The sequence below is a fragment of the Lampris incognitus genome, chromosome 2 (assembly GCF_029633865.1).
Source record: "Lampris incognitus isolate fLamInc1 chromosome 2, fLamInc1.hap2, whole genome shotgun sequence".
Lineage (NCBI taxonomy): Eukaryota > Metazoa > Chordata > Actinopteri > Lampriformes > Lampridae > Lampris > Lampris incognitus.
Window position 1 is genome coordinate 101,547,020 of NC_079212.1, and position 144,179 is coordinate 101,691,198.

General features: G+C 43.6%; 1 protein-coding gene and 1 pseudogene across 1 annotated transcript; one reads left to right on the plus strand and one right to left on the minus strand.

The window, feature by feature from the left end:
* Nucleotides 1-21,175: 21,175 nt before the first annotated feature.
* Nucleotides 21,176-63,754, minus strand: asip1 (agouti signaling protein 1). Its single transcript, XM_056275184.1, has 4 exons — nt 63,446-63,754; nt 22,190-22,358; nt 21,957-22,006; nt 21,176-21,348 (listed from the first exon to the last, which is right to left on the minus strand). Exons 2-4 carry the CDS (start codon nt 22,350-22,352, stop codon nt 21,184-21,186), a joined length of 378 nt encoding a protein of 125 aa, XP_056131159.1. The 5' UTR covers nt 22,353-22,358; nt 63,446-63,754; the 3' UTR covers nt 21,176-21,183.
* Nucleotides 63,755-97,794: 34,040 nt separating this feature from the next.
* Nucleotides 97,795-99,699, plus strand: LOC130131178 (piggyBac transposable element-derived protein 4-like; annotated as a pseudogene).
* The last annotated feature ends 44,480 nt before the right edge of the window (nt 99,700-144,179 follow it).

The following is a 144,179-nucleotide window of genomic DNA, read 5'->3' on the forward strand; positions in this document are numbered from 1 at the left end:
ACTAGTCTATGCTAAAAAATAAATAAATAAATGAATAAAATAAACTGTTAACCCAAGACGCCAGTAGTAGGAACCAACATACTTTATATACTTACATCTTTGTATAGATAAAGATAGATTTGTATAGATAAAACTTAACTACTTCACCTCCAAAATGGGACTGTTTCAATATATATATTCAGTTATTTTTTTTACATTTCATGTTTTTCAGGCCTTGTTATGTTTGATAGATTAGCAATATGTGTTTTCCGTTTTGTTTTTCAGGTAATATTTTCACTTTTTCAATTTTGCTATTGAAGTTCACTTCTCTGAAGTTTAAATTGTTTAAATATAGTTTTATAGTTGTTAAAATGTTAATTTTGGTTTCAGTCGTTTCCTTATAGACATACTAAAATATGCAATGCATTAATATCTCAATTGGGTATTTATCTTGACAGAATATAGAGTTTAAAAACCAGCTGTCATTTTGACTGCTCATGGTCATTTTAGATAGGAGTGAAATCCCGGTTGTTCGAGTCTTAAACATTTGTGTTGTCATTGATTAAATTAATTATTTGCATTTAAAGTACTCTGTGTGTGTTATATTTACATGCCATTAAGTTATAATTTGAGTTTACAAAGGGAATAGTAACTAAAAATAGATTTTTTTTAGTGGGATTTAAAATGAATGGTTCATATTCCTGCTAAGTGGAGGCACCGTCATATATTTGTAATTCATAATTAGGTTCAAAGTATAAAAGCTAGTAATTTCATTTCGGTTACACAGGTTAGCATGGCCAGCCACAAGTACCCTGGGCCCCGCCCATAGTACTACAACACCCTTTTAACAGTTAGTAACTATACATGGGTCGGGTGTTACACAAGCAAAAACAGTTCTCTACCTTAAAAGCAGCAAGCTAGCTAGCAGTGTTTACTAATGTTATATGTCATCATTTATTTTACTGATGTAGTTATTTGTAGTGTTAATTTTCAAGTTAAACTACCTAAGCCAAGCTATATGCTAGTTGCATTTATTTCCAATTTATTAATTTGAATGTAGCATTATTTTGCAGCAATGCAAAAAGGCATTTATGGTGGAACTGCAATTTTTGGTGGAGGAAATTGCAAATACTATAAACATATTTCAAACAATGTTTCTGGGTTCTTTTACTTTGTAAAACTGTTTTATAAAAGCAATAGCACACGTGATGTGTGTTGTCATTCTTAACACGTGGCTGAAATTTGGTCGCAGACACGAGCTGAAGGTGAATGCTGCAGATCAAGCATCACTAATTTGCGGACCGCGGGCTGGATCTGGACCCAGTGAAGGTTCTATGTGGACCCAACCCATTTCTGATAAATGAATGAGAATCATTAATAATGTTGAAGGAGCGGGTTTTTTCCATGGGCATGGCTGTAGACATTTGGCACAGCTATTTCAGCTCATTCTACCTGCAACGAGTTCCAAACCTCTGGCTAATATGCTCAGAAACTGTGGCAATAGTAAAGCGTGGCAATGTGAATCACCACAAAAAACAAACAAACAAAAAAACAAAAACAAAAAAAAACTAAACACAGATCTTCTGAACAAACATACCCACAGAAGTCAGAGGTGAGAGGGCACGCAAAATAGAGTCAAAATGAAACTAGAGCCCAATATGACTGGTCCACCCAAATCCTCTCCCATTCATTTACAGCCCAGCAACGTGCAAATGAATGTTCCCTGGAAGTTCCATGGATTTTGGGCCAACGTAAAAAGCCATTTACTAATGGGGCTGTGGTAAAGGAATGTATGAATGCTGTTCCTGAGACTACTTGAGGGTAAACCAAAAGATGAGTTGTGTGAACAGATCAAGCAAGTCCCCATTTCAGCTTCACAAGCAACAAAAACGACTGAATTATTAACAGAGGATGTACTGGCACTGCTTAATGCAGCTATACAGAGTGCAGTATGCATATCATTAGCTACTGATGAATCCACAGATGTAACTGATAATGCCCAGCTTTTGGTGTATGTCAGATTTTTCCACAAAGAGAAGCAATGCTCTGTGAGAACCTGTTAGGTGTAGCACCACTTGAGACACACACAAGAGAGGACATATATGAGGCCATAAAGGAGATGCTGAGAAAGAGGGGGATAGATCTGGAGCCCCTGCCATGGTAGGAGGAGAGAAAGGCACTGCGGCATGGATGACAGAGGACAACCCTGCTCTTGTATTTTACCACTGTATCAGCCATCAGACTGTTCTGTGTGCCATTTTATCAGAAGAATATGCTAAAGTAATGAACACGGTGATTAAATTTATCAACTTCCTCAGAGCATCCTCATCCCATCAGCACTGTCTGCTGTGTGAGTTCCAGAAAGAAGTGGATGCAAATGACATACTGCTACTGCACAACAATGTATGATGGGTCAGGAAAGGCAGGGTGTTTAAGCGCTTTTGGTCCATCCGAAAAGAGCGAGCAGCTTTCTTAGGGCAGCTCAAGAGTCAGAAGGCAACACAGTTTTCCTTTTTTTTGTAAGATGAGTGCAACATGGATATTGTTGCTTTTTTTTGGTAGACATCACATCACACCTTAATGAACTCAATTTAAAGCTGCAAGGTGTAACGGGGGCAGTCCTATGCTGTTCTATGCTGGTCAGCCTGCTGCACGCTCGTCACTCATCAGTAGCTCTGCGTTGTGTTCTATTTTCGGTGGGGTCCCAGGTATTGTGGGGGCCCTCAGTTTCTCATCATCATCATCATCATCATCATCATGATCAAAGAAGGAGGGGGGGACACACAGGACTCTATTTGGCCCACCTTGCCATTTATTTTGGTTTCAAACTCTTCGACAAACGTCCAGTCCTCCAGCGGGAGCGGTGTTTCTTACGGACGTGGGGGTCGAAGTTCAACCACTACCCGGACTTCACTCGTGTGCGTTAGAAGGAGAAACCGTCCACGGGACTCCGATGTAAGAAAGGATAAACAAGTATTTTATCCCACAGCTTGCAGTATCTTCTTACAGGGATACTCAAAGTTACGTTCTCTTCAACCAGCAAAAAAAACTGTCCTACGGTAAGAAACACGTGTGGCTCGGCTCGATTGCTGCTTGAGACTCCTCCCACAAAACAAAAATGGCCTCTCCCGCGTTCCCTCTTCCGTGTACCCACACGACCTCTCTCTTAAAGCGACAGTACACGTATATGACGGTCGTTGTAAAACATACATAAAAGTAAATAATGACATAAAATAAAATGTAGTAAACACAAATAACAGCACACAGACAGGATTTGGTGATATTTCATACTCAAACAAAATAAAATAAAAACATTAATTTTAACCTGGTTACAAAGGCAAGAACAATTCAGTTTGTGATCTGATGAAAGCTGTCTGCTTCTTCCAGAGGAAACTGATAGTGTTCAAGGAAGATCTCCAAAGAGACTGTGCACACTTCCCAAAAGTGCAGGAACAGATGCAGGATGAAAGAGATGTCTTTTCTTATGTTGACTTTATGGACAAGCTGATTGGAAACTTCAGTAAAAGGTTTGACAGCTTCAGCCTTGGGCAGCAGCTCCTCCTGCTCATTCAGAATACATTCCTCATCACAGATGTCAGAGGATTTTCAAAGGATGGGACACAGACTTTCAAGTGGGCCCATGCAGGGTCATTGCAGATGGAACTGATAGATCTGTAAGCAAATGTTGCACTGAGAACATTTTGGATTGACTGACCCTGCTAATTTCTGGCTACAGACTGTGCCTGAGACCGTTTTCCTTGTTCTAGCCAAAGTAGCGCTACACACCTTGACCATGTTTGGCTCCACCTACATTTGAGAATCAGATTTCTCATGTATGAACATTATCAGAACATAGTATCATTTCAGGCTCACCACTGAGCACCTACTATATCAGCATGAGTGGTACTTACAGATTCAAACTACTGGCAGGACAATTAAAGGCCAACTTCTCTTCACTAAGTGTGAGACAAAAGGGGAAGGAAGAAGAATGAAGATTAGAGATAATTACTAATATTGTTACTTATTCAATTACTGTCGATAAGAAAGGTAGAGAGGTGAGGAAGAACATATGGGAAAAGAGAACAGGGGATATTTAAGTTCTATTTGCACTTTTTCAAAGAGATGCACCTTTTAATTGTTATTCAGAAGATTATTTTGTTTGGGTTTATTTGAAATGAGAAATTCATTGTGAGCTTCATTTGATCTGTTTTCCTCTCATGTTCAATGTGTCCGCATTTACTGATCAGTTGCGTAGTTTAACTCTGCATTGTTCATTTTATTTGATAGTAATTCATACAACAACTGCGTATATAGACCTCTGAATCATAGCGCAAGGTAGACATAGTTTTGGACCTTTGATGGGAGGAAATATTTGTGACTGGACGTCCTTGAATTCTAGTTGAATACCCCTGCTGTAGATCATTACATGTTATTGCCGACTTTTCATGTTTTACTGCTTAAGTAAATGGTGGCACAGTGGTTAGTGCTGTCGCCTCACAACAACAAGGTCCTGAGTTCGAACCCCGCGGTTGTCCAACCTTGGGGTCATCCCAGGTCATCCTCTGTGTGGAGTTTGCGTGTTCTCCCCGTGTCTGCGGTGTTTTTTCTCCGGGTGCTCCGGTTCCCCCCACCATCAAAAAGACATGCATGTTAGGGTTAATACTCCTGTCTGTGCCCCTGACCAAGGCATGGCAAGATGAACTGGAGTTGGTCCCCAGGCGCTGCATGGCAGCTGCCCACTGCTCCTAGCTACACAGCTAGGATGGGTTAAATGCAGAGCATAAGTTCCTTACGAGGCTCAATAAAGTATCTCTCTCTCTCTTTCTCTTGCTTAGAAGAGGTGATTGCTTTAAGATAAGGCTTCCCATAAAATTTGATTAGACATTTCAAAAATCAACCAATTAAATTTTTAACAATGTCTATATTTTAACAATTGATGACATTTTAACAATGTCATCATTCATGGTGAGTTTCATTCATCATGGCAAATTATTAGAATCAGGAATCAGGAACACTTTATTTGTCATTTCACTTAGTGCACTTGCGTACATGAAATGAAATGAAATACCATTTCCCCCAGCCCACAGCAGTACAACAAAAAGACAAAAATGCATCCAAAAACTACAAGAACACACATATCCAAACTAACACATCCAATTTAAACAAAATCGCACACAAAACAAAAAATCACTGTCCAAGGGAACTGAACGCCAACCAGGATGACTGTCGGAACCGCCGGTGTGCATGGGCTAACAGTACAGTTAGCTTAGCCCGCCCCACTTCCGTGTCCTGTCAGACCGCCCTCGACGTTTCCTCCTCGGATGCAGCTCCAGGCAAGGGCTGGGGTCACTGAGCCCACCGGACGAAGCAGACCAAGCTCTCCCAGCCGATCCAGCACCAGCTCCCCCAGCCAGACATCCTCGACACACCTCCCCACACTCCTCATGACGACATCAAAAACACTGCAGTCAACACCAGGTGTGGCCGCCGCCAGACCGCCCTCGGTGTTATCGGAACTGCCGGTCTGCATGGGCTAGGAGTTAGCTTAGCCTGTCCCGCTGTCCCGGCCGATCCAGCGCCAGCTCTCTTAGCCCAGCCATCAAACGAAGACAGAACTTAAGATGCAGATGTGTACAAAGACATTGCATGGACGGTACTGGGTGAGGCCGCCGCAAATGTGAAGTCGCACCGCCATCGTCTGACACCGGCACTGGGCGAGGCCGCTGCAAACGAGAATTCGCGCAGCCATTTTCCCACACCGGAAGTGGAGCAGACTAACTACGTGAGACCGTTTTCATTGTATTGTACATGTGAATGTGACGGTAAAGTTGAACTTGACTGAACTTGAAAATATTTTACTCATTTGATGCAGTTTTCCAAAACAGGAAATAAATAAAGCTTGCATAATCCAAATACATAACATAGTGATTTAGACTTGTCTGGCAGGCAGAGTGTGTCAGGTGTTTGTTTTTTTGTTGTTTTTGTTTTTCCAGCTGATGAGACTATCAGTAACCTACTAATTAAATATTTAACTGCAGATGGTTAAAACACGTAAATATTTTCCAGAACTGTGGTCACGTTCTATACGAAAGTTTCACCATGGCTTCCCAGACCTTAGACTTAAAATACCTAAGATATTTTAAAGTCCCCTTTTACCACCATGATGTAATAAAAAATGTTTAACGTTAGGCCTAGAAAGGGCCTAAACTGGCTGACTTTATTAAAACAAACGACAAGCTAGATTTAGAATAGAATGAGAATGGATTTGAATGCTCTTATTTGGAATTAGATAACTGACAATTTCCTATTTTTTCTCCCCATTAAAGGTTTTTTTATTTTAGATAGTTTTCCTTATCCGATGAGAGGGTCTAAGGACAAGATGTTGTGTTGCTGTAAAGCCCACTGAGGCAAATTTGTAATTTGGGATATTGGGCTATACAAACAAAATTGGATTGACTTAACTGTGCTTCCTGAGTCAGTAGTGTCCAATGTGAGATAGCATTTCCTAGATGCTGAGTGTTACTTTATTAATAACAAGAGGGTGAGATATAGAAAACAAATATAATAAATCTGTCATACTGCACACGATGCTCTGCATTTTCAAAATCAGGTAAGATTTTGAAGAGCAACTAAACCTTGTCCAACGTTTGTGAAATTTCCATCATCTAAAGGTTGAAAAACCCTCTATATTATGGGACCAAGTGATTTAAGCATAGAACATTGCAGAATAAACACAGCTGTGGCAGGTGACATTGATAATTGGTCCGTTTGATTAAGGTGTGACAACGAGCAAGCGTTGACAAATATACCTATCATTCACTGCAGCTGTGTTTATTCTGCGATGTTTACACCCCCTGGTCCCATGATCAGTCCAGCTCTTGTAGATGGTTTTCACCTTTAGTTGGAAGCAAACTCAAAAAAGGGTTATAGGGTTTGTTTGCGCTTTAAAAGTCCTCCAGTGTATTGAGCTGAATGTCACTAAAAAGTCGCTGGCAGGATGACAAATAAGTCAAAGATTTTGTTGTTTTCTCTCTAGCGCTCCCTCTATAGAGACAAATTAATATAAAAAATACAATTTCAGGCATATTTAAACATCCATTTTAATTATGACTTCTTTTTATATGCATAGATTTCAATCATATAATACATAAACAAATTACATTATTGTTGTTATTATTTGTATTTATTTATTTTGCCTTCTGGGTACTTTAAAACAGTCATTCCCCCAAACGAGCATTATTCTACCATGCACAGAGTATTACCCAACCTGCCCCCCCAGTAGTTGGTTTTGATTCTTCTTCTTCCAGTTTGTCACCTCTGAAACCAACCAGGACTTGACTGAGAGGGAGGGACAAACGAGGACGTCACTTGGTAACTCTGCTGAATAACATTTCCCAATATAATTACAGACAAGAAAAACATATGTGCCTGAATGTCATTATGGGTCTGATGTTTTCAATACAGAGCTGAAGCCGGTTGTAAGACTGTGCATGCTAATGCTAGTGTGCCTTCTGGCAAAGCAAATGAACAATCATGCAAATGTAAATTGGTGTTATGCCTTTACATTTTGAATTTTTTTTTATTTTGATATACTTTAATGATACATGAAAATGTACTATATTCATAGGCTAGCAAATCAGAATCAGAATGGCAAATGACAGAATAAGAATCAAATGGATAAAGATAAACATTTGTCAGTGCATGTGGGTATATGGGTGAGCTCCACTCCTGCTGCTGCGTATAAGGGCACTATCCCATGACAAAATTGTGTTGGAGTATTAAACTCTTTGCGGCCTTGTGCAATACCAAACACTTACATAGGGGAGATGCACTGTAAAACGGCAGTTATGTTGTCAGTACATTGACCAGGGGACCGCTCCACTGAAGAGTTCAAGTGTCTTGCTCAAGTTTCAGAGGGAGTGGAGGCCACATCTTACTCATTTTACCCACTTGGAACTTGAACCTGTCAATTGTGTGCACAAAGTCCCTTTGCAGAAATCCCTTTCTCCAAACATCTATGCTGCCCTTATTTTAAGAATTCAATATTTCTAATTTCTAATCAATAATTGAACCATATTTAAAGTAATTCATAATGGATCGCATTTGGAGATGATAACCTATGACCCGGCCTGCTTGCCTTGCCGTGCAGTACAATAAACACTGTTGGTTCAGCGATGATGAACCAGCAACCTTTGCACCTCACGCCAGTTCCTACAACTTTGGGTTCGCGAAGCGAACCCTAGTTATAGGAACAATGACAAAATGGCTGAGAGGGTTATTGCATTGTGACATCATCCACAATAGCTCGCTGGAAAAAAGAAAAACGATGGAGGTGCATTCCCCGTGCCAATCCCGGACAATATGACCCCCTGTGGTCATATGTCCTCCCACCGACCCCGTATTGGCACGCCCACCGGAAGCGCTATTCCTCTTTGTAAGTCGAACCATCTCCAACTAAATGAGCACCACACCTGTGGCCCGGGTAAGAGGAGAACGGCTCTATTCTCAGCCATTTTGTCGTTGTTCATATAACTAGGGTTCGCTTCGCGAACCCAAAGTTACATTTCACGTACTCCAGAGGGTTATTGCATTGAACAACGACAGGATTCGTGCCTCCGTTCCCTAGCCGTCCAATGAACCCTTCAAACCCCTGGTGGGAAGGGGTACGCATTCTGATGAGAGCATCCTAAGAGGCCTGCTCCAGAACAGCGTCGGCAACCGACCGCACCTTAACGTGCCGGTAATAATGCCGTAAGAAAGTGGTCTCACCACTCCAAACCGCCGCCTGGCGGATGACCTCCCAGTCGATACCTGACAACACAGCTATCGACGTAGCAGTCCCTCGGGTAGAATGCGCCTTCAGCTTAGGAGCTGTTTTACCCGCTTTGGTATACGCCTCCGTAATACCATCCACCAGCCAGTGTGCTAGCCTCTGGGTGGAAAGGGCATAACCTGGTTTGCTCACTCTGTAGGTCAACAGCAGCCTGTCAGACCTACGAATATCTGCTGTCCGCCGCATGTAAATGCGTAAAGCCCGTACAGGACACGAGAGGTGCAAGCGTTTCTCATCCCTAGTCACCGGTGACGGATGAAACGCGTGTATCACCACCGGGGCCCTACTCGTCAGGACAGACACAGTTTTGGGCACGAAGCTGGGGTCTGTAAAGAGCGTGACCATCAGATCACCAGAAAACACCATCCCCTTGATGGTGAGTGCAGTGAGCTCACAACCCCTCGCTGCGGTGGTAAGTGCCAAGAGCACAGCCAGCTTAGCCGAGACATAACGCATGTCTGCCGTAGACATGGGTTCAAAGGGATCTTTCTCTAGTGCGCGCAGAACAAGGGAAGCATCCCAAGTTTCAGCTCTCGTAAGCTCCTTAGCTGAGAGCTTCTTAGTACCCAACAGGTACTGCGTCATGAGCGGGTGCGTGAAAACCGTGCTACCCTCGATCTTCCCCCCAGACGAACGTGAGAGCCGATACACAGACTTTGACCGAGGAGAAAGACCATAGTCTATCACTCCTACAGACCTCCACAAAAGTCAGTATAGGGCCAATCCCTACTGACAAAGGGTCCATGTCGCGTTCAGCGCAAAATTGGTCAAATCGATTCCAGTACCCCTGGTACCTGGAATACGTGGAGTCTTTACGCGCCGCTAAGATGACACGAATCACTTGCGCACTAAATCCCATAGCTAAGAGCCTGGCTTTGTAAGCATCCACGCCGCTAATCGGGAGCCTCCTATCCAGGGGCCCTCCCGTAGCAGCCCTCCTGCTTGCGTGAGCGCGTCCGCCCACTCCGGGACGTCGAACCGCTCGCCTACTATCCAGGGCACTATTCGCGGAAACCACGGGGTGCTCGGTTCGTACGGGGCCACGAGAACTAACCGACCCCCTGTGCGCTCGAACTTGACCACCAGGTCTAGGAGGCACCTGCGCGGGGGGAATGCGTAAAGCATCTCCTCGGGCCATGGATCTAGTCCAAGCGCGTTGACCCCCAACGGCGCTAGGTCGGACGGGAGCATCGAGTACCAACGAGGGCACTTGTAATTGAGTTTCGATGCGAACAGATCCACTTGAGCTACCCCGAACCTCTCCCAGATCATAGCCACTATGGCTGGGTTGAGGCTCCAATTGTCCGCATGCGGGCCGCCCCTCGAGAGGATGTCCGCTGCTTCGTTGTCCTTCCCAGGAACATGAAGCGCCCTGATTGATAGCGCATTGCTGTTGACCCAAATCCAAATTTGCATGGCCAACTCTCTGCAACGCTTGGACTTCATACCGCCTTGGCGGTTGATGTAGGCCTTGGCCGTCATGCTGTCTGTCATTATCAGTATGTGACGGCCTACGAGATCCTGAGCAAAATGCTGGATAGCCAGCCAAATCGTCTCCGTCTCGCGCGCGTTGATGTGGACCTTCTCCCCAGACGGCCACACTCCTCACGCTGTTTTGTAGCCAAGGATGGCCCCCCAACCCGAGAGGGACGCATCCGTATAAATCGTTACCTCGGGTCCCCTGGGGCCCATAGGGACCCCAGACATGTCCACGCAGGCTCTGTTCCAGTGGTCTAGGTCCTGCGCTACCACGCGCGGGACCAGGATAAGATGGTTGTTGTACCAGCGTTCGTTGCCGTATTTCAAGAAGTGAACTGCGAACCACAATTGCAGTCTCCTCATGAACAACAGACCTAAAGGAACAACTTGATGAGCTGATGCCAGAAGGCCCAGCAGCCTCCTGATCATCCGATAAGTGACATATGTCCCCGGGACGAAATGTGCTAACGTGGTCCTGGTGGAATGCCATCTCTCTTGCGTAAGGGTTGCGCGCATGGATACCATATCCAAACTCAGACCCAGATACGTTGCCTGGCATGAAGGCCATGGCGCGCTCTTCTTTATGTTGATAGTGAAACCCCATGTACTCCATGAATTCCATCAACTCCTGAGTATGGAGTATTGCTTGTTCCGGCGACCGGGCCAACACCAACAGGTCGTCTAGGAACCATGTCAAGCGCATACCTTTGCGCATCAACACTCCGAGCGCTGCTTTCACACACCTTGTGAATGTCAGAGGAGAGAGGCGATATCCGAACGGGAGGCATGTGTACTGGTAACACTGACCCCGGTAACAGAACCGAAGATACTTTCTGTGTCTTTCCGCAATCGGACAATGATAGAAAGCATCTTTTAGGTCGACCGAAGTTAGCCAGTCGGACTGTGTCACCATTGACAGCAGAACCGGTGTGCGTAGCATTTTGAAACTGACCTTCTCTACATACTTGTTGAAGGGTTTCAAATCTAGGATTGGGCGCATGCCCCCATCCTTCTTCGGGACCAGAAAGTAACGGCTGTAAAACCCGTCTTCTCTTTCTAGGGGAGGAACCACCGTGATTGCCCCTTTCGAGAGTAACTCTGTGAGTTCGTTGTCTAGGATTTGTGCTTCGGCCACCGACCCCGGTTCCGTATGCACTATTCCCAAGTACGGGGGTACAATACCGTTCTCGAAAAGGATTTGGTGTCCGTGGGCTATCTGATCCAAAACAGAAGCCGACGGGACCAATTCCTTCCACCTGTGTAACATGCGTGACAGAGGTCTCGTTGCCTCCTGTACCTTGCTGTTCAGGTAGCGCGCGTAAGTTGCGCGTAAAGGGTCTGGGGAAGCCCCGCCCGCCATGCCCTGCATCCATGGGGGGGCTTCGTCCTTGTAAAGGAGACCCAGATGGGGGAATTGGCGTTTTGAACCTTTCCAAATTACCATTTGACCCATCAGTGAGACTAAACATTGTCGCATCATAGTCCCCTCCCAGGGGCTCATTTGCGCTCATGTCATTATTATCCAATATTTCCAGCAGGGATGTTATTACATTATTATCATCATCTTTAACCTAAAGATTCAGACAGACAATCAGACTTGCGTTTCAAACCTTTTAAAACGCAATCACCATCATCACCAACATAAAAACTTTTATTCACATTCACAACCTTTGGAATAGAACAAGTAGACTGTGCATCAGAAACCGAAATAAAAAGCGCAGTGTTTAGCCCTGCGCACGCTGTGTCCCCTGAACAAGCGTCTATATCGCCGGAGACGGCTCTGGAATCAGTCTGTTGGTGTGGGTCGTAACATCCTGCCGAAACACGTCACTTGGCAGCTCCCTTCTTGGAAGTGTCTGTGCTGTCCGGCTTGGCCGCCTTGGCCGCTGGATCTGTGGAAGACTGGGTGTTTGGACGTGAGCCCTGTCCACGCCCGCGCCCCACTTTACCACCTCTTTTTGGATAAGTCTCTCTCCATTTCTGCTTGCGCGCAGGCTTGTCCTCCTGCCCAGTGCCCACCGCGGGCTTAGGGGTAGGCGGGTTCTTCATCATCAGGAGAAGCTCCTTGTGCAAGGTTTCGCGCTCGGCCTGGGCGGCCTTGTATTTGCTGATAATGTCCGGGGTCGTTCTAAACAGGCCCTGGTTCCCTGCGCAGGAGTGGGCCATCCACTCCTTGCAGAATTCCTCTTTTACCCCGGCTGTCTCTAGCCAGAGACGTCTGCGCGAAAGGGTGGAGGCAGCTGCGCTAGAACCGCACTCTAGAGCGATGGAATACAGCAGCGATCCCAGGGAGTCAGCTATGCGTTCCATTTCCAAGATGTACTCACAACCTGCTTCGCTGGCCACTACGTCACCGAACTCGGCCCCGTCGATACCTGCTGTAGCGATGGCGGCTTTGCTTTGCTCGACGTTTGATAGGCTGCAGGGCTTGCGCATGTACGCCGTTATCATCCCAGCCGTTGAGACGAGTCCAGCTGCGCGTGTACTGGCGTGCCATGCATCACACGCGTAACGATCCACCTGCTGGCCCCACTGCGAAGGGTGTTTGGGAGTATCGCGAGACCCCACCTTGGTGTTAGGGTTGAACGATAAAACATCCCTCTCTGGTTGCGGAATTTTCCAGTCTTTGTAGTTGAGGTTCCTAACCTCGACTGCTAAGACGTCAACTCCCTTCTGACTGAACTTTGAGGACGATTTAAGTAGCGGATCCGCCTCCGCCCGCTTAAACGCTCGTTCGATGTGAGGATAAGGTGGTAGAGTGGAGTCCCTGACCCTCTCTGCCATTCGTGGAAAATCGGCTACCACCGGATCTTGAGGATTGCCCGGCTCGGTAACGATGTCGGCAGACTTGACCGCTCGCGCAAACAGATCGCGGAAACTGGCGAGGAATGTTTCGGACCCACGTTGCATGGCGTCGCCATCTTTGTTTGGTTGAGACGAACTTGGCTGGTCGTCTTCCACGCCCTGATCGTCTACTTCCTCAGGCAGTGAATCCTCGGGTTCCGCACCCGCTGAATAACATGCCACGGATTCACCAGGGAGAGATAGGATCTCATTGATCCAGTCCTCTCTAACTATCCCGGATGGTGGGATAGCCTCTGGCTCCGGAGGGATGCTAATGCTAGCCGCCGTCCCGTGACTGTAGCTAGGAAGCATCGGAGGGATGTTGCTAGCCTCCGCCCCATGGCTATAGCTAGGTAGCACCATGCTAGCCGCCTCGTTAGCAGGTGCAAGTCCCCATCTTTGACGGAACATGGCAGCCCACCTTTGGCGCCCCGATCCTCTGATGGTTTTACAGAAATTGCAGTCGATCTCATTACGGTCTACATCCCTCAAGTAGCCCGTGTAGTGAACATGCGGGATATGGGAGACACAGTCCGGATGGGGGTCCCATCGGAGCGTCGCCGGTTTAACACACCCGCACCAAGCGTAGAATCCGGTCACATCGACCGGATTAACGAACATCTTGGCGATAAAAGGTAAGCTAACTATAAGTTAGTATCTAATATACCAGTATATCACTAGATTACTTGCGTATTTGCAGTTTTCCTCTTAGTCCCAGCGAGAGAGAAACAGCCATCGACCGATCTCATTTAGTTGGAGATGGAAAGAGGAATAGCGCTTCCGGTGGGCGTGCCAATACGGGGTCGGTGGGAGGACATATGACCACAGGGGGTCATATTGTCCGGGATTGGCACGGGGAATGCACCTCCATCGTTTTTCTTTTTTCCAGCGAGCTATTGTGGATGATGTCACAATGCAATAACCCTCTCAGCCATTTTGGAGTACGTGAAATGTAACCTCATGTTCATATGGGGATCTGTATGGGACCTGAACTAACAACCTTTAAATCCCTGACTCCAATACACCCCCACCCTCCAATATAGCTGCATTTGATTAGTCATATCCTTATTCGGTTTCCCAGAAAGAGCGCCTCTTTAGAGATTAAGTGAAGAGGACAGAGAGGATAAACATTGTTTGAGGCGATCTGAAAGCAAAACCTCACTCATTCTGTTCTCTTTCATTAATGAGGATGCCGACTCCTGGCCTGGAGAATATCCTTTAACAGCTCGTTAGTTACCACTTTGTGGCTGAGATGGAAAATATACTGTCTACTCCTTCAGCCATCTAGCATTACACTCAGCTGGAACAAAGTGATCATAAAAACCCATAATGATCACAACAAAAAGTGTTGTTGAAAATCAAGATTGGAACAAGGCTTCTGAAAAGAAGCATATAATGCAGGGTGTATTTGTGTCAGTTCAAAACATACAAGGCATTTTGAAATTAAATCAGTTTCATATTTTACTCTTTTTGTCTTTTTTAAAAGTATGCTTTATAGCAAGAATGACGTGAATGAATAAATGTTCTTTTTTGATGGCTATGGCAAATAAGTTGGCAGACTCATCCTGTAAAGTCATGGAAAAATGCAAATTTACTTTGTGTAAGTTTGAGGAGGAATCTTCATTATGCACAAATTTTAGCATGATTTATGGATATTCAGTTGTGATGAGCTGGAGACCTTAAGTGCAAATTGTTCAGTCAATCAATTCGAGTACACTTGGCTTAACAGAAAGTTAAAAAGTTGTGTGTAGTGATGGTAAAGTGAGTAAGTATTTCTTTCCAGACTCGCATATACTCCTGCAGACCTTGATAATGTCAAATGCCACCAAGCTATTTTCTATGTTGACCTCTGTCAGCTTCTTTATAAGTAAAGAAACACTACAAAGGGTAGTTGACCAGCAATTCTTGGTTTAAAAATAAAAAGATATGCAATTAAACCAATTTGTTTTCTAATTTACATGTCCCTCTGTCATGCTGAGGGCGACTGAGGGCATATTGGTTAGACATTACTAATGCACAGCATGGAGTGAATGTAACACATCTGTTGTTTTGTAATGAAACTTGAGTACAGGGCATTCTTACAGTTAATGAGCCCCAATAAAAAAATTCAAAAACAAAAATGATGAGGTGTTATAATGAAAAATGATATCCTTCAAACATTTGTTATTGTTGGAAAGTAATTGTTTGGCTTTGCCGATTCCAACCCCCCACCCACCCTAACATTTTCATGCTATGGAAGACCTTTGACTTTGCTTCAAAAGGGGTGTTTTTGTTTTTGTTTTTTTTTGTTTTTTTTTAACAAGATCAGATGTCTTTGCATTTGGCTGTGTGTTTTGAATGATTTATTGTGTTCTCAACAGAAAGGCACAGCTTTTATTGGTATGAATTGTTTACCAAATAAAAATCATACAAAAGAGTAGTATTTATTTATGTACTACTGGGATTCGGTGTTGACAGAAGTGTACACTGGTCTGTAGTTCTAGAAGGTTCTGGCAAAGAGCAAAAACTCATTGATTATAAAAATGCAACAACAAACAGATAGCCTTTAGGTCTACTGTGCACTCGATGACTCCTGAACGATCTAATTTCAATCAAGTAAAAAAAAATGTACCTTTGTTCTTCACAAAGCTAGACAAAAGTGTTTCATAAATGGTGAGTTTATAAGCGCCAGTCCTTCGTTCTAATGGTGAGGTCATGTGTAGAGCCATTAAGAAAAACTTATTAAAAATGCAGCTGCGGCCATTTGTCTTTTTACACAGTGCAAACAGTACACAAAAAAATATTAAATTAAAACTGTCTCTTGATAGTCAACAGCTACCAGAAAATTGGGCCTATGTATCATCCTACATTAAGATATATTTAAAAAAAGGTGAGGCCTTTTACGATGATTAGAATAAAATGTTAGGTTCTGAGATAGAAATATTTCTATTTTGAAAAATTGATGCATTTTTAAAATAAAATTAGAAAACTAATGAATTGTGGTACTTGTTGAAGGACAGTTTATAAAATATTCAAATGGAAATTCTTTTGTTGATGGATCAAAATTTGGCTCCATCTGTTTAAGAGACTGAATATAAATATGTGGCTCGTAAATCTGATTTACATATCGGATCAGTCGATCCAACAACCAGCACCGGTACTGTTCGCCAGCAGGGTGGCAGTGGAAACTGCTGCTGTTGGGAGAAGGAGAGGGGGAAGGGATGTCCAGAGGCAGCGGGAGAGGAGGAAGGGTAGGAATGTGGAGGTGAGAGTTGAAACTTTGAATATTAGCATTATGACTGGTAAAAGGAGAGAGCTGGCTGATATGATGGAGAGAAGGAAGGCAGTAATATGTGTGCAAGAGACTAGGTGGAAGGGGAGTGTGTTGAGAAGGTGGAAGGAGTACTTTGAGGAGCTGATGAATGGGAAAAACTGAAAGGAGATTGGATGATGTGGGGATAGTGAATCAGGAAGTGCAGTGGATTAGCAAGGAGGAAGTGAGGGCAGATATGAAGAGGATGAAGAGTGGAAAGGCAGTTGGTCCTGATGACATACCTATGGAGGCATGGAGATGTTTAGGAGAGATGGCAGTAGGGTTTTTAACTAGATTGTTTAACACAGTCTTGGAAAGTGAGAGGATGCCTGAGGAGTGGAGAAAAAGTATACTGGTACCGATTTTCAAGAGCAAGGGCGATGTGCAGAACTGTAGCAACTACAGAGGTATAACGTTGGATCAGCCACAGCATGAATATATGGAAAAGAGTAATAGAAGCTAGGTTAAGAGGAGATGTGACGATGAGTGAGCAGCAGGATGATTTCATGCCACGAAAGAACACCACAGATGCGATGTTTGCTTCTCAATGTTGATTGAGAAGTATAGAGAAGACCAGAAAGAGTTACATTGTTTCTTTGGGGATTTAGAGAAAGCATATGACAGGGTGCCGAGAGAGGAGGTGTGGTATTGTATGAGGAAGTGGGGAGTTGCAGAGAAGTATGTAGGAGTGGTGCAGGATATGTATGAGGGAAGTGTGACAATGGTGAGGTGTGCGGTTAGAATCACAGATGGGTTCAAGGTGGAGGTGGGATTTTATTAAGGATCGGCTCTGAGCCCTTGTTTGCAATGGTGATGGACAGCTTGACGGACGAGATCAGGCAGGAGTCTCCATGGACTATGATGTTTGCGGATGACATTGTGATCTGTAGCGACAGTAGGATACAGGTTGAGGAGAGCCTGGGGAGGTGGAGGTATGCACTGGAGAGAAGAGGAATGAAAATCAGTAGGAGTATGACAGAATACATATGCTTGAATGAGAGGTAAGACAATGGAATGGTGAGGATGCAAGGAGAAGAGGTGACGAAGGCGTATGAGTTTAAATACTTGGGCTCAACTGTCCAAAGTAATGGGGAGTGTAGAAGGGAGGTGAAGAAGAGAGTTCAGGCAGGGTGGAGTGGATGGAGAAGATTGTCAGGATTGATTCGCGACAGAAGGGTACCAGCAAGAGTTAAAGGGAAGGTTTACAAGATGGATGTGAGACCAGCTATGTTATATGGTTTGGAGGCAGTGGCACTGACGAAAAGACAGGAGGCGGAGCTGGAGGTGGCAGAGTTAGAGATGCTAAGATTTTCATTGGGAGTGACGAAGAAGGACAGGATAAGGAACACATATATTAGAAGGACAGCTCAGGTTGGACAGATTGGAGACACAGCAAGAGAGGCAAGATTGAAATGGTTTGGACCTGTGTGGAGGAGAGATACTGGGTTTATTGGGAGAAGGATGCTGAATATGGAGTCACCAGGCAAGAGGAAAAGAGGAAGGCCAAAGAGGAGGTTTATGGATGTGTTGATTGGGGACATGCAGGTGGCTGGTGGGACAGAGGAAGATAGAGGACAGGAAGCGATTGAAACACTGTGGCAACCTGTAACGGGGGCAGCCAAAAGTAGTATTAGCACTATCCTGTTGGACGACCCATGGCCTGTGACTGAGACAGCTTTCTGACACTGAGCAGTATGTTTCGCTCCAGAATGCCTTGATATTCTTGAGATTTCATTGTGACCTGCACATATTCAAGGCACTATTTGCGAAGTGTAGCAAAGCAGCCCCAAAACATAATTGAGCCGCCTCCATGTTTCACTGCGGGTATGGTGTTCTTTTCTTTGAAAGTTTCATTTTTATTCTGTGAATATAGAGCTGATGTGACTTGCCAAAAAGCTCCAGTTTTGACTCATCTGTCCAAAGGACATTCTCCCAGAAGGATTGTGGCTTGTCAATATGCATTTTAGCAAATACCAGTCTGGCTTTTTTATGTATTTCTTTCAAAAATCAAGTCCTCCTGGGTCTTCTTCCAGGGAGCTCACTTTGGCTCAAAAAGCAATGCATAGTGTGGTCAGAAACTGATGTACCTTTACCTTGGAGTTCAGCTTATATCTCTTTGGCAGTTATCCTTGGTTGTTTTTTTTTTGTTTTTTTTTTTACCATCTGCACAATCCTGTTCAATCTGGGGTTGAGTTTCCTCTTGCGGCTGTGCCTAGGGAGGTTGGCTACAGTTCCATGGACCTTAAACATCTTAATGATATTTGCAACTGTTGTCACAGGAACATCAAGCTGCTTGGAAATGTTCTTGCAGCCTTTACCTTTACCATGCTTGTCTAATATTTTGTTTCTGATCTCCACAGACAACTCTCTCCTTTGCTTTCCTTGGTACATGTTCAGTGTGGTGCACACAACAATACCAACAGGACAGTGACTACTTTTCTCCATTTAAATAGGCTGAATGACTGATTACATGATTAGAAACATGTGTAATACTAATTAAAGAAATTAGTTTGAAATATCACTATAATCCAATTATTTATTATCTTCTCTAAGGGGTACCAGTAAATGTCTCCAGGCCATTTTAGAATGTATTTGTATAATAAGCAATAATTTATCGTTTCACAGCTTCTTTGCTTTATTCCATGTCATAGAATAGATAAATAATATATAATAAATAATAAATAAATAATTTGGTATGTCATAGAATCTATCACATACCAAAGGCATGTAAGTATACATGACAAAGTAGCTTTTAATTTCATCACTTTTGAGGAGGAATGAAGTTTTCGATGAGTTGTAAGGGTACCAAAAAATTGGAGCACGTCTGTGTATACATAGATATATAGTGTAGCTTCAGGGCTAGTCACCCATTAAGTAGCTACAGCATGGTAGAAAGCAATTGTAATTTTTTACAGACTTAGGCCTATGTATGCTAAGTAAGGTCAGTGATATGCAAGGAAGCTGTAGGCCATTTTTACTCATTGATTTTGAGACTAGGTTATGTGCCCTTCTTTCCTTTTAGATCTGTGCCATTAAGCACCATGGCTGATACAGATATTGGCTACCAATACAATACACTCCTGGAAATTTTAGCATTCTCTCCTGCTAGCTGATGAATAGTCAGAGTAATAACCATTTACTCCACTTCTCTACACTACTACCTCCTGGCTTGACATGTGTTTGGGGTATTAACACCATTAGTCATTGACCACAACTTAACACAGCACTATCCTTTCTCTTGGCAATGGTGTGGTTGTGGTGCATTGTGAAAAATTGTTGTGTGTTGTCTGGAAAGGGGAGGGATGGAGTTAAAAGCAGTCTCAGATAAATGTTTATTGCAGTGTATTTTCAGTTAGCAATACGTAAAGTTTTACATTGTCCTGATATCAATAAAGAAAAACAAATATATAACTGGCAAAAGCTTACAGTTTACTCCAGAACATATTAGAAACTGAAAGAAAAACACCCAACATTTCAGGCTTTTGTAAAAAAGGAAAGTAGACATTAAATGGTTGATAAAGGTCTTTAATAGAGATAATTTTAGAGGAAGGATAAGATGTAAAACTAGTACTGGATTTTTTTGTAAAAATTTTTTTTAGTGACCTTTCACAAAAAGTGTCATCGCAAAAGTTAGATACCTAACATTTTATGTACCTTTGTAAAAGAATAAGAATTCATTTTTAAAGTAATTTGATTTGTGTAGTCTATTTCACTGTGCATGCTGACTGCTGAAAGCAAGATGACTGACGCATGCTTTTAACTACAATATTTAAAGTAGCAGTGCTTGTTATCTTGCAGTGCTAAAACATAAGCTTATGAATGTCCTAAAATTGGAGTAAAATCACAGAGAATAGCAATGCAGTCAACATTTACACATGGTGCAAAGCTCCACGTTAAAGTGCTTGCATGCAGACTAAGTTAAAATATGAAACTTAATACTTTAATATGTGTCTCTCAAGTGTTTACTGCTCATGGACTGCTTTGGCATGGGACTGTCTGTGTTTGCTTGTTTAAATTTATTTTTTCACACCATACAACTGTTTCCAACCTTAAAATCATTTTGTTTGGAACCTGATTTTTATGATACTGTTCAGCGTGCACAGCTTCTCCATCTGAACTGATGGGTTTCAAATAAGATACAGAATCAAAATTGGCTGCTGACATGAGAATTAAAAAACGAACTAAATCCTAGTCTTGAGCCCTTAGCTAACAAAAAGTCACATCAGAGAGGAAATGTACATCAGTGTTTTCAAAAAAACAATCAGTGAACACCAGGGAAGGTTGATAGTTCTTTTTTTCTTCTTTTGACCTCATACAGACTTTTGGCACTTCCTTCTTTTCTTCCTTAATCAGAGGTCATGAACGGCGGGGGGGGGGGGGGGGGGGCAACAGAGAAAGGGCAGCTTCATTTCTAAAACAAGCCTCCAAACTCTTGAAGACAACTTCTGCAAAGAGTTTCATAGGATTTGAGGCCTTTGCTTCACAACAGAACTTAAAACTTTGTCTCTCCTCTTCTGTCCTTCCATTCTCTAAAAAAGAACTGAAAACCAGGTGGGAGAAGGAAAAGTCAAAATAGTCTGTCAGGATTTTCTCTCTTCATACACAGATATACCGCAGAGACAATGAGATTTATCTTTTGCCACTCGATCAAAATTAGTCTCGTCTCACTTTTATGTAAATAAAGAGAAAATGAATGTTTTCCTCAGACTTTTTTCTACCTGAAGTTAAGTTGGGTGCTGGTGGTGTAACTGGGTATTCAGCAACGCGGGTTGCCCATTCGGCAGTAACAGACGGTTTTGAAGAGCCGACACTGGCAAAAGGCACAGTACTCGCAGCACACATTGTCTGGAGATTTACAGCTGCCCCATAAAGGCACGCAGTTAGGGGGAGGCGGGGGATGCTTCTTGACGCTCAACTTGTTCTGCTATGGAAAAATAGAAAGAACAGACGCATATATTTTTTTTAGGGGGAGGGGATTTTCTCCTCAATTGTATCCAGCCAATTACCCCACTCTTCTGAGCCATCCTGGTCGCTGCTCCACCCCCTCTGCCAATCCAAGGTAGGCTGTAGACTACCACATTCCTCCTCCGATACATGTGGAGTCGCCAGCCACTTCTTTTCACCTGACAGTGAGGAGTTTCACCAGAAGGACGTAGCGTGTGGGAGGATCACGCTATTCCCCCCGGTTCCCCCTCCCCCCTGAACAGGCCCCCAACCAACCAGAGGAGATGCCAGTGCACGACCAGGACACATACCCACATCCGACTTCCCACATCCAACTTCCCACTAGCAGACATGGCCAATTATGTCTTTAGGGACGCCTAATTAAGCCGGAGGTAACACGGGGATTCAAACCAGTGATTCCTCGTGTTGGTAGGCAACGGAATAGACTGCCACGCTACCCGGATGCCCAGACAAATAGATATTAATGAAGGGATAAAGCGATCTTATCGAATGACCATGTAATAGTAACACAGAGCGGACACATACAAGGTCATAAATGTCAAAAATGTCATCATTAGTGCTGACCTTTATTTGCTTTTTTGCTTTTTTGTTCTTCGTCATTGCTCTGGGTAACTCTGGAATTAGAAAAAAAAACATGCAAAATTGAGTCAAGTGATATATATCAATAGACAAACATTTGATAAAAAGAAAAACAACAAAAAGTATCTTCATTATACTAAAATTAAATACAAACACTTAAGGATTGCTGAGGTAATTACAAACTTGTTTACTTTTCTTTGCAGTTCATGCAAACTTACCTACAATGACAATGGGTGGGGAGTCTGAAACGTTCACTGGCATCAGTGGATTAGATGTGGTTTTTCTATCGGGGAGCGCATCTTCAAGGATCATGTGAGTGGAAACCAGGAAGTGGCCCATAACGGCAAAAACCAGGCAGCCTAGTGGTAGGCAAGCATGCATCCTTCTCTGTAAAACAATGATAATGACAAAACTGTTCAAAACATTATTTGCTGAAAGCTGCCCAGCATGATCAGTTTTCTACCGTGGATCACTGAGCAGGTAAAGGAGTGACGGGGGGTCTTTAGGGCATGATGTTGATAGCTGTTTAGAATTGTGATCCCTTTAAGATTTATTTTCCCCTTCCAGGTCTTCTAGCTGTTCCAATAACAAGGTTGTTTTCCATTAATCCAGACTCCTGACCTCCCCTTTCACACATAACATGGAATTCATGCCCTGTGTGTGTGTGTGTGTGTGTGTGTGTGTGTGTGTGTGTGTGTGTGTGTGTGTGTGTGTGTGTGTGTGTGTGAGTGAGTGAGTGAGTGAGTGAGTGAGTGAGTGAGTGAGTGAATGCAGTATTTCACATGTGGCCTACTTGAACTGGGACTGCCAATTACCCAAGTCAACAATATTTGATCAAATAGCCGCTGCTCCTTTTTTATGATTTAATAAACACTAATATCACATGAATAAAAAATGTAATCCCAGATTTCTCTTTGACACTAGCTACATTTACTAAAAACCAGCCGTCTATTAGCTGCTTACCATTCACGGTCCATGTCTTTTTGCTCTCTCTCTCTAAATGATGTCTTCTTCTTTCTCTTATACTGTGTATGTGAATGGTGTGATGTGAGTCTCCCCTGTGTGCATGTGTAGTCTGTCCTCCTCCCAGGTCTCCATCGTGACAGTGATCGCCACCTGGACACTGCTTGGCATCCTCCTTATTACATTTTTATACACTACCGTTCAAAAGTTTGGGATCACATTGAAATGTCCATATTTTTGAAGGAAAAGCACTGTACTTTTCAATGAAGATAACTTTAAACTAGTCTTAACTTTAAAGAAATACACTCTATACATTGCTAATGTGGTAAATGACTATTCTAGCTGCAAATGTCTGGTTTTTGGTGCAATATCTACATAGGTGTATAGAGGCCCATTTCAAGCAACTATCACTCCAGTGTTCTAATGGTACAATGTGTTTGCTCATTGGCTCAGAAGGCTAATTGATGATTAGAAAACCCTTGTGCAATCATGTTCACACATCTGAAAACAGTTTAGCTCGTTACAGAAGCTACAAAACTGACCTTCCTTTGAGCAGATTGAGTTTCTGGAGCATCACATTTGTGGGGTCAATTAAACGCTCAAAATGGCCAGAAAAAGAGAACTTTCATCTGAAACTCGACAGTCTATTCTTGTTCTTAGAAATGAAGGCTATTCCATGCGAGAAATTGCTAAGAAATTGAAGATTTCCTACACCGGTGTGTACTACTCCCTTCAGAGGACAGCACAAACAGGCTCTAACCAGAGTAGAAAAAGAAGTGGGAGGCCGCGTTGCACAACTGAGCAAGAAGATAAGTACATTAGAGTCTCTAGTTTGAGAAACAGACACCTCACAGGTCCCCAACTGGCATCTTCATTAAATAGTACCCACAAAACACCAGTGTCAACATCTACAGTGAAGAGGCGGCTGCGGGATTCTGGGCTTCAGGGCAGAGTGGCAAAGAAAAAGCCATATCTGAGACTGACCAATAAAAGAAAAAGATTAAGATGGGCAAAAGAACACAGACATTGGACAGAGGAAGACTGGAAAAAAGTGTTGTGGACGGATGAATCCAAGTTTGAGGTGTTTGGATCACAAAGAAGAACGTTTGTGAGACGCAGAACAAATGAAAAGATGCTGGAAGAATGCCTGACGCCATCTGTTAAGCATGGTGGAGGTAATGTGATGGTCTGGGGTTGCTTTGGTGCTGGTAAGGTGGGAGATTTGTACAGGGTAAAAGGGATTCTGAATAAGGAAGGCTATCACTCCATTTTGCAACGCCATGCCATACCCAGTGGACAGCGCTTGATTGGAGCCAATTTCATCCTACAACAGGACAATGACCCTAAACACACCTCCAAATTGTGCAAGAACTATTTAGAGCAGAAGCAGGCAGCTGGTATTCTATCGGTAATGGAGTGGCCAGCGCAGTCACCAGATCTGAACCCCATTGAGCTGTTGTGGGAGCAGCTTGACCGTATGGTACGCAAGAAGTGCCCATCCAACCAATCCAACTTGTGGGAGCTGCTTCTGGAAGCGTGGGGTGCAATTTCTCCAGATTACCTCAACAAATTAACAGCTAGAATGCCAAAGGTCTGCAATGCTGTAATTGCTGCAAATGGAGGATTCTTTGACGAAAGCAAAGTTTGATGTAAAAAAAATCTTATTTCAAATACAAATCATTATTTCTAACCTTGTCAATGTCTTGACTCTATTTTCTATTCATTTCACAACATATGGTGGTGAATAAGTGTGACTTTTCATGGAAAACACAAAATTGTTTGGGTGATCCCAAACTTTTGAACGGTAGTGTATATCTTATAAATCCATATTATTTTGTTTTCCTGTTTCAATGTTGTATCCTTCTCTCTCTCTCCAATGTGGGACTGTTTTTTCTTGTCTCTTATCCTGTGTACAGGAATGATGTGATGTGAGCCTCCCCTGTGTGCATCTGTAGTCTGTCCTGTCAGGTCTACATGGTGATGATGGTTGCCTGGCTCAGGTCCTAGGTTGTTCCGGTGGCATCTGGATATCCTCCTCATCATATTCTTCATATATCTTATAATTCCATTATATTCTGTATCCTCTTTCAATGTTGCGTTCTGTAAATTGTGTTTTATTCTGTAAACACAACATCCATTGCACGTCTGTCCCTCTTGGGAGAGAGATCTCTCCTCTGTTGCTCTCCCTGTTTCTTCCTGTTTTTTTTTCCCGTGTTAAAGGTTTTTTTTTTAGGAAGTTGTTCCTTATCTGATGCAAGGTTCCAAGGACAGGATGTTGTGTTGCTGTAAAGCCCACTGAGGCAAATTTGTAATTTGTGGTATTGGGCTATACTACTAAAATTGGCTTGATTTGATTTGACTGTGTGCTGTGAGAATAAAGTAGCTTTGTTAAAATCTTCCCCTGAAATACAGATGTGTAGCTCTGACATCTAAATTTGAGGTTCATGTTTCTGGTGTTTAACAAATTAGAACCTACATCACTTCACCTTGCATCAGACTCCAGTGACAGAGCCGAATCTGGTGCTTTATCTTAGAGCCCTGAACCCCAAAAAGTGGCCTGCGGGCCAAGTCCAGACTGTGAGAGCCAAATGCCTGGCCCGCACCAACCAATTCACACTAACGCACCTGTCATAACACGTGAAATAAATTCCGCAACATGTGAAATAAAGTGCGTACTGATCTACTATATTTTGACCTCGCCCAACACCATACACCTGATCTATGTATGTCATAGAGCACACGTAGATGTAAGATGTACACCATGCTCTCTACAGTCATTCACTAGACAGCCACTCACAAGCTAAGTCACAGATAATCAATAATTGTCCTAAACCAGGAACATAACCTGCGCGAAAAAGCGGAAAGTCGACCAGGAAAACTATCAATTCAGATATGACTGGACTGATCAGTTTTATTTTATTTTACTGGACCACGCCAACGCCAAACCAACATGCTTGATATGCATGCAGATCGTAGCTGTCTGCAAAGCAAATAATTTCAAGCGGCTCTTCAACACTAAACATGCTGCCAGTTTTAATGCCAACTACCCTACAAAATCAGGTCACTGCAAACAAAAAATAACAAATATGATAACATCATACAAGCGCTCAATTTCTACTATCTGTAAATCAACATCGGCAGGGGTGCCGCTAGAGATTCTGGGCCCATGAAAGAATATAATTTTGCCCCCCCCCCATCCCCCCACCCACCTAAACCACCCATCAACCTAGAAAACCCAGCTGAATTTGATGTTTGATGAAGAACTATTTCATCGATAGAAGATTACTTGATGCACTGCAAGAAATCCACTGAAGGCTATATTTTTTAAATGTAATAGAATACAGTAAATATAGTAATCAACAATCCAGTAAAAAAAAACTTTCAACATTCATCAACTTATTAAATTAAAATGAAGACTTAAACACGGACAAAAAGTACAATCATACAAAAAGTAAAAATATAAATTCAATGGGGTGGTGTTTTTATCAAAATAACAGAAGTGCTACAATAAAACTATGTGGAGTCGATGGCTGTTGGTTTACCATACAGCTCTGGGCTGCATGGTCTTGGAAATACTAATCCACAGTGTCAAAGGTGAGGAAATATGTTTGATTTATAAAGCTTTAGCCTACTTTATGTTCTCCAAAATTGTCTATTCCTGGCCTAGTTTATCTCTAGTTTACAATGTAATCAGCAAGGGGCAAGACGGAGGCTATTACAATTTAACAACACCACGGCAGTTGTTACAGTAGACCTATTGCTGTGGAACTAAACTTTATTCTCCCAGCCCATGACTTAAATGCCAAAAGCCAAACGCCGGTCCTTCTTGCTAGCAAAATCGTGAATCAAATCCCTGAAGTTAAGTGATAAAGCCAACTTACTTTCGATTGACAGTATTGCAAGGTTGTTCAACCTCTCCTGAGACATTGTTGATCTCAGATAGCTCTTGATCAGTTTCAGTTTGCTAAATACCCTTTCTCTGCTGGCAACGGTAACCGGGAGAGTGCAAAAAATCCTAAGAGCAATACAAACCTCTCCAAAAAATTTCTGGAGTTGCATTTTATAGATTGCATTCAGGAGAGCGAGAGAGGTACAGTCAGAGGGGAAAGTGGCAGAAATTATTGTATTAAGATGCCTGATTTCACTCTCAAATCAAGGTGTGAGGTCCTTTGTGTACTTCATTATCAGTGGCTGACACACAGAAGCACTATTACTGTCACTCAACTGCCCAACTTTAAGTATGGCCGCAAATTCTTCAACAATATTTGCTGTGGTTTGGAACCTAGTGTCCAAGTCATATTATCTGGTCCATGGCAGTGAAAAACACAGTGTTATGAAATGTTGTTTCTGGCCTGTCCTGACCTGTTTTTTTGGAGGTCTCATCATAGAACCTCTTCTTCCTCATCATCTGTGCTGCTGTCACTGTCCTTTGCCTCTTCTTCTGCCTCTGCCTCTTTACCTCTGCTCTCTTCTCTGGCTGCCTTGCTTGAAGAGGGCCCTGGCTCTAGAGTATCCATAAGGTACATCATAATCTGTCCTATAATAGTATTAACATAGTAATTCATAAATATATTACACCAGATGAGTATCTTAAATGTTATCTAGCTAGCGAACAACCTTATTGTAATGTGCTAGTGGTCAATGTCATTGCAATTACTGGAAGAACTTGATGAACTAAATGTGACTATTACCTAAAGTTGTATTCAATGCTTGCTTGCAAGCTAGCTACCTGCTCACACTGAAATACAGCATACATTAAAATATTCAAAATCAGTTTGTATGAGCCTTAACCTCAAACCCCTGCTGCTCACCACCACCTCCTTCAACTGGGAGGTGGGCTGAGGGAAGGGTTTCTAATCCTGAACCTGCATCTGTGCATGACGAGGGCAGACGTGATTAAGGAGTGAACAAGCTTGCGAGCATGTAATGTTATGCTAGGTAGCTAGCCTAGCATACTAGCTGCTGGATATAGGCTACAAATTCACTGAGCTCTAGTTATATTTATTGCAAATTTGCACTCATCTAATTTTCGGTGGCAATACATATTTAACTGAAATTACCCTGACACTGCACTGTAAGTTAACTTTACTTGAAGTTAGCTAGATCACCCACGCAGTAAGCCACACAGAATAGCTACAATAGATAATTTAGCTAGCTACATGTTATGTGCACCAAAGGATGGGGTCGTGAATAAATACCTTTCTTTTGAAAAAAAAATCGTGACTAGCTGTTTTTTTTCTTTTCTTTTCTGACTACCTGATTTAGGCTTGGACGACATCACTTCCTCTCTTCACCTAACGTTATTCTACTGGAATCAACTGTTCTAGGCTAGCGCGCTCTGTAAGACTGAACCATGCAATGCATAGAGAGAGGGGTGAAATAAGGCCAATACATCCTGATAATTTTGCCAAAAATGGAGAAACAAAACACAAGTTTGTTTAATTTGTAACTTTTTAATAGATACAATTATAATTTTAAGTACATTCTCTTACTTATGATAATAATACAAATGAAAATAATAATAGTGTTCTCTGAAGAGCCCCTGTCAGTGTTGGGCCCTTGGAATCGTCCTAACGCCCCCCTCCCCTTTCCGGCGCCCCAGAACATCGGCACGAGAGTGCAACAGCTGCATCTTGCATATATGGAACTTTGCTAAAGCTAAGAAGCCCTTTGCTGATGCCAAGCTGATTAAAACGTATGCAACTGATATGGTTGGCGAAGTTTTAAGTCATAATGAGAAAAACTAGAAAACGGTTGTGGGGCTATTAAAGCATGTGCCATTGTCAGCTAACACGGCAACAAGAAGAGTAGAACTTTTAGCGGAGGAGTGTTTTTCCAATCTACTCACAAATTTTAAGAAAGCAGAAGCCATATCACTAGCCATAGAGATGTCCTGTGACCGAACCAATATGGAATAGCTACCTATGTGTGTTCGCAAGATTTTTTGATGGGAAGACCTTTCGGGAAGAGTTACTTTGTTTACTTCCTCTGTCTGGGCGCACAAGTGGGGAAATAATCTTTAATGAATTAACACAGTTCTTTGAGAAGAATGGCTTGGATGTGAGAAAAATTGTGTCTGTTGTGACCGATGGGGCTCCATCAATGGTGGGACAACACAGGGGCTCGGTAAGCAGGCTTGAAGCTGTTAACCCAGCTCTTAGCGTTTCGTCGCATTATTCACAAATCAGTGTTGTGCACTAAACTGTGTGAGGAAATGAAAGAGCCGGTGGATAGTGTGACAAGACTGTTAAATTTCGTTCGCGAGAGTTCTAGTCTGCAGCATCGCGTTTTCAGAGCATTGCTGGGGGAAATGTCAGCGGAACACAAGGATCCTTTGCTGCATAATGATGTTCACTGGCCATGGCAATGTGTTGGAGAGGGTGTGCGACCTGCGATGAGCTTGTGTCATTTCTATCTGGACTGCGGAGCCAAAAAGCCGAGGTTGCCAGTGACATCTGAATGATTGCCTCATCCCATTGCTCTCACTTCTCTCACTGGTTGGTGAATGAACATCCATTTATTTTTGTCAATTTTTCCATAATTAAATGGTTGGTTTTGGACATATTTTGTTTCAAGAGTGCAGTTTTTTTTATTGTGTGACCCTCAACAAAGGCTTTGAGACTTCCGGTGCGGGAAAATGGTGGCGCGGCGGCCTCCCCTAGTTCCGGTTATGCAGTGTCTTTATCCATGTCTACGTCTGAGTTTGTGTCATCGTGTGAAGAATTATCTCTGATCGTCGATTTCGTTTGATGGCTGGGAGAGCTTGGTCTGCTGCGTCCTGTGGCCCGAGGGACTACGGCACTGCTTGGAGCTGCGCCCGAAGAGGAAACACTGAGGGCAGGCTACGCTAGCTGTTAGCCCACGTAGACCGGCGGTTCTGAAAGCGCCGAGAGCGGTCTGGCGCCGGGTTCGCCTGGCGTCAACTGCGGTGTTTTTGTCTGCGTCTGCGTTTGTGTCGTCGTGTGGAGTACGGGGAAGGTGTCTGGCTGGGAGAACTGGTGTTGGATCGGCTGAGGGAGCCTGGTCTGCTGAGTACGGTGGCCCCAGGGACCACGGCTCCCGCCTGGAGCTGCGCCCGAAGAGGAAACACCGAGAGCGGTCTGACCGGACGTGGAAGGGGGGCAGGCTAGGCTAACTGCTAGCCCATGCAGACCCGCAGTTCCGAGTCATCCTGGCTGGCGTTCGTTCTCTGGACAGTGACATTTTTGGACAAATTTACAGAAGGGACTGTGTTGTTGATTGTGGGGTTTTGTTTTTGTTTTTACTTTGTTCTTTCCGTTTTTGTATGTTTTTGGTGGTGTCGTTTTCTTTTGTCTATGTGTTTTTTGTCTTTTGTGTTGCACTGCTGTGGGCTGGGAGAAACGACATTTCGTCTCTTTTGTGTGTGAAAGTACATGACTGAGATGACATTGTTTCTGATTCCTGAGAATCCCAGGCCTAAATTATTACTACCACCACCACCACTACTACTACTACATATTATTTTTATTATTATTTATATTATATATAATTATATAATAATAATGATAATAATAATGATAAATAACTGTAATAGCAGCAACAAAAATATCTGCGCATTAAACAACTTTGACTTGCACAATGGGGGAAAAAAACACGGATATTTTGGCCCTTGGCTTGGCATGTATGGCATAATTTGGCTCTTGGGGAAAACTAATGGGGGAACCCTGTCTTACAGGGAAAACATTGATATTTTTCTAACATTGGTATTTTGCCAATTCTCTGTGAAGTCCCTCATGTCAGCCAAATATGTTCCCCATTAATTGAAGATTATGGGAATTTTAACATAATTTGTCAAGAATAAAACCCAGTCCAGCTAGTTTTCATGTTGTGTTTGAGTATATGAGGGAGAAGCTTGCACGTGGCACTGACGGCGTGAGAGCCGAAATGGGTCAGGGCTGTATTCGATATGTAGGAGCAAGTGAAAATAGATATTTCCTTAGATGGATCAATATTTATGAAATGACATTGACAAAGTGACATCTCAGCACCTGTCATTGATTCACAATGGAAAATGGCGTAATGCTAGCGTTATTGGAATGAACCTATTTAGATAACTTTTATAAACAGACTTCATTAAAAACAATTTTCAGCTTAAGAACAATGAATAGCTGAAAGAATATGAGCAAAGAGAAAGATCTGTTTTCCTTATTTTGCAGGTGAGAATTTTTACTGCATAAATTGAGCAAACAACCAGAGTGACATTTTCCAAGTTTTTGAATTTGAAAGAAGCGCAAATGTCTAAAAATGGGCAACAACAACTTTAAATAATGAACAGAAGAGAGGTGAAGGACAAAACAATGCACACGAGAGAATCCTTTTGTAACTTCATTATCGGTATGACTAGCGATGAGAAATCTATCAATTCAAAGTAATAAAATCAATTTCTAAGACAGTATTACTTTTAACAACGGCCCTGATTAGAAATGACTTGGATAGTTCATCTTACAAGTGTAATATTTGAAGCTCTTAGTTGATATCGAAATGACCACTCCATATTTGCTTTTTTTGGGGGGGGGAGGGAGATTTCCTCCCCAATTGTATCCGGCTAATTACCCCACTCTTCTGAGCTGTCCCGGTCACTGCTCCACCCCCTCTGCCGAACTAGGGAGGGCTACAGACTACCACATGCCCTCCGATACATGCGGAGTCACCAGCTGCTTCTTTTCACCTGACAGTGAGGAGTTTCGCCAGGGGGATTAGCGCATGGGAGGATCATGCTATCCTCCCCGAACAGGCGCCCTGATGGACCAGAGGAGGCACGGTTGCAGCAACCAGGACACATACCCACATCTGGTTTCTCACCCACAGACACAGCCAATTGTGCCTGTAGGGACGTCCAACCAAGCCGGGGATTCGAACCGGCGATCTCTGTGTTGGTAGGCAGCGGAATAGACCACTATGCTACCCAGATGCCCCATATTTGCTTTTTTATTAAAGAAAGATTTATACCTCTTTTGGAAGTATGACTGTCAAAACATGTAGTTGATGATTTCATGCATGTTTTACCAGCAAAGTGAAACAAGCTATTGAAAGATGAGGTTTAAGGCCTCACTGAGAAAAATAAATTGGATTACTTTGAGAAGTTCAGTGCCTAAATCCGGTTTTTTCCACACATTTTAACTTTGATTCATTCAGCTGACATCTTCACTCAACAACTTACACTGAGAAAGCCCTACAGGACCAATGTGTTCCTCATGGACACTTCACAGTGGTTATTTTGAGGATCAAATTTGTTAACTTTCTTTCATAGGAAACCTGATCCAATAACGAGGCTGCCTTACAAAAGACCATATGGCTCTCATCTTTACATGGTCATAAACAACGTGTGCCTGCACACACACACACACACACACACACACACACACACACACACACACACACACAACTTACATATACGTGTATGCACATACACACACACACACACACACATCTTAAATACACATGCAGCCAACATTCACTTACAGCTTGCATATGCTGGCAATTTACAGTACATACACAAATAATGTACACAGGGAACCTATATATGCACACAACTTTCATACACACAATGCTTCCATACACACAAAGTCTTTCAAAGACCTGAAACACACACAGTTTACATGCAAATATATCAGTGAAAACACACAACCTCTACATACAAATATTACATCCATTCAAATGAGAAGACCAGTAGCAGTTTGTCTCTTTATGCATCATACAATTCTACAGTTTCAGGACCAGATAAAGGGTTGATTTTGAATTACTACTAAATACTTAATGCTACTGAATATAACTACAATGTTAAATTCTGTAAACTTTTAGAACATTTTTAAAGCAAGTTTTGTCCTAGTTTGTATATGTAGTTTTGGTTACAGTGGTGGAGGCAGTTTGGTATTACAGGGGGGTGACAATTTCACCCCCCTGTCATACCATGTTTCACCCATGTTTCACAATAGTTTCATTGCGCAACATTTAATGCAAAACAGTAGTATGTGGTTTAAGAAACAACCTTCCCAAATTATATACCCTAGCAATCAAAACATTTGACATGTTCCCTGATAAAATTGTTTTAATTTAAGGTTGTTGCATTTTCACATCATGTTATCAAAAAACAACCAACAGCAGCAACAACAACAAAGACAAAAAGTTCTCAGTATGCAATGGCCATTAGATAATATTTAGATTCAAGTAGCACTAGGCAAAAAGGCATCCCCTGCGATCCTGGATTTTTAATAGATAGATAAATAGGGAGAGAGAGAGAGTCTGGCTTTTTAAACCAAAAGCTTTATATCACTATCTCTTGTATGAGGCAGAAATAATATAGTGAAGCCCATCGTGATGCTACACAGACATGCACCCAGAGCACAGAATCTGTCTGGTTGCAATTTATGGCATCATTTAACAGAAAGCATGTGCTTTCTGTGAGAGACACAACACCATAAAATCACTAAATTGCTCCATGGCAATTTACTCTACTGAGGATGAACATGGCATGATGTTGTTCCATGCAAAAGATTTACCATAATACTGTTACACAATACTTTAAGCTGTTATACTAAGCAGAGGAGAGAAACAAAAACATCAAGAACTCCAAAAAAAAAAATCCTGCATCAGTTTGGTTTGATGTAATAATAGCAATACTGTTGTTCAAACGATGGGGCCTGTATGCAGAAATACAATCAAAAATGTCACAATGATAAATAATAATAGTAATAAATAATAATAGTCATTGCATTTATATAGCGCTTTTCTATACACCCAACGTGCTGAACGGTGATCCCTAATACAGTCCCAGAGGTGTTAGGTAGTTGGAATGATAGAAAGAGCAGAAGGTGGCAAAGTTTCAACGGCCACCAACACACATGGAGGCAGGCATATGTGTATCTAAATAAAGGTAACGCAGCCACCAAGAGGCTGAACAGTATTCACCACACTTATTCATCCATGGATAGAGGCACAATAACCATAAAAGCTAAATTTTGATGGTCCCCTTTTTATTATCCTCAGGGTTCGGGTTACACAGTAGCTTTCAGGGGCCTGTTTCAGAAAGTAGGTTTAATAAACTCAGAGTTTACACCTGAATGCTGGGTTGACTAACTCTGAGCTGTCAAACTTTAAGAGTTTTTGCTTTCAGAACAGCTGTTCTCAGTTAGTTCAATCAACACTGAGTATGTCCACTCTGAATTGTGTGCATGCATGACAACTATAAAAAGCCATCATCAGTGGAGCTGGCAAGAAAAGAAAAAAAAAGGTCATCCCGGGTGTTCGGGTAGTGTAGTGATCTATTCTGTTGCCTACCAACACAGAGATCGCCGGTTCGAATCCCCGTGTTACCTCCAGCATGGTCAGGCGTCCTTACAGACACAATTGGCCATGTCTGCATCTGTGTCTGGCCGTTTCTACATACCCACATCCGGAAGCCGGTTGTGGGTATGTGTCCTGGTCGCTACACTAGCACCTCCTCTGGTTGGTCGAGGCGCCTGTTCAGGGAGGAGGGGGAACTGGGGGGAATAGCGTGATCCTCCCACGCGCTACGTCCCCCTGGTGAAACTCCTCACTGTCAGGTGAAAAGAAGCGGCTGGCGACTCCACATGTATCGGAGGAGGCACGTGTAGGGGCGTAACCACGGGTGGGCCTGGCCTGTCACAGGCCCACCCATTTCAAGCCCAGGCCCACCCAATCACGCTGGCTTACAAGCACGTAGGCCGGCCCCTTTTACGTACGTAGAACTGCAAAATCTGAGCGCGCATACCATCACGCTCTGTATTTTTCACTGCTGCTAACTAGCCAATAGCCAATAGTTAGCCATAACTTATGGAATGGCGAAACAAAGTTCAATCTTCCGCTTTTTTAGAAAGCCACGGATGGAGAGGAGGAAAGCACACCTGCTCCAGCACCGACTGAGCCGCCCAATGAGAGTGAGATACCGCCGGAGAGACGACAGAGGAGGCTACAGCTTCTCCGTTGCAGGCAGCTTCTCCTTCCCCCTCTGACGACGGTGAGACGATTCCCTTGACCATGCCACCGTCAGATTTGTCTGTTGTGGATGAGCCACCCTCGTAGCCTAAATTAGTGTTCCCCGCAACCAACATTTCAGGAAAATTACGTTCTTTTTCCCATAAGTGGTATGAAGAATTTAAGTGGCTTGAATACAGCTCAGCAAGGAACGCTGTTTTCTGTAAAATGTGTAGGCATTTCTCCGAGCCCCATATGGAAAACACGTTTTTTCGAAGCGGGTTTGTAGATTGGAAGCACCTCCGCCAGGCATGCTCGAAACATCAGGCTAGCAAACCCCATTGTATTGCACTTGGTAAATTTGAGGGTTCGGAATGGACCGTTTTCATTCAGGCACTTTTTCGTAAAGTGGAGAGGGGTCACTGTTACCCATCCCTCATTGAAGTGCTGGACAGCTGCAACTCTGACGTTTTCCCAAACATTAACAGACTGTTAAGGGCAATGATCACCATTCCCCTGACTTCATGTACTGTTGAAAGACTTCTCCACTACAGGCCGTATCAAAACATGTCTAAGATCTTCCATGCTAACTGCACGCCTCAACAGTCTATTCCTATTGTCCTTTGAAAGGGAATTTACTGACTCTTTGGACTATGATGAAATAATCTCGATCTTCAACGCTCGCCCTCGGCGTCTACACATTGTGCTGTAAAACGTGTACTATAGGCCTATAGCTTACATGTTGTATCATGATCTTTTAGACCGAGTCGGGCTGTTTTCCTCAGTGATGTTTAAATGGTTGTGCAGAGCCTGGTGAGAATGGCTGGGGTGGTATTTGTTTAAGTGGGTTTTTATTAAAGTTTTAGTATGTTTCTTGGTCACGTACTGAAAACCTGTGTTATGTGTTTACTGCTGTAATGTGTTCGAATTTGCGTCTTGTTTGAAGGATTATTGCTGGGAAATTTTGGCCCACCCATTTTCACTCAGACCCACCTACAAAAATATTCCTGGTTACGCCACTGGGCACGTGGTAGTCTGCAGCCCTCCCCGGATTGGCAGAGGGGGTGGAGCAGCAACCGGGATGGCTTGGAAGAATGGGGCCAGATACAACTGGGGAGAAAAAGGGGGAAAATAATTTTTTTTTAAAAAAGTCATCCTACTTCACTCTGCTGGATTTAGAAATATTAATGAATGCATATGCAGAATATCTGTATATATTTAAGAAGAAAAAAAAACGAAAAAAAACCCCAAAAGAACACGAGCTGGTGTGGCAGAAAATTTCTGACTGAGTCAATGCAGGAGTATTAATTGAAAAAAAAAGGTTTTATCTCAAGTGTTCCACTTATTCAAGAATTATATATATACATAAACCATCCATCTTAGACACAACTTGGCACACTGATTTTCTTGTAGTGGGGTGTCTCCCTCCCTGCCACCCAGTGACTGCTGGAATGGGCGAATCCCCGCGACCCTGAGAGCAAGATATGCGGTCAAGATAATGGATGGATGGATGGGTACAATTCTTTGTAATTGACTGCTGTTACTTTTTTCAGAGTCTTAGTTGTCCTTCAGACATCATAATGTATTTTAAGATGAATGAGTGACATATTTGAAAAAAATTATATGATTGAAAAAAAAATTGTGGCCTGCATGCTGTTGTAAAAAAATAAATCAAATTAGGTGTGGCACTTTTCTTGGTAAAGTTATAATTTCACTGTCTAATCTTCATCTTCTACCAGTTACTGATGGTGTGATCTGTCTGGTGGAGCCGTCTGCCATAACAGACCTCCATGCAGTTGTAGGTACTCTTAATACTCCACAGATTTTACATAATGGGTTAGAGCACAACACAAAAAAAATAATTTTTGGGATGATGAAGACACATTGTCAGCTGCCACAGAGAGAGAAGCTAGACAGAGGCCTAGTTTTATAGTGTACCATAATAAAATTTGCACTTTTTTCTCTTAACAGAGCAATGCTAGAAATTATAATGAGGAAGAGGGTCCATCCACCTCACAGCCCAACTTACCTCAGTAAGATGTTGTTCAGCATTGGCCTATGACTTACAATGAAACAAAGTAGACATGCTGTCGTGAAATTCAGTGTCATTTTTGTGTCCCTATAGCTCCCTATGAAACAGCTGTACAAGGTGTACTTAGACAAATGGAACATTTTAATTTAGAAATGGACCACATAAGGCCGCAGATGCAAAAGACAAAAATAGAAATACAACTGCTGGAACTTCAGTTATAGGTGGGCGATGAACCCACAGGTAGATAATTTTACTTGTTTGAACAACGTAAAAATATTTATGACTGTACTACTTAACTACTTTACGGGAAATAAGAAGACTCCAGAAAAAGAGGCATATTTACTTTATTGGGCACTGGGGAAGTGATGGGTCAGTCAGAAATTATGATAGCATATTGTGTCTCTGCTCTTTCATCTCATGGGTCAGCGGGGTCGGGGTGGTCAGGATTGTTATTTGGATCGTTCACTGGTTAAGTAGGACATTGTTTTCCTAATTGTGGCAATGTTGTGGAGAGCCACACATGCCATAATAATCACACATGCCCTTTCTGGAGTGACCCTGAGCCTATGAAGGCGCCGGAACCGGGCCTTGAGCGTTCCAATGGTCATCTCTACCCTGGTTCGTGTCCTGCAGTGAGCCAAGTTATAATGTTGCCGTGGGCTGTGCTCAGGGGTAAGGGGTGGACAAGTAGGGCTGACACAAGTAACCTCTGTCACCAAACAGGTAACCATCAAACTCTCCTATGATAATACAAGGATACAGTTTAAATTTACAGTTGCAATAAGAGGAAACAAAATATGTATTATAATAGAATATCGCTATACTATACGTATATGCATATAAACTCTAGCGCTCAGTGTACGCTCATGAAAAATTTGTGAGTCATGCACAGACCCAGGCCACTGTACTTCCACATTGCTTATGATGTGGGCTGCATCACGTGATCTTCACAGTGAAGAACAGTAATTAGTTGCAGTAGCTGTATTGTGAAGTATCTTTAATATGGAATGCTACAGGCTACTATTTCGGCCTACCTGCACATTAATGCTGTGGAAAAACTTCCTATTAACATATTCTCCATCGTTTACTGAGGGAGCTGTGATAAGAATATGAGTGCCATCTATTCAACCAATTATGCCTGGAAACCCTGAAATATATCAAATCAACTGACTGGTGCTTCAAGTCTTAAAACTTCATAAATAAATAAATACAAATAATTATTAAATAAATTAATTATTGCTTAGGCTGATACCTGCAATTCTGTGGAATTCCTCTTTGATGAGTCTTGTGGGTCTGTGACTTGGGAACACCACAAAAGTGTTCAGTAAACGTTTCAGTCATCAGTGACTGTCAGTTACATTTCTGACAGCCCAACGGACAGTTGCCTTGGAAATACGCTCAGCATCACCAATGTTATATAGAAAACTCTCGTTGGCAAAAAAAAAGAAAAAAGTGCTACACAAAGACTTTGTTCCGAACTGAGAGCATGTCCACGATGTGTCATTACAACGATATGAAGGCTGAGAATATTGCTCAGATAAATGATCGATTGTGCAGAAAAACGGTAATGCTAAAACAGATGATAGGGAATGATAAAACATCCAAGTGGGGTCTGATCACCCGCTCTGACAAATATTTCTGCGGCGTATTTGTGTTTCAATATCAGCTGGCTCTTCGAGAAAAGGACACACCATGTCTGACACACCCTTCAGTCTGCAGGCTTCAGCTAAAGAGGAGGAGAAACTTGGGGTTAGTTGACGAAAACCTGCCAGCATACAGATTAGCTTTATGGAGTATGTTGCCTTAGTAACTGACTCAGATTTAAGCTGAACTGGCTCTGTTAAACCGAAAACCAAGAAATTTCCTTCAACTCTGAGTCAACTAACTCTGAGGTTTCACTAAACCCGCTTTCTGAAACAGCACCCAGGGGGCAACATCACTGTGATAATAAACCAAATACAGTACCCATCACACTTTGTTCAACACCTTACAGAAATAGAATTGAAACACCACAGACCTAAATAAAATGACAATCAATACCACACAAGATACAGCATAGAGGATGCTGCACACATGCCACACATTGCCTATATTATAGGCTAACCTATCCTATCATGTCAAGTCAAGTCAATCTAATAAAACACAGACTAGACCAGTTGCATCAGTTAGGGAAGAGAATCACATAGCAATAATAACAAAACATGTAATGTCAGTAATAAATAGGACTAGGGCCAGTCTTCACAAATACACAGCTCAAGCAAGTAATTCCCTGATTCTTACCTTAAATCAGAAGTGACCACAGGGCAGCTTCTTAGCTAGCCAAATCAGTGAAGAGAAGAAGTTCAACTGGTAATGTAAACGTAGTGATTTGAGTGTTTCCAGCAGGAATAGACACATCATTATATTTATTATAGTGGAGACAGATGTTCTGAAATTGGAATGCAATGAGCAAATAAACACAACTTTGCCAAATTTTTACTATTACTATTCATTTCAGGAACTTCCATCTCAAAATCCACCACCATTTCAGGAACTGGTGGTGGATTTTGTGAAAAGGATGGAAATGGCTATGGTGAATACATATTTCAAGAAGAGGGAGGAACACTGAGTGATGTATAAGAGTGGAGAAAGGTGCACAAAGAAGGACTATATCTTACGCAGGAGTTGAATTCTGAAAGAGACTGGAAACTGCAAGGTGGTGACAGGGGAGAACATAGCTAGGCAGCATTGGATGGTTTCTGTAGGATTACTTTGGGATCAACAAGAGGAAGGGAGTGAAAGCAGAGCCAAGGATCAAATGGTGGAAGATCAAGAAGGAAGACTGTTGCGTGGAGTTCAGGGAGGAGTTAAGATAGGCACTGGATGGTAGTGAAGAATTGCCGGATGGCTGAGCAACTACTGCAGAAATAGTGAGGGAGACCGCTAGGAAGGTACCTGGTGTGTCTTGTGGAAAAAGGAAGTAAGACAAGGAGACTTGGTGGTGGAATGCGAAAGTACAGGAAAGTATACAGAGGTAGAGGTTGGCAAAGAAGAAGTGGGATGGTCAGAGAAATAAAGAAAATAGGAGTACAAGGATATGCAGCATAAGGTGAAGAGAGGTGAGGTGGCAACGGCAAAGGAAAAGATATATGGCTAGTTGTATGAGAGGTTGGATACTAAGGAAGGAGAAAGGGTCTTGTACCGATTGGCTAGACAGAGGGAGCAAGCTGGGAAGGATGTGCAGCAGGTTAGGGTGATGAAGGATAGAGATGGAAAAGTGCTTACAAGCGAGGAGAGTTTGTTGAGAAGGTGGAAGGGGTACTTTGAGGTGTGTTTATGCATGCTCAATAATCCAGGTAAGAAAATCAAAGAAATTTGATTCAGTTCATCTGGACACAACGTTTATTGTCAGAAATGTTTCATCACTCATCCACATGACCTCCTCAGTCCAAACTGATTGCAGGCATCCCCACCCAAAGCCAGGAAGAAGCCCAAACAGTGCACCAGCTGATTGAAGAGAGCAGAAGGACAACAGCTGCCTAAGTTTAACCAGTGGTGATTCCTTGTGTGGTCGGAGAGTCGGAAAAGTTGAGACGCATATTTTCCAAACACCTCGTCTCAGTTGCTTTCAAACTCCAAAACACGCTGCACCAGAAATAGGTATAGCCCAAAGATTGGGTCGCCCGGCACAAACAGAGCAATATAGCGTACACTGCTAAGTGCCAGGAGGATTGCCGTGACTTGAATATTAAGGAAACTAAACAGACAATGGCCAAGAGGATGACACAACACAGAAGAGCTAACGCGCTGGGCCAGGACTCCGCTGTCTAAACCCACGTACAGGCCAGTGGTCACTCTTTCAAGGATGAGGATCCTTGATAGGGAGGAACGCTGGTTTGAATGGGGAGTCATAGAGGCCATCTTTGTGAAGAGGGAACGAACATCCCTGATCCGATGGGGGGGGGGGGGGCTAAGAGTGCATCTGTCACCATCTTACAATGCTGTGATTGCAAACATTCCCAAATCCTCTGTGAATAGCACACATGGCCATTGAAACTGTAGTTAATGGTCATGTCTATTTGCATATGAAGGTGGTTGTTGATTTCGGTTGTTATGCAACTGTATTGTTTATAAGGGTGGGGATGCCTGTGGTCAGTTTGGACTGAAGATGTCACTTAGTTGAGTGATGAGACGTTTCTGTCAATACACATTGTGTTTAGATGAACTGATTCAACTTTCTTAGAGTACTTTGAGGGGCTGATGAATGAAGAAAATGAGAGCGAGAAAGAGAGACAGAGAGAAAGAGAAAGAATGTTGGATGACGTGGGGATAGTAAATCAGGTAGTGTGGTGGATTAGCAAGGATGAAGTGAGGGCAGCTATAAAGAGGCTGAAGAATGGAATGATGGTTTGTCCAGATGACATCTGTGGAAGCATGGGGATGTTTAGGAGAGGTGGCAGTGGAGTTTTGAACTAGATTATTTAACACAATCTTGGAAAGTGAGAGGATGCCTGAAGAATGGAGAAGAAGTGTATTAGTACCGATTTTCAAGAATGAAGGTGATGTGCAGAGAGAGCTGTACTAACTATATAGGTATAAAGTCAAGCAGCTGGCATTAAGTTATGGGAAAGAGTAGTGGAAGCTAGGTTAAGAGGAGAGGTGATGATCATTAAGCAGCAGTATGGTTTCATGCCAGGAAAGAGCACTACAAATGTGATGTTTGCTTTGAGAGTGTTGACGGAGAAGTATAGAGAAGGTCCGAAGGAGCTACACTGTCTTTGTGGATTTAGAGAAAGCACAGGGTGCTGAGAGAGGATGTGTGGTATTGTATGAGGAAATTAGGAGTGGCAGAGAAGTATGTAGGAGTGGTGCAGGATATGTACGAGGGCAGTGTGACAGTGGTGAGGTGTGCAGTTGGAATGACAGATGGGTTCAAGGCAGAGGTGGGATTTCATCAAGGTTTGGCTCTGAGCCTTTTCTTGTTTGCAATGGTGATGGACAGGTTGACAGATGAGATCAGGCAGGCATTTCTGTGGACTATGATGTTTGTGAATGACATTGTGATCTGTAGTGAGAGTAGGGTGCAGGTTGAGGAGAGCCTGGAGAAGTGGAGGTATGCACTGGCGAGAAGAGGAATGAAAGTTAGTAGGAGCAAGACAGAATATATACTATGTGTGAATGAGAGGGAAGACAGTGGAATGGTGAAGATGCAAGGAGTAGAGGTGACGAAGGCATATGAGTTTAGATACTTGGGGTCAACTGTTCAAAGTAATGGAGAGTGCGGAAGATGGGTAAAGAAGAGAGTCAGGCAGGGTGGAGTGGGTGAAGAAGAGTGTCAGGAGTGATTTGCAACAGAAGGGTACCAGAAAGAGTGAAAGGGAAGGTTTACAAGATGGTAGTGAGACCAGCTAGGGTTTGGAGGTTTGGAGACGGTGCTACTGACGAAAAGACATGAGGCGGAGCTGGAGGTGGAGGTGGCAGAGTTGAGGATGCTAAGATTTTCATTGGAAGGGATGAAGATGGACAGGATTAGGAATGAGTAGGTTAGGGGGACAGCTCAGGGTGAACGGTTTGGAGACAAAGCATGAGGCGAGATTGAGATGGTTTGGACATGTGTGGAGGAGAGATGCTGGGTATATTACGAGAAGGATGCTGAATATGGAGCTGCCAGGCAAGAGGAAAAGAGGAAGGCCAAAGAGGAGATTTATGAATGTGGTGAGGGAGGACATGCAGGTGGCTGGTCTGACAGGAAGATGCAGAGGACAGGAAGAGGTAGAAACGAATAATCCGCTGTGGTGACCCCTAATGGGAACAGCTGAAAGAAGGAAGAAGAAGAAGGAAGAAGAAGATTAATTTCAGGAACTTTAATGTACAGAAAAATAAAAATTTATAACCTGTAACATAATAATGAATGATGTTTCAGAGATGTTTCCATAAATTTCTCAACATAGGCTTTCAGGGGAGCCAAGCTCCCATTATGTAGCTTCCCCATAATTCAAATCCAGATTGTCCTGATACATTCTTTGTTGCTGTTTACGGGGTGGGCAAAACCGTCTGCCCACACTATATTAAAAGGGCTTAGCGCACCTGGAAAATAAAATGCCTTGGAGAGCCTTTGTCTTTTGGGGAAATGTAGCACCAGCCAACTCTACTCACACCTAATTGGCTATTAAATTTTTTTTTAACAGACCCAAGTTCTGGTGTTACACTTATGAACAGGCACGGGTGTGAGAGACACCAACAAATTCTTTCAAAATAGAAACCAGTAGTCAGCACAGCTTCGGTGTGGGCTAGTGTGAAATCCGTTTAGTGCAGATGACATCAGAAAGGTCAAGTTATTATACAATTTTGGCCAACAAATAGAATATGGATTTAACTAGTTGTAATAATCCAAAATATGTGGTTTATTAAGAGACTATCACAATTTTTCATAATTTTCTCTGTAGAAATTTAATAGGGATAACAATCCTTTAGCATCAATAATACTCAGCAATCTTCTGTGTGTCTCTGAAATTGTCAAATCTGCCAGTGACGTCACTGGCAGACACTTTTCTGCACAATTTCGATGGCATTTCAAAGACACACAGAATACTGCTTGGTATTATGACTGCTAATGGAGTGTTATCCCTACAACATAGTATATACTTTATATGGAGCTAATGTTGAAAATCACGATTCTTGTGATTCAAAGAAAGTTGAATCAGTTCGTCATTGGGCGGCACGGTGGCACAGTGCTTAGCGCTGTCGCCTCACAGCAAGAAGGTCCTGGGTTCGAACCCTGGGGTTGGTCAACCTTGGGGGTCATCCTCTGTGGGGAGTTTGCATGTTCTCCCTGTGTCTGCGGTGGGTTTTTTCCAGGTGCTCCGGTTCCCCCCACCATCAAAAAGACATGCATGTTAGGGTTAATACTCCTCTCTGTGCCCTTGACCTAGGCATGTTGGGACGAGCTGGGGTTGGTTCCCGGGTGTTGCACAGCGGCTGCCCACTGCTCCTAGTTACACAGCTGGGGTGGGTTAAATGCAGAGCATAATTTCCCTACAGGGAGCAATAGAGTATATCAAACAAAACAAAATAAAATCTGGACATGTTTGTTGACAGAAACATTTCATTACTCAGCTAAGTGACCTCTTCAGTCTAAACTGACAGCAGGTATCCCCACTCTTATAAAAAATACAGTTGCATAATGACCGACAACAACGATAAGGTTCATATGCAAATATAGGTGTGACCATTGACTAGAGTTCCAATGGCCGTGTGTACTATTCACAGAGGATTGGGGGATGGCTGCAATCACAACATTGTAAGATGCCTCCATTACCCAGCATGTTGGATAATGAATAACAAATCTGGTATAAAACTACTTACAGGATCTGCAATTATACCTCACAACATCACACTTCACCACAGCTTGGCAACCACTCAAAGTAGGCATCATGGCGGGGTGCACCATCTCCCCATTGGCCTTCAAGCTCGTTATCGGAACCCCAAAATAGGTTGTGGGAGGTAAACAGCTACAGTTTGGTCAGCGGTTATCACCAATATGAGCCTATATGGATGATATAACGACAGTGACGACAACTGTCCCCTGGTCCAAGAGACTTCTAATTCTAATTCTGTTATCCTCTTTCAATGCTGTATTCTGTAAATTGTGTACACACAACATTTATTGCACATCTGTCTATTTTTTCTCCCTGATAAAAGGTTTTTTTTGGGGGGGGGATTTGTTCCTTATTCAATGTGAGGGTCTAAGGACAGGATGTTGTATTGCTGTAAATCCCCCTGAGGCAAATTTGTAATTTGTGATATTGGGCTATTCAAATAAAATTGATTTGACTTGACCTATGGAAAAGCTTAATCACAACATCACATGGGTGAGGATCAAGATCAAGCCCAGCACGTACAGGAGCATTCTCGATTGTCAAAGGTCAAGTCACGGATCAAAGCTTTCATATTGACAGAACACCTGTTCCAACTGGTTCAGAAATGCCAGTGAAGAGCTTGGGCCGATGGTATGATGCAAAGCTCAAGGACACCAAGCAGTCTGAACAACTCAAAAGGATACCACCACATACATAGCTCATATCAACAAGACCTTGCTGTCAGGAAAACTCAAGCTGTGGTGCTTCAAATTTGCCATATTCCCCAGACTGATGTGGCCTTTAACAGTGTATGAAATCCCCATCAACAAAGTAGAAAAGCTAGAAAGAGGGATCAACACACGTGAAAAAGTGGCTTGGACTTTCATGATGCTTAAGTCCTGTCAGATTGTATGGGAACGGCAAATTGTAATTACAAATTGCAAGTCTTGTGGAAGAATTCAGATGTGCCAAAGCAAGGTTGGTCATGACCCTCACTTAATCTGAAGTTACTGTTAGTCGAACAGTGGCCCCCTGTGTGGCAATGGGGAAGAAATTAATCCCATCTGAAGCTGTTCAGAGAGCTAGTCTGCTCTTCACTTCAGGGATGTGGTTGGCCAAGTCTAACATGGGATAGCCGGTTTCAGGCTCATCACAAAAGCTCCTCCATGGCACAAGGCAACATCAGTGCAGAAGAGATGGCTCATGGCAGAGGATGTGAGAAGATAGGAGGAGCCAGAGTGATGCGCCAAGGCCATCTCAATGGCCAAGAAGGGCCAATGGGCTAACTGGGAGAGCCTGAGCAGAGGTGTAAAAACCAGGTCCAGAAAGTAAAAGTCGAAACTGTGTATTTGCTCCACCCATGTTACTAAACCAACTGATTTCACTAACTAGTTGCCATGGAGCGTTGTAATACATGACACACATTGAGTTAAGATTATAAAAATGGAAATTGTCTTTTTACAGTTGGTTGACCAATGACTACAACATAGGTAGAAAAAAGGTCAGGACTAATTACAGCTTCCCACAGTCCAAAGATGTAGATCAGGTGAATTGGTCGTACTAAATTGTCCCTAGGTGTGAATGTGTGTGTGTGTGTCGGCCCTGTGATGGTCTGGCGGCTTGTCCAGGGTGTCTCCTTGTCTGTTGCCTAATGACTGCTGGGCTAGGCTCCAGCATCCCCGTGACCCTGAGCAAGGATAAGCAGTTTGGATAATGAATGAATGAATGAATGAGTTTCCCCTACCTAGTTTAGGAGTGGTGTTGACTCAAATCTGCTGGTGTAGTACATGGGTGGAGCAAATACGGTTTGGACTTTTTCTTTCTGGACTTGGTTTTTACACTGCTGCATCTGGGAGATTGAGGGATCTCGGCTAAGTTTTGTCATCAGAGCCACTTATGACCTCCTAACCACACCTCAGAACTTGAAGCAGTGGTTGGAAGAAGACCCTGCTTGCTCCCTTTGTCAAGCACCTGCATCACTAAGGGACATTTTAACAGGATGCACTATGCGCCTCACCCAAGGGCATTACACTTGGCAGCTTAACCAAGTTTTCAGACAGCTGGCATTAATCTTGAAACAGAGGTGAGCCACCACAAATGCTCTCCCACAAACATTGGCAGGAAATGTTCACTTCACACGATTTGTACCAGCAGGCCAACCTCCAGAGCACCATATAACATCAAGGTATGCAAGCATTCTGTCGGCTTTACGGATTGGAAAAATTGATGCAGACTTGGGGGAAAAAAATCTTGTTTTTACTCCAGACATTATGGCTATGAAATTCCGGCCAGACAGGGTCCTGTAGTCCACAACAGCCAAGCTGGCATATGTTGTGCCCAGAACGGCTGGAAGACCAAGATTTTCCCTATAGAAGTGAGATGCAGGGGATTCGTTGCTACATCTACGATGAGTTGAAGAAGGTTGGGGTGAGGGGTCACTCCCTCCAACAAGCAGTCAAATCCTTGTAAAATGCAGCAGAAAAAAGCAGCAGTTGGCTTTGGATTAAAAAGAAAGACGTTAACTGGCCTGCAAGATGAAGACGGGAGGGTATGGAACTGACGGGGTGTACCTGGGATGCCAGGAATCACCGTTGAGCCCTCTGGAGATGTCGTGGGCTTATCAACAAGACGTCAAAGAAAGAGGGTGCCCACCTGATTACCCTGATGATGTACCTACCCTCCCTTTCACCACTCCAATCTCACTGCCAATATCAAGTGTGCCGATTTACCACAGAGATTGAAACATTAAATTCTTTTAGCTTTACAAAGTTGAAAACAACGTAAAACCACAATGCAAAACAGGTGTACTACTTTACTGAACTCTGTGCAGAAGAAACACAATTTTTTTTTAAAGTTGTTCAATAAAACATCTTTCTTATTCATTATTAGTGTTACCTCTATTATTTATACTTGCATAGGACAGACTGATTCTTCTCTTAATGTTTAGTTCTGTTGTCTTGCCTTGTGTTGTCTTAAGTGTCAAAAATGACCCGCCACTATGTTTAATAGTAGAGAAACCTCCTAAATGCTAATTTTCCAGCTTAAAATATGATGACTTTTCCTAGAGTGACCCCAGCATTAGAAAAAGTAAAACATTGCCTTTGTTTATAATGCCATGAAAGCTATACACCACCAAGGTACAAAGATTGTCTAAGGGTCATGTTTGACCTGAAAGTTATAAAAATTCATTACACACACACACACACACACACACACACACACACACACACACACACACACACACACACACACACACACACACACACACACACAACGAGAAATTTAGGTTGTGTGTGCTGCTGCTTAAACTCAAACAAAACTAGAGCTTTCTTGTGCATGTGAAGCCTCTCCCCTCCATGAACCCACACATGACTCAAGTTCACAGACAAAATAAAAACAATAAAAACAATTTCAGACAAAATAAACAAAATTTTAGACAAAATAAAAATTTCTTGAAAGCATTGTTTACCAATGAGGAATGCAGTCAGAGGCTGTGAAGGTGCTGCTGATGACATTACCCCCAGTCTTTGCTGAAGCCACTTTTCCATGCTCAACAGGTCAGAGATCTGATTTTTTCACATGTCCAGGAGGAACCACCAAACATTAATTTAGAAGACAAGGAGATATCTGAAGAGGAAGATGGGGAAGAATACAACCCAGAGCATGATGTATCATCTTCAAATGTAGAAGAAAGCCCCCAAGCTGAAAGAGAGACCTTTTTGTCAAAGAGCAGCAAAATAACATGGTCCTTGTCACCGTATGACAACCACTGCAGGATAGCAGCACAAAATGTCACAAGGATGACCCCAGGGCCCAAAAGACATGCAGTTGCCCATGACCAGGACATCGCACCAGCATTCTACTTGTTCATCACGCCAGCGATTGAAAAAAAATCATCCTGTAGATGACAAATTTGGAGGGTTTCCCTAAATATGGAGACAACTGGAAAATTGATGAAATTGACCTGCGTGCTTACAAAGATAGGGCTGCTAGTCTTAGTGGGTGTGTATAGGTCCCAAGGCGAAGCTACTTCTAGTCTTTGGTGTGCAGAGGGTGGAAGGGTGATTTTCTGTGCCACGATGTCACTGAAAGTCTTTTACACTTCTTCAAGAATGCTGTGATTTGATAACCGTGAGTCAAGACCTGCAGATGTGTGAGAGACAAACAGGCAGCCAAAAGAGAGGCCTGGGAGAAGTGGGTGGAATGTCTGCCATACCTCTACAACCCTAGGCCTGAAGTAACAGTGGATGAGCAACTGGCTCCATTCAGAGGTACATTTTTATTTTCATATCTGTAATGTAAGTGATTTTCACTGTTAATATGTCTTGCTGTAATCCATTCATCCATTATCTGAACCGCTTATCCTGCTCTCAGGGTCGTGGGGATGCTGGAGCCTATTCCAGCAGTCATTGGGCAGCAGGTGGGGAGACACCCTGGACAAGCTGCCAGGCTTGATTTATGTGATTGTTATGTGTAAAGTCTGGTGTGTTCTGGTGTGGCATGTGACAAAAACACACAAGCTGCCTAGCGCAATATAAAGTTTCTCCCAGACAAGTCAATCCCACCTTCTCGAGGTTCAGACTGTTTTCACTAATGGGGCTCTGACTATGGGCGAATCACCGGCGCCCTATAAAGTAACCGGTACACCGCTACCTTGCGGGATAAGGCTTTTTAGCCAGAGGCTAAGGGTGGGGCAACCCTGAACAGAAATCCCCGCTTATCCTGCTCTCAGGGTCGTGGGGATGCTGGAGCCTATTCCAGCAGTCATTGGGCAGCAGGTGGGGAGACACCCTGGACAAGCTGCCAGGCTTGATTTATGTGATTGTTATGTGTAAAGTCTGGTGTGTTCTGGTGTGGCATGTGACAAAAACACACAAGTTGCCTAGCGCAATATAAAGTTTCTCCCAGACAAGTCAATCCCACCTTCTCGAGGTTCAGACTGTTTTCACTAATGGGGCTCTGACTATGGGCGAATCACCGGCGCCCTATAAAGTAACCGGTACACCGCTACCTTGCGGGATAAGGCTTTTTAGCCAAAGGCTAAGGGTGGGGCAACCCTGAACAGAAATCCCCGGAGAAGTAACCCCCCATAGATATATTATCATGGCCCACTGGCATTTGGACATACCCTGATAATGAGTCAAGCTTACCCCAGTTATGGGTTAAATAAAAAGCTACGGGGAGGCAGTGTAGTGGATGTGATATTTCAGCGGAAGAACCAATCAATGACCAACGGTGAAACTCAGAAGATGCTGAGCGGAAGAACCCTTTTGTGCTCAATGGTCAGGGTCACCAACTCAGTCGAATCTGATACTGCCCACGTCCATAGTTGTAGTGAAACATGGACGTGTTAGTAAGACTCATCTTACTAAACAAGCTATTGAAAGATGAAATACATCCGAGGATACTCGACCTGATGATCTGATGATGACGATGATGATGATGATGATGATGATGATGTGATTGTTTTCTGAGATACTGATGGTAATCTCTTTTGTCAAAAGTTTGCTGTCCTTTCTGGCAGTATATGCCCAGCAAACCAGCAAAGTATGGCATCAAGATATGGGTGGCCTGTGGCGCACAATCCAGCTACGCTTGGAAGATGCAAGTATACACAGGGGAGCTGAGCAGTGGAGGCCCACAGAAGAATCAGGGGATATGGGCTGTGCTTGATGGGACAGATGGACTGAGGGGGCACAACGTCATATGTGACAATTTCTTCAGCTCTTATGAACTCAGCCAGCAGGTCCTGAAGAGGACGATTACCATGGTTGTCACAGTTAGAAAGAACAAGCCTGAGCTCCCCCTGCACTCCTTGCAACAAGGGGGAAAGGCCTTCTCGTCACAAAGTTTGCCTTCACCCCCACTACCATTCTATTTTCTTACCTCCCAAAGAGGGACAAGACTGTGGTCCTCCTAAGCACACTGCACAAAACGGCTGAGATCAGTGATTGTGAGGACAGGAAGCCAGCCATCAGCATGTAGTCCAGCTACAACCACAACAAAGGAGGCGTGGACAACCTGGACAAGGTGATTGAACTTAAAGCTGCAGGAAGACAACTACCCGTCAGTTCCTGGTCATCTTCCATCGTATCATTAATGTGTCCTCATACAATACCTTTGTGATATGGAACAAGATCAACCCTACCTGGATGCCTGATAAGCAGAACAAGAGGAGGGTGTTCCTGGAGTAGCTGGGAAAGGCACTTGTAACTCCTCACATTCAAAGAAGTGAGTGCCTCAACCGCACAGCAGCCTCTGCAGCACTTGTGAAAGCTGTCCAGGGGACTGAATAAGGCTGCAGCTAGGGCAGGCGAGAGGAGGAAATGCCAGTTCTACCCCCCAAAGTAGGACTGTAAAAAACAAAACAAAAACTATGTGCTGCACATGTGAGAAATACATCTGCAAAGTCCATGCACACACTTGCACATTGTTCTACATGTGCTAATTAGAGTTGATGATTTATGTTCTTCACATTTTTGTTTTGTATCTATTATTTTATTCTTATTCATTGTTGTTGTTTATACATCTTGTGGGTGGGGTAAATGGTTCAAATATGGGAGAAGACAGGTATTTTGTAGTTGAATTCCTCATTGTACAGTATATAAGAATATATCACTATGTTGCCAAAAAAGTTCAAGACTATTATTGTTTCCCTTCAGTAAAATGCATTCAACACTACTTTCTACACATTTCTGGTACTTTTTAGGCTATGCAAGTTCTATCTCTTGCTTAAAGATTAATGTTTATATCTATGCAGAAACTTTAACAATTATGATGATAATAATAGTAATAATAATAATAATAATAATAATAATAATAAACCTCTACGTTAGTAAAGAAAACAATTATGAAAGGGTGTAATAAAAATGAGCATTGTCCACTGATTAAATTCAGTCCTTCTGCACTATGAATAGGGAAAATCTAGATATTCACAAAGTTTATGATGAATGACAGGTTTTTCTTCATGAAAAATAGATTTGGGGTTTAAAATTCAATTAAGCTGCTTTATTTAAGGGGTTTAGTAACACAGCCATAGGGATGTACAAGTCAATGCATTCGCAGTGCCGGCCACAAGCCCGGATAAATGGGGAGGGTTGCGTTAGGAAGGGCGTCCAGCATAAAACCTTTGACAAATCAAATATACAGATCATAAATCCGATTTCCATACCATATCAGTCGAGGCCCAGGTTACCAATGACCACCACCAGTACCACCAGGACAGCAGGGAACCAGTGGAAAGTATGGGCGAAGGAGAAGGAGAGGGGGATGGCATGTCCAGAGTCAGTGGGAGAGGAGGAATGGTTGGAGTGTGGAGGTGAGAGTCAGAACTTTGAATGTTGGCACTATGACTGGTAAAGGGAGAGAGCTGGCTGATATGATGGAGAGAAGGAAGGTAGATATACTGGGTGTGTAAGAGACCAGGTGGAAGTGGAGTAAGGCCAGGTGTATTGGAGGTGGGTTCAAACTTTTCTACCATGGTATGGCTGGGAGAAGAAATGGGTAGGGGTAATCCTGAAGGAAGAGTATGTCAAAATTGTGTTGGTGTTGAAGAGCGTGTCGGACAGAGTCATGAGTATGAAGCTCGAAATCAAGTGTCTGATGATAAATGTTGTCAGCGCATATGCCCCGCAAGTTGGGTGTGAGATGGAAGAGAAAGAAGAATTCTGCAGTGAGTTGGATGACGTGATGGAGACTGTACCCAAGGAGGAAAGAGTGGTGATAGGAGCAGACTTCAAGTGGCATGTTGGTGAAGGGAATGGAGTAACGAGGAGGTGATGGGTAGGTGTGGTGTCAAGGAGAGGAATGTGGAAGGACATGGTGATGGATTTTGTAAAAAGGATGGAAATGACTGTGGTGATTGCATATTTCAAGAAGAAGGAGGAACACAGGGTGTTGTATAAGAGTGGAGGAAGGTGCACACAGGTGGACTATATCTTGTGCAGGAGGTGAAATCTGAAAGAGATTGGAGACTGTGAGCTGGTGACAGGGGAGAATGTAGCTTGGTGGCATTGGATGATGTCTGTAGTCTGTAGGCTGACTTTGGAGATCAAGAAGAGGAAGAGAGTGAAGGCAGAGCCAAGGATAGATGGTGGAAGTTGAAGAAGGAAGACTGGTGTGTAGTTCAGAGAGGAGTTAAGACAGTCACTGACTGGATGGTAGTGAAGACTTGCTGGATGGCTGGGGAACTACTGCAGAATTAGTGACAGAGACAGCTAGGAAGGTACTTGGTATGTCATCTGGAAAAAGGAAGGTAGACAAGGAGACTTGGTGATGGAATGTGGAAGTAAAGGAAAGTATACAGAGGTAGAGGTTGGTGAAGAAGAAGTGGGGTAGTCAGAGATGAAGAAAGACAGGAGTACAAGGAGATATGGTGTAAGGTGAAGAGAGAGGTGGGGTGGCAAAGGAAAAGACATATGGTGAGTTGTATGAGAGGTTGGACACGAAGGAAGGAGAAAAGGACTTGTACCCGTTGCCTAGACCAGCAGTGGCTAACCATGTGCCATGGAGAGCCATGTGTATGCAGGTTTTCATTCCAGCCGGACTCCACACCAGGTGATTTCACTGATTAGCAATCCTTCAACCAAAGAAGAAGAATGTATCAGTGAAATCACCTGGTGTGGAATCAGGTTGGAATGAAAACCTGCATACACATGGCTCTCCCTGGCAGATGGTTAGCAATTGCTGGCCTATACAGAGGGATCGATTTGGGAAGGATGTGCAGCAAGTTAGGGTGATGAAGGATAGAGATGGAAATATACTGACAATCGAGGAGAGTTTGTTGAGGGAGTACTTTGAGGGGCTGATGAATGAAGAAAATGAGAGAGAAGTTTGGATGACGTGGGGAAAGTGAAGAGGATGAAGAGTGGAAAGATGGTTGGCCCAGATGACATTGCTGTGGAGGCATAGAGATGTTTAGGCGAGGTGGCAGTGGAACTTTTGATTAGATTGTTTAACACGATCTTGGAAAGTGGCAGGATGACTGAAGAATGGAGAAGCGTACTAGTACTGATTTTAAAGAATAACGGTAATGTGCAGAGCTGTAGGTATAAAGTTGATCAGCCACAGCATGAAGTTATGGGAAATAGTAGTGGAAGCTATATAAATGTAATATATTATTATTATTATTATTAAGATGGACAGGTTAGGAATGAGTATATTAGAGGGGCAGCTCAGGTTGAACGGTTTGGAGACAGCATGAGAGGTGAGATTGAGATGGTTTGGATATGTGTGGAGGAGAGATACTGCGTGTATTGGGAGAAGGATGCTGAAGATGGAGCTGCCAGGCTAAAGGAAAAGAGGAAGGCCAAAGAGGAGATTTATAGATGTGGTGAGGGAGGACATGCAGGTGGCTAGTGTGACAGAGGACAGGAATAGATGGAAATGGATGATCCACTGTGGTGACCACAAACGGGAGCAGCTGATAGATGAGGATGATGATGATTATTTTAGGGGTTTAGTAAAGGCAAGTTATTTCTGACTCTTAGGACAATTAAAGTATACAGAATGTTAAGACTGCTAAAGGGTTACAATGGATTTCCTTCGTTTATATTCTTGTGTTAAATCTTATGTGGTCAATGTAAGCAGCCAAATAAAAAGTAAGGGGAACAAAGTAATATTGATAGTTTGCTTCTTTGCTGTGTTTGGCCAAAGATATTTTTGTTGAAATCATACCTGATGCCTTTATTTGCAACAAACTTTTGATAATATATTTCTGATTCTTGGACTACCAGCACAGACTATTGTTTTGGAACCTTAACATCCTTTACATGTTGAGTTCCCGATGCATCCATTGGGGCAGAGGTTTAGTCTCCCCAAAGTTAGCACTAATAGATACAGATTGTCCTTTGTTCCATCTGCTATTTTTTTTAAAACAAACTATAACCCCAGATGTCATCACATCTTTCTTTTTCCCATGATTCATGGTGACAGTGTGAGAGATATGGATCTTGTGCTGTGTTTGTGCATGATTTACTGTCAGGGTTGAGTCGGGTTACATTGAAATGTATTCAATAATTGAATAAAAATTACATGGGAATTTTTGTAATTAGTAACGTAATCCGTTGAATGACCAAAAAAATTTAATTTAATCTGAATACTTTTGGACTGCTTTTGGATTCCTTCAGAATCCTAGGATATCTTAGGAAGTAGTACCAAATATTTCATTTAATAATTACGTGTTGTGATAATATACGTGCTGTAGATAATAGGGTAGTACTTTATTATAACAGCTTTCAGTTTGCAAACAGTATCTTTATCCAACTAAATTCTCAGTTCACTGGTTAATCCTTCATAAATAACCTTATCTCAGTTCACTAGTTAGTGAGCTGAACTGGACGTTCGGCCGTGTTTCCGTTCAGTGAGTGGGACTACACAGTAGGAGCGCCAGTCAAGCACTGAACAATTCAGTGAAAGAACCTTTTTAATGAACTGATTCTAATGATTCAGTACACTGAAAAGAGCTGCTTTGCCCATCACTACCACAAAGTAGACCACTTGTCTAAGAAACCCCATATGTCAGATGGGCTTTTCATAAATCAATAGAACATTGATTATCATGAAAAAGGTTTCATAATTTTAAAATTGCCATAGCATAAAGATGTAATCAAAAATGTAATCAAGCAATCCTTGACAATGTAACTATAATCTAATTACACATTCAAATGTAATCTGGGCTGATTATAGTTATTTGTTGTAATCTGATTACATAATCCCAATTACATGTAATCCGTTACTACCCAATCCTGTGTATTGTATGAATTTGTGTTGGACTACTGTCTGCAAAGCAAACTCCCCCTCAGTGACATTAAAATTTTACTCTACTCTACTCTACTCTACTCTACTCTACTCTACTCTACAGGGCTGCAATGTCAACAAATGCCTCATTCATATGATGCCTGCTTGAGTGGACGCCTGTCATTTACTTTATACACCTGGAAGTAGAAGATCTCCTTTACTGGGTTTGGAGAGCACAGCAAGATGGCGAAGAAATTTGCTTTCAGGTTGTGATGTTTTACAAAATCAGCCCATGTCAGCAGATACTTGGCAGAGACAAAGTTTCATAGTATTGGCTTCCTTCCTTGAAATGCTGCATGCTGTAGCTAAATTTTCTCCTCAGTATATTGTCGTACGAACTGCAGCGGTCCACCCAATTCAGGGCATAGATGTTTTATTAGCATTAACACTGCTTTTGTCAGCAGAGAAGTCCCACTGTGGCTCAACACTTCATCAATCTCCATCGCTCCCTGAAACAGAGGACACGTGAGCAAAACTGGGATATTGGAAACATATCACTACACATCAAACAGCAAAACAAGCACTTTTTTCCTATTAGCACTGTAATATTGCAGCAATACGATACACATACCTGATTCAGTGGATGTCTCAACACCTTTGTCCTTCCATTGAGTAAATTTGCCAACTTTGTGACTGCTCAAAAGAAATGTAATTGTGGCATGAGTGAGGACACTGACCCTCTAGGACATGTATTCATTCACAAGAACGTTTTTGTTGGATGTTCTTCAGGGTAAATTCAGTCACCTTGATGAACATTTCCACTATTTTCCTGCTCTGTGGAAACAAGACCTCAACAAACTCCACTTGTCTCCTGTTATCTGTGCAGTACTAAAATTATAGTAAAGCTATTTCACACCAAATTCTGTCTTTGATATACTATGCAGGCAATAGTATGATTAGCATTACTCAGCACAGTACAGTGCTGTAACAGTATTACTTTTTGCAGTGGGTTACTATAGTTTACATTTTGAGTAGGAAAGAAAATATAAGTGGTCAAACTTTTAAACTTTGGATCTGCAACCTGTAAGGCTTTCATTATAATTTAAGACAGTGGTATGTCTTCTAATGCCTTGACCCCATCCCATATGACATCTTACTAGTCCCATAACCTTGACCCTTAACACTACCTGCACCAGCCTGCGATGTGTTGTCAAAGACAGCAGCATAGGTTATCTAACAGCCTTTCAGTGTGTTTTACAGATTAGAAGATCTGTTGCTGTGTTAATAACTGGGGCAGGTTTGTTAGGCATCACACTAATCACCCCAAATAACCCAAAAGTACCCAAAAGATCCCAGAAGCATCCAAAATAACCCAAAAGTACTCAAAACATGCCAGAATGGCTACCAAAAGCAACCCAAAAGTATCCAAAATTCCCCAAAACATGCCAGTACAGATACTCAACACAACCAAAAACAACACAAAACTTCCCAAAAGTGCCCCAAAAAACCAAAACCAAAAACAATACAGATACCCAAAACAACACAAAAGTACCCAAAACATGCCAGTACAGATACCTCTACAACCCAAAAGTGACCCCAAACAACCCAAAAGTATCCAAACCCTGCCAGTACAGATACCCTAAACAACCCAAACTAGACAAAAGTACCCAAAACAACCCAAAACATCTCAAAAGTACCAAAAAAACAAAACAAAAACAAACAAACAAAACACACAAAAAAACACAATACAGATACCCAAAACAATGCCCAAAACATGGATACCCAAAACAACCCAAAAGCACAACCGTCCTACTCTGCTTCTGATTGGCTTACCCTGTTATTCTTATCCTAACCCTAACCTATCTCACTCCTCATATGACCAACCAATGACCAACCAACGAAGACAACTAATACTAGCCAATCAGAGGCAGAGTAGGGTGGGTCATGATTTCGCCATCCTAGGAAAAAAAAATTGATCGTTGGAGATTGTACCCGCTCAACCCAAGTTACGCGGGGCAAGGACAGGCATTCGGGGAAGAGTGGGAATGAAAGAGGCACCGTTCTCCCTGTTACAAGTCCGTGTAAATGGTAAATGCGCTTTACAATATATGCCTCACTCCACCCATTCACACACACATTCACACACTGATGGTGGAGGCTGCCATGCAGGCAACAACCTGCTCATTAGGAGCGGTTAGGGGTTCAGTGTCTTGCTCATGGACACTTCGACATGCTCTCTGGAGCAGTGGCGCCCCCAAGGGGTGGCCAGGGGTGGCCACAGCAACCCTGATACGATCCCTGCCCCCCCCCCCGCTGGCCCCCCCAGCCACGAGTCGCATATGCAGAATATGCTTCTGATTATGCATAATATGCTTCTATCTGATATTTTCATTTTTAATTTTTGGACATATAACAATGAATCTTTTAACATGTTACAATGTATACAGATACATAACACATTAAAACAGAATTGTTGTGGAACTCAAAATGTTAACTGTACTGGTATTAGTCTATGCACATCAGATATTTAGTAACATTAACTGTAAAAAAAAATAAGAAACCAAAGTATGTCAGTATGCTATTCCTTAACTCTCATATTGACAGTTTTCAACTAGCCTATACATTATACTACAACAGCATAATAGAATTCCTGAAATTCAGTCATGGCTTTTGGTTTTTGTGTGCCACCCCAAGATTTTCAGTGGCCCCATTTGGCCACCCCTATGAAACAATTCTGGGGGTGCCACTGCTCTGGAGGAGCTGGGGATCGAGCCAGGAAACTTCCGATTACTGGATGACTCACTCTACCTCCTGGGCCATGCCGCCCCGAGCATCAAAATGATTTTGAAGCTGATATTTTAAGGTAAAAAAGTTGCATAATGTTGCTTTAAACCCCAACCAAATGCAAAAGCAGATCAAATTATCATGCAGCTCGTTCGAAACGATACTAATATTCGTTATACTCTTGGCATTTTCATCAGATAATGCAAGAACGCAGATGGTGTACTTGCCGGCTGTTGTCATAGCAACTGTTTAACTATATTCTGTGACGAGCGATGGTGTTTCATTGCCACTTACTTAACGCAGTGACACAACCGTGCTTCAAAGGGGTCATACTAATCATCCCTAAACTACCCAAAAGTACCCAGTTTGGAGTGAGTAATATGACCCGCTATGGGCATTAATCCGGCATGATTAAAAACATGTTTTGGTGGTTTGTGAGCTGAGTGTTCAGTACTAATATTTTTTTATTTCAAGATGTTTTTATTGAATTTTTACCAAAAATGAACAGGGTTGGGCCCATATATATCCCACAATGTACAGAACAAGCAAAAACAATCAAAACCCTGTGGCAGTGACAGCGGTAACAGTAATATAGTGAAACAGCCCTTCCCTCCCACCCCCTGATTATCTGGAATAATTCCAAGGCACAATGTCTAGGAGAAAAGAGGTGAATAATGTAGCTATTTCCATGGAGCCAGGTATTGTTTTTCATGTCAGGGGCCGAGTTAAAATGAATATTGTGCTTATATTGTTTGGGTGTTATGAAAATATGATAAAAAGGGTTCCCGGGTTTTATAAAAACATTTCCTCTCTGTCACTGACTGAGAATCTCAGCAGCATCACTAATTTGAGATTATGTCTCAAAGCCACTGGCTAAGCATGGACAGGGCAGCATCCTTCCATCTGAGTAAAATTGTGCGTCTGGGCCCAAGAGCAAAACAAAGGCCACCATGCGGCGCTCCGCAGATGTCAGATGAGAGTCAGCTCCATCAGTAACGCCAAACAGAGCAATAAGAGGGTCTGGGTCTAGGTTTTGTTTAATAATAGTTTCAATACTCCTGCACGGAATAAGTGTATACAAAAAGTAGAAGTAGTAAAGTATTAGTTATATTCCTAGCTGTTTATGCCAGTGATTTTTTTTTTTGCACAATGAAACTCGACTGCACACTGTGACTCAAAAATGATGAGGAAAATCAAGCCAGTTTTATTAGTACAGCACTAAATCACAGAACAGGTGCAGCGGGCTTCATATGTATACAATGATAATTAATTAAAGCAAATTACAAAAGAAAACATCGTTTACCCTTAGACCTTCAGTGACAAAAAGCTGTACATATAAAAGATTTTCAGGAAAAAAAAACACTTAATGAAAGCATCTTAAAGCTATCAATATAATAAAAGGTGTTGTTAAATCAAATGTGACGATACTCATCACAGTATATTAGGATCTTCAGTTTTACAGTATGGCTTTTCACAATGCTCGAGGCTGCTTTCCCCTGCCCAGAAAGAGACTGACAAAGGCTAGTAATTCAACTGTTTCCTAGTTTGGTTTGGCACATTAAAACCCACACACACACACACACACACACACACACACATACACACACATGCATGCACGCACGTATGCACACACACACACACACACACACACACACACACACACACACACACATTAAATGGATTAACTACATTAAGATAAATTAAATGTGGAAGAAATGAAATAACATTAGTAATGAATCCTAAACAAAATTTCTTCACACAATGTTTCACCAGGTATATAAGTCATTCAGCACTTCATCTTGAAATATTGATTTGCAAAGATCCTTTTCAAGGTCACATTAAATCAAAACATGATGTACTGGACTTCTAAAGTACTTATTTTAATGTTTCTCCGTACACCTGCTGACAAACAGCAGGTGTATGGAGAAACATTAAAAGAAAAGGTTGAAATACACCCCAAAATGTAGACTTCAAGCATGAGGAGATGCACAAAATGTTGAGTCACAGGCTTGTTGGGTCAAAGTTAACTGGAGTATCAACGGCCTTTAATCTACTATGACCCACGGTCAGCGCCAGTCAGGTCTGCAGCTCCTGACCGCTGAGCCGGAGTCATGACAGAGCATTTAACAGGCTTTGTGTTAATGCAAAAGATCTGGTTTTTAACTGGGCTCAGGTCTTTTAGTTTCACCACTTTCCAAACAGAGGAAACTGCTCAGAAGCGGATTTGAATTGTTTTAGACAGACAAGAGAGGATCATGTCCTTGATGCAAAAGAGACAAAAATCAGACGCTCTGTCTTGATTTAGACATACGTGGGACCAGGTCTACCAATCAAATAGGGTGCTTTCAGAGTTTATCTTGTTAAATAATAATTTTTTTTTGTTTGCTTCTTGCCTTTGTTTTCAAAGTCCCATGTTCATCTCACAGCGCCAACGAGTAATATTTTCTTCCTCTTTTATAGTCATATTTGACCAATCCTTTTTTTTTTTTTTACTTTGCTTTTGTTTCTTCAACGCATATATCACCAATCTTTCATCTGCGCCACACATTGTACCATCTTTAAGATTTTTCTCTGCGGATGAATTCAGGGTATGTTCACAGTTTGAACGGACCTCTTTGATATGTTTGCTCGGGAAGGAGATATTCAATACAGGGTGGCAGGAAACGCTGATTTCACTGAGAAATGACAAGAAAATGTGACCATGGCAAGGTCAAACAAAACCACAGAGAGAGCTGAGGCGAAAATTCAAATGGTTCGGATTTTTGTTGTCCTTTAAAATGGAATTCCCTATCCAGCAAATAGCCACTTGGAGCCTTCGAGACATATGCTTTCCTTTTAGGGAGAGTATATCCACAACCTCTCATGCCATTGTAAAGTGGTCATCATGACATGTTAAGAAACTACTGACGGTTACAGGGGCCTTTGTTTTTATCTTATTTTTGTAATTATACTGTTGTGATGTCACCCCCAAATAATGGCTAAGTTGTTTCTTCTTGCAGATTTTTTTTCTTTCCTTGTTTTCTTTTGCAATGTAGTTTATTACTAGTGGCCAAAGAGTATCTTCTTGGTGTGTAGTGCACACAGATGCATTTAGACAGACGGACACCTCCAAAAAGCCATCCTCATTAAGACTTATACTGTGATTTATAGGAGTTGATTTTGTAAAATGACCTTTTAACCTTTAAGAATATTTGAAATTCACATAAAAATGCCCTTCTTTTCTTAGTACTTGCTGTTATCTCGCTCTCTCTCTCTCTCTCATAGGCACTCTTTTTCTCATGCGTTCCCTCACACTTGCATAATAAATAAACTCGCAAGCAAACACACACATAGATATGTACAAACACAAATGACATGTGCACACCCTTTTATATTTTAGTTTTTGGTTGGACATTCCAACCGTAGAAGCATACGGACATGTGAGCATCTACCAGACCCTGTTAAACAGCCTGTAAAGGAAGATAGATTTGCAAAATGCCAAAAAGGCCAAATTACGACAAAGTCTTCTTTGAACACTTATCCCCACATACCACAAAAACGACTGGTGTTAATGTCCAGGCAAAATCAGCCAACGTTGTTGTTCAGATTGACCAGTGTACTACATTTAGCTTCAGGTTCAAGATCCTCAAAATCAGAAGCAACCAGATGCAAGGAGCTGCAATAAATACGTATCTAAAATAGACTCGTGGGACACACACTTGGCTTGAGCTATCCCTTGTAAAATCATCACAAAACGATCAATTCTGTGGCAGATTCTTGGCAACTGGTTCCACTTAACCTAACAGTCAGCTCTTCTCCCCATTCCTGTCACGTCTTAAAGTCTTGACATCTGGATATGCTACAGACCTCTGTCTCTGGCATTATCTGTTTTTGGCATTACAAGGAAAGATGCATTACTCCAACCTCAAAGGTAGTACACGGGGACAGTCGATTTCAAAGTCCTATTGATTCTACGATGGACAGAGTTCCAAACTATGTCTCCTTTTTAAGCCAAAAATGTAACCTTCTTCGATATTTGATTTACAAAGAACAGCGGGAGTCTCCGAAATCAAGGACTTTTAGAGAGCTAATGAATGACCGAATGGTAACGTTAACTGCAAATGACTTGTTTTTACGCCGGCAATTATATCTTCTTCTCTTTTTTTTTTTCTTTAATCGGTGAACACCTCATTTGGAATTTGAAGCTCTTCACTCGCTCGTGTCAAGCCAAATCTAAAGCTGCTCATGTGTTGAAGGAAAATAAAATAAAAAAGCACAACAATAGTGAAACAGCTGGAGACCACATGAGGAGTTTCATTCCAAACTGACACATCCATCTTTCATGCATCAGGTACTCTCAGTCAAGCAATGTCGTCAGTTCAAACCATGTTTCACCCGCGCCGATAATTGCAATAAACCACAGCTAGTTATGTTTTATTGGATGCTTTACTACTTCTTGCGGTAACAAAGCAGTTGGAAACTTTTCTTGCTCTGTCTTTGGTTTTGTCTTTTCGTTTTCTCTTTTAAACTTTTCATCCAGTACACATAATGGTAAGAGCTGATCAGAATGAGGACCTTAATGCTGTTTATGGCACAGTAGCTATAGCATCGCTGGTACACCCGCAACCTCAATAAGGAAGACTCTCTTTTAATCCTCTCCTGCAGTGGATTAATATCCACTGTGTGAAGACCTTCATAATGTAGTAGCATCACACAGGATACAATCACTTGTGATATTGGTTGAAATGAGTGAAACTCACAAGAAAAGCCTAACAACTCTTTCATTTTCAACAGCTTAAAGAGGGCTACTAGTCACTGCATAATCACGTTTCCATTTCAGCTTCTATATTATCGAGGGACAAAAAATTATTTATTTTGTCAGCCATTTGGACACAGTGACTCAGACTCACAACCTTACTTATAGTTGCTTATAATGTTGATAATTTGGTGAGTTAAATCCTATTCCACAGATGAGGTACTCACAATTATCTCTGGACAAGGAGGTCAACTAATTGCATCTTAAAATAGCCCAAATTGCCCTTCTGCCATTCATTAACCTCAAAACCCACCTACACAGGCGAAGCACAAACATGCTTTTACAAACGTTTACTCCGAATCTAAAGAGGAAGCGTTAACATCGTTTTAATGGCATGACTTTCTACAAGACTGACAGACAATGAGAATAGAGAAAGCTGCACATTTAAGCACCTATGGGCCAAATCATGGAATTAGTGGCTTGTATGACATTTCTGGTCACTTTTGATCTCTGCTAATCACTGAGTCCCTTTATAGGCATGTGTTCAGTTGCCAGTCTCAGATTTTATTTTTTATGAGCAATCTGGTTGCAGGTCTAAGGCTGCATTTGTGAGAATCCCTGCTAAAAGACAACATACAGGGAGAAACTTTAAGAGGAATTTTAACAAGTTCAGAGCGAACTTTATGGAATAGCGGCATAGTGCCTGGCTTTGGTCTGACAACCATGAGATTAAAGCTGAAGAGTGTTAAACAAGGAATATCTGTTTTATCTGTTTTATCAAAATGTCTGTCTTTTAAATCATCCCATGGTACATCATGGTACTAACATTGGATTTGGTAGTAGTTCAGAGCCTTTTTTCCTTTGCTTCTACACCGCCGCTGTCTCTCCCTGAAACAACGCGATACGGCACCCGGAATTATTTTCCCCTTACCTTTGGTTGATGGGCCAAGGATGCCTTGGTCTTAGGGTCTTAGTCTCTCTCGCTCACTCTATCCCGCCTTTCCTTAGCGTGTAGGTTTCTGCACTCCTTCCCTTTGCTTTCCCCCTTGATGGGTTTCTTTTTCTCCTTTGTTCCTGTATTTTAGATTTGCCTCCTTTTTGTCTCTCTTCTGTCTGAAAATCTTCCCTCTAAACCTCTCTGTACGTCTCTCTACAACGCCTTCAATGTCTGTCTCTCTTCTCTCTTTTTATCCCTCTCTCCTCCCTCTCTTTCTTTACCTCTCTCAGTGGTTTTCTTTGTCTCTCTCTCTCTCTCTCTCTCTCTCTCTCTCTCTCTCTCTCTCTCTCTCTCTCTCTCTCTCTCTCTCTCTCTCTCTCTCTCTCTCTCTCTCTCTCTCTCTCTCTCTCTCTCTCTCTCTCTCTCTCTCTCTCTCTCTCTCGCACTCTCTCTCTTTCTTTTATTTGCAGGGCTCCTGTCCTCTCTCTCTCTTTCCGCTAAGGTTAAGTACCAGTCCCCTACCCCGCTCTTAATAATAAAGACATAATGAGCCAATGCTACTGGCATAACTCTGACTCATAGGGAGGGGCGGGGCCTGAATGGCGGCACAGTAAAACACAGATAGATAGATAGATAGATAGATAGATAGATAGATAGATAGATAGATAGATAGATAGATAGATAGATAGATAGATAGATAGATAGATAGATAGATAGATAGATAGATAGATAGATAGATAGATAGATAGATAGATAGATAGATAGATAGATAGATAGATAGATAAACATAGCTAAATCAATACATAGAAATATATTTAGATTGATAGTTAAAATCTGGTATAAAACATATAAGATGTGTATTATGCATATAATACATGTGGTACATATGTACCAGGACTCATATGAGCCAATATTTCAATGTTAACATTGAACATCATCAGGCTATCATAACATCTCAAGTTCATTAAACAGTTAGGCAACTTCATTTAATGCAACTTTGATTTAACCATTTGACTCCCTCTGTATCTCTGACTGTTTCTTTTGCTCTCACATAATCTCAGCCCAAACCAATCTCTGTGTACCATCTGCCCTTCATGTACCGACCAAAAGCAGGTGTCACCAATCACCTCAAACACATAATCTAGTTGAGCTGTGTCAAATTTAAATGATGCATGTCCAGGTTCACTCAGTCTTCATCCTTTCGTGCAAATATTAGCCTCACATGTGTAACATCACAGTGGATTTGCATAACACTGAGGGTGTAATAAAGATAGCATGGTCCCAATTTAAATTAATAAATCTGTTATAGTTTGGTTCAGGTCATGGTTTAATTCAAATTGCTTTAAAATACCTTAACCCAATATGGACATGGATTCTAAACACGAGGGCTTTGTGTTGCAGCGAAGGGCAGAGGGACGCTGTTTTCACTGGCAGCTCATATTATTTGACTCATAAATGTGAAATTAGGAAGGATTAAAGTATAATAACAGAACACCAGATATCTGGCAGGAGCTGATGACTCAGTAAATAATTGGCTATCAAACTGATACCTAAGCAAAGAGTGGTGGAAACACACCCAAACACACACATACACTATAGTCTTTCTACCACAGGTTGGGGTTCGGCATACCTCAGTGCACGGAAAAGTGGCCTCCTGACTGAACGTGCAGCTTCTTCAACCAGAGGTCCTTAGTTTAAAGGGGCATTTAGTAATTTCCACTAGAATTCCAATATCATTCATTCAGCAATGTGTAGAACAACAAATGAACGCAAGTAAGGAGAGACATTGAACTAGGAAGGCAAGCATGTTTGTGAACAACTGCCATTTTCAAGCACCCTCAGCAGGTAACAGTTGTCTGTGATCTCTCTATAGTTGCTCTATTGAAACTGCAAGCCACGACATAGGGTGTTAAACAACAGCGAAGACAACTAAGAGTACGTCCACATTAACACTGACAAATTTGAAAATGCTGTTTTTATCGCGGAAAAGGACATGACATTTTCTGTCAACGCTAGTGCATTCTGATAATTTTCAAAAAGCTCACCAACCACATTGAAATGCTGAAAAAAGCAGGAAAAAAAACGCAGAAAACTCTGCTACTGACCATGCACATGCAAGTGGATGAAATGCCAAAATGGAGAGAAAAAGAGGTGCTTTTGAATTTATCCATGTGAGCGCCAATGTTCTCTCAGCTGGTTCGGCTCCTGTGTTTTTGAAAACAGAAATCTGTGAGCAAGGGGTATGTGAGTCATTTACTTTGTTTCAATCAGTGCCACTCAGTAACCCCAGCTGTTGTTTATGAGTTATATTTTGTTCCAGAAAAATACAAATATTACACACAACACCTTTAAACCTTTAAGCCTTGGTAAGGGTATACCTACTGAATTGGCTGGAAAAAATATTAATATATTTCTCTATCTGCCTTTTCTTCTACTCACTCTCACTCTCTCTCTCTCTCTCTCTCTCTCTCTCTCTCTCTCTCTCTCTCTCTCTCTCTCTCACACACACACACACACACACACACACACACACACACACACACACACACACACACACACACACACACACACACAGAGAGAGAAAGGAGGTTGCTTTCCAAAATAATAAGATTACAAAGTCTAAGGGGTGATCTTATTAAGAACAGGTACGAGAAGGGATGTTTGTGGGCAGCCAGAACATCCTGCTGAGTGCTCTGGAGGCTTAATGTTTGTTGATATAAGGGAAATGTTTTCATTAAACAGAATTTAGATCATTAAATACTAATTCATTTATTCGTTCTCCAATTCAGGGTTACAGGGGGCTAAAGTCTATGCCAGTGGGCATTGGGCAGAAGGCAGGGAGACTCCCTGGACAGGCTATTGGCCCATTACATGACCAATACACAATTCTTTTGCCCATGATTCATATTTATGGGCAACTTAATGTGCATGTCTTTTGACTGTGGCAGGACAACAGAGCACCAGCAAGAAACCCATGCTTGCATGTAGAGAACATGCAACCTCCACACCAAAGGGCTGAGATCAAAAGGGCAGCGAGGAAACAGTGCCAACCACAAAACTTTACGGCCTCCCCTCATATAACACTAAAACTCCATATGCTATATACAACATTCAGCACCAGCATATCAGAGCAAACAAAAACCTGCCCTCTCACTTCGTGTTCTTAAAAATTCTTTCTTTCAGATCGGTTTGGTGTAAATATTGAGTTTTACAGTGTAGGGCTATTTTATTAACATTAGCAGCGTATTCAGTTTGGTAGGAGCTATTTCTTCGATCTGTCGAGTGACCTAAATCCATGCATTATTAGCTTGCTAGCTATCCTGCTAACGCTAGCTACCGCACCGATGCAGTAACATGCACACGCGGCCGGACCGGCTTCCAAAACGAAGAACAGGGAGACTGGGATTGCAACACACCAACAGGGAGAGTGGCTTCATTCTCTACTCAGGACGCCATCACTCCACCATCTCTTTACATATGCTGCTATATTAACATTTGAAATCTCGTATTTAGCGCCTTTAAAATAAGAATGAAACTCCTCTTGAAAATGAGTTTTGACAATGTCACACTAACATTCTCAACTGAAGCTGATCTAGGCAGGCTAGAACCTTCTCTTGACACGGTAGCTCTTGAAGGGTCTCATGATTCAGCGTTGGGGGAATGTGCATTATGTCGCTGTGTTTCAGTGAGCATGAAACATGTATGTGTTTAAGCAAACCTATGGACCGTGTGAGTTTATTTATGTGTGTTTCGCAATATAAAATGCTGCTGTCTCAGATGGTTGTCCCTTGCACAAATCTGTAAATTTACACAAAATTGATGGTGTCTGTAAACTGTGAACACATAACATGGTGGGACCATGAACCCATGGAGTTTGTGAAGAATGGTGGTTGTGGTGGCACACCTGGACTGCTCAGTGCTGCGACACATGCACAACGGAAGACAGAAAGATAGTGTAGATAGTGAGACTAAGACTTAAATGTAAGCATTATTTTCTGTCATAACTGTTAAATCGGTAGAAACTACTACATGGAGGCTTAGAAGGAAGAAATATACACAACTATGTGTACATTAAACGGATCTAATTGGACCGGTCAACGTGATTTTAAAGGAGTGCTGGTAACTCACAATGAGCTTAGTTAGTCATTTTTTCTTTTGGCTGTCCTGCAAATTACAAACACAGACATTAGGACAAATCAAGTTGCAGAGGAATCATCAGCACGTATGGAAGCGCAGCAGCTGAAGGTATTTGTTTTATAAGATTACTTATGCACTGCAGTGCGTCAATGTCAAGCCATAAATCAAGCTGAAAACATCAAGACTTTGGCTGGAATGTATTGCCCTCCTTCTCTGGCCACTGGACACCTTTTCCAGTCTGTCTTTGGTTTGGTATCACTTCTTATAACTCATCCCCTGAGCAACCTGCTGTAGCTGGTTCAGTCATCAATGTCGAGTACTGGTTGCCTGTTTTGGTTGGTTATTTGCCAGAAAAAAAAGGCTACCTGATGTTTGCCAAACAGTTGAACCCATCAGAATGATCAAATGATTTTTAAGGTTTCAGTAAGCACATATCTCTCTTTTGGATACCAATAAGAAACAACACTTGTCTTTTGCATAGTTCGTACCACATGAACAACGTCACGGCAGTTTTGACCGTCTAAATCAACACCTAATAATATAGTTATTGAACTGCTATCAATTACTCTTTTTTTGTTGCAAATTTTCTAACATTTTATAATGGTGATATTCAGTTGCAATGATATCTTGCATTCAACATCATCTGCTCTCACCTTTCCAGGGCAAAAATATTTTAACGCTTAATTTCAATGTTCATATCAAAAACATCACATTTGATGTCAATACCTTTACCCAGTCTTGATATCATTAAAAGGACTATCTGCTCATTTGGGTTCGCAGTCATTGCTCTGAATTCAACATTAGGCAAGTAAATTATCAACAATATCAGAAGTAACATAGGAAACTTTTCCTGGCAAAACCGTAAAAAATATAACTCTCTAAAAATACCTGACTTGAGTGTCAATGCTATCACGAACATCAACCGTAAATATAAAAAATATCACAAACGGCAGTTTTGATTTTTTTTTCGGTCTGGTTTTAATAAGTTACAAACAGAATCTCCTGTCAACACATTCCTGTGTCAATTTAATGACATATCAACTCTGCATCAAGAAAATTATCAAATGAAAATATCAAAATGTAAAAGATTTTTTTTTCTCTCGTATGAATCAAAGTTGTATTCTGGATGTATAGGCCTTAAGATGAGGAGGCCGGCTGCCTTTTTTTTGTGTGTGTGTAACATTGCTGTTTGGCAGCGGAGGAATGAGTGTATTAACCCAAAGGGAGCGGGGCATTCTTGAGGGCCCCCTTTCCTGCAATCATTTGAAAATTCCCAGCTGAAAAACAGCTGATAAATACTGACACAAACTGAGGCTCACCATAATATTGTCAAGCAAGCCGATGTCCAACAAAAGACACGGTGAACCACTTTCCCCAGCGAGCTTGGCCTGAAATAAACAATAACAACAAAAAAGAAAAAAGAAAAAAGAAAAAAAGTAAGTTATGCTAACGTTATCCCTGCATTTATTGTTGAATGGTTCAGCACTATATAAAACACATAATCGCCCCAAATGTCTCTTTCACACTCACAAGGCCTCGCTACATCAAAACACAGCTTGATCACAACACACTTATAAGCCGAACAGTCAACGACTGAAAACATGCAACATGTATTCAAACGTACAGTACACACTGTGCTCAAACTTCATACATACGAAACAGGCGGCATAGACAGCACAGAAACAACACCCCCACACACACACCCAAACACCCCCCCCCACACACACACACACACCCCAAACACCCCCCCCCACACACACACACACACAGTAAAAAACAGACATGGAGTTATGTTATAACCTTAGGAGACTATAAACATGACAGGAAGCAATGAAAACATTATAAACCAACTGCAGACACACACACACACACACTGAGACAAACACACACAGACAAACACACACACACACACACACAAACACACACACACACACACACACACACACACACACACACACACACACACACACACACACACACACACACACACACACACACATAGTTTCACGGGTGACAGCAAGTGGTTTGTTAGTCTCTGAGAAGGTTTACTGTCTCAGTCACTACGTTTACCATTAGCGGGATTAGTGGGCAGCAATTTCAGGCATTTCACATTGCTGCTGGAATGGAAAACAACAAAATATGTCACCATAATTATGCAGACGACACACAGATTTACATAACCATATCACCAGGGGCCTATAATCCCATACAAGCACTGAGTCAGTGCATGGAACAAATCAACGATTGGATGTCTCAGATTTTCCTTCAATTAAACAAAGATAAAACTCAAGTAATTGTCTTCGGAGCCAAGGAGGAACGATCAAAAGTCAGCACTCGACTACAATCGGTAATGTTAAAATCCACAAGACAAGCCAGAAATCTGGGTGTAGTCATAAACTCAGCCCTGAATTTATATAGCCACATTAAAATAAGTACAAAGTCTGCCTAATATCACCTGAAGAAAATATCAAGAATTAAAGGATTTATGTCTCAGCTGGATTTGGAAAAACCTGTCCATGCTTTTATCTTCAGTCGACTCGACTACTGTAACGGCGTCATTACAGGTCTCTCTAAAACATGGATCAAACAGCTACAGCTGATTCAGAACGCTGCTGCTCGAGTCCTCACTAAGACCAAAAAGGTGGCTCACATCACTCCAGCCCTGGGGTTTTTACACCGGCTTTCTGTCCGCCAAAGAATTAATATTAAAACTCTGCTCTTGGTTTATAAAGTACTGAATGGTTTAGGGCCAAAATACTGTAACGTGCATGGATAAGTAGACACGCTGGTCATTGATTAATGGGTTGGACCCTTTAGTCGACTGGTTAACGTTGTCGCTTGCGGAGTGGAAAACACGGGTTCGCGTCCCGGATGTGGCGGTTCCCGTCTGCCCCCCCGAATTCGCTACAATATCTTTCAGATCTACTGCTAGCTACACTATTAATGAAGAAATACCCTGTGGGCGTCCGGGTAGCATAGCGGTCTATCCCGTTGCCTACCAGCACGGGGATCGCCGGTTCGAATCCCCGTGTTATCTCCGGCTTGGTCAGGTGTCCCTACAGGAGCTATTGGACGTGTCCGTAGGTTGGAAGCCGGATGTGGGTATGTGTCGTGGTCGCTGCACTAGCGCCTCTTCTGGTCTATTGGGGCGCCTGTTCGAGGGAACTGGGGGGGAATAGCGTGATCCTCCCACGCGCTAGGTCCCCCTGGCGAAACTCCTCACTGTCAAGTGAGAAGAAGCGGCTGGCGACTCCACATGTATCGGAGGAGGTACGTGGTAGTCTGCAGCCCTCTCCGGATCGGCAGAGGGGGTGGAGTCGCGATCGGGACAGCTCGGAAGAGTGGGGTAATTGGCCGGATACAATTGGGGAGAAAAGGTGGGAAAAAAATCTGGAAAAAACAAAACAAAACCTGCGGTTCATATAATGGATGGATGGATAATATTAATTTAACTGACACCCACTAACACCCTGAAGAGTTTTACTTCAAATGATAAAGTGAAAGTTATCAAAGAATTCAAATCGTTTAGTTTCACTCAGAGCCTATAACTATGATTTAGAAATGACAACTCGTGATTGTTTTTATGTGAAGAAAACAACAACCACAACAACAACAACTGTATTTGTGACCTTATTTCTAAGCCCTGTTTCCCTTTATTTAGGGTCTGAATTTGAAAGGTGGCTCTCCCGACTCATATTTGGAAAGATGATCGCTGCACAATTATGGCTTTGAATTTCAGCTAACACAAAAATTAGGTGGAATAGCAATTATGCCCAAAAACATCTGACCCGGTGCTTCTACATGGACACTGGCGGCAGCATTGTTTGAGTGTAAATGTTATTATTGACTCTCTTTTGCTTGTGAAATCTAATTCATTTTGAAGACAACATTCCCAATCTGATTTGCATGAACAAGTCGCCCACGTATGATTAGCTCCCAACAGTAAAACAGGTTAAATGGAGAAAGGAATACTTGGAAGGGTGTTTTCTGCTTCTGTTGATAATGTGTATAGATTTGAAGTTTAAATCCTGCTCAGATCGACCCTTCCTATATTCTGTCATCTTTAAGGAGTAGATTAGAAGAAAAAAATAAAAAAATAAACTGAAAGGAGAGCAAAATCCATTCCTTGCTTCATTCCTGTTTTTCCTATTTACATCTTTGTTGCCTTTGCCCCTGTTGAATTTTTCTGCTTTTACCTTTCTCTCTTTCTTTCTCGTCTTTCTTTCTTCGTTACGGCCATTTCAACTTCAACTTATTTGTTTGCCCCCCCACCCACCCACCCACCCACCCACCCTTCTTCTCCATCACTTTTGTTCCGTGAATATCTTCCCTCGCATTCATCCCTCACTTCTTCTATGCATCAAATCAACTACACCACACGAGGGGACGGAGAGAAAGATGCACACATAAGCGGGATGGAAGGAAGAATTTAAAAGAGAACTTCAGTATTTCCAGCCATTCCTCATTTTATTGCTCCTGTTCCTGCCGCCCTCCCCCCTATTGTTTCCTCTTCTTCTCTATTGCGCTCTCTTCTCACTCATGGAAAATTAATTAACTTCCCTGTAGGTGCACCCCTGTTAACAAAAGCTAGAGTAATTATTTTAATTTACTGAAAGAATAAAAAACACACGGCAGGTGAGTTACTTTGATCTTTTATTCAGAATCATGCCTTTTTCAAGATGTGGAAATGAACTGACTTGAATCACCACTGGCAGATGATTGTAGAGAAATTTCCCCAGCTCCAAAGTTGAATGTCCTGTAATTCTAAACAAAAACTCAGTGTAAGTGTAGCCTCGCACAACCGGCCTTAAATGTTGGGAGTTCAGTTTTCGCTCATGTGAGGTACTGCATTGAGACTCAGTGGCGCCGGACCACCAGAGAACTACGGGGAGTAGGGGTGGGAATCTTTCCGAATCCCACGATTCGATTCGATTCAAGAGGATCCCTGATTCAAAATGGTCGATTCTCGATTTGGTACATAGGGGTGCTAACTTCGCGCTAAGAAAGGCGGTGTGCCAAGTTATGGTGCGAAAGCAGACTAAAGTGTGTACGAGATTATGTAGTTTTTACCATTGGAAAAAGTTATATCAGTTGTTTGCAATAATGTGAACACACAAAGGCAAACCCAACCTTTCTCAGTAAAAAAACAAAACAAAAAAAACCGACGCGATGGTTTGTCGTACTTTGGCTCAAATGTCTGGATCATAAATGTAAAGCCCTCATTGTCGACTACGTTGTAGGATCGCAGGTGTTTTGAAACGAAACAGGTGATGGATCTGTTTTTTTTTTTTTTTTTGCCCGTTCGGAAGTGGCTGGTAGTTTGGTGAAGTGGTGCAGTGTGCGTTGGCTGTTTGTTAATGCTGCAGGAGGTCGTTGTTCCACTTCTTTCAACTCTGAGTGAAGGCGTATGACGTCAGACGTCACCTAACATTTGTAGTGTTCCCCAAATACGTTACTTTCGTTTTGCAAATCTTGCATATTGAACGAGTCATGTCAAGCTCCTTCTTCCCCGGGAGATTGTAAAATCCAAAATGACGCCCAAACGCGTGTTTTCCGGAAGCCGGAACAGGTGCGCGACAAGTCAACATTGCCAGCAGCGAGGAGGCTACTGAAGACTGAAAAAAAAACGTTTTTAAAAATCATTTTTTTTTGGAATTTGTGAATCTATTCAGAATCGTAGAAGTTAAGAATCACGATTCTTACGTGAGTCGATTCCCCCCCACCCCTCGGAGAGGGTCTGGATGATACGACCCCGAGGTGAGCTGTAACTGAGATACGACAACAATGGCGGCGCTAGGAGAGGTTAGCGTCGATGTTGCTGCAGAATTAGTTTCATAAACACACACACACACACACACACACACACACACACACACACAGACACACACGCTTGCTTGCTTGCTGGTTGTCCATCGTGCCCGATGATGACCATCTTCTTCTATTTGTGGGTCCTTTGGTGGCTGAATAGTCCGATCCTGGATGCACAGTTGCGGTTGCAGACCGGGCATGTAAAAGTGGTGCTGGAGGGGGTAGTGGTAGCTTTGCGAGCATGCCTCTTTGCACGCTTTGCTACACGGTGTTGTGTGCGCTGGTTTTCCATGTACTTCACTCCCTCTGAGATGTGAGAGCGCCAGGTTGTGTGGCAAAAAGCAAGTTCCTCCAAAGAAGAGGGGTTGATCTGACATCTTTTTAGTGTGGTCTTCATTTGGTCTTTGAACCGCTTCTTCTGCCCACCAGCAGTGCGTTGACCAAGGCGTAGTTGGCCGTAGAGGACTTTTCATGGGAGTCGTTCGCTGGGCATGCGAATAACATGCCCAAGCCACCTGAGTTTGTAATGTCCGTAGACGCCTTGTCTTACTGACATAAGAATAATTCAAGAACGAGCCGACTTCGTAGGTTCTTAACTGTGTAGCTTTTACTAGCGTTCATCCGACATACAACCTTCATAACATGCGCTTCCAACTTCCTGTATACGTCACACGCACTGCACGTACACCCGTGAGTAGGTCAAGTTAAACACGTGACCTTTCATTCATTACATCTCCCCCTCTAAGATTATTTTCTAAACATTTCTCTGAACATTTACTGCCAACAATTTTAACCTGTATATCACCCCCCTTTTCACAAAAAATAAAAAATCCCCCACAATACACAAGTCTATACGCCTCACAAATCCAGCCGGATTGCAGGCTTGCTCACCCTGCCAGAGCGAGTAACATATGGTGTGGAAGTTGGCATTTCTGCTGCTCGGGACTCATCCGTGTTTCCACTCTCCCCTGGAGTGACATGGTCAGGATCCCTGCTGACAAAGGTGAGTGTTTTGGGTGTGGCCAACAGGTGGCGCCTGTTCCTTCTGTAATGTTCACCTTGAGCTGTCTCCACTATGTAGGATCTGGGAGTGGAGCTCTGACTGTGAACAACTGCTGGCATTGTCCATGTTTTCTGTCCATCAAGTTTGGTGAGTACTGCGTCACCCGAGTTCAGTGGGCGCAGTGTCCGCACGCCGTTCCTGCGGTTGTAGTAGAAAGCCTGCCTCGATTTGGCTGCGGCGTCAGCGGTTTTGATCAGTTCCTCTTTAGGCCAGGCCGGTTTCAGGTTATGCTGCAATGTGGGTAAGGTGGTTCTGATTCTCCTACCCATGAGCAATTCCGCTGGACTGGCTCCAGTGGAAGAAGAGGGCGTAGCTCTGTATGTCAACAGGACGAGGAGAGGGTCTTCCTGCCTTAATATGCTTTTGGCTATCTGAACAGCCCTCTCTGCCTGTCCATTACTCTGGGGGTAGTGTGGGCTTGAAGTCACATGGATGAAATCATAATCCTCACTGAACCTCCTCATCTCTTCTGAAACTAGCTGTGGCCCATTATCGCTAACTACAATTTCAGGGATACCAAAACGTGCAAATGTAGCCTTCAGCCTAGCTACAACCTGACTGCTAGTAGTTGTTGGTAGATTTAGGATCTCCAAAAACCTGGAATAATAGTCAGACACTATCAAGTAGTTTTGCTTTTTGTACTCACACAGGTCTATGCCAACTTTCTGCCATGGTCTGGATGGGAGCTCACTTGACATTAAAGGCTCTTTTCTCTGTGTGTTCTTGTGTTCTCTGCAGAATTGACATTGCTGTATCTTTGTTGTAATGTGCTCTGTCATTTTGGGCCACCACACTGACTGGCTAGCTCTCTCTCTGCACTTAACTATCCCCTGGTGCCCGTCGTGTATTCTGTCTAAGATCACCTCCCTCATCTCTGTGGGAATGACGATACGACTGCCTCTGATGACTAAACCATCTACCTCAGATAACTCCCCTCTCACCTGATAAAAGTCTCTGACTGTCTCCGGCACTTTATCGACATACTCAGGCCAGCCGTGTCTGATGAAGCCCAACACTGTCTGGAGCTGCAGATCCCCATCCGTGCTCTGTTTTATCTCCTGCATCCTTTGAGGTGTGGCAGGCACCTGGCACACGATGGCATCAATGTGCGCTGCAACATCATCATGAGAAGCACCATCTCCGTAGCACTGCTCTGGGCCTCTGGAGAGTGCGTCAGCCACAGCTAAAGTTTTGCCTGGTGCGTATTCAGCCACTGCATTGAAACACATCAGCCTCATTAACAGTCTCTGGCACCTAATGGGCACATTATCCAAGTCTTTGCTGTTCATGAGAGGCACTAGTGGTTTATGATCGGTGACAAGTCTGAAATTGTCAAGCCCAAACAAGTACTTCTCGAACCTTTCACATGCCCAGACGCTGGCTAAGCACTCTTTCTCGATCTGTGCGTACCTTGTCTCTGCGTCACTCAGCCGTGGGGACAGTAGGCCACGGGCTTCCAGTGTTCCCCGTGCTGCTGGAGCAGAACGCCTCCCAGCCCGTAGCTGCTGGCATCTGCTGACACCACCGTAGCCTTAGTGACGTCGTAAAAGGTGAGTACCGGGGCGGTGGCGAGTGCTGCTTTAAGGTCTTGGAATGCTGTGTTCTGTGCAGGTCCCCACAGCCACTCTGTCGTTGCTTTAAGCAGTCCATAAAGCGGCTGACCTACAGTGGACAGCTCTGGGACGTATTTTGCCAAATAGTTCACCATCCCGAGGAACCTCTTGAGTTCCGTCACGTTCTGGGGCTGAGGAAAGTTCTCTATTCCGGCCACTTTGTCCGGGTAAGGTCTAATGCATGCCTCGTTGATGATATGACCAAGGAAGCGGACTTGTTTCTGTTTGAACTTGCATTTCGCTTGGTTCAGTTTGAGACCTGCTGTTTCAATGACCCCCAGCGCCTCTGCTAGGCGCCGGTCATGGATTTCCTCAGTCTCTCCATGTATAAGGATGTCATCCATGTACACCTCTGTGCCCTCTAGCCCGGTCAGAGTTTCCGCCATCTTTCTCTGGAAAATCTCTGGAGCACTCGTTATACCAAATGGAAGGCGGCAGAAAGCATACCTCCCAAATGGGGTGATGAAAGTGGTGAGCCCCCTGCTGTCTTCATGCAAGGGGATCTGGTAAAACCCACTTGCTGCATCCAACGTTGTGAAGAACTTTGACCCTGCGAGCCTTGGCATTATTTCCTCCATAGTGGGCAGCACGTATTTCTCACGTTTCACTGCTCGATTCAGCCTCCTGAGGTCAGCGCAGCAGCGAACCTCTTTCTTGTTCGGTTTCAGCACCGGCACCATAGCGGCGCACCATTCTGTGGGCTGAGTCCCTTTTTCCATAATGCCCTCATTTTCCATGCGCTGCAGTTCTTTCTTAACCAGTGGTACAAGTGGCAGCGGTATCCGTCTGGCTGTATGCACCGCGTATGGCTGGGCACCCTCCACCAGAGCTATTTTCCCTGGGTCTGTTTTCAGCAGTCCACTTGAACCGAAAACTCCACTGACCTCATTCATCCGCTTCACTAGACCCATCTCCACTGCCTCTGGACGACTCAGCAGACAGCTGCCTCTCCCCTTGATCACATACACTGGAAAGGAGTATTGTTTCTCCTTGTAGTTGGTTGTGGCTTGAAACTGTCCTATGAAGCTGATGTTTCCACCTGGGCTTATGAAGCTTGTGTCAGGAGGTCCCAGTTTTATGTTTGGCTTCAGCTTTTTAAATGTCCCTTGGTTGATAACAGTAGCGTCAGCCCCCGTGTCAATTTTAAAGGTTATTGGTACATCACTTATTGTTAAACTAACAGACCAATCTTCCTGACTGCTCTCTTTGCCAACTTCTCCCAGAAAGTACAGCTGTTTAACCTCTTCAGTGACTTCTCTCACCGCTTTAGAGTGACATACACGCTCCCAATGTCCCTTTTTATGACACTTGTTGCACTTACTGTTCGTTGCAGGACACTTCCGCTCATCGGTGTGCTGCGTCTTGCCGCACCTCCCGCATTCATCTACTTTGTTGGTTGCAGGTCTGCTGCCACCATGACGCTGTCCGCCCTTTTTGTTTTGGCGTCCGTCCCGCCGTCGGACAACATTGACGTTAGCCAGCTGGGCCTCTGGTTGGTTAGCTTGGAGGCTGAGCTGCTTTGTTATTGCCTCCGCCTGGCGCACTTGTTCAATGGCTTTCACCAGAGTAAGGTCCGCTGTGAGCTGGAACTGACGGGAGAGCACCTTGTCTTTTGTGCCCACTACCAGACGATCTCTGATATGTTCATCCCTCTTGTCCCCAAACTCACAGTGTTCAGACAGCTCATACAATGTCCGGATGTACATCTCCGCTGTCTCTCCTGGCTGCTGGCTACGTTGATAGAAGCACGCCCTCTCATGTATGATGTTACGGCGGGGAATAAAGTAGTCGTCGAACTTTTTCAGTACGATATCATAGTCCACTTTATCACCCTCCGCCGCGAAGTCAAACGAGCTGAATATCTTTTCAGCCTCGCTTCCCATTGCATAAATCAGCGAACTCACTTGAATCTCCCCGTCGTCTTTATCCAGCTTTGTCGCGAGCCTGAAGCGCGAAAACCGTTGTTTCCACTCCGGCCATTCAACGGGGCAGTCAAACTTGAATTCACTCGGCGGATTAAACTTCGGCATGACCGCTCGTGTTCCGATACACAGACTATTCTGACACCATGTAATGTCCGTAGACGCCTTGTCTTACTGACATAAGAATAATTCAAGAACGAGCCGACTTCGTAGGTTCTTAACTGTGTAGCTTTTACTAGGGTTCATCCGACATACAACCTTCATAACATGCGCTTCCAACTTCCTGTATACGTCACACGCACTGCACGTACACCCGTGAGTAGGTCAAGTTAAACACGTGACCTTTCATTCATTACAGAGTTGATGGTGTTTTAAGGTAGACTCCACGCTGCAGCTGCCATCCCGCTCCAACACCTCTGTGTGTGGCACTCTGTCCTCCCAAGTAATGCCAAGGATCCTCTGGAGACATTTTACATGGAAGGCCTCCAGGCTTCTGAGATGGTGGCTGTAGATGGTCCATGCCTCACATCCATAGAGTAGTGTGGAGATGCACACTGCTCTGTAAACAAGCAATTTAGTGTGGAGATTGAGGTTGCTGTTTTGGAAAACCCTTCTCCTTAGACGGCCAAAACATGTTGAGGCTTCTTTGAGGTGGTGCTGAATCTCATCGTCTATTTTGCAGATGTCGGATAGCATACTTCCCAGATATTTGAAGGCAGGAACAGTGGCCAGTTGTTGCCCTTCTGCTGTGAAGGTTGTTGGGTGGTTTGGGAGGCCGGCAGTCAACTGACAGATTACCTCTGTCTTTTGGGTGTTAATAATCAGTCCCATTCTCCTGTATGCAGTTACAACTGCCGACAGAGTGTTTTGTAGAGCTTCTGGTGTGTGAGCTACCAGGGCACAATCGTCGGCATACTGTAGCTCAATAATGGTCTCAGAGGTCAACTTGGTGGTTGCCTGAAACCTCCTGATGTTAAATAGGTTACCATCAAGCCTGAAGTCAATGGTGACTCCAGCCTGCTTCTCCAGCCTCCTTCGTAACAGTGTTGTAACAGAGACTAAGAAGATATTGAACAGGACTGGGGCTAGCACACAGCCTTGTCTGACTCCAGTCTGCACACCAAAGGGCTCAGAACGACACACACACACACACACACACACACACACACACACACACACACACACACACACACACACACACACACACACACACACACACACACACACAACTTCAACGCCATGTTGGCAAACTTGCCAATCACTTTGTCTTTCTTATTGTTAAGTTCTTTTTCAATTCACAGTAAAGTGAGGTTGGGAACAAGGGCCTCATATATGCATCAATGCAAATAGTTCGTGATTAGCTTTAAAATTCTCAAATTTACAGCAGTTCAGACCTTCTGTAATGATTTAAGTGGCCTCTGTGCAATCTCTGCATAAGAATTTGTAAGGAAACCCAAGAATGATTCACATTTCTGTTACAGAAGACAGCTGAAGCATTTCAACGAACAGGCCTTTTTGCATGATAACAGTTTTAATGGCAGATGTAGCAATGGCTTGAGGCCCACTCTAGCCAAATACGACTCAACTAAAAGAGAACACATGTTTTTTTAGGGTCTACAGTTACTTCATGTAATGTTTTTATCCCAAAATTGCAAATCTGTTTGTTTGTGTTCCCGACACATAGGTCATGGTGTACAACCGAGCACACCTGCTCCTTATCATGTGAGAGTTACGGTAAGCCCTGGGGGTGTGTATACATGCTTTGAGAGAGAGAGAGAGAGAGAGAGTGTGTGTGTGTGTGTGTGTGTGTGTGTGTGTGTGTGTGTGTGAGATGAGGGGGTAATCAAGCACCGATCTATAATCTCTGTACTGATGATGACGTAAATTCTGTTAAGCCACCAAACTCATTTTGGCATTCCCTACATCAATGCTGCAGTAGCAGACACAGGTGAGTGAATCAACATTGCCAGCAAATTCTTTCCTGCAAGGTTACCATTTATGCCGCCCATGGGATTGTTTGTTTTAGTTAGGATCATGAATGTGCTCTATGCCATAATGCCATTAGAACTCAAAACATGCAGTTAACAACCATTAAGGTTAAAAATAACATTACAATCTTGCCTACCAACACGGGGATCGCCGGTTCGAATCCCCGTGTTACCTCCGGCTTGGTCGGGCGTCCCTACAGACACAATTGGCCGTGTCTGCAGGTGTGAAGCCAGATGTGGGTATGTGTCGTTGTCGCTGCACTAGCGCCTCCTCTGGTCGGTCGGGGCGCCTGTTCGGAAGGGAGGGGGAACTGGGGGGAATAGCGTGATCCTCCCACACGCTACGTCCCCCTGGCGAAACTCCTCACTGTTGGGTAAAAAGAAGAGGCTGGCGACTCCACATGTATCAGAGGATGCACGTGGTAGTCTGCAATCCTCCCCGGATCGGCAGAGGGGGTGGAGCAGCGACCAGTACGGCTCGGAAAATAGGGTAATTGGCCAAGTACAATTGGGGAGAAAAAGAGTGGAACCCCCCCCCCCCAAACAAATTAAACATTATAGTCACAAACATATGATAAATTACTCCTAATTCTCCTAATGTTTCTATAACCTGTGTATAGTTTTAGTGCATCCTTTTTTAAATGTAGACTTGCAACCGTATGCTGCACACAGTCATAGTGACAAGCCAGCAGGAAACCCTTTTTAAGGAACATAAATATGGCTGCAGAAATGTGCTGTGTGTACAAAAACGTACTAAATTACCCAAGAACATAGCATCAGAATATCAACTTGATTTGGTGAAAAAAAATGTCATTGTAAGTAAGAGTTTATTTAGCAGCACGGTGGCCCAGTGGTTAGCGCTTGTCATCTCACAGCAAGAAGGTCCTGGGTTTGAACCCCAGGCTGTCCCAGGTCCTGTGGAGTTTGCATGTTCTCCCCGTGTCTGCTTGGATTTCCTCTGGGTGCTCCAGTTTCCTCCCACCATCAAAAAGACATGCATATTAGGATTAATATATATGTGTGTATATATATATATATATATATATATATATATATATATATATATTTTTTTTTATTTTGAGATACTTTATTGATCCCCCGTGGGGAAATTCTTCTCTGCCTTTAACCTATCGTAGCTGTGTAGCTTCTTTTTTTCAGTACACACATTGCAAAAGACTTTAGTAAATCTTGTTGCCATCACTGTACATCTGAGCAGTAAGTCATGTATATATGCCACATGTGGCAGTGATTCCCTTGGTAGGGCTGGAAATTATGCTTCTGCTTTAGTTTTGAAAAACATTAGCATTATCTCAGACACGATCTAGAAGGAAATCACCAAGTTAATACAGAGAAATATTTACAACTTCTGTGTATTAACTGAGCATGAACTGTACCCCCAAATCATTACCCATTGTATAAATCATGTTTTCTTCACAAAAATTTCTATAAAACCAGAATATCAAAGATATCTCATTTTGTGTGTTTGAGCAGTTGGCAGCCGCCGTGCAGCACCAAAGGACCAACTCCAGTTCGTCTTGCCATGCCTTGGTCAAGGGCACAGACAGGAGTATAAACCCTAACATGGCATGTCTTTTTGATGGTGGGGGAAACCAGAGCACCCGAAGAAAACCCACTGATGACACAGAGAGAACATGCAAACTCCACACAGAGGACAACCTGGGATGACCCCTAAGGCTGGAAAACCCCGGGGTTCCAACCCAGGACCTTCTTGCTGTGAGGTGACAGCACTAACCACCGCGCCACAGTGCCACCAATACTCCTCAGTATTATAATAATATTCCTGTCTGTGCGCCTGAGCAAGGCAATGGAAAGAAGAAGTGGAGTTGGTCCCTAGGTGCTGCAGCTGCCCGCTGCTCCTATACAATAGGATGGGTTAGATGCAGAAGACAAATTCATTGTAAGAATGCAATGACAAAATAAAGTGGCTTTCTTAATATAGCACCTTTTATAACAAAGTTACAAAGTGCTGCATGGATCCTATTACATTTGATTCAGCTTTGTGCATCAGGTCCTGTAAGTGTTGTTACACAAGCATGGACTGTAAAACATCTGCTGGTCCAAATAAAACAGCCCCCTATTTTATTAGATTGTCACCCAGCCTATTTCCATTTCTGAAGCACGGAAATCAGCTGAGGTTGTCCGCTCATGAAAAAGATGACATACTTCGTGATGCAAATAAATTACCATCCTACTTATAATATCTGTCTTTGTCAAAGTCTTTAAATCTCATTCTAAATTTCATTTGACAAACGCCCAGTTAGGATAACCACACTCAAGCAACGCCTGCTTAATGTGGGATTTATCCCCTTCCTTGGCCGCTGTGTTGGTGGGACATTGTCAGCTTGGTGGTACAGCGTCCTGATGACTCCTAGTTTGTGCTCCAATGGATAATGAGAGTCACACCTTAAGTACTGATCACTATGTGTTGGTTTACGGTAAACACCAACAATCAAATGTCCCCCATGACTAACTGCAATTTCACTGTCTAAGAAGGCTAACCCGTCATTTTTCACATCTTCTCTGCTGAACTTGATGTGGTTGTCCAAAGAGTTAATATGGTCATGAAGTGTGGTGCATCCTGAGATTTAATTTTAACCCAGGTGTCTGTATGTGAAGTACATGTACTGAATACACAGCTTCAGGAGCAGACACACTTGATCAGTGTTAATGGTAGTCCTATTGCTAACCTCATCAGGCCAGGACTCTGCAGTCTACACCCATCTACAGGCCAGTGGCCACTCTTTCAAGGATGAGGATGTGCACATCCTTGATAGGGAGTAATGCTGGTTTGAACAGTGAGTCAAAGAGGCCATCTATGTGAAGAGGGAATGACCATCCCTGAACCCGGGGGGGGGGGGGACTAACAGTACATTTGTCGCCATCTTACAATTGCAGCTATTTCCCAATCCTCTGTGAATAGTACACATGGCGATTGTAACTCTAACTAATAGTCACTGCAATTCGCATATGAAACCGATCGTTGGTTTCAGTCGTTATGCAGCTGTGCTGTTTATAAGTTTGGGGATACCTGCAGTCAGCTGAGATTGATAAAGTCACTTAGATGAGTGATGAAACGTTTCTCCAACTAAATGTTTTGTCCAGATAAACTGATTCAACTTTCTGGGATCCATTTATTAATGTTATTAGCTGCAGCTGTGTTCATCCTGTACGAAAGCCCTTGTTAAGAAGACGAGTTTAGTTTGGTAATTGTCTCTGCCCTTTAGCTTTAGTCCTAGAAGACTACAACGCTGATATGGAGTGTCAGCGCCTCAACGCCCAGCAGCACCAACAGCTGGCGCCAGAAGAAGAAGCACAACGCCTACAGCAGGAGGCACAAGATGCACAGGAAGCTATCGCTAAACAACTTGACAGGCAGAGGCGACTGAAGAAGGAGAAAGAACTTCAGGTAGCCAAGCTGGTCACCTCGCTCCTCCAAGAATCAGAGATAGAGGGACCACATAGTAGTGCATTGTCTTGAGCTTCTACTATCTACCAGTGATGAATGCTCCATCCGCCAATGCTCCTGCAGGCTTACAGCATCTATCCATCTCTCATCTACACTCTCCATCCCGTCCCGTGCTGCCAGTAGTATCTAAGCTGACTTATCCTCCAACTGGGTTGCAGCACCATGCGTTGGCACCTGTGCCTCTAGTGTGTCCTACCATACCACAGAGCACGCATCCCCCGCCAGCTCACCCTGCTGTTGACACTTCAGTGATGCACCCTCCAGCACAGGCGATGTCGACCTCTGCTGTGGCACCTGCGTCGTTGTACCCTGCTCCTGTTATGCCTGCCCCCACCGAGCTTCCCGCAAGGTCACACAAAGTTTCTGTAGCTACATCTGGCATTCAGACCCAGCAGTATCATGCCCAAGGACCCAGTACAGACTCCTACCTACTGTGTGACCACCTCTACTGCAGCTCAACCATACCAGCATGTGAGTTCCACTGCACCCCACATGGCTGCTGTCCCACCACAGATTACATCAGGGCATCCCCAGCATCCAGGTTCAGAGATGCTGATTGCCTCTTCTGACGGCATCCCCCAGCCGATGCTACCAGTCTTCGAACGTGACCGCGAAAGTGACTTTGCTCTACTCAAAATGGCCTTGGATAACTTGATGGGCCATGGGCACCTGACTGAACAGTGTATGTAAGTACCAAGTGCTTCTCGGCCACTTGAAGCTCCCCAGTGCCCTCCACTTAGCAAAGGTTTAAATGTATGACCCTCGGCCTCATACCGTTGCATTGCAAGCCTTGAAAGACAAATACGGTCATGTCCCTTTTTTGACAAGGAGCACTTCTTGAATGCCTGTGATGACTTCAAGAAGTTGTCTACCAGCCAGGTTGTGAAGTGGATCCAAGAGGGGAAACGGTGCTGGAAGTGTGGCCACAACTGCTGTGCTGAAGCATGTACTCTGAAGCGCCCATGCAAGACATGCAAAGAGCAGCACCTTACCATTTTGCATGACTCCATCCAGCAGGGTGAAACCAAAGTCCGCAAGGTCACTACACCATCCATCAAGGTCTATCTCGACCGGCCCAACCGTCTGCAACAGGTGATGATAAAGGTTGTCAATTTCATTTTGAGGAATGGGGACCAAGCCTTGGACACCTACGCCATGTGGGATAACGGCTCTGAATGAAGTACTGTTCCCCCTCAAGCCATGTAGCGCTTGAACCTTCCCAGACAGCCAGAGACTCTCCATCAATTGACAGTCCAGCAGAATGTTGAACAGCTCCAGGGAAGGGCCGTCTCCTTTGATGTTTCTCCACTGTGCATGCCTCCCCAGAAGTACTGGATCCACCAGGCCTTCACCTTCGAAGGCCTCAGCCTGGCCGAAAACTCCTATCCTGTGGCTGCACTACAGAAACACTACAAGCACTTCCGTGGCCTGCCCTTACCGCCAGTCGACCCCACCCAGCTGCTGCTTCTGATTGATTCAGATATGCCACACCCGCTGATCCCAGTACAGCCCGTACGTGCAGGTCCATCAGGTGGTCCTGTTGGCATCTGCACCCGACTAGGTTGGTCACTCCAGGGTCATACGAGCCTTGCCCAGACTACGTCTTCTTCACAGTGCCTCTGCATCTCTACTGTCTCCCCTGCCACCAAGCTCTTCAGGAATGTTGAGTGCCTCTGGCAAGTGGACACTCTTCCTTATGCCAGTAAGAAGGAAGCAGGACCAGCAAGCCATGGCCACGCCCCAAGTATCCACCACCAGGGTCGAGGCCAATGAGTCCAGTGCTATGCTAACCCCTGCTTCAGCGAGCAAACGCTACTCCGCTTCATGCTCCAAAGGAAGCTGTGCTGCCATGCCTCTGCAGCATAGAGAGAAGACTTGCCAAAGACCCTAGGCAGGCAGAGGTCTACTGTAATGAGATACAGAAACTGGAGAAGGCTGGTACAGTTTACTTCTCTTCTGTTTCGAGGAAATTGTGTTTCAATGACAGATACAACCACATTCTTCTTTGAATAAATATCCTCAAACTTAAGCTCCGCCCCCGTGATTCTCTAATCGGAGTCAAACCACCATAGTGTTCGCCAGCTCTATTCAGCGCATCTGTAGAGCCCCTAGACCTCTGTTATACATCCTGTTATGCTTACATCACAGACTACTAAGACCAGCCTGCCATGTTTTTAAACTTTACATGGTTTTTAACTTGTAGATGTCAGTGAACCCATTAAAATGCTCTAGGGTTGAGATGCCGGATCCTGGACCTCTCACATTATGACCATCACCTATTTGATTGGATCCGGAACCGCCTTTGTCACTATCAAAATCTGTAAATAAATTTTGTGTAATATTTAATGTTATCTGTTCTGCCATTCTTTTATTTCCCATTGAGGTTACTTGTAAATCACTTGTGTGTCTATTTTGGATGCATTTTAAAGATAGAGAGAGAGAGAGAGAGAGAGAGAGAGAGAGAGAGAGAGAGAGAGAGAGAGAGAGAGAGAGAGATACACGTCAGCTCACTCACTGACGCCTGAAGCATGAGTGGACAGACAGACAGACATACAGACAGACAGAACACATAACTTAGTTGGGTTTCTTAGCTTGATTAGTTTTCATAGTTGTACAGTGCATCCGGAAAGTATTCACACCCCTTCACTTTCCCCACATTTTGTTATGTTACAGCCTTATTCCAAAATGGATTAAATTCCTTTTTTTCTCATCAATCTACATACAATACCCGAATAATGACAAAGCAAAAAAGGTTTTGGAGACATTTTTGCAAATTTATTAAAAATAAAAAACTAAAATATTGCATGTACATAAGTATTCACACCCTTTACTCAGTACATGGTTGAGGCACCTTTGGCAGTGATTACAGCCTCAAGTCTTTTTGGGTATGAACCTACAAGCTTGGCACACCTATATTTGGGGCATTTCTCCCATTCATATCTGCTGATCCTCTCGAGCTCTGTAAGGTTAGATGGGGAGCGTCGCTGCACAGCTATTTTCAGGTCGTTCCAGAGATATTCAATGGAGTTCAAGTCTGGGCTCTGGCTGGGCCACTCAAGGACATTCACAGACTTGTCCTGAAGCCACTCCTTTGTTGTCTTGGCTGTGTGCTTAGGGTCGTTGTCGTGTTGAAAGGTAAACCTTCGCCCCAGTCTGAGGTGCTGAGCACTCTGGAGTAGGTTTTCATCAAGGATCTCTCTGTACTTTGCTCCATTCATCTTTCCCTCGATCCTGACTAGTCTCCCAGTTCCTGCCGCTGAAGAACATCCTCACAGCATGATGCTGCCACCACCATGCTTCACTGTAGGGATGGTATTACCAAGGTGATGAGAGGTGCCTGGTTTCCTCCAGACGTGACGTTTGGCATTCCGGCCAAAGAGTTCAATCTTGGTTTCATCAGACCAGAGAATCTTGTTTGTCATGGTCTGAGAGTCCTTTAGGTGCTTTCTGGCAAACTCCAAGCGGGCTGTCATGTGCCTTTTACTGAGCAGAGGCTTCCGTCTGGCCACTCTACCATAAAGGCCTGATTGGTGGAGTGCTGCAGAGATGGTTGTCCTTCTGGAAGATTGTCCCATCTCCACAGAGGATCGCTGGAGCTCTGTCAGAGTGACCATCGGGTTCTTGGTCACCTCCCTGACCAAGGCCCTTCTCCCCCGATTGGTCAGTTTTGCTGGGCGGCCAGCTCTAGGAAGAGTCCTGATGGTTCCAAACTTCTTCCATTTACGAATGATGGAGACCACTGTTCTCTTCGGGACCTTTAAATCTGTAGACATTTTTTTGTACCCTTCCCCAGATCTGTGCCTCGATACAATCCTGTCTCAGAGGTCCACAGACAATTCTTTTGACTTCATGGCTTGGTTTCTGCTCTGACATGCACTGTCAACAGTGGGACCTTATATAGACAGGTGTGTGCCTTTCCAAATCATGTCCAATCAATTGAATTTACTAGAGGTGGACTCCAATCCAGATGTAGAAACATCTCAAGGATGGTCAGTGGAAACAGGATGAACCTGAGCTCAATTTTGAGTGCCATAGCAAAGGGTGTGAATACTTATGTTCATGCAATATTTCAGTTTTTTATTTTTAATAAATTTGCAAAAATTTCAACAAAACCTTTTTCACTTTGTCATTATGGGGTATTGTGTGTAGATTGATGAGAACAAAAACGAATTTAATCCATTTTGGAATAAGGCTGTAGCATAACCAAATGTGGGGAAAGTGAAGGGGTGTGAATACTTTCCGGATGCACTGTAAATATAATTTTTGGTCCTAATTCCATTTCCACCCATTGTAGCAACCCATAGACAGAAGGGAAAAGACAGTTATTTTCCACGGTTTTCCTCCCTATGTTTGTGTGTACAAAAAGCAAAATATTCAAAGTAGAATAAATTAATTACTTTTAAACTCTATTGTTCAGTGGCATTGGCTGGTCATCACACACACCTGTTTCCATAGAGGTCCCTAGAAAGACTTCCTCAAAACTTTCCCTGTCTGACTCAGTTTCAACTGTTTGTTAAAAATGCTAAAACAGACATCATTTGGACTGTCTGACATGAGCATCAAATATTGTTGTATTCATTAAATTCATGATCAATAGTCCAAACTTGACATAGGCAAATACATATGTGCAGTATGATGCAACATACTTGCCATTCATTCTATTTCTTGTAATTCAACAGTAAACAACTTGAATAAATTAGTCGAACCTGATGAATGATGTATATTGTGCTCTAATTTACTTCACAGTCACACAATAAAATTCAATAATGCACCTCTAATTGGATCTGTGCTGCTCTCTGTTCCCTCCTCCTCCAACCCTTTCATGTTCAGAGCCAAGTTCATCTGTTTGTTTAGATTGTAGACTTAAGTATTTAACAAATCATTTTTATTGCTGGGCTGGCTATCAAATATTACATGCCTTAGAGGCTTTAATGCGAAAAAGAATTGATGAATAGCCTGGAAGAAAATTATCAAATTTACATGTTTATTTTACCCGTTTACAGTCGAAGTTGATGACCGTTTTTAAACACTTTGGGGAGATTTACTGTGAACTTCTCTAAATGTTTGTACGCTGAATCTGACTTGGAAATGGTCAAACCTGCAGTGGGACCCAAAGGTTAACACAAACGTGTTCTTTAGCTAGTTCACAGCAAATAGCATATAAGCATGACAAAGCATCTGCTCCCTGCTCACTCCTGTTTGATGTTTCTGCTTCTTCATCACTGTCCTCATCATCACCTGCAGACTGCTTAAATAAATCAATTTTCTTAGCACAGTAACACGGCGTCAGCCAGCAAAGCCTTTTTCTTTTCTTTTTTTTTTCTTTTTTGGCACACCTTCTCTGCACCGTCAGCCACAGCCCGCAGGATTTCTCTTTCTGTCCATGTTTCAGCAACGAATGCTGGATACCCCCCCCACCCATTTTGTTTTTCCCCAGTCATACCCGGCCAATTGCACCACTCTTCTGAGCCATCATGGTCGTTGCTCCAACACCTGTGCCGATCCGGGGAGGGCTGCAGACTACCACATGCCTCCTCCGATACATGTGGAGTCACCAGCCTCTTCTTTTCACCTGACAGTGAGGAGTTTTGCCAGGGGGACGTAGCGTGTGGGAGTATCAAGCTATTCCCCCCAGTTCCCCCTCTCCCTTGAACAGCAGCCCCGACTGTTGAGAGGAGGCGCTAGTGCAGTGACCAGGACATATACCCACAGCCAGCTAACTGCCCGAGTGCTAGATACTTTCAGTTGTGATGGCAACTGCTACCTGCTATTACGGATTGCATCAGCTGTGTTGCTGCAGCTAAAATGATCTATTGACGGGGATTTAGCACAAAATTCTGGGCCCTATACATGAGCAGTCTCTGTGGGCCCCTTTCCTCTTTTGTGTCTCACGCATCACTTTTTTGAGATCAAGCATACTGTATCTTATTTACAATCACAACACATTAATCTATTTTAACCTAACCTTAACCTAACCTTAACTATCTTGCAGTGATTGAAAAAAATGTATAATATCACTTCAAACTTTGATGCATCTTAGGGTACTGATGCTGACATTTTGACATGCTGACATCTGCTGACATCCCTCATTTTGCCTTCTCTCCCTTTCCTTTCCTTTTTTTTTCTTTTCTTTTCTGGAACCAAGATTTTGCTTTCTTTGGGAAAGACATGACTCTGTGCTTGTGCTTGTATCAGCAGTCACTCGCAGCAGGCCTAGATGAGCTGGATTGAGAGATGCTCGTGAGGGTCAGACTACACCATTTTGCACCTTTTGTAAGGGGTGGGAGGGGCCTCAGAGAAGGGTGAGAGAGCCGCCACTATTTTCTTTAAGTCCCTCAACCGATGTATTGAGCCAATTTTAACTGAAGTTATGACAATAATTAGTTAGAAATAAGAATTTACAAACAAGAATTTACAAACCAAAACAAACTTTTAATTCCAGGCTTCCTGAAGCCCCACCCCCCTTTCTGGGCCCTGGTAGGTTCTCCCCACCACTACGACGCTGCTGCCTATTGAATACCAGGGTTGGGAAAAAGAGATTGGCCCACCGGGAAAATTCCCAAAATTCATGATGGCCAGTCCGCACCTGACTGTCACCAGTAAGTGTGCCTAATTTCAGAACTTTTTACCATACGGTTCTAGGGGCTGCCATAAACACCAAGAAGAAGATGAAGAAAAAGATGAGGGAGAATAATAAGAAAAGGTAGAAGTGCCTATGCAGCTTTGCTGCTTTGCCAGCAATTCTGTAGGATCGGGGAAAAGGTCAGTAAATTAGGAAGACCTTTTAAAATGGCCTAAGCATGTATAGGCCTTGAAATGGTTGCACTCCATGCCCCAAAGCTCATTCCACAATGCTGGTCTTTGGCTTTTAAATTCAAATAAGTTAAATAAATTAGAAGAAGAATAAGTTAAATTCAAAGTCCAATTATTTTATATTTAACGATCTATCTTAACTGAACTGACAACCTTTGCAGCTTCGGCCAAGATGCAGTAATGATACAGATGAAGACAGATAAATAAACAACATTTTAGCTTGACTTAATGAGCCCGACTAAGTAATAATTTTTAAAGGCTTTTAAGCTGTCAGAAATCATGAGTACTGTGTTTAACAGATTTAATAGATGAATTACCAGGTGTTTGTAGTTGACTCTCATGACCATATGCTAAGCAATAATTTTTCAAAGACTTAAAAGCTGTAAGAAATAATTAATATCTTGTGCATTTGATAGATTACAATGACACAACAATTGTATTAACTTGCCAGTTACATCTGAATAGATTCTTAACAGTCCCTAACAAACAACATGCTCTGAATATTTGGCAAATCAAAAAACACTAAAACTTTGGACATTGTGAAATATCCACGATGGGGACTAAAATGTGAAATTTCTTATGGATTTCATAAAATAAAACTTGTTGCTTTGCGTCTAACCTCAGTTTATGGTTAAACAAAACAATTGTGTTTCATTTAAATTTTAGTGGTGTATTTGTCACGATCCCAACCCCGTGAGCCCTGGCTTTACGGCTTTCCATGGGAGGAGTAGCACACCCAGGGCTTAATTTGTGCTGGATCCTTCTAGAACAGGAACTGGGACCTCCGACCGGCACCTCTCTGATTGGATCCAAAACCCTCTTTATCACTATCGATATCTGTAAATAATTTTTTTTGTAATATTTAATGTTATCTGTTCTGTCATACCTCCCGCGTTTCCTCCCACAGTCCAATGACATGTAGATCAGATGAATCGGCCATACTAAATTGTCCATAGGGTGAATGTGTCAGCCCTGTGATGGCCTGGCGGCCTGTCCAGGGTGTCTCCCCGCCTGCCGCCCAGTGACTGCTGGGATAGGCTCCAGCATCCCCGTGACCCTGAGAGCAGGATAAGCGGTTTGGATAATGGATGGATTGATGTTTTGTCATTCTTTTATTTCACTTTGAGGTTACTCGTAAATCACTTGTTTGCCTATTTTGGATGCATTTTAAATCTGATTTAAAAAGAGAGAGAGACATCAGGTCACTCAGTGACGCCTGAAGCATGTGAGCTTTGTGCCCGTCAAGTGAGCTAATGTTACTGGGACTTGAATTAGGATTCACCCAGCAACAAGGAGGAAACGGGTAAAATGTCAAAAAGATAACCACATTTTTTGAACATCTTCAAACCAGTAGGTCAGTCAGTCCTTGAGCAGGCCAATTTGGCCAAAGTTGTTTCGGCGGATCAACAGGGTGGCGATAATGGCGCTGTCGATAGTACCGAAACTGAGCGAAGGAGATTGATAGACAGACAGACAAACAGACAGAACAGGTCACTTAGTTCATTTTTTTTACCCTGCTTCTTTTTCGTATTCGTAAATAAAACTTTGATTTGTTGATGATTCTTGTGTTGTGGGACGATATTATTTGTTGAATGTTAGGCATGCAGCTGTAACTAATTTTGATGGTGTTCCGATTGAATATCTTCCTCAGTTGATGGTCCAGGGTAAAGCACTTATCCAAAAGTTAAAAAAACTACTTACCAATGTTTGTGGCCACGGTATTGTAGGGTGGGATGTACCCAGTGATGTTTCGTTGTTGATTTTCTGGCCATCAGTATTTAATGGTGGGTTGTATTTGAGCTTAAAACCAACAACCAATAGTTCCTAGTTTGAGTATTTTCAGCCTCTCAGTCTTTCTGTAACTTCTGTTTTGCATTGAGAGTGGTCAGTTTCCATTGTACTTAGTTTGTGAATTCTTCAGTTAAGCATTTTCAATTACCATCTCCTGTGTTTCGGAGTCTGCATCTGGGTCCTTCCACCTTCATGTCAGTATTACATATTTGGCAAAATTGTCTGGTTTATCAGTAGTTTGTGCTTCATTTCAAATGACAGACTTATATTCAAATCGAGCTAACTTGGTCATAATTTACAGTAATTTAGCGCGTGGGGGCATCACCGGATCGAATCTCTGTTACGTCCGGCTTGGTCGGGCGTCTCTACAGACACAATTGGCCGTGTCAACGAGTGGGAAGCCGGATGTGGGTGTGTGTCCTGGTCGCTGCACTGGCACCGACTCACCTCGGTCAGGTTGCCTGTTTGGGGGGGGCGGGGACTGGGGGGAATAGTGTGATCATCCCACGCACTAACGTCCCCCTGGCGAAACTCCTCACTGTCAGGTGAAAAGAAGTGTCTAGTGACTCCACAAGTATCAGAGGAGGCATGTGGTAGTCTGAAGCCCTCCCAGATCGGCAGAGGGGGTGAAGCAGCAGCTGGGACAGCTCGGAAGAGAAGGGTAATTGGGCTGATACAATTAGGGAGGAAAGGGGGGGGAATCCAAGAAAAAAAAATAGCACATGGAGTCCATCACTGTAAAGAATTTCACTGTAAACTAACAGTAAAATACTGGCAGCAGAGACACTAGGATCTTACTGTTATTTAGCAACGTATCTACTGTAATTTATTTTAAAAGTATATTAACATATGTTGGATTACTTCAGGATAACTGGGTTTTACAGTAATTTTTCCTATAAATACCCACAAATTCTTAAAAGTAAACAAGAGAATACACATTCAATGAAATATTGAAGGTTTATTTCAAGTCCTCAATTATTTGTAGAGCTGACTTTGTAAGACTGATAATATTTGGAACATTTGTATTAAAAAAAACTGACATGGTACCTCATTTCGGTGAGGATTGCCTTAAACTTGTAGTCTGAAGAGGTCACTTAGATGAGTGATGAAACGTTTCTGTCAACAAACGTTGGGTCCAGATGAACTGATTCAGCCTTCTTTGATACGGCATTACCATATTTGGAAAAAACTGTCTCTAATAAAATAATTAATGACAGGCTTTACTAAACCCAAGAGCACAATCCTAGACGCTGAATTTAAATAGCATCAAGAACAGCGTAACGCTGAAATGAAATAGCATCAAGAACAGTGTCACAGATCTGCATCACAGTCTGGCTTGGAAACAAGTCTTTTGCACTTGTAAATGTGAACTGCATGACAGTGAAAGGGAGAAAGAAGAGAGGGAGAAAGAGAGCCAACAGTGAGAGAGGACTTGAGTGCAGCATTTGGCTGGTATCCTCACTTCGATCACTGATGACGAGTGCCTGTAAAGCAAGCAAGCAAACAAACAAACAAACAAACAAACAAACAAACAAACAAACAAACAATCTACAAAAAAGAGCAACACAATGTCACTGGTAAAATATGAAACAGACGAATGGAGAAAGAGAAAGGTAAACATGCATGAGGGGAGAGAAAGGGGCCAGAGCAATAAAATGTGTTCAAGGGAGAGACAGAAAATTGTTATAGACAGGACAAAAAGTACAAATAAGAGAGAACAGTAATGCTGCCTTCACATGGAATCTGGTAAACGGCAAACCGAAGTCATTACTGTGGATGAGAGCAGGATGGTAAAATCAGATGACACTGGCAAATTATGCTGACAACGGCAACGGCAGATAGCACTGCTCTCCAAAGTTAACATATTTTAACTTTTTGTCTTTCTCCGTAATGGATTTTACAACCAGATGTTACGTCGCACATTATAAAACAGAGAAGATGGCAGAATAATTGTATAGGTATTTTGTGATCTATGGCTGAGATTATGTGAAGGCTATATAATTAAATACAGGAGAGTGAGAATGGAAGCCATGGGTACATTTAGAAATGAATTAATTGAACAAAACTGGAAAAAAGCATATGAGGAAAATGACATTAACAAAGCCTATAATACATTTCTCAGTATATTTGTAACACTATACGCCAAAAACTGCCTAATAAAACAATTCAACAGGAAGCAAAACTATAAGGATAGACCATGGATTACAAAGGGACTGCAAAATGCCTGTAAAAAAATAACACTCTTTATAGACAGTTCATAAAATGTAGAACAGTAGAGGCAGAAAATAAATACAAAAGATATAAAAATAAGTTAATTAATATTATGAGAATATGCAAGAAGGGATATTATAACAAAATATTAGAGGAAAACAAAAACAATATCAAGGGCACATAGAGAGCATTAAATAGCATTATCAGAAATGGATCGACAAACACAAGTTACCCTCAGTATTTACTGGAAAATGATAAAACTCTAAATAATGTGAATGATGTGGTAACTGGGTTTAACACATTTTTGTAAGTGTGGCACCAAAACTGGCAGAAGAAATCAATGACCCACAGCCAAAAGAGGTGGGGGCTATTGAGAATTATGGAGATAGAATTCAAAGCTCAATCTTTCTGAGAGTTGCAGAAGGAAAGGAAATAATTGATATTGTTAACAAGGGTAAGAACCAAACATCCACTGACTGGAATGGAATTGATATGACTTTAGTTAAGAAATTAATTGATGGTATTGTAAACCCACTGACTTACATCTGCAACTTGTCTTTCAACATGGGTATATTTCCATGTAATATGAAAATTGCTAAAGATATCCCACTATATAAAGCTGGAGATAGACACCACTTTACCAATTACAGGCATGTGTCCTTACTTTCCCAGTTCTCTTAAGATTTTGGAAAAAACTCTGTATTGCAAGGTTTGATCATTTTATTGAGAACCATAACATTGTCAGACAGTCAGTATGGGTTCTGATCAAACAGATAGACATCTATGGCATTAATTGAGCTAATAGAAGAAATAACTAGTTCTATTGATAGCAAGAACTATGCAATGGGAGTATTTATAGATTTTTTTTAAAAATCGTTTGATACAATTGGCCGTGAAATATTACTTAATAAAATTGAAAGTTATGGTATCAGAGGGGTGGGGCTAAATTGGCTGAAAAGTTATATGAGAAACAGACAATTTGTGCAGATAGGTGACCACAAATCAACATGCATGGACATTACTTGTGGAGTCCCACAGGGGTCAGTATTAGGCCCTAAATTATTTGTTCTGTATATCAACGAGATATGTAAGGTATCAAGTCTATTGAAACTCATTTTATTTGCGGATGACACAACTATTTTTTGTTGCGGGGAGAATTTACGGGAGCTTTTGGAGTTCGTCACAGCTAAAATGAAAAAGTTAAAAATGTAATTTGACAAAAACAAATTATCATTAAATCTGAACAGAGCTAAATTTGTTATTTGGAAATCATAAAATAGACACACAAGTAGAAGTAATGATCAACAATATTGAAATTGAAAGACTATATGAAAATACATTTCTGGGTGTGATACTTGAACATAAAATCTGCTAGAAACCTCATATACGTAAGATTTGTGAGAACAAAAATGGCAAGGAGCATTGGTGTTCTGGGAAAGGCAAGGCACATTCTGGATCATAAAGCATTTTACATTCTGCATTGTTCACTTGTATTGACATATTTGAATTACGGTGTAGAGGTATAGGGGAACACCTACAAAAGCAACATACTGTAGTGGTTATGGGGATACATAATTCCCCTTATTGAGCTAGTAGGAACGTTAGTTTACAGCTGCTGTTTTCTCGGTTCGGGTTTACAGTGATACACTTCCGCTGCGCGGGTTTCTTGTTGTTGTTGTAATGGTAGAAGGAATAAATGGTGCACGTTGTGTAGCCGAAAGAGAAAGTTGTCACGACTCCTGCTTGAGCTCCTCTACAATACAATCATTATATGTACTACAAAAAAGAGCAATAAGGATAGTAAACAATGTAGGATATAGGGAACACACTAACAAACTGTTTTTAAATTCACGGGCTATAAAGTTCATGGACCTGGAAGAATTCAAAACTGCACAAACGTTGTACAAAGCAAGATATATTCTACTACCTGGCAACATACAACAATTGTTCTCAGATCGGGGGGGGGGGGTACAATTTAACAGGAAAATTGAAACACTATGTTCATATCACCCCCAAAAGTATGTGTATTTCAAATCATGGGGTAAGTTTGTGGAGTCGACTAGATGAAGAATTCAAGGAAAGCACAAGTTTAAATCAATTCAAAAACAGGTACAAAAACAAAACCAACAAAAAAAAAAACATTTTTAAGAGGTACATGGATGAGGAGGAGATTTTGCTCCTCTCATGACCGTGACACCCATAGTGGATGCTGTTATTGTTGTTTCTTTGAAATCATTATTGTTTTCTTTCTTTTTTTGTTTTGGTTGTTTTGGTTGTTTTATTGCTTTTATTATTTTTATTGAGTCATTGTGAGCTAGTTAATGAGAATGACATACTCTGATGTGTAAAAAACTAAGTATGTTATTTAGGTTTATTCATTGAGCATTAGAGGGGCCAGGAAATATAGTAACTTCCTCCTGCTCCTTTTCGAACATATAGTTTTTGCTGGATTCTCTATTACGAATTCTTGTTGAATTCTGGTTTTATTTTTATCATTTGTTGTGGGGTTTTTATGCTTGGTAATTTTTGTTTTATTTTGCATGTTCAAAATAGGCATTTGAATTTGAATGTGAAAAAAATTTAATTTACGGAATTACTGTATATAACTAAATAAAACAAACACTAAACACGGTTTTACAATTTTTTTTTCCTGCAAACAATTCACCATGACCATGACAACCCTGAAGTTTTTTGTGTGTTTGTTTGTTTTTTAACCGTCCTGCCGTTCTGTCGCGCATTTTGTGATTTTTCCTGCTCCGTTTTGTCAACTGCCATTTACTGTCTCTTGGATTCAATAAGAGACAGTAAGGAGAGAGGGTGGTTAGTTGGTTGTTATAATTTTTTGGGGGGAGGGGGGTATCTCATAAGTGGGCTAAGTCAGTAGGTCGGTAGCATGAGGGGTATGTGTGTTCGGGTCTGCCGTGACCCATTTCACGTTAAATTATATAATAACTACCATCTAGTTTTTTTTTTTGTTGGAACAAGGCATTATGATATCCTCCACAACAGCTATATAAACACTACAACTGATTTTGACCATTTTAGCCAATTCTGAAGGTCTCTCTACAAAAAAATTGTATCATTTGGTGTTCGGGTCTGGGAAGATCCAGCAGTGCATTGAAATGTTGTGGGTAACTCTGGGTCAAATTTGGCTCAATCAAAATTCATCTTTGACTTTAGACACCCCATCCCCACCCCCTTCCTCCACGGGAACAATTATTTTCTCGCAGTATGCACTTGTACTCCCAATCCCTCTGGCACCCCTCCCCCCATGGGAACTCAACCTTTCTCACATAATATGGACACTGACACTGAAATTCAACTTGAACCTGAACACACACCCCCTTCCTCCACGGGAACAATTATTTTCTCACAGTACAGTGTAGGCTCTGATCATCTTGTGGAGGGCATGGCATGAACAACATTGCACAGATTGTCTCGCATAAACATCTATAAATATCTCTGCCAAGTTTATGTGAGTTTCATTCAGCAGTATCTGTCGATTTCACAATGAGCAAAAGATTTTTCACTGCCCGTGAGGCTCTTAATCACATCTTTGAGGAGGGGGATCAGGCATTGGGGGAGAGAGATCAGGCTGAAATTGAAGAAGATGTGTCTGAGGATGAAGATGATGTGGAGTATGTGCCTGAACATGATGAAGACACATCTGATGAGGAAGTAGGCCTGGATGAAGGAGAACAACAGGAGGTCTTCATGTCAAGGAATGGCAAGATGGCATGGTCCAAGATCCCTTAGGTCAAAGGCCGAGCACAAGCTCAGAACATCATCAGAATGACCCCTGGGCCCACTACATTTGAAGTGTCACATGTCCAAGATATAAAGACAGCATTTGAGCTGTTCATACCAGTCTATCCAGACTATCTTGATTGAGATGATGAACCTGGAAGGGAGAAGAGTGTTTGGCAACAGTTGGAAGGAAATAGACAAAACCTATCTGGATGCTTACTTTGGGCTGTTGCTTCATGCTGGCATGTACCGGTGTGTATTCTGCATTGTAATGTTATTATCTAATGAACTCAAGTGTCCTTTTATAGTGTGTTTCTTTTGCCCTTGTTGTTGAAATGTGGCATACAAATAAACCTGCCTTGTATTGCCTTGCCTTACAGATCCAATAATGAGGCTACTGCCAGCCTATGGGATGCTGAGACAGGCTGGAGTATTTTTTGTGCGACCATGTCACTTCAGACCTTCCATGTCTTGTCAAGAGTCATTCACTTTGACAATCGGGAAACCAGAGTTGCTCACCGTGCTCATGACAAACTTGCTCCCATTAGGGAGGTTTGGGACAAGTGGGTGGAACGCTTGCCATGTGTCTACAATCCAGGGCCAGAGGTCACTGTAGATGAGTGACTAGTAAGAAGGGGGCGTGGCTAAATTCCCACCACTTGGTTTTTTTTTAATCCAAGATGGCCACGGCGTGAAATGGGCGTATTACCCAACTCTCCCTTCAGGCAGTATATCCCGAGCAAACCTGGGAAATATGGGATTAAAATCTGGGCAGCGTGTGATGCCAGGACCAGCTATGCGTGGAACATGCAAGTATACACCAGAAAATCTGCAAGGGGAGTGGCAGAGAAAAATCAAGGCATGCGGGTGGTGCTGGACATGACACAGGGGCTTCAAGAGCACAACATCACCTGTGATAACTTCACATTTTATGCCCTCGGCCAAGAACTGCTGAAGAAAAAACTGACCATGGTAGGAACAGTCAGGAAGAATAAACCTGAGCTTCCTTCTGCACTGCTAGACACAAAGGACAGAGCCCCTCTCTCCTCGAAGTTTGCATTTACGGAGACCACCACAACGGTGTCATACTGTCCAAAGAAAAGGAAAGATGTCGTCATGATGTCCACTCTCCACAAGAATGCTGCTGTGAGCAGTAGGGAGGACAAAAAGCCAGACATTATCCTGGACTACAACAGGAACAAAGGCAGAGTCGACAACCTCGACAAGGTCACTGGCATATACACTTGCCAAACGAAGATGGCCCGGTGGTCATTGGCTGTCTTTTATAATATTCTTGATGTCTCAGCCTACAACGCGTTCGTGGTGTGGACTGAAATAAATCCTGGGTGGAACAACGGCAAGTTCAACAAGAGGAGGCTCTTTCTTCAGGAGCTGGGGAGAGCTTTAGTGAATCCCCACATTGAACAACGTCAGTTGGTTCCCCGAACTCCTGGCTCTGCCAACTTGGTGAGACAGCTGCAGTCTGCAGCCACATCAGCAACCTCCACTAGGACTGAGCCAGAGGACGCCAGTGGCAGCAAGAGAAAGAGGTGCCAGTCCTGCCATTCCAACAAGGACAGAAAAACCAGCACAATTTGCCACACTTGTAAAAAATACATCTGCAGGGAGCACACTCAAACAGTTGCATACTGTGATTCGTGCATGTGAACACACACACACACACACACACACACACACACTGGATACACAGAAACACCTTTGTTCATGTTTGTGTTTAATTTTAATCTGTTATTCTGAATCAAATAAAGTTTTTTTTTCTGAAAAAAGCCTCTTTTTTTTACCTTTTTCTAACATAAATCTATATGGGTCAATTTTGACCCGTAACACCACAGAGGTTACTATAGTTAATAATATAAAGTTCTACAAACTTTTTTTTTTTAGAAATTGTATGCTAATATTAGTCTATTATAGTCAGATAACAATTATCCGCTGTCTTCACTATAGGGAATATAATGAGTGAATTTAATCCAATTTTGGAACTTAAAAATATGTGGTGCAATGTGTCTTGGGGCCATAAAATAAAATTACAACAGGATTGTATGGTTATGAATACATAGGTAAGTTATGACGTAGCAAAACCAATATTGGATGATAATCATTGTTTTTGAGTGTTTTGGACTGAGGGTTCAAAATTGACCCGTGAACACTCAGGACAGAAACAGCTTTTGAACACAGCACAAGTTAAGTAGGACGAGTGGGAGGAACGGAACCAAGTATAAACTTGAAAAGGGCAGATTTTCAGAAAAAAAAAATCTGTGCTGCGTCAGCTTGAAAAAGTAGATAGTTTGAAGTATTGATGTAGTTGAAGCAGTAGTTGAACTAGCTGAAGCAGTATGCTGTGTATTTTGGGCTAGCATGGCTCCCACAGCGAGGAACACTGTGCATTATGGGTAACCTACATGTTCCTTTTTTTGGGGGGGGGGGACCCGGGGGACCCTCCCTCCCGACCCCCTCCCCCTTTTTGTCCCCAATTGTACTTGGCCAATTACCCCACTCTTCCGAGCCGTCCCGGTCGCTGCTCCACCCCCTCTGTCGATCCAGGGAGGGCTGCAGACTACCACATGCCTCCTCCGATACATGTGGAGTCGCCAGCCCAGACACCCTACCAAGGAAACTCATTTCAACCACTTGTATCCGTGATCCCACCCTTTCTGTCACTACCCAAAGCTCATGACCATGGGTGAGGGTTGGAACGAAAATTGACTGGTAAATTGAGAACTTTGCCTTCCGGCTCAGCTCCCTCTTCACCACAATAGTCTGGTACAACCTCTGCATTACTGCTGATATGGCACCAATATGCCTGACCATTAACCTAGATCAGTGTTTCTCAAACTTTTTTCAGCCAAGGCACCCTTTTTAAGTGCCTAAAATCTCAAGGCACCCCAGTGTAAAAATATAGCTAAAAACGACACTGCATCCCTCTATTAGTGCAAATATCCTTTTTTATTTTTAGGGGACGGCGTGTATCAATGAACAGATAGGCAGACAGATAATAAGGTGGGTAAAGAGATAACATCCCTCCAGAATAAAAAATAAAGTGTCAAAATAAGTCCTTCAAACTGCCATCCCCCTTCCCAGCATAATGAAGTGACAGGAACTTCACACAAAGAAATGGCAGGAACACTCCCATCTGTACTCTTCCATCCAGCCTCTGTACACACACACACACACACACACACACACACACACACACACACACACACACACACACACACACACACACACAACCCGCATTTAAAAAGTGAGATAGGCCTACATGTGCACATGAACACACACTCACGCAAAAATATGCCACAACTGAGAGCCAGGAGTGCATAGGGGAGAGAGAGAGGCCGAGAGGGGGCGTGACTCACCATCAATGAGAGACATGGGCCTGGGAAGACGCACAAAGCTGCCCTATCCTGGCAGGGATGGATGAGAGGCAGACACGTAGATCCTGGTCCACATTCCTTGGTCGCTCCCTGTACCTGTTCTTGATGTACGTCAGGCTTGAAAAACTCAGTTCACATAGATAGGTTGTGGAGAAGGATAGTAGAATAGCAACAGCGCATCTTGAAGCCAATGGGTACTCGTTTCCCACTGATATCCAATAGCTGCCCAGTTCCACATCACAAAATCTCATTTTCAAAGTGCGATCTTCCCTGATCTCCATCAGTTGTTCCTGTATTGGAAGTGAGCAGTCCTTTGCCACTTTCCATTGCACGCGCACTCCAAGGATCACGGACCCAGTCAAACTCAGCATATGACTCAGAGGGAAAATAGTGATTGAATCGCCCGTCAAGAGTGGTCAGATGTTGGGCTATTACGCCTGACAATGTGGTGTTGTTTGTATGCATATTGCACAGGGGAAACATATCCAGCCTGCCCTGGTCTACAAAGGAACGCCAGAGTGTGAGCTTGGACCTGAAGCCGCGTAGTTTGTCAGATGAGGAGAGGAGGGTTTCTTGTCTACCTTGCATTTTGATATTCAGCTCGTTTATGTGCTTAAATATGTCAGCCATATACGCGAGTTTTGCGCACCACTGCTCGTCTGCGAGTAGCTCTGCAAATGCAGGTTTCTCGTCTATCACGAAGGCCCTCAATTCTTCTCTTAACTCCTACACTCGGGTCAAAACTTAACCCCGTGAAAGCCAGCGGACAGCCGTGTGTAACAACAAGCTTTGATGCTCTGCTCCCATTTCCTCGCAAAGAATGGAAAAAAGGCGGCTCTTTAACGGGCGCGCCTTGATGTAATTAACCATGTCCACTGCTTTGTTCAGTACGTCGGAAAGTTCTTTTGGTAGCGTCTTAGCAACAAGTGCCTCTCGGTGAAGGAAGCAGTGGGTTGTTCGTATATCAGGGTTTTGCACTTTGGCCCTGGTAATGAAACCTTTGGCACTGCCCGTCATTGCAGCCGCGCCGTCGGTGCAAATACTGATACAGTTCTTCCAGCTCAAACCACCCTTGTCAAGATACTCAGTTGTCACACGGAAGATTTCTTCTCCTGTAGTGTTGTTGGGGAGCAGTTTGCAAAATAAAAAGTTCTCTCTAATACGGCCCCCATCAACAAAGCGAACATTTGCTAAAAGCTGAGCGTGCCCGCTCACACCAGCTGACTCGTCGAGTTGTAAGGAGAAATGTCCACTGGCCTTGATTTTATCCAAAACGACATCTTCAATATCGGCAGACATGCTATTGATTCGCCTCGCTATTGTGCAGTCTGACAGCGGGACCTTGGCTACTTCTTTGGCAGCTTGTGGGCCAAGCATTTTGGTAACGATTGCCGTGCAAGCAGGTATTATGACGGACTCTGCGATTGTGTGGGGCTTCTTGGCTTTCGCTACTATTTCTGCTACGAGGTAGCTGGCCTCCAGAGCCTTCTCGGATACTTTGGCAGCTTTACACATGACTTTCTCTTGCCGCGATTGCTGGGTTTTAAGGCGAACAAAGTACTCCTTCCCCTTGTTTTTAAGGTGTGGGTGTTTTTGCTTCAGATGTCGTTTGAGTTTGTTGGGAACCATAGTTTGGTTTGCCAGTGTCTTTCCACATACGAGGCAGAGCGGGAGAGGGCATGCATCATTGGTACTAATGAAGCCAAGTGCAATGTAGCTGTCGTGGTATCGCAAAATCTTTGTCTTTGTAGCCTTGCCCTTGCTAGTAGCCTTGCCCTTACTAACATTAGCATCTCCCGGTGGTACGACGGGTGCAGACGACTCCGAACTGGAGGATAAAAGCCGGTTGTTGCTAGAAGAAGGCTCCGGTTCACTGTCAGTGTCTGTTGAAGTATCCCCATCTGTTGGAGCTTCTGGTGGGACTTTTCTTTTTAGGAAACGATCCATGGCTTGGTTTTGGGTTTTAGCGGCATCAAAATGTCAGGACGTGTAAAATGATAACAACGATGCCCTGACCTTACGTGACCGCGCACTGCACTGACCCGTATGTAACGTGGGAGGGGAAATGGGCACGCGAGACAGTTTCTCATGAGTATGTAGGCTATTTATTTATCTGAAATGAATTTATTTATCCATTTATTTATTCATCCATTCATTTATTCAGTAACATTTTGTAAAATAAATTAGTATTTTAATTTTTGATAATTGATATGAAAAATGTTAGATTTGCAAATTTTTTCACGGCACCCCTGACGCTGTCAGACGGCATACCAGGGTGCCGCGGCATACAGTTTGAGAAACGCTGACCTAGATGAACCCATTTTCAAATATGTAAGTCTATTGTTGTCTGTTTTCATATATGTGGGAAAAAACACAAAGTTGTTTGTCACTGACTCTGACCCCTTACAAGGCTTCATTGATCTAGGACAAGCAGCAGTGTAAGCAACAGAGCTGGCAGCAACTTCTCCTGAATGAAAAGTCCTTAGTTGACCAAAAAACAAATTCACTTTTGGAAGCTTATCTCTCTCTCTCTATCATTCACACACTTGTTTTCTTTTCTGTTCACCAATTTTGTGCTTATATCCAGAAGACATTCTGCTCCTTCTCACTTACAGAAGTTACAGTATTTTTTCACTTGCTAGCTAACTTTCGCAGCCAAGCTACCTTGATAGAATAAACACTCATGGATGTAGGAATCACTGACTGGATTGAGGGACTTGAGAGCACATAGCCATGGGACTGAGAATGGCAGATGGAGCTCCCCCTTTCCCAGGGATTATTTGCATGACCCAGGGGTGCACAGAGAGCAACAGCATGCCTGCTGCTGTGACTGGAGAGTTTGACTGCAGGTCTACTGCAGGGGATTTCAAGATGGTCAACCGCACAGCGTTCTCTACAGCGCAGACCACAGGGAGGATACACCAAGGAATGGTATCTATGAGCGCGAAGGACCCGAGGCACTGCTGCTGACTTCTTGCCACACCAACCAGACAGAGAGGGCACACAGGGGCCACACAGTGCAGAGGAATGGCAGCCAAGGTGTGGTGTAAGGTTTTCATCTCCTTCACAATGATTGCCATCTCCATCCCCACACAGACAGGAGCTGGGAAACTTCCAGTTGCTGGCATCGAGACCTGGATGCCAGTTTCGCCACCCCAGGGTTCAAATGACAGCTTGGCAATAGTAGCTCCTGATCCCTCGATGGACTCATGTTCGATGGGTGAGTCCAAACCTACAGCCTATGTTAAAGGAGTAGTAGAGGGTGTTGATGTGACTGTACTAACTGACTCTGATTCCAATGTTTCACTGATTTCTGAGGAGTTCAGAATGTCCATTTCAGCCTTGTGTAAATGTGTGTTCAATATGCAGTACACCTTTGCATGTGCAGTAAATTGACAATTTTGGACATTTTAGGGTACTGTGACCCTTCCTTAATGGTTAGATGGCAAGTATTTGGAGCAGGTTGTTCACATAGTGCAGGGGCAACAAAGACCATTCTGCTGGGTTTTGATTTCATGCTACAGACTCCTGCTATTATGGATGCTGGTGGTGTACTGCTCCACCTTGGAGACATCGACATTCCTCTCATACAGGCCACAGACTTCATATCAGAATGTTGTAACATCTCTGTGTCTGTTGATGTTACTTTTCCATCTTTTAGCAAAATGATTGTTCCTGTTCAGGTAGAGCCCCCTTGTCCTACTGGACCACCCATCGACTCTTATCTGAGCTATTTGGAGCCTGAGTTGCGTGATAAATGGGCGTAGTGGTCGCATGTACAGTGGCACCGGTTATGAATGGGTGCACTGTGGTGGGGCTGCTCAACTCAACTCACCATGAACTGGAACTTCACTCTGGGTCCCACCTGGGGGCAGTTTACCATGTTAATGAACGTGACTTACTCACCCCTGCAGAGGTTTGTATTTTCAACTGGTGGCTCTTCTCTGCTGGATGTATTGGACTGTCCAGTGTCTGCTCAACAGGGGAAACAACTGCAGGCCTTTCTGGTAAAACATCAGGGGGTCTTCTGGTCTGGATGGGGTGGCACAGGAAACCCCGGTCTGATCAAACACCACATTCAAACAGGTGACCATTCCCCAATAAAGTGACAGGCCTATCGTACTCCCCCCCCCCCCAAAAAAAAAAAATGGAGAGAAATAAACAGACAAGTGCAGTGACTTTTGGAGGACGGCGTCACAGAGGAGAGCCGTAGGCCTTGGTCCTCAACCATGGTGCTCGTCAGGAAAAAAAAAAACATGGCGATTCTGCATGGACTACAGGGGTCTCAACTTTGTGATGATAAAAGACTCACAGCCACTGCTGCGAGTAGATGACACGCTGGACTTGGACTTTTCTAATGGCTACTGGCAGGTGGAAGTGACGCAGGGGGACAGTGAAAAGACCACTTTCACCACCAACCAGAGCCTGTATCAATTCAAATCAATGCCCATTGGCCTCACCAATGTACCGGTGACCTTCCAGAGGGTCATGGAGCTGGTGTTAAGTGGACTGCCATGGCACATCTGCATGGTGTAGCTTGATGATCTGGTTTTGTAGGTGTTACCCCATACCTCCGAACAGTAGATCAGATATGGTAAAATAAATTAACAATATGGAGTGTACAATGATTTATGATCCAGAATGTGTTTTGCTTTTCCCATGGCTGCAATGGTCCTTGCCAGTTTTGCTCGCACATATGTTATGTGAGGTTTCCAACAGATTTTGTGGTCTAGTATCGCACCTAGGAATTTATTTTCATATAGTCTTTCTATTTGGACATTGTCAATCACTACTTTTACTTTGGTGTTTATTATATATACAGGTGCATCTCAAAAAATTAGAATATTGTAGAAAAGTTCATTATTTTCCATAATTTAATTCAAAAAGTGAAACTTTCATATATTCCAGATTCATTACACATAAAGTGAAATATGTCAAGCCTTTTTTGTTTTAATCTTGATGATTATGGCTTACAGCTCATGAAAATCAAAAATCCAGTATCTCAGAATATTAAAATATTACATAAGATCAATCAAAAAAAGGATTTATAATACAGAAATGTCGACCTTCTGAAAAGTATGTTCATTTATTCACTCAATACTTGGTCGGGGCTCCTTTTGTGTGAATTACTGCATCAGTGCAGCGTGGCATGGAGGCAATCAGCCTGTGGCACTGCTGAGGTGTTATGGAAGCTCAGGTTGCTTTGATAGCGGCCTTCAGCTCATCTGCATTGTTGGGACAATGTCTCTCATCTTCCTCTTGACAATACCCCATATATGGGGTTCAGGTCAGGCGAGTTGGCTGGCCAATCAAGCATAGTAATACCATGGTAGTTTTGGCACTGTGGGCAGGTGCCAAGTCCTGCTGGAAAATGAAATCAGCATCGAATAAAGCTTGTCAGCAGACGGAAGCATGAAGTGCTCTAAAATCTCCTGGTAGATGGCTGTGTTGGCTCTGGGCTTGATGAAGCACAGTAGACCAACACTAGCAGATGACATGGCACCCCAAATCATCACTGACTGTGGAAACTTCACAGTGGACTTCAAGCAACTTGGATTCTGTGCCTCTCCACTCTTCCTCCAGACTCTGGGACCTTGATTTCCAAATGAAATGCAACATTTACTTTCATCTGAAAAGAGGACTTTGGACCACTGACCAATGGTCCAGTTCTTCCCTCCTTAGCCCAGGTAAGATGCTTCTGACGTTGTCTCTGGTTCAGGAGTGGCTTGACACTAGGAATGCAACACTTGTAGTCCAGTTCCTGGGCATGTCTGTGCGTGGTGGCTCTTGATGCAGTGACTCCAGCCTCAGTCCACTCCTTGTGAAGCTCCCCCAAGTTCTTGAATCGGCCTTGCTTGACAATCCTCTCAAGGCTGCGGTCATCCCTGTTGCTTGTGCACCCTTTCCTACCACACCTTTCCCTTCCAGTCAACTTTCCATGGATATGCTTTGATACAGCACTCTGCAAACAGCCAGCCCTTTCAGCAATGACCTTCTGTGGCTTATGGGGTATTGTCAAGAGGAAGATGAGAGACACCAGACCCAACAATGCAGACAAGCTGAAGGCCGCTATCAAAGCAACCTGGGCTTCCATAACACCTCAGTAGTGCCACAGGCTGATTGCCTCCATGCCATGCTGCATTGATGCAGTAATTTGTGCAAAAGAAGCCCCAACCAAGTATTGAGTGCATAAATGAACATACTTTTCGGAAGGTCGACATTTCTGTATTATAAATCCTTTTTTTGAATGGCCTTACGTTATATTTTAATATTTTGAGATACTGGATTTTTGATTTTCATGACCTGTAAGCCGTAATCATCAAGATTAAAACAAAACAGGCTTGACATATTTCACTTTATGTGTAATGAATCTAGACTATATGAAAGTTTCCCTTTCTGAATTAAATTACAGAAAACAATGAACTTTTCCACAATATTCTAATTTTTTGAGATGCACCTGTGTGTGTGTGTGTGTGTGTGTGTGTGTGTGTGTGTGTGTGTGTGTGTGTGTGTGTGTGTGTGTGTGTGTGTGTGTGTGTATATATATATATGTATGTATACATAGCAGTACAAGCTTGTACTGCTATGTATTAAATGGTTTTTTTCCTACATCTATCTTGGTATATATATTATAAATAATTTGGGTGGCATGGTGGCCCAGTGGTTAGTGCTGTTGCTTCATAGCAGGAAGGTCCTGCGTTTAAACCCAGGGTTGTCCACCTTGGGGGATCATCCCAGGTTGTCCTCTGAGTGGAGTTTGCATGTTGCATGCGGTGGGTTTTCTCCGGGTAATCCAGTTTCCCCCACTATCAAAAGAAACATGCATGTTAGGGTTTATAGTCCTGTCTGTGTGGGAAAATAACTGGAGTTGGTCCCCGGGCGCATCATGAAGGCAGCAGCCTGCTGCTCCAGGCTACACAGATCACAGCTAGGATGGGTTCATTTTCAGTAACTGAATTTCCCCAACGGGGATTAATAAAAGAAACTTAATAATTTCCAAACAACATAAACTTTGTTTTGTCCACATTTAAAGATAATTTGTTTTTGTCAAACCACCATTTTAGTTTTTCCATTGCGATTTAGGTCACCTCCAAAAGCTGCTGTAAAATCTCATCAGAACAAAATATATTCGTGTCATCCACAAATAGAACAAATTTCAATATTTTTGAAATCTTGCATACATCATTTAAGTACAGAATGAACAGTTTTGGACCTAAATCTGACCCCTGGGGTACACCACAAGTAATATCCATGCATGACGATTTATGTTCGCCTAGCTTTACAAACTGCTGCCTGTTACTTAAATAGCTTCTTAGCCAATTCTGAACCACCCCTCTGATACCATACCTTTCCAATTTGTCTATTAATCTATTGTGATCAATAGTGTCAAAAGCTTTTTTTTTCAATCTATAAATATTCCCACAGGAAACTTTTTTTTTTTTTGGTCTACGCAGTTAGTTATTTCTTCAATTAGTTCAATGAGCGCCAGAGATGTTGATCTGTTTGGTCAAAACCCATACTGGCTATCGGTCAGCAGATTGTGCTTCTCAATGAATTTGTCTAGTCTAGCAGCAAATACTTTTTCCAATATTTTGGAGATTTGTGACAACTATGAAATCAGTCTGCAGCTTGTAAATTGGTGTCTATCTCCAGTTTTATATAAGGGTATGACTTTTGCGATTTTCATTTTGCTTGGAACTTTACCAGATCGAAAGGACCTGTTATAGATGTGGGTTAGTGGTTTAGCAATACATTCAATTACTTTCTAAAAATGCAATACAATCTACTACTACTACTACTACTGTCAGCTACTCCCGTTAGGGGTCGCCACAGCGGATCATCCGTTTCCATTTCTTACTGTCCTCTGGATCCTCCTCTGTCAAACCAGCCACCTGCATGTTCTCTCTAACCACATTCATAAACCTTGTCTTTGGCCTTCCTCTTTTCCTCTTCCCTGGCAGCTCCATATTCAGCATCCTTCTCCCAATATACCCAGCATCTCTCCACATGTCCAAGCCATCTCAATCTTGCCTCTCTTGCTTTGTCTCCAAACCGTCCAACCTAAGCTGTCCCGCTAATATAATCGTTCCTAATCCTGTCTGTAGGTTTCCAAAGAATGAAGCCTTAGCTTGATGCTATAATGACTCCCCTCATCCGTATCCACATCAGAAACTAAAAAATATCCAAAATGGTTTCAATGGTTCGGTGCTTTATGAATTCTTTATATAGCTTATTTTTTATGACAAGCGTTACGTAGTCCCTTTGTGATCCATGGACTATTTTTGTATTTCTGTTTACTGTCTAATTGTTCTATTGGGCAATTTTTATCATAGAAGGAATGAAATATGTTTAGGAATGAATTTTAATCTTTGTCAGTGTGTTTTTCTTTGTATACTATATTCCATTTGTGTTAGTAATTCATTTTTGAAAGCATTCATGAATTACTCTGTTCTTACTCTTATATATTTAATGTTGTTGGGAATTTTGTTCTTGGTAAAATTACAGTCATAGACTGTAAAAACTGGTAGGTGGTCACTGATAAGATAAGATAAGTGGCTTTTAAAGCTCAAAATAGTGCATGGGATTATTGCACATAGTTGTCCATGTTGCAGTGGCTTTAGTATCAGTTAGTCCTCAGCAGCTATAGGCAGGTGTGTGTGTGTGGGGGGGGGGGGGGCGATGGAGGCTACAGCTCTGGGGAAAGGCTGTTCCTCAGCCTGTTAGTCCGGGTTTTGATGGTGCGGTATCTTTTCCCTGATGGCGAGGGAACAAACAGACGGTGACCTGGGTGTGTTGTGTCTTTGCTGATGTTGTTGGCTTTCCTCTGTAGGCCAGCATACACAGCATCCAGGTCCAGCAGCACAGCTCCCACAATCCTCTGTGCTGTCTTTACCACCTGGACCAAGGCCTTCCTATTCTCTTCTGTGCAGCTGGCATACTACACTGTGACTCATTGACAGAGGATGCTTTCTTTTGTGCGTCTGTAAAAGTTGACCAGCAGCTGAGAGGGGAGACTGGCTTGTTTAAGTTTCCTGAGAAAGAAAAGCCTCTCTTGTGCTTTCTTCACCAGGTGGGAGGTGTTGAGTGACCATGTGAGCTCTTTGGTTATGTGGTTTCCCAGGGATTTGATGTTATCCACAATATGCCCCTCTTCACCGTTTATGAGCAGTGGGTGTGGGGTTGTCTTCCTGGATCTCCTAAAGTCCACAATGATCTCCTTTTGTTTTCCTGGTGTTCAGGACCAGGTTATTGTCTGAACATCACCCAGCCAGATGTTGGACCTCTTCTCTGTAGTGTGTCTCCTTGTTGTTGGTTATGAGTCCCACTATAGTGGTGTCATCAGCAAATTTCACTATAGTGTTGGAGGAGTGAGAGGGGGTACAACCGTGGGTAAAAAGGGTAAAGAGGGCCGGACTGAGCACACATCCCTGTGGCACACCTGTGTTCAGGATGACGGTTGAAGATATATGGTTACCTATCCTTACATGTAGTAGTCTGTGAGTGAGAAAGTCCATAATCCATGAACAGAGTGAGGTGGTTGATCCTAGGTTGCTGAGTTTGTGCACCAGTTTATGGGGGATTATTGTATTGAAAGCGGAGCTGAAGTCAATAAAAAGCATCCTGACATATGTGTTTGGATGCTCCAGGTGGGACAGGGCTGTATGAAGCTCTGTGAAGTGATGTGATTTATTAAAAGCCCACTCTGAGTTGCCTTCTATAGTGTTTGTGAATATATTGTCTATTAAGGTGGCACAGTGTGGTGTGATTCTGCTAGGTCTAATGATTTTAGGATATAAAACCAAACTGTACATGGTTTTAATGAACTCTTCTGTCTTACTGTGCTTTTTTGGATTTAACAGGCCTATATTGAAATCCCCACATATGAACATATAATTTTGTGTTGATTTTGAACACGTTTCTTCTATCCAGTCCTTAAATATTTCAATATTTGATCCCGGTATTCTGCATATACAATTTTCGATTTCATTCTTCTTTTTTTTCCCATACAGATTTCAGTTGTGATACATTCCAGCACATCATCAACAGCTGTTGACATAACTTCTACCATCTTGTAACTGAGTCTGTTGCTCACATACAAAGCAACCCCCCCCCCATTAATTTGTGTTCTCCCTGTTCTTATAAGACAATTCATATCCAACTAACTCAAAGTCAACACCTTTCTCAGGGTTAATCCATGTTTCAGATATAGCTATTATGTTGAATGTATTCTTGAAGTGGCTTAGATATTCTTTGATGTTTTGGAAGTTGGCATATAGACTTCTGCTGTTAATGTGGATAATTGAAATTTTATGATGTAGTATAGACAGTTGTTGATATTGGTGAAGAAATTATTTTCTGGGTTAATATCATTTTTCATATTCTGTGATTTGTGTTCGAAATATCTGAATGTCTTTAATTCACTTTTTCATGTTCTTTAATCCTTGCTGTTAGCTGATCATCGATGTTTCCAGCCAGAGAGGAAAGACTACTGTCTGGTCTGGTCATGGTTGTGTATAATGTTTTACTTTGCATGTTTTATTGATTGGTGTGACTCTGCTGTGTTTAGTACTCACAGAATTTCCCCCCCTTTTTCTCCCCAATTGCACTTGGCCAAATACCCTATTTTCCAAGCTGTCCCGGTCGCTGCTCCACCCCCTCTGCCGATCCAGGGAGTTCTGCAGACTACCACATGCCTTACCTGACAGTGAGGAGTTTCACCAGGGGGACGTAGCACATGGGGAGATCATGCTATTCCCCCCAGTTCCCCCTCCCCCCTGAACAGGCGCCCAGACCGACCAGAGGAGACACTAGTGCAGCGACCAGGACACACACCCACATCCGGCCTCCGTCCCGCAGACATGGCCAATTGTGTCTAGGAATGCCCGACCAAGCCGCTCACTGAAATTTTTAAAGATCCTTGTCATCGCTGATGACCAGCACTTTTGCCTCCTTGGGGCATCCTTATAGCTTTATTAAGATTTTACAGTTTGCATTCCATTCATTGTGGTGTTCCCACTTTTTTTAGTTGAGCTTTTCTGGCAATGTCCGCAATGTTCTGGCATTGTTATTTTTGTTGTGTTTAAGAAAAAGTTTGTGCTTTTCAAAAAAAAATTTTTTTTTTGAGTTGCGCAACCTTATGTTTTCTGTTTGCAAAACTGATTATTATGGCTGGTTTATCCTTACTGTTTTTCCTAGGGAGAAGGTGACACTCTTCAATGTTGTTATTGTCTGTTACAATCCCCTTGTCTCACAGGAAAAAGGTCACCTGGTTCTCCACGGAGATCATTTCCTGTTCATTGTGTTCTCGAACAGGACGTGATCTCTGTGGAGATCACTTATTACAGGAGATTTGTGAGGAGTTTTGCCTAGCACCCCTCCCCCCCATTATCTCATGAAAAAGGATGTCCCACTTAAATTGACAGGAGTCGTTTGAGTTCTTGCGAGACACAGTTTGTGCTGAACCTATCATGAGCCACCCAGACTTTGCCCAACATTTCACGCTGTACACAGACGCATCACAAATCGCTGTGAGGGCAGTGTTGACACAAGAAATGGATGGCCTGGAGAAGGTGGTGGCCTACGCTAGTCATTCCCTCGGGTGGCTGAGCCATGATGGTTTGTATACGATAGGGAGTTGTGGGCGATAGTGTGGGCTGTTCTTAGTTTCAGGCATTACTTGGGTTTTCTCGTGTTCACTATTGTCACTGATGATGGGCTGTTATTGGGCCTACAATGGCTCACTATTGAAAATGACAGAACCGGGTGTCGTAGCCATTGGGCCCTGGAGCTGGACCCATACGACCACTATTTCTCTTCTCATGTGCTTGGACACAACATTTGGTCAAACGAGGGGCAACAACTTTGTGGCGAGCACAAGACAAAAGACTTACTATGACACCAGGCTAAGGCATAACCCTTATGAGGTTGGGATTCCTGTGTAGTTGAATGATCCCACAGAGAGCCGTTGTAAACTGGCTCCCCACAGGAAGGGGCCTTACTTGGTACAACAAAGAATGGACAGGGATGACAAGGTGGGGGGGGGGTCCACATATCAGATTAGTAGCCCATTTGGGGATGAGCCCCCTCCTCAAACCATTCATTATGACAGGCTGCGACGCTACAGCCTAACTGTGGCGTTTCCTTTGGCAGGACCATCAAGAACTGTCTTCACTCCTTCCCCAGTTGCTGCATTGCAGGAGGGTGCTTTCTCCACTGGTAGCCCCGCTGGCTTGTTTGTTTCTAATATGGACATTGACTGTGATCTTGAACGGGATGCTGGTGCTTTTGATTCCGATAAGCATGTGCTTGCCTCACGTAGGTTCTCACGGGCTGGGAGGTTAGCGTGACTCCTGTACACTTTATGGACTATGTGATGGGCTGACTGCTACACGGTACACATGCTCATGTGTTTCTGATGCTTGGTGTTCATAAGTGGGTAGCATGTGAAGATGGTGTGAACTGCTGTTAAGCACATCTGATGGGTGTTGTTTTCTACTATGTTATGTTACTTTTAATATACAGTGCATCCGGAAAGTATTCACACCCCTTCACTTTCCCCAAATTTTGTCCTGTTACAGCCTTATTCCAAAATGCATTAAATTCATTTTTCCCCCATCAATCTACACACAATACCCCATAATGACAAAGTGAAAAAGGTTTTGTAGAGATTTTTGCAAATTTATTAAAAATAAAAAACTGAAATATTGCATGTACGTAAGTATTCACACCCTTTGCTATGACACTCAAAATTGAGCTCAAGTTCATTCTGTTTCTACTGATCATCCTTGAGATGTTTCTACATCTTGATTGGAGTCCACCCGTAGTAAATTCAATTGATTGGACATGATTTGGAAAGGCACACACCTGTCTATATAAGGTCGCACTGTTGACAGCGCATGTCAGAGCAGAAACCAAGCCATGAAGTCAAAAGAATTGTCTGTGGACCTCTGAGACAGGATTGTATCGAGGCACAGATCTGGGGAAGGGTACAAAAAAATGTCTACAGCTTTGAAGGTCCAGAAGAGCCCAGTGGTCTCCATCATTCATAAATGGAAGAAGTTTGGATCCATCAGGTCTCTTCCTAGAGCTGGCCGCCCAGCCAAACTAAGCAATCGGGGGAGAAGGGCCTTGGTCAGAGAGGCGACCAAGGACCCGCTGGTCACTCTGACAGAGCTCCAGCGTTCCTCTGTGGAGATGGGAGAATCTTCCAGAAGGACAACCATCTCTGCAGCACTCCACCAATCAGGCCTTTATGGTAGAGTGGCCAGACGGAAGCCTCTGCTCAGTAAAAGACACATAACAGCCTGCTTGGAGTTTGCCAGAAAGCACCTAAAGCAGTGGTTCTCAACCTTTTTGGGGTCCTGGACCCCCTGCGTATTTTTGATCTACCCTGAGAACCCCTCTACCTTATCTTGGGGGAGGGGGGTTGCAATTTGATAGAAACAGTAGAAACTGCATTTTAAATTGCATTATAGCATTTATTCACTCTTTGGGGCAAAAATAAGAGCTTTCAGTTGTAACTTAGATATAGTTAACAAAACAGAAGTCTTATGCAGTAACTCTCAGATATATGTAACAAAACAGAATATGTATTCAGTAACTTTCAGATATATGTAACAACAGAATTTTTATGCAGTAACTTTTAACAATGCAAACGGGAGCGAGATCTCTTATTAAAATACAATAAATTACACTTGTGAAACAGATGTAATTAGAGAAAAAAGTCCTGTTACCCTTTATAGTTTAGGTAGATAAAGGTCTCAGTCACATTTGAGTAAAATAATCCTATTTCTATAAATGTCATAGGATCTTTTTTTTAAAGATATTTTATTTTCACGGACCCCTTGCAATTACACCACGGACCACTAGGGGTCCGCGGACCCCCGGTTGAGAAACACTGACCTAAAGGACTCTCAGACCATGACAAACAAGATTCTCTGGTCTGATGATACCAAGATTGAACTCTTTGGCCTGAATGCCAAACGTCATGTCTGGAGGAAACCAGGCACCTCTCATCACCTTGCTAATACCATCCCTACAGTGAAGCATGGTGGTGGCAGCGTCATGCTGTGGGGATGTTTTTCAGCGGCAGGAGCTGGGAGACTAGTCAGGATCGAGCGAAAGATGAATGGAGCAAAGTACAGAGAGATCCTTGATGAAAACCTGCTCCAGAGCGCTCAGGACCTCAGACTGGGGCGAAGGTTTACCTTTCAACACGACAACGACCCTAAGCACACAGCCAAGACAACGAAGGAGTGGCTTTGGGACAAGTCTGTGAATGTCCTTGAGTAGCCCAGCCAGAGCCCAGACTTGAACCCCATTGAACATCTCTGAAAAGACATGAAAATAGCTGTGCAGCGACACTCCCCATCTAACCTTACAGAGCTCGAGAGGATCTGCAGAGAAGAATGGGAGAAATACCCCAAATATAGGTGTGCCAAGCTTGTAGCTTCATACCCAAGAAGACTTGAGGCTGCAATCACTGCCAGGGGTGCCTCAACCAAGTACTGAGTAAAGGGTGTGAATATTTATGTACATGCAATATTTCAGTTTTTTATTTTTAATAAATTTGCAAAAATTTCTACAAAACCTTTTTTGCTTTGTCATTATGGGGTATTGTATGTAGATTGATGAGAGAAAAAAAAGAATTTAATCCACTTTGTTATAAGGCTGTAACATAACAAAATGTGGTGAAAGTGAAGGGGTGTGAATACTTTCCGGATGCACTGTATATGTATATTTAGGGTAACTCAGAGTCTTGCATGTTTTTTTACTTGATGCCTATCACATGGCCTATTTTTGTCTGCTGTGTTTATATGTGCACTTCCTCCCTATGTATTCTGTTTATGTGCATATGTTTGTAGTTGTCTTTTTTTTTGTTGCTGTTTTGTTGTCATCTATTTTATGCATTGAAATGGGGACATTTCTTTCAGTAAAGGGGGACGTATGTAGGCGTTGAATTGAGCAGTTTTTGGTTGGTAATGCCTGGAACGAGTAGGGGTAGGCTTGTGACATGAGAGGGAAGTTGACGTTGTGTTGGATTGTGAAATAAATGGAGGCAGTTTCCTGACACTCCAAGAGTACAGGTTCCTGAGTTTTTTTGCGTACATATGGGTATGCAATCCACACACCTCAGACGCTACAATAAGATGAAATCTTATGTGAAATAAGTTTGATTAAAATAACAAACATGGTGTGTGGATTTTGGCTAGACTAGATTGACTGAGATGTTCAATGTAATCTAATGGCTAAAAAACAGTTTTCATTGACTAAAACTATACTAAAATAGTTACAGTTTTCTTTGACTAAGATAAGACTCAAATTCCCAGACTTTCAGTCAAATAAAACTTGACTCAACAAGCCAGTATGAGCTGGTGTAACAGAGTTGAAAATGACCTCACTCAGATAAAGTGAATTCTCCCAAATTTGTATTTTAACATGTGTAACCAGGTTAAAATTAATGTTTTTATTTTATTTTGTTTGAGTATGAAATATCACCAAATCCTGTCTGTGTGCTGTTATTTGTGTTTACTACATTTTATTTTATGTCATTATTTGCTTTTATGTATGTTTTACAACGACCGTCATATACGTGTACTGTCGCTTTAAGAGAGAGGTCTTGTGGGTACACGGAAGAGGGAACGCGGGAGAGGCCATTTTGTTTTGTGGGAGGAGTCTCAAGCAGCAATCGAGCCGAGCCACACGTGTTTCTTACCGTGGGACAGTTTTGCTGGTTGAGGAGAACGTAACCTTGAGTATCCCTGTAAGAAGATACTGCAAGCTGTGGGATAAAATACTTGTTTATCCTTTCTTACATCGGAGTCCCGTGGACGGTTTCTACTTCTAACGCACACGAGTGGAGTCCGGGTAGTGGTTGAACTTCGACCCCCACGTTCGTAAGAAACACCGCTCCCGCTGGAGGACTGGACGGTTGTCGAAGGGTTTGAAACCAAAATAAATGGCAAGGTGGGCCAAATAGAGTCCTGTGTGTCCCCGCTCCTTCCTTGATGATGATGATGATGATGATGAGAGACTGAGGGCCCCCCACAACACCTGGGGCCCCACCCAACTAGAACACAACGCAGAGCTAATGATGAGAGTGACGGGCATGCAGCAGGCTGACCAGCATAGAACAGCATAGGACTGCCCCCGTTACATTGGTGCCGTGACCCTCCTGGATCCTGAGAGTGACATCAGTTGCTCGCCGCGGGAGGCTGCTGTCGTCATCAAGCCCCAGACGTCCTCAGGTATTTCTACAGACTGTACACTCATGTTACAGTGGACTGGAGTTGAGCTGTGTGGACACTGGACAGTCATAGCTGTGGTTACCATGGACTGGGCTTGTGAACAGGACATTTGTATATACTGAAGGAAGAAAAACACACGAAAAAAAAGGAAAAAAAGGTTAATGTTGATGTGATTGAAGGACTCATGTGAATAATCTATTGGTGAATTTGTTGATTGTGTGTGATTGTTTCAATCTCTTAGTGATTTCTAGATTCAATTATTTAAATGAATTGAGCTTTTCACTTTTTTATTTTATTTTTTATTTTATCTGAGTGTTAGAGGTAGGAACATGGCAGAGGGTGGTTCGTACGTAGGTGGGGGTAACATTGCTGATCAGGATCTTTTGGATCGCCAGTGTGCTATGGAGAGGGGGTACCAGTTAGATGTGGGTGGGGGTTTACGGCTAGGTGTAGGTAGGAGTTTCGGGCAGCTCTTAGAGGGCGGGGAACCAGACACCAGAGCACCAGGACCTAGAGACCCGACCACATTTGGCACTCCTCAGTTCACCTCCACACGCTACGTAGAACGGGCCAGGCCAGGTATCAGCGAAGGGGCTGTGCTAGGCAACAGCGAGCAGCCAGTGGGTGAGTTAGCCATGCTCATTACTCGGTTAGCAGAGAAGATAGGAGAGTCAATCACTGCTAAGCTGCAGGAAACACAAGTGCTTAGAAACACACACACAGACAGTGCTAGGTCTGCTGAACAGCGTTTGGAGACAGCTCCTAGTGTTAGAGTAGTAATGCAGACAGACGCTAGGGAGCCTCCTATTTTCAGGGGCGATAGCTCTGATAAGTTTACAGTTCATGAGTGGGAGAGCCTTATGACTTTGTATTTGAGGAAGCGAGCCATTCCAGTTAGTGAGCAGTCACATGAGATTCTAGCTAAGCTTATGGGGAAAGCAGGGGACGTGGTGAGGATAAAGCTGCGCAACACATCTATCGACCACATAGCGAACCCCCACATTATTTTTGATGTACTGAAGCAACACTTCAGTGACCTCACATACTCGAGCATGCCCCTGGCGGACTTTTACAGTACGCTGCCCAAGCCAGGTGAGGACGCTATGGAGTATTGGATTAGGCTTAATAAAACAGTGGAGGTGGCTGACGAATGCTTGAAGTGGCAGGGCCGTAGTATTGAAGAGCCAAGCCACGAGGTAAGCATGATGTTTATCAAACACTGTCCAGATCAGTCTCTTGCCAATGTTTTTAAGTTCAAGTCCGCAGGGAAATGGTCTGCTAGCGAGATCCAGGAGAGGCTTGATGAGCACATGCTGGAGAGGAAGTCCCGTGTTGCTGCAGGTGGACAACGTGAAGCAGGCGCGGTAGAGCGTAGGTTCCATTCACAGGTTCATGTCCCTGTAGTCGACATGGCTCCCGACTTGAACACGACCGTGCCGGTGGTGCCATCTCCCGTCCCGGCTCATACGTCATCTCCTATACCATTTAGTGCAAGGTGTCCTACACCGTCTCCCGCACCTGTCTTTGGCGGTGATGACTATATGAGGAGTTTGGTGAGCTTGCTAGACCGTTTGGTCACAATGCAGACTCAGGTTCCAGTTAGCGCTGCGGTCCAGACACCGAAGCGGACTCAACCGCCAGCTAGCGCCGCAGGGCGGGTGCCAGACGCACCGCAGCGGTTGTGCAGGGTTTGTAAGTCTCCGGATCACTCCACATTTTCCCACTGCAGCCGGGAGAACCGATGTATAAACTGTTTGTCTCCTGGTCATTGGAAGAGGGACTGTCCTCACCCTCAGCCGCCCAACCAGCTCCGTTCTCAGCCTGGTGGAAGAGCTGGTCGTCAGTCTCGTCCGTTAAACTACTAAACCCACACCTAGAGAGGGATGGTGTGGGTAATGTAGATGTATCCCTCACTGATGTCTCCGACCTGGCTCACTTGTATGAAGACAAGTGTGCCAAAGCACCTCAGGGTTCGCGTATGGTCATTCAGGCGACACAGAGGATTCAGGCTTTCAGTGACTTGTTCTATGCTCCTGTTCTTATCAACCAGAGTGTGCAGCTTAATGGCATGTTGGATACTGGCTCTATGTCATGCAGTATCAGTGAAAATGCAGTAGAGAAGCTCCGCTCTGGGAGTGTTTACCTGAGAAGCAGCAGCCTGAAGAGAACATTGTCTTGATTGGCTGCGGTGGTCTGGAGACTAGGCCTGATGGTTTTTATGACCTCAACATGCAGCTTTATGGTGTTTCCTTTGTCATACCCACTCTGGTCGTGCCCGGTCAGCATGATGATCTGATAGTCGGCACAAACGTCATTAAACATGTGGCCCATGTACTCAAGAGTGGTACTGAGTACTGGGACATCGCGTCCAGACAGGAACATCCGTCTAGTCCTGACGTTGAACAGTTCTTGTCCATGTTCACGAATGTAGAGCGCTGGAGGGGTGGTGCAGTTCCTGAGAAGATAGGTACTGTTAAGCTCACCCAGGCCGTGACACTCTTACCGAGGCACGAGCACTTAGTCTGGGGCAGACTTCCTGCTAAGGTGCCTATGTCAGCTGGAAGCACTGTTGTTGTGGAGCCGACAGACTCCAAGGCCATGCCACGCAGTGTCCTCGTAGGTCGACTTGTCACACCGCTTTGGGGTGATAGGTGGGTACCCATGACTGTTGTCAATCCATCTAACAAAGCCATCACACTGAAAAGGAACTGCAAGTTGGCTGATGTGTTTCCATGCTTGGCGATTGAGGACTTTAATGTTTTCCAGGGACTGCAATCAGTTGCAGGGAGGCATGAGTCCAACGCCACAGATAGTGCCTGTCCCCCTGTCCAGCCGGCTAGGAGTTTGTCAGAGCTCGGACTCAGTGACATTGACCTCAGCTCCTGTCAGGTTAGTGAGGCATGCAAGTCCCAGCTCACTCAGCTGCTCACCGAGTACCATGACATCTTCTCCAGGGACTCTCTGGACTGTGGCGAGGTCACAGGATACACAAATCGCATCCATCTGGTGGATGAGCGCCCCTTTCACTTGCCCTACAGGAGGGTTCCCCCAGCCCACTATCAGAAGTTGAGACAGGTTCTCACTGATATGGAGGAGAAAGGGATTATCCGGAAGTCCTCGAGCGCATACGCTTCACCGCTGGTTATGGTATGGAAGAAGGATGGCGGGCTTCGGATCTGCACTGATTTCAGATGGCTGAATGCTCGGACCTTGAAAGACGCTCATCCCTTGCCACACCAGTCGGACTGTCTTGCCGCGCTGGGTGGTAACTGCCTCTTTAGTACGATGGACCTCACCTCTGGCTTCTTCAACATCCCAATGCATGAAGATGACAAGAAGTACACTGCTTTCACGACTCCCCTTGGGTTGCATGAATACAATCGCATGCCACAGGGCCTTTGTAATAGCCCTGCAGCCTTCATGAGAATGATGATTGGGATCTTTGGGGATCTGAACTTCACGAAGCTTTTGTGCTATCTTGATGATCTTCTTGTCTTCGCACCGTCAGAGGTTGAGGCTCTGTCGAGGCTCCGCACTGTGTTTCAGAGGTTGAGGGAGAACAACTTGAAACTGGCTCCGAAGAAGTGTCATCTGCTGCAGAAGCGGGTGCGGTTTTTGGGCCACGTGGTTGATGGCGGAGGTGTGTCTGTCGATCCCTCCAAAGTAGAGGTCATCTCCAACATGACAGTGCAGGATCTCATGGAAGGTGATGGGTGCACGCCTTCTGTTCGTAGGATCAAATCTTTCCTTGGTATGGTATTTTACTACCAGCATTTCCTCCCGAACTGCTCCTCCATGGCTAAGCCTCTGTTCGCCCTTACAGCTGGACAAAAGAGGAGGGGGAGGTCAGCTAAGGATAAGAAGCCCCATGGCAGCTTCCGTAAGCTTACCTCCGCAGACTGGACGGTGGAATGTGGGGAAGCATTTGATCTGTTGAAGACGATGTTACTGGAGTGTGTGGTGCTTGCCCATCCAGACTTTGAGGTGCCTTTCATTTTGTCGGTCGATGCGTCTTTGGACGGACTCGGCGCGGTGCTGTCTCAAGTGCCCCGAGGAGAGTCCAAGGCCAGACCTGTTGGTTTTGCAAGCAAGTCCCTCAGTGCCTCACAGCGGAAGTATCCAGCTCATAGACTGGAGTTCATGGCGCTGAAGTGGAGTGTTTGTGAAAAGTTCAGCCACTGGCTGAAGGGTCAAAGCTTCACCGTTTGGACAGATAATAATCCGCTGACTTATCTCCTAACGAAGCAGAAGCTTGACGCGTGTGAGATCCGCTGGGTGTCTAAGTTGGCGTCTTACACCTTCGATCTCAAACACCTGCCAGGGAAGAAAAACGTGGTGGCGGATGCATTGAGTCGCGACCCTTTTTCCAAGCCCGTCAGTCAGAGGCTACTTAGGGAGCCCTACCCGGCCCTTGTTCAGGAAGCCGACGGGGTTGAGGGGGACTCTGTGCAGGATGTTTTCAGACTCAGTTGCCAGTCCCAAACACTGAGTAGTGCGCGATCTGGGTTTGCTTGTGATGCAGCTGAGGTCAGGGCTTTTTGTCAAGCCAAATGTGACTGGCCTGATGCATCAGTATTCACAGCACTCAGTTTGGTCCAGCACGTTCAGCATCTGTCGGGTGGTCAGGATACACTGCCAATGTTATCCACCGAGGAGCTCAGGTTGAGTCAGGAGCAGGACCCCTGCATCTCCAAGGTGTTGCCCTTTGTCGCTGTTCGGAAGCGGCCATCGAGACGTGAGAGGCATGGTGCTGACCAGAAGGTCCTCAGGCTGTTGAAACAGTGGGAGAAGTTGGAAGTCAATGATGGTGTCTTGTACAGGGTGACAAAGGACCCAGTGTCCAAGCAGAGGAGGTCTCAGTATGTTTTACCTCTGAGTCTGAAAGACAAGGCACTGTCTGGCATCCACGATCACGCTGGTCATCAGGGCCAGGACCGTACTCTCTCTCTCTTGCAAGGCAGCGTTTTTATTGGCCTGACATGGAGAGGGATAACTGAGCATATGTCAGATGCTGTCGGAGATGTGTGTTTGGGAAGACCCCAGAGCCAGCTGCTTGCGCGCCCCTGGAGAGCATTAAAACCTCCGCACCGATGCAGCTTGTGTGTATGGATTTCTGGTCCGCTGAGGACAGTAAGCAGCGGTCGGTCGATGTCCTAGTGGTTACAGACCACTTCACTAAGCTTGCTCACGCGTTCCCCTGCGCCAATCAGACAGCGAAGCAGGTCGCCAAGAAACTCTGGGATCATGTATTCTGTGTTTACGGGTTTCCGGAGAGAATACATTCTGACCAGGGCACAAACTTTGAGAGCAACCTGATTGCAGAGCTTCTCAGGTTGGCGGGTGTAGCGAAGTCCCACACAACGGCCTACCATCCTATGGGTAATGGCGGGACAGAGCGGTTTAATCGCACGATGGGGAATATGCTCCGTTCCCTTCCGCTTCAGCAGAAGCAACAGTGGCCTCAGCAGATCCATTCTCTCACGCTCGCGTACAATGCCACTGTTCACGAGACCACGGGTTACGCGCCTTTCTTCCTGATGTATGGGCGTGTCCCAAGACTGCCGGTGGATGTTATGTTCAGGCAGGTTTTGCATGACCCTCACGTTGTTGATTATGACTCTTATGCTCAGTCTCTGCTTTCCTGTCTAAGGAGTGCAATGGAGATCGCTCAGAAGCACTCCACGGCTGAGCAGCAGCATCAGGCGCGACAGTACAACAGACATGCCAAGGGCACTGTCCTGTCTGTCGGGGATCGTGTTTTGGTTGCGAACCAGAGTGAGCGAGGGAAGAGAAAGTTGGCTGACAAATGGGAGAACGGAGTGTACACGGTTGTCGGTGTCAACCCCAATATCCACGTCTACAAGATTCAGGATGCAGAGGGGCACACCAGGGTGGTGCACAGGAACCGTTTGTTGGAGGTCAACTTCTTGCCCCTTCCTGAGTTAGATCAGGGTGAGGAGTCCAGTACAACCAGTCAGTTGTTTGACTGCGCAGAGTCCGATGAGGAGGACAGTGCAGATGTCCTGACGGTCTCAGGGGATGCAGTGGGGCTAGCAGTCTCATCACTTGGAGACTCGCCTAGATCTGAGTGGGCAGAAGCGGAAGAGTTCATTCCATCTAGTCTGGTAGTCAGTCCTGTGGGGGCCACTGCTCAGTCTCCACCCAACACACACGCACCACACAACACACATGCACCACACATAGAGGCATCACACTCACTCGATGTAGGTGTTATATCTCACACTGATTCGCACACAGAAGCACCACACTCACTCGATACAGATGTTGCAGCTCGCACTGTCTCACGCACACAAGTAGAGAGCGATGGTCGGGTTAGGACACGCACAGGGAGGGTGGTGAGGTCAGTGAACAGGTTAATAGAATCTATGGCTCAGATGCCATTTCTACGGAGTGTGAGGGTTTGAACTTTGATTGAGGTTGGAGTCATTCAAACTAGTTTAATGTGAGTTATTAGGTGTCTATCAGACAGGGTTGTTTTGGGCCAAGTGCATGGTGTGGCGTATCAGGCGTCACATTGATCTAGGGGAATACTGAGACTTGATCAACCTCATTATTTTCTGAACCTCGTAACCGAGGTAGCTCCTAAGTTGACTGGAGGACTAGGTCCTTCTTTTCACTTGTGCCAGTAGTCAGTGATGGGCTTTTCCTTTCCTCTTTCTCTTTTTATCCTGCTGTCAGGATGTTGGTGAATTTCAGGAGGGGTGAATGTAACCAGGTTAAAATTAATGTTTTTATTTTATTTTGTTTGAGTATGAAATATCACCAAATCCTGTCTGTGTGCTGTTATTTGTGTTTACTACATTTTATTTTATGTCATTATTTACTTTTATGTATGTTTTACAACGACCGTCATATACGTTTACTGTCGCTTTAAGAGAGAGGTCTTGTGGGTACACGGAAGAGGGAACGCGGGAGAGGCCATTTTGTTTTGTGGGAGGAGTCTCAAGCAGCAATCGAGCCGAGCCACACGTGTTTCTTACCGTGGGACAGTTTTGCTGGTTGAGGAGAACGTAACCTTGAGTATCCCTGTAAGAAGATACTGCAAGCTGTGGGATAAAATACTTGTTTATCCTTTCTTACATCGGAGTCCCGTGGACGGTTTCTACTTCTAACGCACACGAGTGGAGTCCGGGTAGTGGTTGAACTTCGACCCCCACGTTCGTAAGAAACACCGCTCCCGCTGGAGGACTGGACGGTTGTCGAAGGGTTTGAAACCAAAATAAATGGCAAGGTGGGCCAAATAGAGTCCTGTGTGTCCCCGCTCCTTCCTTGATGATGATGATGATGATGATGATGAGAGACTGAGGGCCCCCCACAACACCTGGGGCCCCACCCAACTAGAACACAACGCAGAGCTAATGATGAGAGTGACGGGCATGCAGCAGGCTGACCAGCATAGAACAGCATAGGACTGCCCCCGTTACATTGGTGCCGTGACCCTCCTGGATCCTGAGAGTGACATCAGTTGCTCGCCGCGGGAGGCTGCTATATGAAAACAGACAACAATAGACTTACATATTTGAAAATGGGTTCATCTAGGTCAGCGTTTCTCAAACTGTATGCCGCGGCACCCTGGTATGCCGTCTGACAGCGTCAGGGGTGCCGTGAAAAAATTTGCAAATCTAACATTTTTCATATCAATTATCAAAAATTAAAATACTAATTTATTTTACAAAATGTTACTGAATAAATGAATGGATGAATAAATAAATGGATAAATAAATTCATTTCAGATAAATAAATAGCCTACATACTCATGAGAAACTGTCTCGCGTGCCCATTTCCCCTCCCACGTTACATACGGGTCAGTGCAGTGCGCGGTCACGTAAGGTCAGGGCATCGTTGTTATCATTTTACACGTCCTGACATTTTGATGCCGCTAAAACCCAAAACCAAGCCATGGATCGTTTCCTAAAAAGAAAAGTCCCACCAGAAGCTCCAACAGATGGGGATACTTCAACAGACACTGACAGTGAACCGGAGCCTTCTTCTAGCAACAACCGGCTTTTATCCTCCAGTTCGGAGTCGTCTGCACCCGTCGTACCACCGGGAGATGCTAATGTTAGTAAGGGCAAGGCTACTAGCAAGGGCAAGGCTACAAAGACAAAGATTTTGCGATACCACGACAGCTACATTGCACTTGGCTTCATTAGTACCAATGATGCATGCCCTCTCCCGCTCTGCCTCGTATGTGGAAAGACACTGGCAAATCAAACTATGGTTCCCAACAAACTCAAACGACATCTGAAGCAAAAACACCCACACCTTAAAAACAAGGGGAAGGAGTACTTTGTTCGCCTTAAAACCCAGCAATCGCGGCAAGAGAAAGTCATGTGTAAAGCTGCCAAAGTATCCGAGAAGGCTCTGGAGGCCAGCTACCTCGTAGCAGAAATAGTAGCGAAAGCCAAGAAGCCCCACACAATCGCAGAGTCCGTCATAATACCTGCTTGCACGGCAATCGTTACCAAAATGCTTGGCCCACAAGCTGCCAAAGAAGTAGCCAAGGTCCCGCTGTCAGACTGCACAATAGCGAGGCGAATCAATAGCATGTCTGCCGATATTGAAGATGTCGTTTTGGATAAAATCAAGGCCAGTGGACATTTCTCCTTACAACTCGACGAGTCAGCTGGTGTGAGCGGGCACGCTCAGCTTTTAGCAAATGTTCGCTTTGTTGATGGGGGCCGTATTAGAGAGAACTTTTTATTTTGCAAACTGCTCCCCAACAACACTACAGGAGAAGAAATCTTCCGTGTGACAACTGAGTATCTTGACAAGGGTGGTTTGAGCTGGAAGAACTGTATCAGTATTTGCACCGACGGCGCGGCTGCAATGACGGGCAGTGCCAAAGGTTTCATTACCAGGGCCAAAGTGCAAAACCCTGATATACGAACAACCCACTGCTTCCTTCACCGAGAGGCACTTGTTGCTAAGACGCTACCAAAAGAACTTTCCGACGTACTGAACAAAGCAGTGGACATGGTTAATTACATCAAGGCGCGCCCGTTAAAGAGCCGCCTTTTTTCCATTCTTTGCGAGGAAATGGGAGCAGAGCATCAAAGCTTGTTGTTACACACGGCTGTCCGCTGGCTTTCACAGGGTTAAGTTTTGACCCGAGTGTAGGAGTTAAGAGAAGAATTGAGGGCCTTCGTGATAGACGAGAAACCTGCATTTGCAGAGCTACTCGCAGACGAGCAGTGGTGCGCAAAACTCGCGTATATGGCTGACATATTTAAGCACATAAACGAGCTGAATATCAAAATGCAAGGTAGACAAGAAACCCTCCTCTCCTCATCTGACAAACTACGCGGCTTCAGGTCCAAGCTCACACTCTGGCGTTCCTTTGTAGACCAGGGCAGGCTGGATATGTTTCCCCTGTGCAATATGCATACAAACAACACCACATTGTCAGGCGTAATAGCCCAACATCTGACCACTCTTGACGGGCGATTCAATCACTATTTTCCCTCTGAGTCATATGCTGAGTTTGACTGGGTCCGTGATCCTTGGAGTGCGCGTGCAATGGAAAGTGGCAAAGGACTGCTCACTTCCAATACAGGAACAACTGATGGAGATCAGGGAAGATCGCACTTTGAAAATGAGATTTTGTGATGTGGAACTGGGCAGCTTTTGGATATCAGTGGGAAACGAGTACCCATTGGCTTCAAGATGCGCTGTTGCTATTCTACTATCCTTCTCCACAACCTATCTATGTGAACTGAGTTTTTCAAGCCTGACGTACATCAAGAACAGGTACAGGGAGCGACTAAGGAATGTGGACCAGGATCTACGTGTCTGCCTCTCATCCATCCCTGCCAGGATAGGGCAGCTTTGTGCGTCTTCCCAGGCCCATGTCTCTCATTGATGGTGAGTCACGCCCCCTCTCGGCCTCTCTCTCTCCCCTATGCACTCCTGGCTCTCAGTTGTGGCATATTTGTGCGTGAGTGTGTGTTCATGTGCACATGTAGGCCTATCTCACTTTTTAAATGCGGGTTGTGTGTGTGTGTGTGTGTGTGTGTGTGTGTGTGTGTGTGTGTGTGTGTGTACAGAGGCTGGATGGAAGAGTACAGATGGGAGTGTTCCTGCCATTTCTTTGTGTGAAGTTCCTGTCACTTCATTATGCTGGGAAGGGTGATGGCAGTTTGAAGGACTTATTTTGACACTTTATTTTTTATTCTGGAGGGATGTTATCTCTTTACCCACCTTATTATCTGTCTGCCTATCTGTTCATTGATACACGCCGTCCCCTAAAAATAAAAAGGATATTTGCACTAATAGAGGGATGCAGTGTCGTTTTTAGCTATATTTTTACACTGGGGTGCCTTGAGATTTTAGGCACTTAAAAAGGGTGCCTTGGCTGAAAAAAGTTTGAGAAACACTGGTCTAGTGGGTATGGAAGTGAGAGTGCAGATGGTCTTCAAGAACATGTTAATGATGTTTGGGACAGGGGGCATAGTGTGAGCCCGGGCTGGTCTCCTATTGAACAGTTTTTGTGGGTGGATGCACAGACTTCTACTCCGGTGAATGATAGCATTGCCATGCAACGCCTGACTGATATGGTAGGCCAACTGGGAGAGCGAATAGGTAACTCCATTGCAGCTAGACTTTTCTCTTCTGGACTTACTGATCATACTAATACACATGATACACCTTTGACTGACAAACCAGCGACTGTTCTGACTTCAGGCCCTACACAACATAACACAACGCCAGTAGTAGTTCATGTCAAGACTGAATGTGAACCTGTGACTTTTAGGGGAAATAGTTCTGACAAGTACTCTGTTCAGGAATGGATAGCCATGACAAAAGCTCACCTTAGGAAACAGTCTTACACAACAGCTGAACAGGCGGATGAGATACAAGGAAGGCTTTTAGGAAAGGCAAGAGACATGGTCAAAGTAGCTCTGAGGAGTGATGACACACTTGATGCGAAGCAGAACCCAGATCTCATGTATGACATTCTAAAGCGATATTTCAGTCAGTCTTCATCATCACTTCCGTTGCAAGATTTTTAAACCACACTGCCCAATCCAAAAGAAAATCCAGTCGACTACTGGATCAGACTAAACAAAGCAGCAGACACAGCTGATGAGGGACTGCACCGTCAGGGTAGGAGAATGGAGAACATAAGTGGAGAGGTGGCACAAATGTTCGCGAAGCACTGCCCTGATCCGCAGCTTTCCTCAATTTTGAAATGCAAGCCTGTCAGTGAGTGGACCTCTAAAGACATCCAGCTCAGGATAGATGAATTTCAAAGGGAATGGGGTGCGTCTGCAACATCTTAGTGTCCCACAGCTGAAAAGTCACCCTGCAGCTGTGTTCGACAATGATTCAAACACCAGCGCTCACTCTGATTCTCATCGGATGGACCCCCAGTCAACTTGTCCACCATGTTCTCATGCAACGTCTTTGTTTCAGACTCCCAGCTCATGCTCAGACTCTGCATGTGTCCAGCAGAACGTCCAGCGACCACAGCACGTCCCGCCGCCACAGAATGCTCAGCAGCCTGATGATGGAGTCCTTGGCCGCATGATGAGCATGCTTGAGAGAGTCTTGGCCAGGGTGGAGCCGCGCAATCCCGAGCGTAGTCAGAAACGCCCCAGCCCTTTCAGCACACCGCCATGTAGAGTTTGTGGAGATGTTAATCACTCCACCTTGTTTCACTGCAAATCTGACCATCTCTGTTTCAAGTGTCTAGCCCCTGGTCACTCAAGGCAGCACTGTCCAAACAATGCCCCGCCCCAACTCAGCCCGGCTTCGGGAAACTAGCTGACCTGTATTCAGAGGGAGGCAATACAGGTCATAAAGAATCCTCCCACTCGCTAGACACCGATTGTAATGAATGAAAGATGTTATTACTTTGGAGGTCCTGTCACGTGTTTAACTTGACCCACTCACGGGTGTACGTGCAGTGCGTGTGACGTATACAGGAAGTAAGAAGGGCATGTTATGAAGGTTGTATGTCGGATGAACGCTAGTAAAAGCTACACAGTTAAGAACCTACGAAGTCGGCTCGTTCTTGAATTATTCTTATGTCAGTAAGACAAGGCGTCTACGGACATTACATGGTGTCAGAATAGTCTGTGTATCTGAACACGAGCGGTCATGCCGAAGTTTAATCCGCCGAGTGAATTCAAGTTTGACTGCCCCGTCGAATGGCCAGAGTGGAAACAACGGTTTTCGCGCTTCAGGCTCGCGACAAAGCTGGATAAAGACGACGGGGAGATTCAAGTGAGTTCGCTGATTTATGCAATGGGCAGCGAGGCTGAAAAGATATTCAGCTCGTTTGACTTCGCGGCGGAGGGTGATAAAGTGGACTATGATATCGTACTGAAAAGGTTCGACGACTACTTTATTCCCCGCCGTAACATCATACATGAGAGGGCGTGCTTCTATCAACGTAGCCAGCAGCCAGGAGAGACAGCGGAGATGTACATCCGGACATTGTATGAGCTGTCTGAACACTGTGAGTTTGGGGACAAGAGGGATGAACATATCAGAGATCGTCTGGTAGTGGGCACAAAAGATAAGGTGCTCTCCCGTCAGTTCCAGCTCACAGCGGACCTTACTCTGGTGAAAGTCATTGAACAAGTGCGCCAGGCGGAGGCAATAACAAAGCAGCTCAGCCTCCAAGCTAACCAACCAGAGGCCCAGCTGGCTAACGTCAATGTTGTCCGACGGCGGGACGGACGCCAAAACAAAAAGGGCGGACAGCGTCATGGTGGCGGCAGTCCTGCAACCAACAAAGTAGATGAATGCGGGAGGTGCGGCAAGACGCAGCACACCGATGAGCGGAAGTGTCCGGCAACGAACAGTAAGTGCAACAAGTGTCATAAAAAGGGACATTGGGAGCGTGTATGTCACTCTAAAGCGGTGAGAGAAGTCACTGAAGAGGTTAAACAGCTATACTTTCTGGGAGAAGTTGGCAAAGAGAGCAGTCAGGAAGATTGGACTGTTAGTTTAACAATAAGTGATGTACCAATAACCTTTAAAATTGACACGGGGGCTGACGCTACTGTTATCAACCAAGGGACATTTAAAAAGCTGAAGCCAAACATAAAACTGGGACCTCCTGACACACGCTTCATAAGCCCAGGTGGAAACATCAGCTGCATAGGACAGTTTCAAGCCACAACCAACTACAAGGAGAAACAATACTCCTTTCCAGTGTATGTGATCAAGGGGAGAGGCAGCTGTCTGCTGAGTCGTCCAGAGGCAGTGGAGATGGGTCTAGTGAAGCGGATGAATGAGGTCAGTGGAGTTTTCGGTTCAAGTGGACTGCTGAAAACAGACCCAGTGAAAATAGCTCTGGTGGAGGGTGCCCAGCCATACGCGGTGCATACAGCCAGACGGATACCACTGCCACTTGTACCACTGGTTAAGAAAGAACTGCAGCGCATGGAAAATGAGGGCATTATTGAAAAAGTGACTCAGCCCACAGAATGGTGCGCCGCTATGGTGCCGGTGCTGAAACCAAACAAGAAAGAGGTTCGCTGCTGTGCTGACCTCAGGAGGCTGAATCGAGCGGTGAAACGTGAGAAATACGTGCTGCCCACTATGGAGGAAATAATGCCAAGGCTCGCAGGGTCAAAGTTCTTCACAACGTTGGATGCAGCAAGTGGGTTTTACCAGATCCCCTTGCATGAAGACAGCAGGGGGCTCACCACTTTCATCACCCCATTTGGGAGGTATGCTTTCTGCCGCCTTCCATTTGGTATAACGAGTGCTCCAGAGATTTTCCAGAGAAAGATGGCGGAAACTCTGACCGGGCTAGAGGGCACAGAGGTGTACATGGATGACATCCTTATACATGGAGAGACTGAGGAAATCCATGACCGGCGCCTAGCAGAGGCGCTGGGGGTCATTGAAACAGCAGGTCTCAAACTGAACCAAGCGAAATGCAAGTTCAAACAGAAACAAGTCCGCTTCCTTGGTCATATCATCAACGAGGCAGGCATCAGACCTGACCCGGACAAAGTGGCCGGAATAGAGAACTTTCCTCAGCCCCAGAACGTGACGGAACTCAAGAGGTTCCTCGGGATGGTGAACTATTTGGCAAAATACGTCCCAGAGCTGTCCACTGTAGGTCAGCCGCTTTATGGACTGCTTAAAGCAACAACAGAGTGGCTGTGGGGACCTGCACAGAACACAGCATTCCAAGACCTTAAAGCAGCACTCGCCACCGCCCCGGTACTCACCTTTTATGACGTCACTAAGGCTACGGTGGTGTCAGCAGATGCCAGCAGCTACGGGCTGGGAGGCGTTCTGCTCCAGCAGCACGGGGAACACTGGAAGCCCGTGGCCTACTGCTCCCGACGGCTGAGTGACGCAGAGACAAGGTACGCACAGATCGAGAAAGAGTGCTTAGCCAGCGTCTGGGCATGTGAAAGGTTCGAGAAGTACTTGTTTGGGCTTGACAATTTCAGACTTGTCACCGATCATAAACCACTAGTGCCTCTCATGAACAGCAAAGACTTGGATAATGTGCCCATTAGGTGCCAGAGACTGTTAATGAGGCTGATGCGTTTCAATGCAGTGGCTGAATACGCACCAGGCAAAACTTTAGCTGTGGCTGATGCACTCTCCAGAGGCCCAGAGCAGCGCTACGGAGATGGTGCTTCTCATGATGATGTTGCAGCGCACATTGATGCCATCGTGTGCCAGGTGCCTGCCACACCTCAAAGGATGCAGGAGATAAAACAGAGCACGGATGGGGATCTGCAGCTCCAGACAGTGTTGGGCTTCATCAGACACGGCTGGCCTGAGTATGTCGATAAAGTGCCGGAGACAGTCAGAGACTTTTATCAGGTGAGAGGGGAGTTATCTGAGGTAGATGGTTTAGTCATCAGAGGCAGTCGTATCGTCATTCCCACAGAGATGAGGGAGGTGATCTTAGACAGAATACACGACGGGCACCAGGGGATAGTTAAGTGCAGAGAGAGAGCTAGCCAGTCAGTGTGGTGGCCCAAAATGACAGAGCACATTACAACAAAGATACAGCAATGTCAATTCTGCAGAGAACACAAGAACACACAGAGAAAAGAGCCTTTAATGTCAAGTGAGCTCCCATCCAGACCATGGCAGAAAGTTGGCATAGACCTGTGTGAGTACAAAAAGCAAAACTACTTGATAGTGTCTGACTATTATTCCAGGTTTTTGGAGATCCTAAATCTACCAACAACTACTAGCAGTCAGGTTGTAGCTAGGCTGAAGGCTACATTTGCACGTTTTGGTATCCCTGAAATTGTAGTTAGCGATAATGGGCCACAGCTAGTTTCAGAAGAGATGAGGAGTTTCAGTGAGGATTATGATTTCATCCATGTGACTTCAAGCCCACACTACCCCCAGAGTAATGGACAGGCAGAGAGGGCTGTTCAGATAGCCAAAAGCATATTAAGGCAGGAAGACCCTCTCCTCGCCCTGTTGACATACAGAGCTACACCCTCTTCTTCCACTGGAGCCAGTCCAGCGGAATTGCTCATGGGTAGGAGACTCAGAACCACCTTACCCACATTGCAGCATAACCTGAAACCGGCCTGGCCTAAAGAGGAACGGATCAAAACCGCTGACGCCGCAGCCAAATCGAGGCAGGCTTTCTACTACAACCGCAGGAACGGCGTGCGGACACTGCGCCCACTGAACCCGGGTGACGCAGTACTCGCCAAACTTGATGGACAGAAAACATGGACAATGCCAGCAGTTGTTCACAGTCAGAGCTCCACTCCCAGATCCTACATAGTGGAGACAGCTCAAGGTGAACATTACAGAAGGAACAGGCGCCACCTGTTGGCCACACCTAAAACACTCACCTTTGTCAGCAGGGATCCTGACCATGTCACTCCAGGGGAGAGTGGAAACACGGATGAGTCCCGAGCAGCAGAAATGCCAACTTCCACACCATATGTTACTCGCTCTGGCAGGGTGAGCAAGCCAGCAATCCGGCTGGATTTGTGAGGCGTATGGACTTGTGTACTGTGGGAGATTTTTTATTTTTTTGTGAAAAGGGGGGTGATATACAGGTTAAAATTGTTGGCAGTAAATGTTCAGAGAAATGTTTAGAAAATAATCTTAGAGGGGGAGATGTAATGAATGAAAGATGTTATTACTTTGGAGGTCCTGTCACGTGTTTAACTTGACCCACTCACGGGTGTACGTGCAGTGCGTGTGACGTATACAGGAAGTAAGAAGGGCATGTTATGAAGGTTGTATGTCGGATGAACGCTAGTAAAAGCTACACAGTTAAGAACCTACGAAGTCGGCTCGTTCTTGAATTATTCTTATGTCAGTAAGACAAGGCGTCTACGGACATTACACCGATATTTTTGATTCAACTTTTAATTTTGTCAATTTTTTTCAATTTCAGTCAACAAACATTGTGTATCAAAACACTCAGACTGTGGGTGGCAGTGACAGCTTATTTTACGTACCAGTGAAGGTGGGCGGCAAAGTGACTCTTGGGGGTATGCTAGATAGTGGCTCAATGGCATGTACAGTCAGTGATACTGCTATGCGTAACCTGCTCTCTGTTGGGGCAGTGTGTGAAGCAGAGCGATTCTCCACCGATGTGACTCTCATTGGTGTCGGTGGTCGACGAGTGCACCCGAAGTCAGCCTTTTACATTAACATGGAAGTTAATGACTGCAAAATGATTGTGCCGACGATTGTAGTTGAAGGACAACATGATGACCTAATTATCGGAACCAATGTGATCAAACACATACTGTGTGAGTCAAAGAAGTGTAGTACGTACTGGACAGCAGTTTCTGCACCGTCCTCTACCGACACTGAAACCGAACATTTTCTCTCCATGCTAGCTGGCTTGCATAGATGGAGCGCTGGTGAAATGCCTGACAAGATAGGCACAGTACGTTGCAACTCGGCCACTTGCCTTCAACCCGGCTGTGAATACCTTCTGTGCTGCCAAAACTCACACGTGTCTCCTGGTAGTGCGGTGATGACAGAGCCTACGTCAGCACGGTCTGCACCCAAAGGACTGATGGTCACCAGAGTTGTCACACCCCTGTGGGCAGATGGATGGGTTCCCTTGAAAGTGATGAATGTCTCTGAAAAGCCTTTCTTTTTGAGACGTAACGCTAAGCTTGCTGACCTGGTACCCTGTGTCGCTTTGGAAGATTTAGACCTAGTCAGTGGTCATCAGAGCGCTTCCACCGTGCCTGCTACTCCTGTCTGTCCTGATGCAAGATGTGCTGGGGAGAATCTAGAGTCCATTGGCGTGAGTGAGCTGGACATCAGCCTGTGTGATGCATCATCGAACTGTAAAGACAAGTTGTCCAAACTTATTGTTCACTACCAGGATGTCTTCTCACGCAACCACCTTGACTGTGGCAAAGCAGAAGAGTTTGTCCACAGAATCCACTTGATTGACCAAAAGCCATTCAGACTTCCTTTCAGACGTGTGCCACCGAGCCAGTATCAAAAACTACGTCAGGTCTTAAGTGAAATGGAAGAAAAAGAGATCATTCGAAAGTCAACAAGTGAGTATGCCTCACCATTAGTCCTTATCTGGAAGAAGAATGGTGATTTGCGTGTGTGTACTGACTTCAGGTGGCTGAACAAGAGGACTTTGAAGGACGCTCACCCTCTGCCACATCAGGCCGATTGCTTGGCAGCACTTGGTGGCAATTCACTGTTCAGCACAATGGACTTGACTTCAGGATTTTATAACATGCCCTTACATGAGGATGACAGGAAGTATTCAGCGTTCACTACACCTATGGGGCTTTACGAATACAACAGGCTGCCACAAGGGCTCTGTAACAGTCCAGGGAGTTTCATGAGAATGATGACTTCCATTTTTGGTGATCAAAATTATCTAAGTCTGTTATGCTATTTAGATGATATTTTGATTTTTGCTCCTGATGAAAGTTCTGCCCTTGCACGTCTTGAAATGGTGTTCAAAAGACTCCGTGCCCACAACTTGAAATTGGCACCTAAGAAATGCTACTTTTTGAGGAAGTCTGTCAAATTCCTTGGCCATATTGTTGACGAGCATGGAGTTTCGACTGACCCAGGCAAAGTTGAGAGCATAAGCAGTATGACTGTGACTGACTTGATGGAAGCGGATGGAGTGACACCATCTGAGAAACGTGTGCGATCTTTTCTTGGCATGCAAAATTTTTATCAGCACTTCATCCCAGGATACTTAGCCCTTGCGAAGCCCCTGTTCTCACTGCTGGCTGGTCAGAAACAGAAGAAAGGCTGAAAACCTAGGTGTGCTGTAGTGAGCCGCAAACTAAAATCAACCGACTGGACTACTGACCATGATAGGGCATTTGCTGAACTCAAACAGGCCCTCATAGATTCCGTTGTTTTGGCCCACCCAGACTTTAGTCAACCGTTTTTGCTGTCTACGGACGCCTCGTTGGATGGCCTTGGGGCCGTTTTATCTCAAGTGCGTGAAGGTGACTCGGTGGCTAGACCAATTGCATTTGCTAGCAAGTCCTTAACTCGGTCACAGAAGAACTATCCAGCCCATCGATTAGAGTTTCTTGCACTGAAGTGGTCAGTTTGTGACAAGTTTAGCCACTGGTTGAAAGGCCACGACTTTACTGTGTAGACTGACAATAATCCATTGACTCATATTATGACTAAACCTAAACTTGACTGTTGTGAGCAGCGATGGGTGTCAAAATTAGCCAGTTACAATTTTGTCATCAAATATGTGCCAGGCCCAAGAAATATTGTTGCTGACGCTCTCAGCCGTGTCCCTTTTTGCAAAAGTGTCGGTCGCAGACTGGTCAGTGAACCACTTCATGACCTCACCAGAGAAGCTGCTGTTTTGTCTGACACAGCTATTCAACAGACCTTCAGAGAGTCAACCAACCAGTCTGTAATGGCAGAGAAGCAAACACGTCTTGTAGCCACAAATACCCAGTCCCTTCCTATGTCAGCTCAGTCTTTATCCACACAGGAAGTCTCTGCTGTTATCCAGTCACACACTGAATGGGCCTCTGGAGCAAAGACGCGTGCGACAGCCCTTGTGCGTCACCTACCCCAGCTCATTCCTGACGGTTTGCCCAGCCTGCCTGCCTTTACTGCTGGAGATCTCCGTGATGCACAATCTAGAGATAGCACGTTGTCTCGCATTCGTTTTTTTGTTGAGAGGTCTCGGAGACCATCCAGACGGGAAAGAACACAGGAGTTAAGTCAAGTCCCGAGGCTGCTGAAACACTGGGAAAAGTTTGTTCTGAGTGATGACGTCTTGTACAGAGTGTCACGTGATCAAATTTCGAAGACAAGACGCCATCAGTTTGTTGTTCCTGACTGTCTGAAGACTAAAGTCTTGAAAGGAGTGCATGACAGTGCAGGTCATCAAGGTCAGTCAAGAACCCTGAGCACTGCCAGACAGAGATTTTTTTAGCTGCACATGGACAGAGATGTGAGAGAATACGTTCGTCATTGTCAGCATTGTATAGTGAGCAAAATGGCCGAGCCTGTAGGAAGAGCTCCTCTTGAAAGTATTGTCACTTCCAGACCACTGCAACTTGTATGCATTGATTTCTGGTCAACTGAAGATTCGCACAACAAATCTGTGGATGTTTTAGTAATGACCGACCATTTTACCAGACTGGCTCAGGCCTTTGCCTGCAGGGATCATCAGTCAAACAAGTAGCGAAAGTCCTCTGGGAGAAGTATTTCTGCGTCTATGGATTCCCTGAGAGGATCCACAGTGACCAGGGTCCAAGCTTTGAAAGCGAGTTGATCGCTGAACTTCTACAGTTATCTGGTGTGCGAAAGTCCCATACTACTCCATACCACCCGATGGGAAATGGCAGCGTCAAATGTTTTAATCAAACGCTGGGCAATATGATCAGAGCTCTTCCCTCAGAATCAAAGCAAGACTGGCCCAGATGTTTACAAACTCTCACGTTCATGTACAATTGCACTGCCCATGAGACGACAGGATATGCACCATTTTACCTGATGTTTGGAAGGGTGCCCCGTCTTCCAATAGATATCCTGTTTGGAAACATCTTGACTGACCCTGATGTGACCAACTTTGGCAGGTATGTCATGAAGCTGTCTGAGGACCTTAAGGAAGCCATGCTAATTGCTCAAGAGCATGTGACAAAGGAACAGAACAGACAGGCAAGACTGTATAACAGGAAAGCGAAAGGACCGACAATTGAAATTGGAGACCGAGTGCTTGTGGCTAATAAGAAAGAGAGAGGAAAGAGAAAAGTTGCTGACCGATGGGAGTCTGTTGTTTACACTGTGACTGAGCTGAATCCCCAAACGCACACATATAAGATACAGGACACTGTCACAGGGCGTGAGCGGACTGTCCATCGTAATCTACTTATGCTGGTGAATTTTCTTCCTATTCAAGATGTGCCACAGTCTTCTCAGTCTGGTCTCTCAATGTCCTCCGTCCAGTCCTCCGTCTCTGTCCATTCCATGGCCTCAGGTCAAGCTACATCAGAGCACACTCAGACTCAAGTGTCCGTTCAGCAGGATGAGACTCAATGTGGAGTTGATGATGTGCACAGTCTTGTGAGCGTCCCTGAACCTGAAAATTACTCAGATATCCTGCCTGCGTCTGAGGAGAGAACCAGAGAATGGGTCAGTCACCTGAACAACACCCCAAGTCAACAGTCTCCTGAAGGAGGTGCTAGGGAGCCTTCTACTGACTTTACTAACGACGTGTTGACTGACAAGGTCCCAGACTCACACTCTGAACTCTCTCATGCCTCACTCACTGATGACACTGTTGATAGGGATGACACCTCGACTGTTAGTGGCCATCACATAGTTTTGTCTACAGTTACTTCTGACTCTGTAAGTGACGCTGCACATACTGTTGCACCCACTGAACTGCCTGAGTCTGCACCACACCGCACTACACGTCCGGGTCGTGTCGTTCGACCAGTTAACAGGCTCCTTTACACGATAGCTGGACGAGATGTCACTAGACGACTGCGGCAGAATGTTCAGACTGTAAGCAGCGCTGTAGTTCAAGCTCTTAGGGCATAAGTCTCTTTGTTTTTTTCTTTTTTTTTGCAGATCTTTCTAATGTCCTTAGAAGTGCGGTACTAGGTGAACACTTATACCTACTTCTATGTGTATTGACAGTTTTTAGGCAAGTGTAGAAGGCAACCACGCTGCGCTGTGCGTTATGGAGAGCATTGTTCTTATTTTGTTTTTTTTGCTATTTTAGACTTGTATGCAGTCGCGTTGCAGCAGAAATCTCATGGATTGCTGTTTTATTTGTGAATGCAGGTACGTGGTTTATGTATAATGTAAATGTGTAAGAACTTGGTTATGAATATTGCAAGAGTCAAGAATTTCTATGTTAAAACTATACGATCACTCAGTGTGCTATGCCAGTGCTGTCTGTCCTTTTGTTTGGTTTGTTTTGTACTTTTGTTTACACGAATATTAATGAGTTGTGCATTTTGATTTCCATGTAAGTTTAGTATGCTATGCAACGCATGAGGTTAGCCAGGAGAAACATTGTTTGCTAGCTCATGCACGAGAGAGCTAGACCATCTCCGCTGGAGACTTGTATGCAGTTGCGTTGCAGCAGAAATCTCATGGATTGTTGTTTTATTTGTGAATGCAGGCAATAAAAGCCACTGTTAGGAACCCCTGGTCTGAATCTCTATCACGAACACCTGCACAAGTGAGGGTCGTTACACTTGACTAAATATGAGAAAAACTAAGAAGGAGATTTGACACAGGACTAAGACTAAGGCTAAATAAAATAGCTGACAAGATTAACACTAGTAGGTAACAATCACTAAAAGTGGCAAAACACAAATCTCCAGATAAGCTTCACTGTGTGGTAAATTATATGAAAAATCAATCTGTGAAACTTAACTTAACAACCTTGTTGGTTTGGTTTGGTTTGGGCAGTAACTTGAGAGTCACTTTTGTTGGAACCAATTATCTAAAAGAAAATTTTGTGGAGCGCTCTGCATTGGCGAAATGCTGGACTAAATCACTAGCAGCCAAACATGCTAGTGGCCCAACAATGACGTTGATGGTTTAAACTCCAGAGAAGCCTTTGGCTCACCCAGGCATCAGAAGAAGCACAACTGGTAACACACATAGTCAGGAGTAATTCACACCATTGCAATTAGTGACTTCTACAGATGTTGGAGCACCTGCACAACCGAATCTGGGGTAAATAGGCTGGGCTTTTTCATGTGTGACATTTCCCTGGAGAAACAGGCAGGTAAAAAGCTGACTAGATCATGGAGGACAGAATATAAATTGCCATGATGGGATGAAAAGGGGAGCCAGGCACAAACTGTGAGAAATGTCGTCTTACAAGGAATTGTAAAAATGTCAAGTCTTTGCTGAAAAAGAATTCAATAAATAAAATCTATATCAACATGTGAGCTTTCCATTTATTAGATTTCTTATACTAAATATATATGTCCATAAATAGACCATCCATAGGGTTAGTGTTTGTGTCAGGGAGGGCATCCGACGTAAAATTTTGCCAAATCATGTGGATTGACAAGACCATACCGGATCGGTCAAGGCCCGGGTTAACAGCGGCTGCCATAGGTGCTGTGCCCTCACAGGGTACCAATGGAAACTATCAGATCCGCTGTGGCGACCCTTGGGAAACAGGGAACAAGCCATGGGAAGAAGAAGAAGATACTAAATATATCTCTTCCTCACTAGGGTGATTTGGACAAGAAAAAGTACCACGTTAAAGGGATTAGCAGGCGGTGTTTGGTCAATTTAGTGATAAAATGTCAACATCCAAGCAGTTTAGATCTCCTGAATTCAAGCGATATTAGCCAGCGCACAGCCCACAATTATTCTCAAGCAAAATGGCTGCCAGATGCGCGAGAGGGAGAAGGCATTGAGCTCAATCCACCCAAAGGAGGTTGGGGAAAAAAAGAGAATTTCCCCTTCTGGAATCAATTAAGAATGACATTGTCATCATTACCCTTGATGGGAAACTTCCACCCCAAATAAATTCTACATCAGAAGTTTTGAAAAGAGCTGTCAAATTATTTGATATTCTGTTTTAGTGCAATTATGAGGATATGCAAACACTTTGTCATTTCACTTCATGCAATTGCGTACATGAAATGGAACGAAATGCCATTTCCCCCAGCCTACAGCAGTACAACACAAAGACAAAAACACATCCAAAAACTACAAAAACACAAATATCCAAGCTAACGTCTTAATTTTGCTGTTGGGTGATTGATTTATTTGAGAAATTCTGATGTCTTACTCAAGCGGTTTCCAAATCCTTAACTGAACCCATCCTTTCCAAGGCCTCATGTCCAAGACCGTATTGTCACATTGACCACATCCTGTTAGATATGGTCTGATTTTTGCTAGCTAACATCCCCCCCGCCCTCCTCTTGGTTAAAAAATAGTTGTTGGGAATCGCTGCTCTTTTTCTCCCAATGTGTTGAAAAAACTCAGTTGTTGGTAATTTTTTAAGTGTATTAAAATAACTTTTATTTTTAATTGTTGGCAATTTGTTTTGAGCTTTACTTGGTAGAATGTACATGCATGTGTGTGTATGTGTGTGTGGGCGGGGGGGTGGTCAAGAGGAACAAAAGAGAGAGAGATGGACAGAGCTATGATGTATAAGCTTGCGGTAAAAAAAAAAAAGCCCATGCAGAGGCATAGTCTTTCAAAGTAAGAATGCATTTAGAAAACACAGCAAAATTGATTAAAAACAACAATCAAAAACATGAACATTAACACAACATGGACAGCATAAGGTACAACAGTTACCAGTGTGCTGTAGGCAGGTAGAGATTAAGAATTTATCAATAAAATTGTGTGTGATAAATGAATTATTCAGTTTGATTGGCCCATTGAGTAAGATACATTATGAAAAAAATAAACCCCATAATAAAATATTTGGTTATGTACTAGGGGTGAGAATCACAGAGTAACTCACATTACAATATTTTCATGATACGTTGCTCATGAATGTATTGATACTTAATACATTGCAAGACAATCATCTATCTATGATATATCACGATAGCCGTGTAACTGAAGACAAAACAATACATCTAAAAAGGCAAAAAGCAGGAATTATGTATTTATTCACTGCATTGTGGTGTCAGTTTCACAGAATTTGACAACTGAGATGACACAATGTCCAACAAAGTGCACATAGCCTTAGTTTAGTGCCTCTTTAACACACACACACACACACACACACACACTGCAACTTGTCCACATGTGCCATCATCCCAATGTAATGTAAAATTCCCTGGCAATTTGTTTCCTCCTGTTCTTTAAACTTCTGTATAAGTTACTGTTGTTTGAGTTTGACTGTTATCAAAAAAGTTGGGGAAAAATTATCACAGAAAAAAATGGTGTCATAAAAATATATATATTTGGCACCAATGTCTCGATAACATATTACAAGAGGAAGTATTACGATATAGTCCAATATTGATATTTTGTCCCACCCTATTGTGTACTCTTTTTTTTATACCTACAACAAAGTTCATACTTTGCCTATGTGTAAAAAAAAAGAAAAGATGAATACTGTTAATACTGCGTGCAATGCTGTGTGCCAAGTGGGCTAGACCTTCCTATCAGCAGGCTACTGTGATGTTAGAATTATTCTCATAACAACCATCATTAGTTGTTGTCGTCGTTATTTTGGTATCATTATGTTTAAGTTTAGGTTGTCTTTTTTCGGGATAACCCCAAAATGGTTGAATGAATTCCCGTCTCCCCCGAAGCTAAAAACTCACTTATTTCAGTCACGCTTACCTCCATCCGTAGATGGCATCTACGCATGACTTTTGTCATTATCTATGGTATTGTCAAACTATTTTAGATTCCTCTATGACTACTACCCACAATATCCTATTTGGTGATCTTATGCATTTAAACTATTGTACTTCATGACATAACTGTATCTGTGATACAGATTTGTGGCATTGTCCAACTAATTTAAAATGCATAGTGTTTTTCTTCATAATCTCCTTTTACATCACAGTTTCGTGATCCACTGTATCTATTTCCCGCGCATATTTATCTGCTAAATGCAGCCTCTCTTGAAAGTAGCTTTGGATAAAAGCATCTGCTAAATGAGAAACTGTAAAATGGACGTTTTAACTGAAGTGCCCAATCGCTTACAAACGCTTGCGTCACATACATTAACGTCTGGTAACAATTTGCTAAATTACGTTCAATTTTCAAATCACTTTTTTTTGAAATCTCTGATAACGTATTCCAAACAAAATGATTGCAGTAGTTTCCACAGATCAGTTGACACGAGGCTGGTGTGGACTGTACAGAATGCATATATTGCAAATTTAGTCCATGGGCCAGACGATATTTCGGTACACTCAAGGTGGCAAAACTTACTTATAATTTTTGAAAGGATCCATGTCTGTAGATGATATTTTGGTATGATAACCATTCCTGAGTGGCAGCTGTATCACAGTTATCAGCTCATGAAGTTAACCACCCCCTAAAGTAAATTGCATTTTAGACGCTGGTGCATATCCTGGTTTAGCCTCATGGTCAGGACATTTTTCAATGTTCTATAATATTGTCTTTGGTATCATTTTAAAGGGGACCTTCTTAGCTTTCATTCAAGCCCTGTTGTGGATATTTCTCACAAATATAGAGGTCACTTGAGCTCTTCAACCCGTCAATAACACACATCTTTCTGCAATGTTCGCCTAAACTATATACTTTCTTTTAGCCCTGTGGCATCTAGGAATATCAGGGACACAAAACACAAAAACTGGAATACTCACAGGACTGTAAAGATTCAGGAAATGTATAATATACCCATACTATTTCATTGTGTAAGGTGATTGTGAACCTTAAATTAGAAGGGCATTATTACTAAGAAACTAACTAGACCAAAGCCAGTTAGTCCATGGGTCAGACCAGATATCGATATCACCCAAGGTGACACAACTTCACTGGTGCCATTTTATTTGGTACACTAACAGAAGTAAAATAATACATGATAACCTTTCCAAATGAGCAGCTATTTCATTTTTCTTTCAGGAAACCTGTTTCTGTGCCTCTCACGATTGTGTATTTGCCCAGATTTTTACAAATATAGCATTTCAACACCCCTGGTACTGATTAGCCTAGCTTAAACTCTGGGACAGTTCTTAGTTGGCCAACAACCAAGGATAACCAGTACTGTGTACTTCCATTCATTGTGCTAAGCTAGGCTAACGTGCAGCCAGATAGCTTTCTACTAAACACATATAGAGGAAACTGGTATCTATCTTCTTGTCTCACTCTGGAGAAGATTGTAAGCTAATTTCCCATAATGTTGGCATGTTCTTTTAATGTATATGTTAATATGATTAGTTAAAGTGGCTACGAGGAACTTTCATCTTGTGTTGATTTTAGCGGCCTCATGTGGACAAAATACAGCTGTTGCATAGCAACTAGGTAATGTATCTATTTGTGGCTATGTAAGATAAATAATGGTAATATGACGCTGGTGAAGCAAAGTAAACTTTGTTTTAGTAGTGTTCATACACCCAAG

Bases quoted from the DNA above. Each gene is read 5' to 3' on its own strand.
- asip1 (XM_056275184.1), bottom strand. From the start codon at position 22,352: ATGCATGCTTGCCTACCACTAGGCTGCCTGGTTTTTGCCGTTATGGGC. The intron at 22,007-22,189 runs GTAAGTTTGCAT...TTCTAATTCCAG, and splicing joins CCCACCCATTGTCATTGTAG to AGTTACCCAGAGCAATGACG. The intron at 21,349-21,956 runs GTCAGCACTAAT...TTTCCATAGCAG, and splicing joins AAGCAAAAAAGCAAATAAAG to AACAAGTTGAGCGTCAAGAA.